This window comes from Trichosurus vulpecula, chromosome 3 (assembly GCF_011100635.1).
Source record: "Trichosurus vulpecula isolate mTriVul1 chromosome 3, mTriVul1.pri, whole genome shotgun sequence".
In the NCBI taxonomy this organism is placed as follows: domain Eukaryota; kingdom Metazoa; phylum Chordata; class Mammalia; order Diprotodontia; family Phalangeridae; genus Trichosurus; species Trichosurus vulpecula.
The window spans coordinates 33,582,884-33,727,062 of NC_050575.1; the positions used below are offsets into that span (position 1 = coordinate 33,582,884).

At 41.6% G+C, this 144,179-nt stretch overlaps 1 protein-coding gene across 1 annotated transcript; it reads right to left on the reverse strand.

Moving 5' to 3' along the window:
* Window positions 1-18,158: 18,158 nt before the first annotated feature.
* On the reverse strand, window positions 18,159-95,730 carry JAG2 (jagged canonical Notch ligand 2). Its single transcript, XM_036752610.1, has 24 exons — window positions 95,682-95,730; window positions 86,347-86,598; window positions 83,541-83,601; window positions 64,905-65,035; window positions 64,255-64,374; window positions 63,650-63,763; window positions 61,959-62,072; window positions 61,013-61,126; window positions 59,572-59,618; window positions 57,509-57,682; window positions 53,058-53,208; window positions 51,160-51,312; window positions 50,569-50,682; window positions 39,244-39,357; window positions 37,961-38,074; window positions 36,129-36,245; window positions 34,683-34,710; window positions 34,205-34,290; window positions 31,862-31,975; window positions 31,541-31,656; window positions 30,125-30,373; window positions 27,131-27,262; window positions 25,060-25,216; window positions 18,159-20,383 (listed from the first exon to the last, which is right to left on the reverse strand). Exons 2-24 carry the CDS (start codon window positions 86,576-86,578, stop codon window positions 19,893-19,895), a joined length of 3,243 nt encoding a protein of 1,080 aa, XP_036608505.1. The 5' UTR covers window positions 86,579-86,598; window positions 95,682-95,730; the 3' UTR covers window positions 18,159-19,892.
* Window positions 95,731-144,179: the final 48,449 nt, after the last annotated feature.

The window sequence follows — 144,179 nt, forward strand, 5'->3', positions numbered from 1 at the left end:
AGGTCAGCCCTTTGGAGCCAAGAAAAACAAGCCTAATCTCTCTTCCTCAACATGGCTTAACTTAATTTAACACACCCTTCCTGAGTCCTCTCATGTGTCTAACCCTGTGCTTGGTTCCACTGGGTAACAGAAATAGTCCAGGGCCCTCTCTCATCAAGACTCTAAGTGGGGAGAGAGGGGAAAGTGAGCGCAAAGATAGAATTCACACACAGGAGACAGGCAAAGCCTCTGTACTGTGGGTAATTAGAATCCAGAATGGAGGCTACAGGCTGAGGTTTTGGTAGCTCAGAATGGGCTGGGGCAATTTTTGGAGAAGGGTCAGTGAAGCTGGCCTAGAATGAAAGAGTGGGTGTAGACATCCAGAGAGGATTCCCCACAGATAGATTGAGAGTGGTTGATAGTCCTTCTTCTAGCTGTGTGCTGACCCCTCCCCAACCCAGCTCAGAATGAGAGATGTATCACACCCGCCAACAGAGTTCAAACCTGAAGAACTAGGCACAAAGCAGGGAAAGGCCTGTGGGGGAGCAGAGATGGGGGGTGGGGTAGAGGGGACAGCTGTAAATTTGTCCTGGCTGTTGGATGACTTCATTTCAGCAATTATAAAGCTTAGGCAGCTGGGGATTGAATGCGGAAATCTGAGCTGGGCCCCAGCCATGAGTGAGCCCTACCTCCCTGTAACTAAATTGTCAGCTGGCACAAAGGCCCTGGCCCCACAGATCTGTGTGAAGATGGTCCTGGAACCCCTGGCCCTCAGTCCTGGAAATGCCCATGATTTCCTCCAGTACCAGCCCCAAGGTTATCATCATTTTATTTCCAAGTCTGGCTTGATGAAGGTGGAGTATGGGTAGGGTGGGGCGTTGACACCTGGTGCCGAGTGATGAAAGATTTGACTTCACAAGCAGCAATGAGCAGAATCCCAGGCTTCCGGAGATATGAGAGAGTTCAGAAGTCTCTAGTCTAATCTCATCCCACCTCCTGATGCAGAAATACCCACCTATATTGCCCCTCATAGGGAACTTGTATTTTAATACCCTCGCAGATGGGGAACTCATCACTTCACAAGATAACTCATTTGGAAACATTTGGAAACAGCTCTGGTAGTAGAAACCATCTTCCTTATATTAAGTCAAGAGACATAAGCAGGCACTCAGAGAAGAGAAACCCTGAAGGAGACTGGAGCCAACATGAACTATAATCAGAGGTAGAGTCCAGAAAGATCTTGGACCAGGTTTTACTAGAGTAGCAGCAGGGGAGGAGGGGCAGAGTCAGCTCCCTATAGGTGACTGTGTAAGGAGACAAGTCTGGACAGTACATACCACAGGGCACTCAGACACACAGAAGGAAAAGGGGCCAGGGCAGAACCAGGTGCTGAGTGCCCTCCAAGCATCCCGATACTCATTTCTTGGGGGTGGGGAGGTGTCAGGAGGAGACAGGACCAACTTGATACACAGGAGTATTAAACCAGTGGACCCCGAGGGAGGCCAGAAATCAGCAAATTTTCTGACATTCTATTGGGATGTGTTAGCATGATCTTTGAATCTGTTTTTTAAAATTATACTTTATTTTAAAAAAAAACAGTAAAAATCCACCTCTCCCTCCAACCAATTGTTTAAGTCAAGAGCAGTTTTTCTCAGGACAACAAAAATAAGTTTAATTTCTCTTCCTTATGGCGGTCCTTCAAATGCTTCACAGAATCACAGAATATCAGAGATGAAAGAGACCTTAGGTGGTATCCAGTCTATCCCAGCTTTGATGAGGAGATGTCGACTTGTTGATCTTAAGTTCTGTCCTCCGGGACCAAACAGAAAATGTTTAATCCCACTCCACGTGAAAATCCTTCTAATATTTAAAGCTAGTTGGGGGGAACTGTATTTGAAAATCACCTTTACTACCTGTGAGACTTTGGGCTAGTTACATAATCTCCCTTGGCCCTGTAATGAAGAAAGTCTAAATGGCCTCAGAGATCCATATCAGCTCTAGATCTCCTATCTTCACTATCTTGTTCCCCTAAGCCCTTCCTCTTGGAGGGAGATATTTAGCCTCTTCATTCTAGTTCAAGTATTTCTCCTATGGTCTGATCTGCAGGTCTCTGCTTCTCATGCTCTATTTCAGTTTATCCAAATTGTCCCTAAAATGTTGTGCCAGGATTTGAGGATACCACTCCAGACAAGGTTGCACACCTCTTGTGCTAACTGTTAATTCCACTCCCAACTCTTTCTTCCATAGCTCTAGTTTCTTTTCCAACTTTTTTGTCTAGTACTTTCATTGCATTGACAAAACATTTTTAAACTCTTAAAAAAACTCCTACTTCATCTCTTCCAGGAATTATAATTGAATTTGTACCAAGCTCTGTTTTCCTTTGAGTCTTTACTTGTAGATATTTTGGAGTAATTTTCTTCTACATTTGTGTCTTGAGCATTCCTGTCACCTGATCTTTAAGGTATGTTTCTTTTTTGTTTGCTCATTTTCTAGCTTACTTTCTGACTTCAAATTTGATATTAGGGCTGGGTTCTGCCATACTTCTGGAAGGAAGGACTAGGCTGGTTTTGTTTGCAGCTTTCTTGAGATGTTGAGTATTCTGTGGTTCCAGGATTTTCAGGGACAGACTGTGGGCTTGCAAGTTTTTAGTGCATCAAAAGTGATCTGATTCAGGTCAAAGTCTGATTGCTGACCTCTTGGTCTGAGCTCTGCAAGGTCCTGACCTGGGTTTGGGTCTAAGATACTGTCAGCCAGCTGGGAAGCTCGGCTCGTTCAGAGGGACAGAACTGCAAGCTCCCTTTGGGTTTGGGATTCCTGCCTTAGTTATTCTTCAGTAGGTTTCAGAGCCCCATCACTGTTTGCTTCTAAATCTGCTCCTTTCTTAGTACATCAGTTAGGGCCTCCCTACCCAGGAATGTTACTCCTGGATGCAGGTCTCCTCATCAGTATATGGTCAATGGCTTCATTCTTGATATTTGTGTGTTTTCTGGCCCAGATGAGTAAATGCAATGCTGTACACCAAATCTCTGAAAGCTCCTTTTCTACTCCACTGTTGCCAACCTTGTGTTGGCTCAGCTTTCCCTCCAAGTGAGCAACAAATTGTTCATACTTGAAAAAGTGCTTTTGACATTAAATCTTTTGGAGGGATTTGGGGGAGAGCTTAACAAGTCCCTGCTCTCCAGCTGCAATCTTGGCCCTGCCCCCGACATTAAATCTTTTGGTAGTCATCTTGCTTTGGGTCTGCTGCTTTTGTTGGATGTGAATTTTTAGCTTGGAGAGGATAAGTCTATGATTGGCCCAGTACTGTGTACCACACATAACCTTTGTCATTCTGATGTCCTGTCTGTCTCTTTTCCTTACAATGACACAGGCTATTGAATGCCAGTGTTTGCTGCAAGGGTACATCCACAAAGTTTTATTGTATTTAGGTAAATGGGAGACAGTGTAGGTGATGAGCAGGTCATGAGATGCACTAGTCTTCAGTAGTAAATGACCACTGCTGTTGCTGTTTCTGACTCCATTCCTCCCAAGGACTCTCTGCTATGTCTGACAGTCTGTGCCTATTTGGGCATTAAATTCACCCAGAAATAGAAGCTTGTTCTCTTTTGGCACACAGATAATGATGGTCTCCAGGTCTTCATAAAACTTTTCTTTGACCTCATCAGGGTTTGTCATGATGGAAGCATTACACACTGATGATGGGAGCATCACACACTGATGATGGCTGGCATGGCACTTTCCTGCACTGGTGCTACAGCACCAATGGTAAATTATTTAACCAGAAAAGGATACAAACCAAGACTAAAAGGAGAAGGAGAGTTGGTGCTCAACTTTTTGTTTGTAAATGATTGTGCACTCTGATGCTGAGATGCAACAGAGTTATGGACCAGTTCTCTTCCACTTGTGCTAATTTTGGCCAAACAATTAACACCAAGAAAACAGAGGTTCTCCACCTGCCAGCACCACGCCATCCATATGTGGAACCATCAGTTGCAGCAAAGGGAGATTTTGAATGCTGTGAATAAGCTCACTTATTTTGGCAGCATATTTTCCACATAGATGATGACGATGACAATGATACATGCGTTGTCAGAGCTAGCTCAGTGTTTGGGAGGCTCTGAAGGACACTGTGGGACAGAAGAGGTATTAGGCTGCCTACCGACCTGAAGATATTCAGAGCCGTTGCACAGACTTCATTGTTGTATGCCTGCAAAACCTGGACAGTATACTAGGGCCATGCCAGGAAACTGAATTGCCTCCATTTGAATTGTCTTAGGAAGATTCTGAAGATCACCTGGCAAGATAAGGTACTGGACACTGAGGTCCTTTCTTAAGCATCCAAACTCTACTGCAGAGAGTACAACTTTGATGGGCTGGCCACGTTGTTTCAACGTTAAACGTATGTTTGCCTAAAAGACTATTTTACAGAGAACTCACACAAGGCAAGTACTCACAAAGAGGTCAGAAGAGTTGATACAAGGAAACTCTCAAGGTCTCTCTGAAGAACTTTGGAATTGATTGTGAGATATGGCACTGGCATGAAACACTGGCACAGGACCACCCAGTATGGTGAGCCAACATCAAAGAAGGTGCTGTGCTCTATGAGCAAAGCAGAATGGTGGTAGCTTAGAAGAAACATGAGACCTCTAGATGTTCACATGGACTATTTGTGCTCAACCTGTGGTAGGCTCAGAAGGAGCTCATGTTTTTCTGATCAGCTACAGTCAGACACACTGTACCTTGATCCCTACATAGTGATGCACTTTGGTCCTTTTTGAGCACAAAGGACAGCAACTGTACCAAATATTTGTTTGTATGTTATCTGTCCCATTAGACTGTAAGCTCCTGGAAGGCAGAAATTACCTTCTGTCTTTGTATCCACAGCACTTAGCACAGTGCCTGGCATATAGTAGGCTCTCTCTCTCTCTCTCTCTCCCTCTCTCTCTCTCACACACACACACACACACACACACAACTTTTTCCAACACTCTGCCACTATCATTGTTGAAGAAATGAAGTACCATCCAGTACTGAAGGTCATTTAAGATTTTTCTTTTCTTTTTTTAAAAAAAAATTTCCCCATGGGTTTCCTTAGCCAAGGACTTCACCAACAAGCAGTGTGTTGGCAATGTTTTTTAATTGATTGGTCATGTCTGACTGTTCGTGACCCCATTTGGGAAAGATACTTGAGGAGTTTGCCATTTTCTTCTCCAGCTCATTTTACAGATGAGGAAACAGGGTTAAGTGATTTGCCCAGGGACAGGTAGTAAGTGTCTGAGGGCAAATTTGAACTCAGGTCTTTCTGACTCTAAGGCTGCATTACTTGACTGCCCTATACTGCTGATGAGCTTTTCTGTATTTACTGAAACTGGTCCTCAGAAAGCATACTAGCTCTGTGTCCAGGATGCTATTCCACAATCTTGGTTCCACCTCTTCTACGCCTATCTTTTTTACTTCAGCTGAAGTATAACAAATTATCCCCAGCTTCTTACTTGAACTTGGTGTAAATCTTTCTATTTCCAGCATGTTTTCTGTAAACAACATATTGTTGGATGGTGCTTTCTAATTCGTTCTGTTAACCTCTTCCATTTTCTAGGCAAATTCATCCCATTCACATTCACAGTTATGATCATTAATTGTGCAACTTCTTCATCCTATTCAAACATATAGGTACATATACATACATATACAATAGAACCTTGGTGTATGAATTTAATTCGTTGTGAGATTCTGTTCGTCATTTGATTTGTTTGTATTGCAAAGTGAATTTTCCCATAGGAAATAATGTAAAGTCAGATGATCGTTACCACATCCCCAAAAATATTCATATAAAAGTAATTATTTATAATTTTAAGTAAGTTTTTTTTGTCCCTAATACACCTGAAATACAATAGCAATGATTAGTACACAATATAAACTGAAAATAAAATAATTTTTTTTGAGGCTTCGACTGACATGCAGATTTATTTGGGATCTTTGTACATTTAAACCAGTGAGAGTCCCCTGGCCCCAAGCACACATTTTTGGTCTTTAAAGTGATAAAAGGAAGAAAAAACTCTAAACCTCCACACCCCATGTCTGTTCTGGGGTGCCCAGTGTGGAGCAGGCCCTGGTGGGCAAGGACTGGAGTGGAAGACCAGGTCATGTGGGTGGGCAGGGCAGCAGCAGGGGCTGGGTCCTCCTGCCTCAACTCACATGGCAGGAAGGATGGGGCATGGAGGGGGCCAGGAAGGCCCAGGCCACAGCCTGTGAGCAAGGGGGAGGGGCTAGCAAACAGGGGAGGGGCGTCCTGTTCTAAGCAGCTGCAGCATGTTCAAGCAGCCAGTGGATCTAAGCTAACTTGGTATTTTGAATCAGGAATAAATAAATTCAGAGTGGGTGAATGCAGCCTCCCCGCCCCCAGGTATCAAGCTCTCTGCACCATTTCCCCTGGTCCAGGGTTATTGCTTGGAAGGAGAATCTCTTTCCGTAAGAACATTCGGCATTTCAATGTTAGGAGTGTTCTTTCTTATGTTACTTTCACTAAAAGTAAGACTAACACTACTGCCTTCACTTATTTTTCGTTTTTTAGAATCACTTTCATGTTTTCACTTACTGATTTTTTTTTCAAGTCCAATGCGAATGTTTTTTCATCCTGAAAGAGAAATTTTGCGAAAAATTTTTCCTCTTCTAACAAAGCATACGTAAACCAAGTTACTCATAAACCGAGGTTCTACTGCATATGTATTTTTTCCCTCACTGTTTTCCATTCTATTTTTACAAAGAAGAGGGTGGTAAGAAAGGGCTATGTTCGGCACTACTGCTCTTAGGTTAACAAAATTGGCTTCTATTCTTATCCTTCTTTTCTTTCCTTCATCCAGAGCCCGATCATAAGTTCTCTTCCTATCTTTTCTGTTAAATCCCCCTTTTTGATCCGATCTTTTAAAAGTCTATTCTGCTTAGGGCTAATCCCTCCTTTATCTACTCTCTCTCTCTCTCTCTCTCTCTCTCTCTCTCTCTCCTCTTATCATTCTTCTTTCCCACTTGTTCCCCTGTTGAGTGAAATGCACTTTTGTAGCAAACTTTGTGTGTGTGTGCATGCACACATTCTTCCCTTCTTTGATGGTTTTAGATCAGAGTGAGGTTGAAGTATTATTGTTAATTTACACAACTCCTTCCTCCTTGTTTGTATAGTCTTCTACTTCCATACCCCAATTATGGGAGATAATTTTTCCCATCTCCTTTTCCCACTCCTAGTGTATTCCTTTTCCCTTCTCTTCCTATTCCTCTTTTAAGATCACTAAAATAGAATAAAACCACTCCCAGTTTCTCTGTTTCAGTAGAGTCCCTTTAGGACCCCTGATTATAATAATATTCATATATCTGAGGTGAGCTTTAAACTCAGATTTTCCTGATTCCTGATTCAAGTGCTTCATCCTCTATACCACCTAAATGCCTTTGATGATAGTAAGGTTCTAAGAAGACATATTAGATGATAAGTAGTTCACTCTTGCTTGATCTCTTGTGATTGCTTGCTCATGTTTACCGTTTCAAATTTCTCTTGACTTCTATGTTTAGATTTCAAAGTTTCTATGGTCTTTTCATTAAGAGTTCGTGGAAGTCTTCTATTTCATCAAAGGTTCATTTTCCCCCAAAAGTATTTTATACAGTTTTTTTCTGGAGTACTTAGGATATTTTTGATTGTAGGCCTATACTTTCTTTCTTTTTTTTTAATTAAGATTTTTTATTTTTCAGTTTACAACACTCAACTCCACATGATTTTGAGTTCCAGATTTTCTTCCCCCCATCCTCCCCTCCCTCCCCAAGACAGCATGGAGTCTGATATATCTACTACGTATAACTTCCCATTAAACTTATTTACACTATAGTCGAGTTGTAAAGAAGAATTATGACCAATGGAATGAATCATGAGAAAGATGAAACAATACCAGAAAAAACCCCAAAAATAAAAGAGAAAAAAAAGAAGAGCAAATACTTTGCTTGAATCTGAATTCAGACTCCATAGTTCTTTTTCTGGATGTAGATAGCCCTCTCCATCATGAGTCCTTTGGAGCTGTCTTTGAACCTTGTATTGCTGAGAAGAGTGAAGTCTATCAAAGTTAGTTATCATAGAATCCATATGTCTGCAGTTGTATATAATGTTCTCCTAGTTCTGCTCTGCTCACTCAGCATTATATCGTGTAGAGTTTTCCAGGTTATTATGAAGTCTGTTTCTTCCCCATTTCTTATAACACAATAGTAGTCCATTACCTTCATATACCACAACTTGTTCAGCCATTCCCCAATGGATGGGCATCCCCTTGATTTCCAATTCTTTGCTACTACAAAAAGAGCCGCTATAAATATTTTTGTACATAGGGGTCCTTTTTCCACTTATGTGATCTCTGTGGGATACAGCCCTAGAAGTGGTATTGCTGGGTCAAAGGGTATGAACATTTTTATAGCCCTTTGGGCATAGTTCCAAATTGCTCTCCAAAATGGCTGGATCAGTTCACAACTCCACCAGCAATGTAACAGTGTTTCAATTTTCCCACATCCTCTCCAGCATTTATCATTTTCCTGTTTTGTCATTTTAGCCAATCTGACAAGAGAGATGTGGTACCGAAGAGTTGTTTTGATTTGCATTTCTCTAATCAGTAGTGATTTAGAGCATGTTTTCATATGCCTATAGATATCTTTAATTTCTTTCTCTGAAGGAAAATTGCCTGTTCATATCCTTTGACCATTTCTCAACTGGGGAATGACTTGTATTCCTATAAATTTCGCTCAGTTCCCTGTATATTTTAGAGATGAAGGCCTATACTTTCAAATTAAAAAAACTCAGATGTTATACATATTTTTGTAGATAGGATACTGCAACTGGAGTCAGGAAGACCTGAGTTCAAATTTGGCCTCAGACATTTACTAGCTGTATGATCCTACGTGAGTAATTTAACCACGCTGAGACTCAGTTTCCTCATTTTGTAAAATGGGGACAAATAGTACCTGTCATCCAGGATTCTTACGAGGATAAAATGAGATGATATGTGTAAAGCAAACCTTAAAGCACTACATATTCATTAAGCTATGATGATGATGTATCATTGCATCAAAGGATATACACAGTTAATAAGTTTGGGGGTAAAGTTCCAAATTGACCTCCAGAATGACTACAGGCACAACAGCAATGCATTAATGGACCTGATTTCCCACAATCTCTCCAGTATTTGTTATTTCCCTTTCTGGGGTAAGATTTGCCAATCTGGTGGGATGTGAGGTAGAACCTCAGAATTGTTTTCATTTACTTTTCTCTGACTATTAGGGCTTTGGAACATTTTTCCCTCTATGGCTATTGATAGCTTGGATTTCTTCCTTTGAAAACTGCCTTTATTATAATCCTTTGACCTTTGGAGAACAGCTTTTATTCTTATAAATTTGAATTTGTTTCCTTTGTGTCTTAGAAATGAGAACTTTATTAGAGAAACTTGCTCAAATGTTTCACATCTCTCCACCCCATTTACAAGTTTCTCTTCTAATTTTAGCTGTCTTGGTTTTGTCTGTGCAAAAGCTTTTAAATTTTACATAACCATAACTGTCCAGTTTTGTGATCCTCTCTACCCATTGTGTAGTCATAGACTCTTGCCCGTCCATATATCTGACAGATAATTTCTTTCTTGCTCTTTTTTTATGATTGCATCCTTTATGTCTAAGGCATGTATCCATTTGGAGCGTATCTTGGTATACAGTGTGAGATATTAGTCCACTGCTAGTTTCTACCAGACAAGTTTCCAGTTTTCTGAACAATGTTTGTTAAGTGGCGAGTTTGTAACCCAGTACCTAGAGTCTTTGGGGTTTATCAAACAGTAGGCTTCATTTGCTTCTGTATATTGTTTACTTAATTTGTTCCACTGATGAGTCTCTTTTTCTTAAACAGTTCTGATGATTATTGCTTCATTGTATAGACTGAGATCTTATATTGCTTGGTGTCCTTCCTTCCCACTTTCGAAAAAATTATTTTCCTTCAAACTCTCAACCTTTCATTCTTCCAGATGTTGTCCTTATAATAACTGTCATTTTTTTCTAGGTCCATAAAGTAATTCTTTGGTTGATCATTATGGCACCAAATAAGTGAATTAATGTAGGTAGTATTTCCACTTTGTCTTATTTCCTCAACCTATCCATATGCAATTCGTATTTCTCCAATTATTTAGATCTATCTTCATTTGTGTGAAGTGTTTTGAAGGTGTGTGTCTTAATAGGCAGACTCCCAAGTACTTTATACATTCTGTAGTTATCTAATTGGTCTGCTCTCCTCCCAGGGTCAGAGACATATAGCTAGTGCTTTCTTCTGTACTTGCTCCTTGTTCTGTACACATATTTTACATCCTGAGGTCCACAAAAACTCCTTGCCCTGGACAACCGCCCCTAGGTGCAGGTCTCTTCCTCAGTTTGTAATGGATCTGTAACCCAACATTGGACAGTGACCTCCACAGTCGTCATCTTTTCCTGCTCTCTGCACAATCTGTCATAGAGCACAGCTGTGGAAAGGCCTTTTTTCAGTCCCTTTGCAGAAAGGCTCTACTCAGCATGCTCCTAAATAGAGCCCACGACTTATGGCTGTAGACCCTCTGTCTACTAAAGCTAACCTGGGCTGGAGAAATGACTTATAACTTCCTCTTGGATTTCCTATCCAGGACTCAGCCTGGCTTGTTTTCTGTATTATATTGGAATGGTTGTGGGGGAGAACTCAGCTATACTTCTTCCTGCTGTTCTGCCATCTTGGTTAGTCCCTGATCTAATGATTCTTACATTATTTGCATTTACTCTATTATCCAGTTTAATTGGTTTTAAGACCTTGCATTTTATTTTTTTCAATGTTTTGACTTTTAAAGAACTTTTTTTGTTGTCTTATGGAGTCATTAACTTCTGATCAACCCATTCTCATTTTCCAAACACCTGTTACCTAGGTAAGGTAACACTTAGCTGTAAATTCTCTTTCCAAGTACCTTCTCCATAGTTCTCATTTCTTTTCCATTTATTTCCTCTATTGTTCTATTTTCATTTATGATACCATTTCTTAACTCATTTTTGACTCTTGTATTATTTCTCCTATCAATCTAATTGTTCTTGGGGTAAAGTTATGTTTTTCTTTGAGGCTTTGCTTATAGATGTTTTGGGTCTATGTCTTTGGTAACCCTGACCTCACAATACTGTTTCCTCTTTTGTTGTTTAGTCATTCTACTTTGTTTAGTCATTCCTACTTTGATGGACTACTGGAACTCTGGGGGCTTAATCCTAAAGTCTCACGAAGACCACCCCCAACCCCTCCATGCTGTTGGCCTGGCTGGAGGTTGTGGGGAAGCTGTCTGAGATTAGCTCTAGGCATGCATCTCCACAATGTTGGCCTACTTTAGAGCTCTGGGCTCTCAAGTATGTGTTCCTGGCTTCTCTGGGGGACCCCTTACTGCTGACTGAGGTCTAGGTCTGAGTCTGTGGTTTGTTCAAGTCCTCTTTCTGCCAACCCATAGTAGAACCTGTCTCTGGTAGATTCCTTGCTGTTGGCCTTGGGAAGAGTCTGTGATCATCTCTGGGCATCCTTTGCTACTTGTCTAGCTTTGGGCAGAGTCCATGATACCAACTCTCCCTTTTTTACTGGTCCTCTGCTGGTCACTTGCCTATAGGTTGAATTTGTGATCTTGGGTTGGACGGATGACTCACTGTAGTTCATCCTTCCATTTCCTAATCACTAACCCCTGTGGTGTTCTTAGGTTGCTGTTAGAATAGTTTTGGAGGGAGTTGGGCTACTTTGTTCTTTGGGCTTTGTACTTTGTACTTGGGCTATAGTTCCTCCAACTTTGGCATCTTGGTTCATTCTCTAGAAAACTTTTTCAAGAAGTTTGGTTGAGAAAGGGAAGAAAGATAAAAGACTATATAGCTTAGGAGGATGGAAGAATCTAGTAAAAGTTTTTTAAGGAAAGGGGAGTCCTGTGTATGTTTGAAAGTTGTAAGGAAGGAACCAACCGATAGCAAGATGTTGAAGATTCTAGAGGAGGGGCGATGGCTGGAGATGCAATTCACTGGAGAAGGTAGGAGGGGATGGAATCAAGTGTCCATGCAGAGGGGCTAGCTTTGGCAAGAAAGGCCACCTCTTTGCGAGAATCTGGGGAAAAGGAGAAAGTGGTAGATGTCTTGAGTTGAAGGCAATGTGACAAGAGGAAGCTCATATTGAATGGTCTTAACTTTCTTAATAGAGGCAAAGTTCTCAGCTAAGGGGGGCTTAAGGAAGAAAGAGAGGGTTTGGAATAGCTTCTGTGTGGGAGAGAGATAGGGAATCAATTATGGAGGAATAAAAGGGCTCATTGGACATTGGATAACTTTAATTTGTTATGTAACTAGTCAAGAAGTTTGTGAAATTTCCTCCATCTTTGTCTACTTGCTCCTGAGCAGGAGCAGAAGAGGATGATAATGGGAGTAATTCCGGACTCAGTTTTGGCAAGAGAAAGAGCCATGATAGGATAAGGTGGCAAAGGATTCAAGTACAGAAGACTCTAGAGTTGAAATAGCTATTGGGTTGAGGTTGGAAAGACAAGAAAATGAAGCCAGAGTTGGGCTAAGCCTAAGAAAGTGCTGAGGGATGGAGGGGTTGGAGATCTCGATGAGGGTAAAGAACAGGTTTATGATGGCTAAAGCACAGGAAGAGGTAAAATCATAGGAAGTCATAGGTTGGGGAATGTCAGTTACTAATTAGGGAAGTGGAATACTTGTGGGCCCTGGCAAGATCTGGTATGTGACCATCCCTAAGTGTGGTCATGGGATTTAAAGAGGTTGAGGAAGTGGGAGTTTAGAAAATTAAAAGACTAAAGCCTCTGGTAAGAGAAAGGGCTGAACCAGGTGCTTGCAAAAGGAGAGATAATAACCTGAGTCAGTATACTAAAGATACCATAATCTGGATTGAGTAGAAAAATCTGAGTGGACTTCAAAGAAGGAAAGGTTGGTGACTGAAGGAGGTAAAGGGAGAATTGGCATACAAAGAGTATTCCAATTCCCCTATCAGGACTTGCAGGTGTGGGATTGAGGGAAGGATTAGTGGTGTGGAAAAATAGAAAGATAGGAATACAGTATCATTACCTGAGTCTTAGCGAGGGCTGATTGATGGAAGGAGTGTAAGAAAAAGAAGTCAGGATGAAGGGGAATTTGTTCAATATTGAAAAGGAATTTCAGAGAGCACAGTGCAAGGGATGGGTAGGGTTGGAATGGGACATGGGTGGGAAAGAGTTGACGGGAATATGGATTTGAGAACAGGAACAGGGAGTACAGGACAGTGTTTTTCTAACTTGTGAGTGATTGATAACTACAGGAATAGATAAAGAAAAGCCAGAAACAGTAGTGGCTGGCAGAGGAATAGAGAAACTCCATCTCCAAGGACTGTTGCAGAAGGAACTGGATGCAGCCTTCACCTGGGTGAAGGCTGGTGACTTTGCACAGCCCTCCCTCACTTAAAGGATAGTGGAGAGGAGTTGGTCAGTAGGCGTGAGGGTGGAGCTGGAGTTGGGTAGTGGTCTCCTTCCCTTGCAACCCCCTGCCCCCAGCAGGCAGAGGCTGCTGGTTGGCAGCTGGGTCTGGATTCAGCCAGGGTTTCCAGGTACTGGCACTTCTGTCCCTCCTTGGAGGGAGGGGGCATAGACAGGGGTTGCTGAATATGTATCCTGGGTGAATATAATTTTTGGCTATGGCTAAGTAAATCGCCTTAACTGTTGAATAAAATACTAAGTGCAGAAGTGAAGACAAACTAATTTTGTTACTATCTTGTTAAACTTTATACATCTCTTATCTATCTTTAAAAACAAGTTGTTTCCTTTAATCCCCTTTTCTATTGCTTTTTATATCCCAAAATGTCTTCACTGATAATTAAATTTATAATAAAAAAGAAAATTAAGAAATAAATCAGAGATTAGTGGAATCAGCTGGATAATTTTTGCTGAAATACCCTTAGACAGAGCCATGGATTAAACCACAGGCCTCAAGTAGCTTTGCAGTGTTTTGATCTCATTCAACTTCCTGAGAGTATAGGTCTCTCAGAGGATTAATTAGCTGCTCTGCCTGGCAGACAACAAAACAGACAGCCAGTCCCCAGCACGGAGAGCCCTGGGCTAAAGGGTTGGAGCAGATTACACTGGAACTTCGCAAGCAGTGACCACAGGCACCCCATGCCTCCCACCCCGGCTCCTTGCTTAAGTTCTGATGCATAGTCTTGTTTTGTTAGAGAAGCAAGGAATCATGGGCCTCAGGACCACAAACCAGGCAGCTAGAATATAAGAATCTTAGAGTTGGAAGGGACTAGGCCTTTAATTCAATTCATGGCTGAAGTGGAATCCTTCCTACAGCATTGCCAACCAGTAGCTAACTAGGCCCTATTTGAAGGGCTCTTGAAGAAAGATGAACCCACTGCCTCCCAGGCTAGTTGATTCTACCTCTGCATATCTGATTGCGAGAAAGTTTTTCCTTTCACTGAATCAAAATCTGTCTGCAACTTCCACCTATTACTATTAGTCTGGCCTTTTGGGGGACAAGTAGAACCAACCATTGAGTTGTTCTTATCCACAATAGCCCCGTCAGATACTTAAAGGCAGTTAATGTGTCCACCCTGGGTATGTTTTTCAAGGTAAGAATCTGCAATTCCTTCGATCAATCCTCATATGTAAGTTTCTGGACCTTCCCTTTCCTGGTCATTCTCCTCAAGATGTGGTCCAGCTTGTTAAGGTCATAAAATATGGTGGCAGGAACACAACACAATGTTCCAGATGGTGCTTAATAAGAGTATAGGAGCTTATTGTATACGGGTGCTGGAAGTAAAGAGACCGAAAAAGAACCCCAAAACAAAACCAACAATAAAACAACCCATAATCTTTGCCTTCAAGGTACTTACAATCTAACAGTCTATTTTTCCCCCTTTCATTCTGGACACTATGGCTCTATGAACAAAGCCAGGATGGTACCACCGTTTGGGGAAACCATTACTCATAATGAAATTGAATTGTCATAAAATCTTTTATACAAATTGTCTAGCTACGTATTACCTATCCCTCCAGATATTTATCATCCATAAACTTAATAAGCACATTTAGACCTTCACTCAACACATTCATGAAAATGTCAAACAGCAATGGGACAAATTCCTTTCCCAACTCAATGGCACTCAATTATCTAGACTTCTTAGAGTGTTGGTCATGGGGATTAAAAAAAAAACAAACTCTAATACTAGGTCCATATATCTACACATAGGACAGATCCATGGGGTCTCATACTGGATACTATCTTCCACATGGATATTAGGTCATTAATAATGACTTTTTGCACTTTATAATTCAAAGTTTCCACATCCACCTGTGAGGGCAGGGCAAATAGAATTTTACTGATTAAAAACTTAGGTTTAAGGTCAAACAGGTCATGATTTGAACCCAGTTACTACAAATGTTAAACCCAGAGATCTTTTCATCATATCATACTGCCAACCCTTACTAAATAATACTAGTTAACATCTAATTCACTATAAATTTTACAAAATGATTTTCTAACAAGTCTGAGAGGTAAATAGTTCGTGTTATTATTCCTGTTTTATAAATAGGTAATTTGAGGCTTAAAATGAGTGTTACCTGCCTAAGGTCACATAGCTAATAAGTGGCAGAGTTGGGATTCAAACTCAGATCTTCTAACTCAAACATCTAGCACTCCTTCCACTATGCCACATATCCTTCTACCAAAGATGATTAAATTCTGCCTTCCTCTGACAGTGGAGGGTTGGTGTTTAAGCATACCTTCAGTCCATATGTTGGATTAGTCCCTGGTAGGTAAGATCAGATAGGTAAAGACTCAAAACATTATAGGTTCTAAGGTTTGAAAGGGCCTCAGGGGTCGTATAGTCCAAGTTCTTCATTTTATAGATGAGAAAATCGGCCAGGAAGTGACATGACTAGGTCTAGTTGGAGGGGAGATTTGAACCCAAGTCTTGCTTCCAGTACCATTGCTCTTCTCACAAGAATAATGCATGAACTCCAACCAACTGGCTTCCTTTCACTTTAATCAACATTTACTAAGAACTTTCCTGAGAAACAACCAGACATCTTGGTTAGGGAATTACTTTCTATCTTAGGGCAAGTTAGTTTCTTCTTGTCTTCCCTCTATCTCAAAATGCCCTGCCTCATCTGTATTTTTCCCTTTATTTGGTTCTCTGATGAAGAGGTAACCCTTCTCTTTGCCAAGGCCAATCCCTTTATTTGTACCTTATTTATGTTTCAGGAGATACTCCCAAATTCATCCTGCCTCGATCATCTTCAAATCTCTTCCTTGGTACTGGTTTCTTTTCTGCTGTCTTTAAAAACATCCATTTTCTGCCCATGCTAACAAAAAAAAAGACAAAAACCCTCCTACAGGCTACCATTCCCTCAAGCTATCCTGTATCTTTCCTCCCTCCCACAGCCTAATCCAAGAAAAAACTACAACTATACTGACTCCACTTCTCTGTCCTCCTTTCACTTATTTCTCAACCTTTGCAACCTGCCTTTTGACCTTCTCATTCAAATGAAATTACTCTCCAAAAGCCAAATCAAACATCCTTTCCCTCGATTCTCATTTTCTCTACAGCTATTATTGTTAACCGTTTTCTCCTCCTGGATATTCTCTTGGTTTTCAAGACACTTCTCTCAGTTCTTCTACATGTTTTTCCCCCTTTTCCTTTGCTGGCTCATTATACATACCACACCTCTCGTGGGTGTACACCAGGAATCTGTCCTGAGTCCTCTTCCTCTTAAACTTCAGTTTTGTATCACTATTTATGGTCTATTTCAAACTGGATGTCCCATAGGCATCATGTCCAGAACTGAACTGCTCTCTTCCTATAAGTCTGCCTCTCTCTAAACTTTACACTTCCATCAAGAATAATACCATTTTTTCCTGGTCATCGGCATTCATAACCTTGGCATCAATTCTCCACTCTCCCTCATCCTATATATTCCATCAGTTACTAAATCTTGTCATTTTAAATGCCATCCCCTTCTTTCTGCTAACAAGGTCACTATCGTAGGTTCAGGCACTCCATCATCGGTTGCTTGGCTTATTGCAACAGTCTCCTAAATAATCTACCTCATCTCTCCCCTCTTCAATTCATCTTCGACCCAGATGCCGGTGATTTTCCTAAGGTGCGAGTCTGATCATGTTACCCCACCCCCACACCCCACTTAGTAAACTCCAATGACTCAAATTAATCTTCCTAAAGCACAGGGCTGACCATGGTGCACCCCGCCCCCCCCCCACTCAATAAATTCCAGTTGTTCCCGATTTCCTCCAAGATTAAGTATAAACTCCTTTGTTTCAGCTTTCAAAGCCCTTCAGAATCAGGCCTCAATCGACTTTCTCCATTCTTATGACGCTCTCTTCCCTATATTTCGTGGTCTGGCCAAACTAGCCTTCTCGTGGATTCTCACATTGGACACGGTGTCCACTGTCATTTCTTTTCATTGGTTCCACCCCCCGTGTACTCCCATTTTACCTCAACCCTGAGCATGCCTTGTTTACTATACCCAAGTGGCACCTTCCACAGTCTCTTCTGATCTCCCAGCTGCTAGCTCCCCCCTCATTTGTTTTCTATATGTTTACATATAAGCTGTATCTCTTGATACATCGTAGGCTCCTTGAGGAAAGGGGCTGGTTTCCATTTTGTCTTTGTATTCCTTGGGCCTCAGAGGTACTCTTGTATGTAGTACGTCTACTTAATAAATTCTTGTTTCTGACTGAATGATTAATCTTTGTCCAACCCTATTTGACAAAGAGAAATTAAGGCCCAGTGAATTACCCCAGGGCAGATCGGTAGTGTCAAAGCCAAGACTGGAACTCAGATGTCCTATCTCCAAGTCCGGATCTCCTCTGATTATACTGCATGAGGCTGGTTATTAACACATAAAGCAGGGTATTTAAGGTCTTAGACAGACTCCACACCCTTTCCTAGACCACAGTTCGGGGGGACAGGAGGAAGGCTGTGCGTGTCAATGGCACTGTCTACCGAAGCTCCCTCACATCCCTGTTGAAGACACCACGGGTGCAACGCAGCAGCACCACAGTCTAGTCCCCAAAGCCACACACATAGCTCTCTTTTCAAATGCTATGTTGGCAAGAAAGACAAGACATTCAAGTACAAGAATCCCAGACATTGTTACAAAATGTTTTAATAAATAGTTTTTCTGAAAGTTGTTTAAGAAGCAAACAAAATGTACTGAACAGAGGATCCTGCACACCACTCCTGGATTTAATGTATACAGTAATTAGAGTTTCCAAACAACCATGTTTACACTGCTCATTGGCTGGGGTGCTCGCTATTCAGATAGCCACCTCCCCTTCCCCCCATCCACTGCCTACCCCAACTAATGGCAAGAGAGCACAATATCCTCCTAGTAACGAAAAAGGAAACTTTACGTAGCCTGCCCATCTAATAGCAATAAATTGAAGTGGAAATGGAAGTCCTAACCAAACCAAACCAAAGCACGCAGGCTTTCTAATGGTATGCCCACACCTTGGTAGCTCTGATTACCACTGCGGTGTTGTGGAACCACCATTAAATGAGCTGTGAACAGAGGAGAAAAGGTCATTGTTCCCTTCATCAGGCCTGTTTTTAAAATGCCAAAAAAGTACATTAATACCATGTGTAATTAACGTTCACAAAGGAACCCATATCTCTGTCTCCCTCACATGACCACACACACACACACACACACACACACAGAGTCTCTCTCTCTTACACACACATACATATACATACCATCTGCAGACAGGGCGTCCTGTATGTTTTTGGGAGCCTCAGGTCATTAAAAGTGAGGCCAACAATCATTGCTGGATCTATTTACACATCGCTGCTGGGTCACCTTAACCCAACAAGGTCTAATGAGGCAGTCCTGTCAATCTTAACATCCTGCCCTGCTCATTCCACCCTCTCTAGTTTCCCTTGTCCAGGGACCTAGAAGGGTCCTGTAAACAGCATCTCCCTGCCTGCAGCATAAATTAAGGAATGCCGTGTCCATTTTTTTTTTAAAAAAGGGAGACTGAAATATTTTAAGTTATTAAATCAAATATACAGAGTGATTCATTTAATATGTACATATGTACAGACGCACATGTTCACAACCAGAGCAGAAAAGGAGCAGGTAGGGCTGGGCCTGGCCTGAGCTCGCCAGGTGGGTGGACGAAGAGACGGCAGTTTCTGACAGTTGCTATAGAAAAGTTTATCTCAAGGCACTTGTCCCATGCTTCAATACTGCGATCCTAAAGGACTTGAGAGCAAAAAGAGGAGGAAGAGACAGAAAGGCCACGTTTTGAACCACAGTTGAAAGACCTCTATAGCTTTGTTCCAGCTATGAAGCGTAAGGCAGATCTGCAGGATTGGGGAAGCAGCCGGCACAGTCGCAAGTGCAGTCGTCGAGCCCGCCAGGAGCCGCCAGGCTCGGGCATTGGCAAACGGGTCCCACAGGGTCCTCAGGCAGGGGGCTTGGGAGCCACCACTCAATCAGATCGAGGAATAAAAAAGAAAGATTCTGTAAACAGTGTACAATCTCTTATAATAAACTTTACACAAAATAGCGAAAATACAGATACCGTTTTGTTTCTCCTCTGCCACACGGTGAGTGTTTTAGAACCTTACAAAAATAGCAACTATTAAAGAATACTCAATTGTTTTTCACCTGACGGTCATTGAATAATTTATACAAGACTAAAGAAACATAGAAAATAAACTTTTTTTTTTTTACACAAAATAAAGAAACTATAAACATTACATTTGACTCCAGATATGTCGGTTCTTGAGGCAGAAGGAAGCGTTCCCCTTTCTCCCCCTGCCTTGCCCCTGCCGAGTCAGGAAGTGGAGGGGACTTCAGCTCCCCAGAGCCTCGGGGCTAATCTTTTCCATCTTCATAGTCATTCACATTCTTGAGAGATCTGTTGTCTACTTTGTGGCTTGCCCCTGGGTGTGCCCACTTTCCGAGGGGGCTCTCCTTGAGGTCCCCTGGTCCTTTGGTGAGTGAAGGCTTTTGGAGTTTTTGAGAAAGGAACTTCTCTACCTCAATGACCTCTCTCTCTTCCTCCTCCTCTTCCTCTTCCTCCTCCTCTTCCTCATACTCGACATACTCCTCCACCTCATCATGCGTTCTCTTAGGAGGAGAAATGAAGTTTTTGCATTCATAATAAATGTCTTTGTTACTGTACGGTTTGTCTATAGGGTTCCTGATGGGGTTCAGGGTAGCCCACTGATTGTTCACACTCTCTTCCCGGGGCAGTCGGCTTCTCTCCCTCTCTTTTCTTCTCTTTCGAGTCCACCACACGCAGATGATGATACATGTCAGCCACATGATGCTGAAGACCCCACAGAGGATGGGCACTAGGTAATCTAGGCAGCAAAGGGGAGAAAAAGCCACTCAGAACCATGATTTGTGGCTACAGGCTAGCTCTATCCCCTGAAGGAACCAGTAACTCTGTTAGGGCCTGAGAATGAGCACCGAGTAAGCCCTTTCATGCCCTCCCCATCACCTGGCCCAGTCTCCTCACAAATCAACTCCCATCATCCCTTTTTATAGCACTATACTATCTCCACTGACTCTAATTATGCCAACCTCTCTGGGAAGGCACAATCGTATTCAAAATCGCATTCCCTGCATGCAACCCACAGTCCCAGAAACAGTGAACACAGCGGGATGAAAAGAGAAGGGCCAAAGTCAAGAATCTCGTAGCAACTTGTGAAAGGGATGCTGTTTGTTTCTGCAACAGCCAAGTAAGTGCTATCTTGTTCAAAGTTTGAGAGGAGGTAACAGGATTGAAGGAAGACCTCACCGCTTTCCAGGCTAAAAGGCAGAATGAAGCATTCCTTCAAAAAATGGAAGAAGGGCTTTAATTAAGAGTAATAGAACTTTAAGGTTAGGAAAACATCTTACAGATTTTATTTCATTTTATTCTCACAACAAGCCTCGGAAGGTAGTTGCTGTTATCATCCTTACTTCACAGATAAGGAAATCAAAGGAGGCAGGGGTCAAGTGACTCGCCCAGGGTCACAAAGTTAGTAAATGTCTGAGGCTGGATTTGAACTTCAGTCCTCCTGACTCCAGGTCTAGTCCTCCCTTGACTGCAAAACCTAGCTGACTCGAGGTTTTAAGGTGAAAACAAAGAAAGGCATGCTGCCCACTATCAGGAAGTTGCAAGTTGGGAGAATACAGCATGGAGCTAAATAATAAATTGAGACTGTCAAAAAAAGGGAGCTGCGTCCTCTCTGCAAGGAACTTGTGTTTAAAGTGTCATCAGAAGAAAGAGACTAGGGGCAGCTAGGTGGTGCAGTGAGTAGAGCTCCGGCCCCAGAGTCAAGAGGACCTGAGTTCAAATCTGGCCTCAGACACCTGACATACTTACTAGCTGTGTGACTGTGGGCAAGTCACTTAACCCCAATTGCCCTGCCCTTCCCCCTCAAAAAAAAAAAGACTATGCAGTAAGGTCTGGACTATGAAGAGATGAATTACGGTAGCTGGAGACTCCCTGATGAAGGTATGGAGGGAGCTGTTTTTAAATAAGATACTAAAAAAAAGATCTGATATTTTCCTTGAGTAAGTACTTTAAAAAAGATATGATAGAGAATCCCCCAAGATGATGTCAAACCTGATGACTATTACTGTGGTGTGTCACATGGGAAACACATTATTTCCAGAAGAAATTTAGAGAAATCATTACTAGAAATTATGAAGAATTGAATAAAAACTAAACTTAGGGGACAGAGGTGATGTTTTTAGCTCTTAAGACTGTTTATTTTAAGACAGGGAATCTAGCAGAGTAAAGGCTGATTTGGGAAGTGAACTATTGGTTAAAAGGATGGTATTGTGAGAAGAGGCTATTTTTAGACCATGGCATAAAATAGAGGCTTGATGGCTTTTTTAAAAGTCAGAGAAAGAACACCTCTAATAAAGCTTGGTGGGAAAAAATGTTTGTCTGGAGTCTTGCAAATCTAATCAAAAGGACTTTAAATTATTGAGAGAGAAGAAGAAAATTACCTACCCACCTACCAATTAGATACCATAAAAAAGAACTATGACACAGGGAGAGGATTAGTGGAGAAGCCCAGTACTGCACAGGGGCCAAAACCCAAGAAAGGAGTCAGTGGTAAAATTCATGGCCTCAGGTATCTACGCACGCAAACACAGGTAACAAGCACAAAGTACAGGAAATGAGCAATGTGGAAAAGAGCCTTTAAAGGAAGGAGGCAAATTCAACCACAGAGATGTCTTTCAGGCCTGGTGGGACAAGATGCATGACTGGAATGTGGTTCTGGAAAGGCGTACTTTATTCAAAAGATACAGGACAGGTAAAAGAAAAGGGGATGAAGCTGCACTGTACATTAGGAAGATATATTTATGCGTGGAAATCCAGAAACTAAATAGAGGAAGCCTGCTGGAGAACATTTGGGTGAAGGTAAATTGAGGAAGAAACACTGTTTCTAACACAGTTCACTAGGACATAAGTAGGAAACAGACAAGGAGTTTGGCCTGATATAACATGATGGGGGCTACGACCATCCAAACTTCTGCTGTACGGTTCATCCGTCCCTGACCCCCTGTATTTTCCCTCCCCTTCCTCCTTTTAGCTTTTCTTACTTCTCCTCCTTCCCCCAAACAGAACAGTTAAAAAATTCTTGGTTTGTGTTAATGAAAAAGTCATAATTCAAAAGGTAGCGGCGGTGGTTGTTCTTTAAGTCACTCAGTCATGTCTGACTCTTCATGACCCTGTGGACCTTTTGTCCATGGGGTTTTCTCAGCAAAGATCCTGGAGTGGTTTGCCATTTCCTCCTCCAGTGGATCACTTTTTGTTAGAACCGTCCACTTTGACCTGTCCATCTTGAGTAACCCTGCACGCCATAGCACACAGTTCCACTGAGCTACGCAAAGCCCCTCTGCCACAATAAGGCCGTGATGCAGGAGGGTGAGGCAAGTATTAATAGGAACAGCTCTTCTGTACCTTATTCTTACCAATCTTGAGGAACTGGCTATGAAGGAGAAAGGCTCAGAACCTTGAAGAGGGTGGGGAGGAAGAGACAATTTTAGAATTGTCTTAAATAAGAAGAGAAAGCCAGAAATATACTCCAAATTTTAAGAGATTTCAAAGACTCAAAAGAAAGGAGAAGTAGGATGTCATAGCCTACAATTCTACAGAATGGAATTCTAAAAAAATTGAAAAAACAAACCAAAAACAATTCCAGTGAAGAAGAAAAGAGGGAACTGTCTAAAGAGAACAATGTGGATGCACAGGGACCTCATCAACTCACTTGGACTGGAAAAAGAAATGGCGGCAAGGACAGGGAACAGAATAAGAAGATGCACGACATGGTCTTACAAGAACAGGGTAAGGAATGCTAAAGCCCAGATGAATGGGGAGGATAATACATAGGGCTGTCCCTCTTCTCCTCCACCACTCCCCCCTACCCATAAAGCTGTGCTGGTAACAAGACCAGAAAAGCACCATGGCTTGGGTGGACAGGATGAGTAATAACAGAGGGGACAGAGAACACAAAACAACTCATCCCTTCTTTTGCTTTTGTCTTTGGTACCAGGGCAAACGCTCTTGGCTGTGGAAGGAGTAAGAATGGCTAACACAGAGCTGAAATCCAAGGTGAGTACAGACACACTGGGATCTAGCTACTGTTGGTGAATCATTTTATCATGCCACACTAACTTCATTTCTTCTCCTTGACTGGGTTGCTAGACTAGCGCGATGCTACAGGCAGCGTTTAACTGACATTTAATAAAAACATCTGACAAAGTTGCATGGGTCATAAAGTTGGCATAAAGTAAAATCTTATTAAACTGATTAAATGCTATTTTTGTAGACAAATTGCAGATATGACAGCACAGCTAGGCAGAGTTGAAACTGAGTTGTCATTAATGATTTGATAATAACTTGGAAGAAGGTCTATAGTGGAATGACGTCCTTAGCTCTGTGCTTTGTAACATTTTTATAAATTATATGGATAAAGTCATAGAAGGTTTGCTTGTCAGATTTACAGATGATATGAAGCTGGGTGTGAAAGCTAACATGATAGCTGACAGGGTCAGGATCCAGAAATATCTCAACAGTCTAAAAAACCCTGGGCCAAACCCATAAGGTGAAATATAATAAAGATATATAGAAAGTTATACATTTGGATTCAGAGCAATATTAGAAATACAGTATGAAATACAACAGGTATTTCTCCCCAGCAGTTTATTTGAACCATATGTTCAGTGTGAGTTAAGAGTGTGATACAGAAGTAATATTCTCCTTAGAATGCATCACTAAAAGAGAATGATGACCAGAATGAAGAAGGTGAAAGTCCTACTGTATCCATATGTGGAAACGGAACATATCTGAAAATTTTTTTTCAATTCTAGGTGCCACATTTTAGGAAAGACATTGAGAAGCTGGATAAACTCCAGAAAGGGATGACCAGGACGGTAATAGTCTCAGGATTATAACATACGAAAACTATATGAAAGAGACAGATGCTTATATTGTGGAGAAGAGAAGATGTGTGTTGTGTGATAGCCTTCTTCAAATATTTGAAGGGCTTTAATACAGAGAAGAATCCAGAGCTGGCCCCAGAAGCTGTCAAATTAGAAGCCACAAAGTTGAAGAGCTGCATACTTAGGCTCCGTGTAAAGAAAAACTTCCTACCAGGTAAAGCTATCCAAAATTAAAATGGGTCGACTAGGGATGAAGTAGGTTCTCCTTCACTCGAGGTTTTCAAGCAAGAAAAGACCTGTCTTTGGAGGGGATTCTCTTGCACCCCTGAACTTCAAAATTCTGAGATTCTGTCCCCACCTCTCGGCAGGTCCCAGAAATGCCCTTTAACCTGAAAGTTCTTCAAGATGCAGGAGAAGGTGAGGTTGCTTTTTTATTCACCAATTCACGGTGAGCCTGAGGTTCATCGAGGGATCACCTAATGGTCATGTTATCTTACAGGCACCCAAAGAATTACTCCCGTGTGGGACAGCTTACTGAATATCTGAAGAAAGAGCATCCAGAAGTACTTGGCCCAACCCCAACCAGACTCACCTGTGGAGGAGTTCCCCATCACAACAGTCTCCACTTTGACTTCGGTAACAGCAAGCAGCACTGTGCTATTCTCTGGCTTAGTTATAGCGCTGACGATGGTATTTGCAGCGTTCTGGATGAGGGTGTTATCTGGCTCATCCCGGGGTGGGCTGAAGGACTGTGGGACATAGTGAGGATGTCATTCAATCTTCCAACACGAAGTACATGAGTCTGGCGGCCCATTCAAGCCACAAAAGATCTTTACTGTCACTTTACTTAGTAAAATACTGTTTAATTAATTATTATATATATTTATAATATATTATTATATATCATAATAAATTATTATTAATTAATAAAATACTGTTACTTTACTTAATAAAGTCTACTACCTTTATTGTCCCAAAGCAAGGCCTAGGTTTTTTTCTTATTTTACCCACCAACGATCAAAACACAGGACTGGATGTCCAAGGGAAGGACTTGCCGCCTGATTGTTCTTTTTATAACTAAAAGTTCTGTAACTTTTTATAACTGCATCAGAAAGTCTCATACAAAACTCTGGAAAAGGTAGATGCCCAATGTGGCTTGCCGGTCATAACAAGGCTTTGGGTCATCCCTATAAAAACCTAAGGCAAGTGTTATAAATCTAAATCCCCACTTGTGCTCAAAATGTTTCCTTTGAGATCTGGTATCTTTTTTTTTTCCCCCTAGAAAAGGAGAATTGCCAGAGGCCACCACCATGATTCACTGCTCCCATCTCAAGGGTAGGCCAGTTTGCTCTGAGGTTTCAGGTCTCTGGACATAAAACAGCTATTTCACAGGGTACCTGAGGTCTTCACTTTCAGGGCTGACTTAGTCCTGGCTGGAAGAGTGGGAGTGACCAAGGCTGGCAGAACCAGGCATTTACAGCAATTCCTGCTCGGTGCTTGTTTAAATGTCATTGCTATTCTGTGGCACCACTTTTTTGGCATGGTCTCCTGTGTTAAAAATTTTTATCTCTGATTCTTCCCTCTCCCTCAGCTACCTGAATTCCACCTCCAGGAAATCTCTCACCTCCACAGCCTGCTATTTATTCCTATCGTTTCTGGCCCTGGACAGATCCCTATTACCACCCATCTAGACTACTGCTATAGCTTCCTAACAGGACCTAACTGCATTCTCTCTGACCAGAAATTCATCACCACTGCCAGACCAATTTTCCTTATACAAAGATCTGCTGACATCAATCCTCTGATACAAAATCTTTAGTGAGACGGTTCCCAATGACCTACTGAGTAAAGTTCATATTCCTTTAGAAGGCATTCACAGCACTCTACCGGCATCACCCCGCCTTTCAAGCCTGCTTCTCTTTTATTTTTTCCTCTTTTTAAGAAGTTGGCACAATGCAGGAGAAAGTCACTAGATTTAGAGGCAAAGGCTCTCTGGGTTGAAATGTCAGCTCTTCCACCTTAGACAAGTCACTTAATCTCGATGGGCCACAGATTTCTCATCTATACAATATCATATTGGATGACCTCTATATCTCATACTTAAGCCAAAATGGTCTACTCTCAGCTCCCTAAAAACAACCTGCATTTCCCCACCTCCGTGTTCAAGCTGTTCTATATACTATATTTAATATTCATCTGTTGAATTCCTGCCCATCTTTTAAAGCCATGCCCAAACGCTGCCTTCTCCAGTAAGCCTTTCCTGGTCCCCACTGGTAGTGACTTTTCTCTGACCTCGTATTACACTTTATACCTCACTAACATGCTAATGTGTATACGTCTTATTCCCCTCCTAGAATATAAACTTCCTGGGAAGCGACGTGTCTTACCTAAACTTTATATCTCTTATAGCATCAAGCACCGCACATAGCCGGAACTTAAACAGTTGCTGAATAAATGCATAAGCTTCAATTTGATAAGAACATTGATCTCATCTTCTCACCCCATATACCCTGCACCCTTACTGAACCCCAGACAGATAGGCTGTTTCAGGGTGCTATGATCTAGGCGAGCAGAAAGCTCCAATTTGGAAGGGATCGGTATCCTCGACTTCATCTCCAGCTGTTTTCGCATTCTCCCCTCCCTCCAGGTCCTAGGGAACTCACAATGGCAACTTCCACAGCATTCTCTGTGGAGGCCGACAGGTCACAGAGCAGAACCAGCAGGCCTTCCCGTGCTGCTGCCCGTGTGGCGGGCAGGTAGCGGATCCCTGAGCAGATGGCTCCCACTGTGGTACCCTGGGGTCAGAAAGATGAGAGACAGAGTCAGGGGAAGACAGAAAAAGTCTCATTCTACTGATAACTAGATTGTAAAATGGTCCCCAGGCATCCACAGCCACGCATGTGCCTTTTTCTGTCTCTGACCATGCAAAGCCTAGGATGGAGAGGACAGAATACAGATACAGAATCTAAACACTATGCTGAGAATCCAGCATAAATGGTAGCTCCCAGGTGTCTCTCAGGATTTGTTATTGACCATAAATTACTTGACAATGAGGCTGGGAGAGGCAGGAACAGAAACACAGAGCTATATTCTGTTGTTTCTGTTTCTAACTATTGTTTACTTGGAGGCAGGGGGAGGCAGGGAGGAGGGCCCATTTTCTCTTCTATAAAATGATAGGGTGTACCTGATGACCTCTAACGTTCCTTCTCGCTCTAGAATCCCTTATCCTACGGCTTACCTGGAATAAAGTGGCTCCAACACGAGTATGTAGGTCTCTAGAATGGATAAATGACTTGATTTCCAAAATAATACGGTTTATATACAACTTTTCAGAAGCACAGTCACTGGGTACAATTTAAGCACATCTGTACTCCACATAGGCTGGTACAACAAGAATCCATCCTGTGTTCTTCTCTAGGCTGGGGGCTACTGATGGATAAGGACCACAGGCCTGTTTCTTTCACTGGGTCCTCTTTTTATCCAACAAACATTAATCACTCATTAATGACCCACTTCATGGCAGGAACCGGACAAAGTAGGTGCTCATTAAAGGTGGAAGGCACAGGAGGGAAGAAAAGAGGTGGCCTGCCACGGCAGAGGGCCTTCACCCCCATGGAAAAACTCTATAAGCTCTATATGACTCTACATGCAGAGAAATTACAGGAAAGCAGATTTTCATTCAATACAAAGAACAGTTTCCTAACAACGAAAAATCATAGCTCTAGAGTTATCTAGTGCGACTCCATTTTACAGATGAGGAAACGGAGTCCCTGGGAAGTTAAGTGACTTGCCCAAGGTCACACATGTAGGAGACAATCAGAAGCAGAATTTGAACCTTGGTCCTCTGATTCCAGAACCACTGCCATCCAGCTGCCTTGAGAGGTTTCCCAACCTCTTGGGGAGGCCTTGAACGAGACGCCGAATGAACATCTACTAGGTATGATAGTGGCTACCCTGATCAGAGGTAGCCTCTGAGGTTCCTTCCAGCTCTGGGAATAGCAGTTCAATTAGGTTACCATGGGCCCATAAGCAGAGCTAAAATCCTTAAAGCATCTGATCAGCACCTAAATGCTTTTTTTTAGTCTTGTACTTTTGAGGATAAACAGGGACATTTTTAACATGCAGACTTCCACACTTAGCAAAATCTCATTACTTTAGGCTAATTAAGAGAGGTTTTAGCAAGATGAACAGTCTGAATGACAGACTGCTTTCTAATAAAGATCTCAATCCCGTGCTAAATAGGGAAGTTAGTGACCTAACACAGGGCCATCCAACAGAGTTTTTAATGAAGAGATATAAATGAGTCATCATAAACTTTATAAGAGACATAAGCAATGCTGACTTCTGCTCCCAAGTAATCACTCTGTGTAAGATGACAGGAACACCGCTAACAAGTTTGTAAAACATTTCTCTTACAGTCCTGTTTATACTCTAATGGGTTCAGCAAATCCCTGCTCCACAGAGAACAAAGGGTAACATCGTCCCAGCGTCAGAGCAAACCATATATTAGTGAAATCCAATCTAAGTAATGAGGATTCTGTGTTCTGCGACATAGAGCTCACTACGAAACTTCCTCATCTTCGAAATCCCTACCTCCCTTCTCCCAAATTTCCTCCCATTATCGTGAGGATCCTACGATATACTGACCATGATTGTAACGATGAAATACCATAAAATGTATTAGTGAGACACATATGAAGAGACAGGGATAATGAGAAAGCAGGTCACACAATGCGGAGTATTGTGGAAAGAACATTAACCTTAGAGGAAGACCTGAATTAAAATTCTGGCTTCTGAATTTATGACCTGTTGCCGTGGCCAAAACCCTTTAAACCACCCTGAGACCCGGTGTAAAATGAAGACAGTAATCCTTGTATCCATACTTCAAAAGGCTATGGGAAATGGACTCTGTAAACATTCAAGTACCACAGAAATGGGAACTATTATTATGTTTCTCATATTAAAAACGGGTAAAATGGAAAATGCCAAGCTGACTCTTTCATTCTTTTCCCAAACCTTAGAAGAAATTCTCCAAAGGAAAAAAAAAAGTTAGCAACAAAACCAAACCTGCCCCTTGCCAGTTGGCAAGGGTGAAAATAAATAACATACTACTAATAAATTTGATACTAGAGGGTGAAAGTAAAGCCAGTCTTTTCTCTTGCTAAAGATCTCACATATTCTGAAGGCACTACTAGTAAAAGCCATTGGAAATAGGAGGCCCCAAAAGTTTAAAGGTAACCCATGTACGCCTGCCTATTCACAACCTGACTCTCACAAAAAAAGAACTCTGAAATAAGTTCTATCATCCAACCTGTGTCCAGGGAGTAGGAGGAGGTTATGGTTTAATTGACTCCTTTCTTTAGATCTCAGAAGGGGCCTTCTAAGGAAAGAAAGATTAAGTTTGTTCTGTTTGAGCTCAGAGGATAGAATCAGAAGCAATAGATGGTCTAGCTTTCAGCTTGATGTCAGGAAATGCTTCTTAACAACCAGTCTATCTAAAATGGAAAACATTACTGCTGAGGATAATGAACTCTCTGTTACTGGAAGTATCCCAGTCAGGAAGGCCGTGGTCCCATGAGACTGAAATAGACTCTAGCTGTCTACTCCCAAGGGCTGCTCAAAATTGGATCAATTCTAGGTGGGCAGGGCATCCTTACCTGGGGTACCTTGTCCCGGTTAAAGATGAGTGTGATCTTGGCACAGTTATTTCCCAGGTGTCCAGAATTAGGCTGGCATGGGGTGCTTGGGACCAGGGGCTCCACTGGGCTGCACTCCCCCCAAGCTGCACAAGGAGGCTGGAGGCATTTGGGGTAGGCTCTCTCCAGGCAGTCTTGGCCTCGTGGACACTGATCCTCTGTGTAGTCTGGGTGTCTGGGCAACAGACAGGGCTTTCTCCCACACCATACCTGAAGGGGAAAACACAGACACACACACACAAACACATCAATATTTGCGTTTTCAACGATGGTTAAAATAATTCCCAGGTCCTTTTTAGGAGATCACCCCTATTTCTTTTGTGTCAATGAGATCTAATGGAATGAAGATGTCTAAATTAAGTGGCTACAGCTTCAGAATCATTCTAATAGGATTTAAAACTAGAAGGGACTTTAAAGACCACTAGTCTAACCTCATTTTACTGATGGTCATACCAAGGTCTAGAAAGATTAAGTCTTGAAGGGTTTCTGAGAGATACTTCCTTAGGGGCTCATGGCTATCCTAAGAGCAACAGAGGAATAATATTCCAAACCTGCTGGATTCCACATGAGGGTGGATTTTTTAAAGCCTAGTATTTACCTCACAGGTTATTGTGAGAGTTGAATGAAGTAGTATATGGAAAGCATCTTGAAGCTCTTTGTAGATGCTAGGTAATAGTGGTGATAGTGGTGGTGGTGGTAGTAGTAGTACCAGTACCATGTTCATAGTAACAGTCTCCAATCAAACATTATGGTGAATACTGTGTCCTTGACAAGATTCTGGACAAACTACCCTGACTTCACATTTACTTCATGTTAAGTCTTTAGAGCCCCAGGAAGACAGAGGAGTCTATGACCGTAGTTACTAGCTGAGTTAAGAGCTTTATTTATCCAGCAACCTAAGAGACCTGTCCTTCCTCCAGCCTCTTCTTTCCATGAAGTACAGCAGAGAGGATGTCTTGGATCTCGAGTCAGGGCATCTGCTTTTGAGCCCTGGTTCTGTTACTTACAAGCACCTTCCCTGCTCTGGGTCTCTTTCTCTTTAATAATAAAGTGAGGGGATGATTTCTAAGGAAGCCTCCTGTTCTGTATGTAATCTGTTGTGTGGGGGTGTTTTATGAGCCCACTTGCCTCAGAACCTAGAAAGGAATGGCAAAAAGGGCCTAGAATTAGAAGTAAGGAGGCCTAGGCTCCAGTTCCAGCCCTACCCTTCAATTAGTTCAATCTTGGACAAGTAACAATCTCTGTGTCTCAGTTTCCTTAGCTGGATGGACTAGGACTAGGTGACCTCAAGTCCACCCTCCCATTTTCTAAGTCTATGATCCTAGAACACAGGAGTAGGGGTGTGGGTGCCAGTGCCCATCCAGGGCCCCTCCTTACTGTGCTACAGTCGGCGCGACCATCCACGCAGTGACATGTGTTGCACTCCTCGGTCCACTTGCTCCCATGTGGGAACGGCATGCCCTGCGACCAGCAGGATTTACCAAAACCAATCACTGAGAAAGGAGGAAAACAAACATTAAACATTTATGTCCAACCAAAATGTTAAAAAATGTCACTGAAAAGCACACGCAAGACCAGACCTGTCCTGCACTGAAACTCTGGTCAGCGGCCAGCACAATCACAGGACAAGAAGGCCGCCCTGTCTCAGCCTCAAACCCCACTGTCTCCTGAACCTGGCTTTGTCATCTAAACACTTACCTTCCTGGCATCTCTGCCCAGCTCTCCCGGGAGGACAGATGCACTGGTACCCATTTATTTCATCCACACACGTGGCCCCATAAGCACACGGGGAGGACTGGCATTCGTCAATGTCTGCATGACAAACAGAACAATTCTCATTTCTAGAGATTTTTAACAAAGCACTTTTCTCAAAACAATCCTGGAGGGCAGGGGTAGAGGGTTAAGTACTAGAAGTATGATGCTCATTTCACAGGTGAAACTGAAGGATAGAATGATGTATGCATGGGAACAAGCATCCCACCCGAGGCAGTCGAGTAGAGTGAAGGTTTTCATCATGGGAAGTCAGAACCGAAGGCCTGGCCACTTCCCAGGGAAAATGGTGGGGATTCATGTGGGAGGATCTGATTCTCATTCCAGAACAAGAAGCAGGAGAGTTCCAGGGCCTGAGGCCATAGGCCTTCTGTTCTCATACTCCCTCATAGAGGAGAGCCTCCGGCAAGCAGTCAGGAGCCCCCGGCTCTGCCATGGGACCATAAGCAGAACAAAGAGGGAACGGGAGTTATTACATCTAAGGACCCTTCAGCTCTCAGGTTTTCTGGGCGCAGTGAGAGAAAGGTTTTGAAAACACACAGCTGACAGGCCCTGTCAGTGTAACTTAGCCCCTCATTTTAATAATGCAGGACCTGCCTGTCTGAGCCTTTGCCCTCCCCTTTCCCATCTGGCCTTGTACCTTCCACACTCACCAGGGAATCAGGATCTCCAGCCCCAAGGACTCTGAGCCCAGCCCTTGGCCAAGGCCGACCAGTCCTGGGAAGGACACGTGCACGGTTGCTGCACCAACCCAAGGAATGAAGGGGAAGCTTGCTGTAAATGAGTAGGTTGGGCGGAGGCCTGTGTGCATTGGAAGCAGACTATAGCTCCTAGGACACACAGCCTTCTCTAGGGAGCCTGCTACCTTTGTGCCATCACAGCCACCAAGATGTTTATGGTATAGGGGAAAGACAAGTGTCAATCAGGATCACAAGATGTAAGCCTAATTAATAAACCGAGTTAATACTAAGTCAGCAAACATTTATTAAGCTCCTGCTATATGCCAGGCACACTGCTAAAAATTGGATGCAAAGAAAGGCAAAAGGTAATCCCTGTTGTCCTGGAGCTCACAGTCTGGAGGACGTGGGGTGCGGAGACAACATGAAAGCAACTATGTACAAGTGAAACATAGACAGGATAGGTTAGAAAATATCAACTGAGGGGAGGGCGCTAAAATTAAGGGAGATGAACAAAAACTTTCTGAAGGTGGGATTTTAGGTGGAATACCTAAGGATACCAGGGAGGCCAGGAAACAAATAAGGAGGGAGAGCATTCATGGCATGAGGAACTGCCGGTGAAAATGCCCAGAGCTGGGAGATGGAGCATCATGTACAAGGAATAGAGGGAGGCCAGCGTCACTTAGAGATCACCTAATGCAGAGAGAAGGAAACAGGCCCAGAGAGAGGGCACTACTTGCCTAAGGTTACACAGCTTGTGGGTATTAGAGGAGAGCCAGGATTTTAACCCAGGTCTCTGGACTCCAAATCCTGTGTTCTTGTTGATACATCATTGGAACCCTAGCCCTACTCTTTCATTAATTTACTATGTAACCTGGGACATGACCCTTCTCTCTGGGACTCAGATTCCTCACGTGTAAAATAAAGGGACCAGATGCAGTTAGCTCTCCAGGCCCTTCTAATTCTAGCACACTATAATTCACGAAGTGAGAGTCTGGGACCATCATTTCTAAGTGGCTGTGACTCCTGAATAAGACATTTCTCCCCTGAATCTGTTTCCTTATCTGCAATAAAGGAGTGATGATAATCATGGCCTTGCCACTCTATTGGGGTTGGTGCGTGGATCCAGTGAAACTGTTTTTGTCAACCATAAAACAAGGCACAAATGGGAAGGCTGATTATATAAATATTCCCTGAGTCCTCCTGTGGGCAGGTACTTGATAGAATACCATCCTGTTCTTTTTCAGAGGAATAAAATGAGATCAAGAAAAGAAGTGAAATCTCTAGTTAGGTCGCAAAGCTGGGTCTGGAGCCTAGACACACTTAGTTCTTCTAATAGTGAGCTCTGCCACTTTGCAAGGATCAGGGGGTGGGTGGGGGACTAGACCTGTCAAACACCCTATGATGCAGATTATAGAGCTGAAAGAGACGCTAAAATTACCTGGAAAAAGAAATTAAAGCCCTGAGAGGGGAAGGGATAGTGTAGTCAGGCAGGACATCTTCCTGCCTGTCATCCCCTGACCCAGTCACATCGTCCTTCTCACTCCCCATAGGCCAACATCCCCAAACACCCTGTTTATGCCCCTGTACTCACTGATTCGGCAGTCAGGACCAGCAAACCCTGGGGCACAATTACAACGAAACCAATTCACTCCATCAACACAGATGCCTCCATTGTAGCTGCAAAACACAGCACCCCCCCACCCCCAACCCCATGATCATCAGACCAATCCTGAGGCTGCAGGAATCACAAGCTGGTCCTTCCTCCCAACAACACTTGCTTCTTATGTTGTCCTTCATTGGCAAATTTCTAGTCTCCATTCATTATTCATTCTTGGATGCTTCCCTTCATAATAAGCCACTATGTTAGCATTCTTTCTAATTAAGCCTGTGTTAATTAAGTCACATACTTCCCCCTGTGAGCAGGGGACCCTAGCTCTGCTCTTCTGGGGAAACCCTTGCTCAAGGAGGACTCTAGACTAACGACTCTGGGCTAATCCCCCTACCTGTTAGAGGTAGATACACTTTCCCCATAGATCCACCTCCCCACAGGCTAACCCAGGGATACTCACCATGGGTGAGGGTTGCAGTCATTTGTATCTGAGAAAGGAAAAGAGAGAAAGAAAAAAGGAGAGAGAAATGTGAGAGATTGGTTTTTTAGTAATGAAGGAGCTCAAGCTATAGGACAGAACAGTCACAAAATAATGCCTGAGCTCTTTCTACAAATAATGATCTGGGCTCAGCAGTGAAGATGCAAAAAGGTACCCTCAAGGTCCTAAGAGTCTTTGCCAAGGGTCCTAAGGTCCTGCTTGGGAAGCAAGGAAGCCCCTGGTCTTCTGGTACTCAGTGAGTATAAGGAAAAACTTCCTGATAATCGGGACTATCTAATAGTGGGATGGAATGCCTGGGGTGGAGATGAGATTCTCCATAGTTGAGATCTTCAGGTAGATGCTCGAGGAACATCTGCTAAGTGTGCAAGGGATTCTTGTTCAGGTATAGACAAGACTTTCTATTAACTGTTGTGCTAGGGCCAATAGGATGGATTTTCACTGTATTTCAGGAATATTACATTACCGTCTAGCACCTAAACCAAAGAATAACCTAAGCAAAGAAGTACAGTGAACCTCCAATGGGGGAGGGGGAGAAAATAGGGGAGAGATATCAGCATTAACTCTAGAATGAAGTGGGCTCTTCTTGACTTGGCTTGCCAGGGATTAGTGGGACGATGAAGGAAAAACTCAATCCAGATGGATGAGTCAGACCTCAGACCACTCCCCGCCCCAGAGGCATCACCTTCAAGTTGAGGAAAGGTTTAGATCTTTTAATCTTCAGATTTCTCATCTATAAAATGAGCTGGAGAAGGAAATAGCAAACGACTCCAATATCTTTGCTACGGAGAGGTGGATACAATTGAAAATGACTGAACAAAAGCAACAGCAAAACGTAGCCATCATCTTCGTCATCTGCACCTCTCTCCCCTCCTGAATACATCTGCCTTTGTCGGCAGATTTTACTCTACCAATTCACTGCTCCCATCACCATGAGGGAGCAAAGGTCAACAGGTGGCCTAAAAGCCACAACTGGTTCCAAGTTAGGATTTGGTAAGGGAGCTAGAGGGCACTTTACCAAGAATGATGTCAGGTTCTGGGGACATTCATGGGAGTTAGTTAGGATTAGGGTATGTCTTGGGGGACAGGGTTAGAGTTTGAGGATTCTATAAAGCCCCTCGATAACAAGGACAACATCCGTGGCAGCCCGCCCTGGAAAGATTAGGATGGCACTGGGAGTCTTGACAGCCTTCGCTGACCTCATGCAACCAGATTCCAAAGCGCATTCTCTGTAATGAGACTGCCAAGGGGCAGGGGTGGAAAAAATCAAAGGTTCAATCCAGCCGAGGTCAGGGGGGCTTTTTTCTTAAATGTATTGTCTGCCCCACCTCCCCTACTCAGCATAGGGACCAGTGAGATGCAGGAGGGAGATGATATAGGAAAGAGGAATGGAAAAAGGTCTAGACTTACTTTGGGTGCATGTGCGGCCTTCCCAGCCATCTTTGCAGATGCAGGAAAAGGAATCACCACTGCCCACACATGTGCCACCATTCATGCATGGGTTCAGGAGACAGCTGCTATTCCTGGCTATGAGGGAAGAAATATTTCAGTTTCCTGAAGAGGGTCACAGAGCCCTCACACCCACCTGATCTGATCTGCCCGGCCCTGTCACACTTTATTCCAGATCACAGATAGGGTCAAGGGATCTAAAAATGGAAAGGGATTTTAGAGATCATTAATCCATTTTATAGATGAAGGAACTAAGTCTCAGAGAAGTCAAAGGACCTGTTTTAGGTCACACATATTATAATGGCAGAGGCAGGATTCTAAATGAGGTCCTGACTCCAAATCCATTGTTCTTTCTACCTCGCCACATTCGGAGCAGCAGAAAGGCCTGTGCATCCTCTTGGGATGGAGAATCAATAAAATATGGACAGAGGACTTGGTGATGCTTTGACATATACACCTAGAAAAGGAAGTGAGGAGCCAGTCACAGACTCTACCCCAAAACCTTGGTTACCAATGGCTTACTTTTAATTTCCTCATCTGTAAAAATCAAGGGGTCGGACTTGATACTTTCTTTTTTTTTAAATTTATTTTATTTGTATTTTATGAAATAAAACAAACATTTCCATAACGCAGTAGAATTAAAAAAAGATGACTGCACTTGAGACTGCAGATCTATAATGTACAACTTATTATTCCTGTTAAATATATAGGTTATCATGTAACTTTCTTTTTTTTCCTCATATTTTAGCTAGGAAAATCCCATCATGAGACCATTTAGAAACTGGGGTTATTATCCTAGAGAACTGGAGACTCAATCTAAGGATAGGGAGACCCAGAAGCTGGCTCCATTAATAGGATCATGTCCAGGAGAGAAATGACAGTTCCAATGATAGCTCGGTTTCTTCAGTCCCTTTTAGCTCTGAAAGTCTGTGCTTCTAGGGCCAACTCACAAGAACAAAAAAAAAAAAACAAAACCCAAGGGAAAAAGGCAGGACATAATTAAATGCTGAATTACCAGCAGTTCAGACCACTACTTTACGGTTCAGAATTACTCTCAGAAGCTTAAGGGAGAGACCAGTATAATCCAGTGATCCAGGAAGGCTTCTTAAAGCAGGTTGGGTTTGAGCAGGTCTCTGAAAAAGGTACTAGGTTTAGAAAGGCAGAGAAGGAGGAGAGGTATCAGAGCACTGACTGGATTTCATTTCCTTACGTAGGTCCCTATGGTGTCAGATGAATTACATAAGGCAAAGGTCTTCCCAAAGATACAGAACAGTGATGGACAGAGAGTGGGGATAATGAGGGGAATGAACAGTATGGTGTTATGGAAGGAGAAGAGGCAATGTGGTAATGGTGCAGAACAACCTTGGCATCAAGACCGGGGTCCAAGTCTTGCCTCAGACACATACTGGTCACGTCACTGGCCAGGTAACGCAACCTCTCAGTTGATTAAAATAATTCTTGGATTCTAAGGCACAGAAAATTTGTCAGTCTGCATCAATTGAAAATGCTCCTCACATAGATGAAATCATAGGTCAGGACACTCCAAAAAAAATAGCAACGGATATGGAGGTGAGAGATGTGGATTCAGTTCTGGTTTTGGGTAAGTCTCTTTCCTTCTACGGGCCCTGGGTCTCAGTTTCCTCCTCTACAAAATAAAATAGTTGGATTTGATCTCTACAATCCATACTAGTTCTATGCTATAATCTAATGAAGGTCTCAAAGCCAAGCCTCCCACCTTCCAGTATTGCTCCCCACCGAGGCTTGCCTCCCCCATCCCATCCAGGCCCAGGTACCTATGTTACAAGTGCTGCCCTTCCATTCTGGGGGACATATGCATCGGAAAGTGTCTCCGTTGTCATAGCATGTGCCACCATTGCTGCATGTGTTGGCATCACACTGGTACTCACCTGGGAACAAATATTAGATGATTAGCATTGGCATGCCACCAGAGGGTTGCTAACCTGGTCTGTGACCTACAGGGCAAGCCCAGAATTAAGTGGGAGAGACTCCTAATCTATACTTGATTGTTAAAATAGGATCCAGGCTGCACTGAGCCAACCACATCCTCTCACATAGTTCCCCTTAAGACCAAAGAAATTCTCTGAGGTGGCTAAAAAGGTGAGATGAAATGTCTAGCCTTGTAGTTACAACCGGGTTGGAGGCTCAGGTAATCTCTTTAGGCCACTGAAGTCTCACGGAACCAGGCATCCCTCCTTTCCACTGGCCCCAGATTTGCTCTCTCCTGTTCCCTGAGAATAGGGCATCAGATGTCATAACCATGGGGCTTACCATGCCCAGGGTAAAGTAAATCCCTGAGGAAGGGAAGCTTACCATGCACCAAGGAGAACAGAATGGCTTAACAGTAAAAAAAAACCAAACCCATGTGACAGAGCTTGTTGGTGAGATGTCTTAATTTTATACTAATGCATCAGAGTGAGGGGAGGCTACAGAGACACAGAAGATGATTTCAGAGTAGTTAGAGATGGTTCATGAAAGAGAGAAAGTTTCAGGTCTGCTCTAGGAAGATTATGGACCATGCTCTGGTCAGGGATCAGAGGTAGAATTGGACGGAGGAAGTCCTAACATGGGAATAGATGAGTCGGCAAATTCAGAGATGAGTGTTTTCTGCGATCAATATCCATATCATTGCTCTGAATTTTAAGGAGACAGTCTGGCCAACAGTACAGACAAACAATTGGCAGTAAACCAGGTTTTCTCTGGTCTTAGAAGTTAAGAGAGCCACATTTCAACTATTTCACCTTCCCTAGAGGCGAAGGGAATCAGGAACCTTCTGTCTGTCTCCAGGTATCCATGCAGACCTCCCAAGAAAGGTCGAATAAAAGTCAGTTTTTACCCCAATTTCCATTTACTTCTATAGCTCTGGCCTGGACCCCTGGCTCTGGAAGGGCCATAGCCACAGCCCAATGTTCCAGATTATAACCATCTCTACAGTTCTGGAATGATCTCAGTTACACATTCTTGCCAAGTCCATTTTCCAAACTCTGGGATTTAGCAGGTGATCAAGGAGGGAGAACAAGAAATGGGGAAAACAGAGGGTTAAGAAAACTAAACTTACGTGAGTGGCAGGTCTTGCCCTTCCAACCATCTTTGCATTCACAATAGAAATCATTCACCAAGTCAATGCAGTGGCCTCCATTGTGACATGGGTCAGGGAAGCAGTCATTCAAATCTGGAGAGATGATGGGGGATGAGAGAGAAGGTGACAAATAAGCATGATGTCCAGCCTCATGCTGATGAGGTACCTGGGGACAGGGGTATAGAAGGCAAAGGAGGAGCTAGGGCTGGCAAGCAGAGGGGGAGCCTGGGAAGGGAGTGAACCAGGAGCAAGCAGAGAGTGGGTGATCTGGTCCTGGGTATAGTAGGTGCCAATCTCTCCCTGCGGAAGGAGTGGGAATGCAAACATGCCTCATCAAAGCCTGCATGTGGTAGGTACTTGATAAATGTTATGAAATTAGAAATTTAAAATATCTATCTAATGCTTCACTGCCCTGCTTGTCTATGTTCTTTCTTCTTCTGCTTTTTTTTTAAAAAGTGATTCACTTCTTTTCTTCACTTTTTGATATTATCACTACTCCTCCACTATCATCCCCAACTCTCCCTCTAAAAATAAAAATCCTCCACTGCAGTAAAAAAAGGATATGTGAAACAAACTGATAAACTGAATATGTCTGAAAATGCTTATCTCATTTTGTACCCTTAGTTTATCACTTGTGTGAGAAGAGGTGAGAAGTATGACTGACCATTAATCTTCTAGGATTAATTTGTCATTGCACTGATCATCGTTCTAGTATCTTTGAATGCTGTTTTTTCCTCACGAAGTTATCATCTCTATAAATTGTACTTCTGGTTCTACTCACTTCTGCTCATGCAAGTCTTCCCAGGCTTCTCTGAATCCATCCCCGTCATCATTCCTTATACGGTAATAATAGTCCATTACATTCAAATAACATAATTTTGTTTAGCCATTCTCCATTTGAAAGGCACATAATTTGATTCCAGTATAAAGCGCACAACATAAAGTGCTACTACAAATATTTTTGTATATAAGGATCCCTTCAACCTCTTTTTTAGCTCTCTTTAGGGGATAGGTCAGGGCAGCTAGGTGGCACAGTGGACTGAGTACCAAATCAGGAAGACCTGAGTTCAAATGTTACCTCAGACACTTACTAGTTGGGTGACCCTAGGCAAGTCACTTAACCTTGTTTGCCTCAGTTCCCTCATCCGTAAAAAGTACTGGAGGAGGAAATGACAAACCACTATGGTATCTTTGCCAAGTAAACCCCAAATGGGGTCATGAAGAGTGGGACATGACTGAAATGACTCAAAAATAACAACAAAAAGGGTACAGGTCTAGTAGTGGTATCTCTGGATCAAAGACTATGCATAGTTTAGGAGCTTTTTAGGTCTCATTCCAAACTGCTTTCCAGAAAGGTGCACCCACCTTCCTCCATGCCCTCCAACAACTACCATCTCACCTTTTTCTCACATTTGCCCAACTAGTGGATGTGAAAAGGAACATCAAAGTTGTTTTAATATTTATTCTTAGTAATTTGGAGCATTTTAATATTTATTATTTAATATTTAATAATTCAGAGTTCACTTTTCTTCATTTAAGAAATACCTATTCCTTTCCTTTAACAATTTACTGGGGAATGCTTTTGTTTTTCTGTATTTTTATGAATTCCCTATTTTGTACTTCAAACATTTATAGAAAAGTTTGCTTCAAAGATTTTTTTCCCAGTCAGTGATTTTAATTTTGATTCTAACTTCACTGATTTTGTTTGTGCAAAACCTTTTCAATTTTATGTACTCAGAACTGCCTATTTTATGTTCTGTGATCCTTTTTATCCCATGTTTGGTCAAGAACTCTTTCCTTATCCCTTCCCTGACTCTCTGGTTTATGATATGACCTTTTATGTACAGGTTTCGCATCCATTTGAGCTTACTATGGCCAACTAACGTGAGATCTTTAACCTTTTTGTATCATGGTCCCCCACCCCTTTGGCAATCTAATAAAGGCTCAGAATAATACTTTTAAATGCATAAAATAAAATGCAAAAGATTACAAAGAAATTCAATTATATTGAAACGATCATATTGAAAAAATTATGAAAAATTTTTTAAAAGTTCATGAATCCAGGTTATGAAACCCTGGTCTAAACCTAATTTCTGCCAGACTGCTTTCTAGCATTCCTGGCTATTTTCGTTGAATCGTAAGTCTTTACCCTTGTAAATTGGTATCCTTGGGTTTGTTGAACATTATGCTACTGTGTTCATTTGTTTCTGGATCTTGGATATCTAATCTATTCCAGTGATCAACTTTTCTATTATGTGACCACTACCAAATAGTTTTGGTGATTATTGCTGAGTGGTAGAATTTGACACCTGCTATTTCTCTTTTTCTTTCCCCATTATTTCTCTTGAGATTTTTGATCCTTTGTTCTTCCAGTTGAACTTTGCAATTATGTTTCCTATTTTAATAACAGAGCCCTCTGGTAGTTGGTCAGTGAATCTAGGTAGCACCTTATTTTTTATTATTTTGGCATTGTTTAACCATAAGTAGTTAACAGCTCTCCAAATTATTGTGGTTTGCCTATAATTTGGTAAGGAGTACTTTATAGTTTTGTATTTATATAATTCCTAAGTATGTCATGGTACCTGAACTGGTTATTCCATACATTCTATAGTTGAATGGGATTTCTTTTTCTGAATCTTATTACTAGATTTTATTGATAATACACAGAAAGACTAAGGATATTTGTAGGTTTACTTTATATCCTGTTACTTACCTGAAACTGTTAATTATTTCAATTAATTTTTAATTAACTCTCTAGGGTTAATATATGTTATTTGTTTAAAAAAAAGAATACTTTTATTTCTTCTTTGACTCTATTTATTCTCTGAATTTCTTCTTGTCTTACTATTATAACTAACTTTTGTATCTCAAATAATACCAGTGGCAATGGGTATCCTTACTTTACTGTTCATCTGAATGGAAAGAACTCCAGTATTTCTCCACTAACAGTGATGCTAGCTCTCGGTTTTAGATTTATATTAGTTGTCACATTGCAGATCACTGGCCCTGATCTCAGCTTGGACCTTCACAGTCAACATCTAGGGGGAACTTCTTTTGATAAACGACACCATCCCGGTCACCACTGCCCACAACTGATGACCAACTGCCACCAGTGGGGCAAGCAAGCTAGTCTATCTGAAACAGAAAGGAGTCTTCAGGAAGAGAGAGGAGGTAATACATGCCAGACCCACCAAACTACAGCTATGACTTTGACCACACCATCTCTCATTACACTTCAGTGGAGCCAAATCTGGTTTCTGTAAGAGCATACCCCTCAGGCTCCAACCCAGCCCCTACAGCCATCATTGAGGGGCACTAGCCTTGTGGAGAAGGGGCTTGCCATCTCCACCATCACCAACAATTGAGTAATTACCACCAAAAGGTAGATAAGACCACATGCCCTGGAAATAATAACAACCTAGATTATTGGCCTTGCTCCTGTAATCAATGACCAAGAGAGAAATCCTTGTAGAGATATGATCTGCAACTAACTGTTGTGCTATAGCTCCCACCTCCTGTAATGTTAATACAATTTGAAGATCTTCCCCACCCCTTAATATGCCTATAGGACCTGCTTTGAACCTGAGTCACATGGAAGCCTGAGTTACATGAGCCTGGGTCACGAGGGTTGTGATGCCCTCTGGCCCTGAAGAAGGGTATATATGCTCTGAGATTAGCATTTTGCTTTGGGGTTCACTCACTGGAAGAGTGTTCATGTGATATAGCCAGATTAAGACTCTGAGTAGCCATTAAGGAGCCCCTTGGCTTTGAAAAACCCAGATGTTAGTGCTACTCTCTCTGGTAACTATGTATGTATTGCTATGGTCAGATAGTTAGAAGCCCTGTCTATTGGTCTTTGCTATTTTATTTGCTCTGTTTATATAATTTCTGCTTGTAATTTCTCTGAAGTTCAAGGTGCTGACTTTTCCTCTGAACTAAGTTAATTATACACACACACACACACACACACACACACACACACACACACACACACATATATATTTGACATATATATATGTTTGATTAAAGTAAGATTGTTGATCCCTCTAAAGTTGCTCTCCTTTAGAAAAGCAGATCAAGGACCTTTGCTAGCAGCCCTCCTGCGTGCTGGTGTTATTGGTCTTACATCCCCACAGCAGCTGCAAGTAGCATTGCTGTTATACCTCCTTAGAAGCCATAGCTATAGAAAACCCAGAAATAAAAGTTCTCAATGTCAAAGTCCTTGACATCATCAAATGGTTCAAATCAGATGACATTTTTTATCAATGGAAATGACACTAAAGAAGATGTATTACAATCTTTTTTTGCTACACCATCTAAAGATTTGGCCCTTCTGTTTGCTCTGAAGCTGAAATATGTGTTATCTTCCTCTATGAGAAGGTGAGCTCCTTAAAAACAGAGACTGTCTTGCTTTTCTATTTATATTACTCACACAAAGTAAATACTTAATAGATGTTTTCCCACTAATTTATATTGAGGAATGTTCCATTTGTTCTTTTTCTAAAATGTTGTTAAAATAAAGGGACTATTATAGGTTTTGTGTGTCATATGGCCTATAATGTTTACAATTTCCCTAACACTGAACCAACCCTTTATTTTCTCTCTGTGTCTCCCTGGTAATAGGGCCATATTTATCTAACAGAAGGAGTGTGGTAGGATCCCTACTTTGCTTATTTCTGTAAACATTTTGTATAATATTGGAATTGATTCATTGAACGGTTGACAGCATTCATTTAAATTTAACAGATTCTGTTTTTTTGTTTTGCTTTTTTGGCATTCTTTTATAGCATGTTCAATTTTTTTTTATCAGAGGATGGGCTATTTAAATTCTCTATTTCTTTTTATGTTACTGTCAGCATTTTAATTTATATTTTCTGTTAATATGGGCATTTTTATATTTTTATGAATGTTCACCATTTATTTCATTTATCAATTTTACTGGCATTTGGGATCAAAATAATTTCTAATAATTTCCTTTATTTTCTCTTTTGTTGTGAATTCTCTTTCCATTTTTGATACCAGCAATTTTTCTTTTTAAAAATCAGATGAAAGGATTATTAGTTGTTTTTTTATCTCCTAGTTTTATCATATTCAATTATTATGTTTTATCAATTTTAAAGATCTTTTGTTTCATTTTTATGATTTTTTGCATTTTAGTGGGGTTTTTATATCTTTAAACATGGTTAATATTCTCTTTCAGTCATCATCTGAGATCCATCATATTTAATTTTCCTAAAGTTTTATTCATGTACTTAACTTTTTTTCTTATATAGCTTTTTGTCAGTTTTGTCTAGAAGTCTGAAAGGAGCGAAATGATGTCACCAAATATTAGAGTTTTGCTATCTATTTCTCCTTGTAGTTTAACTTTTCCTTCAAGTACTTAGAAACTCTGACATTTGGTATTTTTATATTAAATGCAGTTATTTTGTCAGCTATGGTACCTTTAAGTTTGTCTGTTTATTTTTAAATCTATTTTTACTGTTGTTTTGTCTGAGATGATTGATGTTGTTCAGTTGTTCAATTGTGTCTGACTCTTTATGACCCCATGGACCCCAAAGCATGCCAGGCCCTTCCATCCTCCACTATCTCTTGAAGTCTGTCCAAGTTCACATTCATTGTTTCCATGATAACATCTATCCATCTCATCCTCTACCATCCGCTCTTCCTTTTTGCCTTCAATCTTTTCCAGCACTAGGGTCTTTTCCAATGAGTCCCATCTTCTCATTATGTAGCTAAACTATTTAAGCTTCAGCTTCAGTACTTGTCCTTCTGGTGAATGGCTTGAATTAACGTCTTAAGTACTGACTGATTTGATCTCCTTGTGGTTTGACTTCCTTGTTATCCAAGGGACTCTCAGAAGTCTTCTCCGGCACTGCAATTCAAAAGCATAAATTCTGCAGTGCTCAGCTTTCCTTAGTCCAACTCTCACAACCATGGCTGGAAAAACCACAGCGTTGACTATATGGACCTTTGTCAACAAGGTGAAGTCCGTTTTTTCAGTATGCAGTCCAGATTTGTCACGGCTTTCCTTACAGGGAGCAAGTGTCTTTTAACTTCATGGCTACAGCTGCCATATGCAGTGATCTATAAAATCTGATACCGCTTCCATTTCTTCTCCCTTTGTCAGGAAGTAATGAGATCAGTTGCCAAGATGCGTATGTGTACACGTGTATGTGTGCAAAATGTTATATTTCGAGCCAGCTTTTACTCTCTCCTCTTTCAGCCTCATCAAGAAGCTTCTTAATTTCTCTTCATTTTCTTCTACCTGAGATTGGTGATATTTCTCCTGGCAACTTTAATTCCAGCATTTTGCATGATATACTCTGCACATAAGTTAAATAAATATGGTGATGATATATAGCTTTGTCGTTCTCCTTTTCCAATCTTAAACCAATCAGTTGTCTCATGTTCAGTTCTGACTGTTGCTTCTTAGACCATATACAAGTTTCTCAGGCGACAAGTAAGATGATCAGGTACTCCCATCTCTTTGATAACTTATCACATTTTGTTATGATCTACATAGTTAAAGGCTGTAGTGTAGTCAATAACTCCTTTGCTTTCTCCATAATCCAGGGAATGTTGGCAATTTGGTCTCTAGTTCCTCTGCCTCTTCAAAAACCATCCTACTCTTCTGGTATTTCTTGGTTGACATATTGCTGATGCCTAGCTTGTAGAATCTTAAGTATAACCTTAGTGGTATGTGAAATGAGCAAAAATGTTTGCAATTTGAACATTCCATGGCACTGCCCTTCTTTAGGAGTGGGATATAAACTGATATTTTCCAAATCAGTGGCCACTGCTGTGTTTTTCCAAATTATCTGCCATATTGAATGTAGCACTTTAATACCATCATCTTTTAGGGTTTTAAATAGCTCAACTGGAATTCTATCACCTCCACTAGCCCTATCGTTAGCAATGCTTCCCAAGGCCCACTTGACTTCATTCTCCAGAATGTCTGGCTCTAGATCAGTAAGCACACCATCATGATTATTAGTGATGTTTATATCTTTCTTTTATAGTTCTTTTGTGTATTCTTGCCACCTCTTCTTAATCTCTTCTGCTTGTCTTAAATCTTTACCATTTTTGTCTTTTATCATGCCTTTTTTTTTTGCAAAAACTTTCCCTTGATATCTCTAATTTTCGAAGAGATTTCTTATCTTTCTCATTCTACTGTTTCCTTCTATTTCTTTATACTGCTCATTTAAGGAAAACTTATCTTTCCTTGCTGTTCTCTGGAATTATGTATTCAGTTGGGTATATCTTGCCCTTTCACTTTTCTTCTTTCCTCAGCTATTTGCAAAGTCTCATTAGATACCCATTTTGCTCTCTTCCTCTTATTCTTTGGAATGTTGCTTTTTTGCTGTTGTTGCTGCCTCCTTCACAATGTTTTGAACCTCTATCCATGGCTCTTCAGGCATTCTATTTAACAGATCTAATACCTTGCATCTATTTCATATTCATAAAGGATGTTATTTACTTATATTCTTCCCTATTAGACCAAAACTTTATATACTTCATTATTATTTAGCCTCTTCTAATTGCTCAAATATATTTAACCTTTCTATGTTTCTCTCATCTCTTGGTTTGCATTTGTAAAATTCTCCTTAAATTTTTTTAAAGCAATGCCCTAAAGTTCTCTATTCTAGTAAAGGTCCATTCCTATTCCATTCTACCGCAACCCCTTTTAGGATTAATACTCAGTTTTGCAAGGTAAAAGTTATTCTTGGTTGTAAATCTTTATAATTTGTCTTTTAAAATTTCATATTCCAAGGTTTTCTATTCTTTAAAGTAGCTGCTGCGAAGTCTTGTATGATCCTTTGATTGATTCTTTGGTACATGAAGTCTTTCTCACTACTCGGAATATTTTTTATTGACTTGGAAGCTCAGCATTTTGTCTATGATACTCCTGGATGTTTTTAGTTTGGAGTTTCTTTTTTGAAGGTGGCCAATGGCATCACTTTGTTCTCTGGTTCTGAAAGATCTGGGCAGTCTTCACTCATGATTTTGTAAATTTTGGTAGTTGTGGTTTTTTGAATGATCATAGTTTTCAAAAAGTCTGATTATTCTTACATTCTCATTCCTTATCCTCTTTTTCAGATTAGCTGTTTTTGAAAACATATTTCTTTTAATTTTTTCCCAATCTTTTTCTATATTTTTTAGTATTTCCAACATTTTTACTACTTCTTGATGCTTCATGGAGTTCTACTTGCTACATTCTGTTTTTTAAGGTTTCTCTTACTTGGGTAAGGCTTTCCACCTTCTGTTCTAAACTATTTATTCTTTTCAATTTTCTCCTTCCAAATTCTAATTGGATTTTTTATCTCTTAGTTTATTTATTTCATCCATCCTAGTAGCCATTTTTTATTCTGAGGACATTATGGAATTGCACTCTTATCCTGGCTTTTCCTTAAGATTCAGTGAATTTTTTACACTGTATTTGGTCTCTTCTTCTGTTTACTCATGTTTTCAGCATCAGTTCTTGCACTGCAATTTTGTGCAGTAGCTTCTAACACTCTTGGATTGAATAGACCTTGCTTGATCCTGTCCCCTCTGTATTCTGGATGTCACTGTCAATTTAGATGCAGTGACAGCATTAGGTGCCACCCACTGTCTCAATCCTAAGATTCTGTCTTCATCTTCTGGTGGTTTACTTCAGATTCTGACCCTGGCTACACTCAAGTCTTTTTCCATTTCTGATATGGCACTGAGGGGCCCCACTGGGACACTGGATATTACACTGGTTTAGGGCAGGCCTGCACAATAAACGGGCCACAGGTGGTGTGTTGTGCAGGCCTGTTTTACATCCTCTACATTTTTTGTGGGTGGCCCAACATCCTTGGTGGGCTGCAAGTGGCCTGTGGGTGGTATGTTGTACAGGCCTACCCAAAAGGAACTTTGCATAGTCAGTTTTGCTGGTGGATTTGCATAAAGCAGGCCTGCACAACATACCCCCATGGGTCACTTTGGCAGGCCACAAGAGGCCCGTGGGCTGTATGTTGTGCAGGGCTGGTTTAGGGCTTCCTGTATAGTCCTCCTGGTGCCAGTGCCTGGGGGCCAAATTGGCTCTGTCTTCTCCCAGGGCTCCAACAAATACACGGACAGGGCCCATCTACGTAGCTTCATAATTATCCACTGGAGTTGGTTCCACCCTTGATTCTGTTCTAACTGGCCAGGGCCAGAATCTGGCTTCAGGTCCTTGTATTAGAGCTTGACCTTCATTCCACTCAGAGAAATGGCTGGTTTCAGGACCACTGTGGAAACTCATGCTGGTTTGTGTGGCACAGCTTCTCTCTTTACCTCCACCTGCTTCTGGCTCATTTACCTGTACTCACACTAACATCTCTGGTATAGCTCTAGTCCCCAGCTCTACTGGTCTCTGGCTGGGTTATATCAATTTAAGCTGGCTTCTCTGGCATTACTCCTTAACCTCCTTCACTGGATTCCATTCTTTCCTGAATGGGTGCTGACTTCTGTGGTAAAGACACCTCAACCGACTCCTGCTAGAGTACTGCACGTGGTATAGTTCTGCATCATCCAATGCAGAAGACCTTCTGATTCTTATCACTGGTATTCATGGAGTTCTTATTTGTTGGTGTTTAAGTGAAAGGGCTGGGTCACAATTGTGCTAACTTCACTAATCTATAGTATATGGGAATGAGTTCTAGGCTTTGAACCAAAAAAATCTAGGTTCCAGCTGTGGTTCTGCCACCTCTTTTCCTCTGGGGGTTTCAGTTTCCCAGTGGTCTCTTCTACTCTACAAAAGAAGCATGTTCTAAATTTAAATCTTCCTTAGACCCTCTGTGCTGGCTATTCTGTGGAGAAAGACAAGGACACTCATTCAGTTCCCTGGGGGAGCTCCTAGTCCTGGGGATGGACATGACTTGCACATGTAGAGCAATGAACAAGACAGGTGATGATTCAATTATGAGGTTATAAACAGTAAGGAATACAACAGGTCAACAGGGGATCAGTGTGGGCAGGGGACACTAAGCAAGACTTGGGGCTTGAGCTAGGCCTGAAATGATAAGATTTTAACAAATAGAGAAAAATGGGGAGAGGGCTCTAGGCAGAGGGAACAGCATAAACAAAAGTGTAGATATGGAAATGAGCACGGCGCCTAACTTCACATCTAGTGTTTTCCATTATTCTGTGATGCTGCTAAATCCCTTCTCACTTTAATGCTGTCAAATTCATTTTAACATCAACACAAAACGAGTGAGCTCAAGAATAAGCTTAGGGAAAAGCTAGATGGGACACTGCTGATTATACAGCCTACTTCCTTCTCATTTTACAGAGGCAGAAAGTGAACTCCAGAGATGCTCTCCAAGGTCACGCAGGTAAGAAAATAGCACAGCCAGAATTTGTACCTTGGTCCTCTACAGGGAAGGTACAGTGATTTCTCATGTCTGGCTCATTACGCTTCTCTGTATCTCCCCTTACTTCCTGGCCTATGGCCCCAGAACACCCAGCACAGGGTTCGGCAGATAGTTCAGTAAATACCGACTGCCTGGCTTGTCACAGACAGCTACACAAATCCTTCATCCAGACCACAGGGCTTTGAAGCTTCCTTCCCAATCAACAATTTATAAGGAGAGGGATGGGTTGTTTCTCCCAGTGGTGGGAAAGGGCTTTGTAGCAAGGAAACAAGGGAATATTCAAAGTGAATGAAGTGGGACAGAAGGAAAAATGAAGGAGTTTAGCCTCCTTCTCCTACTATAGCTCAAGCGTAATCTATACCTACAGTAATCCAATGAAGCCAGTTAAGAGTTGAACATCTCCAAGTATGGGAGGTTCGTTTGAGCTCACTTGGTTTTAAGATGAAAAAAATATCTGAATTTACCCCAAATCTAAATCACCCCTCTGCTGACAGCCTAGTGCCTCAATTCTGAGATGCTCTGATTTCTTCTAGGGACAGAAAGGCTTCTGCTTTGGATTATGGTAAATGAGGTAATGAAAATATTCTCTTGTATGTGCCCCTATATTGAAACTACCTGTTATTAATATCAAAGATGAAGAAATGACTGGGGGGCATCCCCCAAATCTCTAATTTTGATATATAGGCCTTGAAAGGTTAAAAGCTTCTGAGGAGATATATAAGCTTATCCCAGTTTTACAGATGCAGAAACTGAGACCCAAAGAAAGGAAGGTCCTTAACTAAGACCATACAGCTAGTAAGGGGAGGGACAATTTAATTAGGCCTATTGGCATTAGATTCTCACAGTCTGGGAAGATTACAGGCCGCCTGAAAGCAGAGGCGGGGGGGGGTCCCAAGGTCACGTCTCATCTGGCCCAGGCTTTACTCACTGGTGTCACACAGTTCGCCCTCCCAGCCACTGGGGCAGAAGCACTGGAAGGAGTCGATCTCATCAATACAGGTGCCTCCATTCTGGCACGGCATCCCTAGGCAGTCATTAATGTCTGTGGAGGGGAGAGAAGCTGGAGCTGAGTCACTGGAACGGGACAGAGAAGGAAAGAAGACATTCTCCCTTATCTCCCCTGACCCCCAACCCACCTAAGTGGTCCTACTAAGGAGAACATGCATTTTTTCCACCCAAGTGGGAATAAGGATGGGAATGATGTGTGTGGGTAGGTCCAGTAACCCCGCTCCTGGTAGCAGTACCATCTCTTCTGGGGTAGTCAGGAGTATTCAACTCTGAACCCTCAAAACGACCCAAATAGAGATCCCAATCACACCTGGTAGACATAGAACCCAGACTTTAAGGAGAGGTTTTTTAGAAGGGGGAATAAGAGGAAGAGTAGGATACAGATGTTAGCCAAATGGAAGCCCCATCAGTTTCACTGATTCATTTTCTAAATGAATACACAGGAGCTTCTAGTTTTTTTTCCCTAGGGCCAATAAGGGAGGAATAAAATGGACAGGAACCTCAGACTCACTCTCATGGCAGTAGGTGCCAGTGAAGCCACTCTCACAGGTACACGTGAAATTACCCCCAGGCTGGCTGATGCAACGTCCGTGGGGGCCACAAACATTGGAAGAGATGAATCTTGTAGTGTTGGTGAAGACCTCGATTTCACAGCTGTCTATTACTGGACATGAGACAAGGAGGGAAGGAAGGAGAGGAACAGTGGATATGCGGCTCTATTGTTTTTGTACACCCTCTATCCCCAAACCAGAGGCAGGAGGAGAGAGGTCAAGACTGCCATTTGATGAAAGTGTAAGTAAGTACTAGGGCAGGAATACTCTTATTTATTTCTGGTCACCCTGCTTCCCTGGGGCTAGAGTGCACAAAGCTCTGGCCTAGGAGTCAAGAGGCATGGGTTCTAATCCTGGCTCTGTCACTGACTCAGAGTCACCTTAGCAGACTTACTTACTGTACCTAGGCTCAATTTCCTTACTTATAAAATGGGGACAATAGCCCTCTTTTACGAGGTTATGTGAAAATCAAGAGAGGTAACGCTGGCCTCATGGTATACCATGAAAAGGGCTGGACTTGGAGTCACTAGGAGAAACAGTTTCAAGTTCTCGTGCAGACATTTATTAGCTACATGGCACTGGATAAATCACTCTGACCTTTCCGAGCCTCATCTGTTTCCTCATTTGTAAATTAGGGACAAACGTTCTTACACTATGCGCTTCCCAGGGTTGCTGTGAAGAGAGTGCTTTATAAGCCTCAAAAGGCAAGAGAACTGTGTGCTATCATTACTGTCATAGGAGACAATGGATTTGAAAGCCTTTGGAAAAACGTAAAAACCTGTAGAGAATTGAGGGCAGCTTTTAAAATGCCACAGTTTGACCATGAAGGGCAAAGTTAATGCGAATACTACTTACTGGGAATGATAAAGCATCTTTTTTCCTAATCATGTTCACAGAACCTCAGAGCTGGAGGTACACAGGGATGTTTAGTCTAACGATTACTTTAAGCAGAATCCCATTCCATTCAGGTGGAACAGCCCAGCTTTGAGGAGCAAGAGTAGGGTGGGACTCCCAAACTCTAAGCTGAGAAGGATTCCCTTAGAACATCTTCAACAAGCTGCCTTTCCCACTTTTATTTAATTATTCCTTTTATCTACATGTTGGGAAGAAGGGGGACTCCTGCCATTTTGTCACGTGAGGAAAACGGACACCCAAAGAGGGACAGTGACTTGCCCAAAGCCCTTTAATAAACAAGGGTCAGAGACAGGATTAGACCCAAGCTAATGGATGGCTCTTCGGTGCCCTGAGCAGGTGACAATATAGCTGAGCAGGCTCAGTGCTAGAGCTGGAGGGGACTTTAGCTCTCTACTTTAACCCCCTTAGTTTACAAGAGCAGGGACTAGTACCCAGTTCTCTCGAATTGGAGCCTGGCCTAGCACCACTGACTCTACCATGTGCTGCCTTCCTTCAACCACTATTAAATTGTAATCTGCACCCAAGAAAGGAGCACCCACATGGATGAGCTGGCAGGTCCAACTCAAGCATCAAAGGAACAACTATCCCATTTTCTATAGCACTTCATGGCTAATAAGGCATTTTCCTCCTCTAATCCTGTAATGTTAGGGTATACAAGGACTATCATCTTGACTTTACAAATAAGGAAACTGAAACCCAGATTAAGAGAAATTATTTGCCCACAGTCACATAGCCAGTCAAGTGTCAGAACAGACGCAAACCCAGGTCTCCTGCCTCTCTGCTCATTTATCCAAATAGCACTAGATCTCGACCCGGTGTCCTGGGCCAAAAAGTGTCATCTCTCTCTTATCCATACATGCCCCCCCACCAACTTGTCAGCAACCCTGCCCACCATGCTCTGTCAAAAGTCTTGTGTACTTTGGGGCTGGGGGGAATCAAACACCTTTGCAAGAGCCATTCCTGCAGTGGTCTTTAGGGTAGGAGCAATTCTTTCCATCATAGTCTTCAGGGCAGGCACAGTAATAATCTCCTTCCAGGCTATAGCAGCGGGCTCCGTTCTGGCAGGGGTAAGGCTCGCAGAAATCAATGTCCACCTGGAAGGACAGATGCCAGATATGAGCTATAGCTTCCTCTGGGGAGTTTGGGGGGTTCCCAGGTCTACCACAGGAACCAGGGTCATATCCTATAGACCTGAGATATTTTAAGAGAGTAATTATACAGTTATACCCATACCCTAAGTCCTTTCTTCTCCAGGTTAATTCCTTCAACTAGCTCTGAGAAATAGGAAGGCCACCGGTAAGAAATAGAGGAGGCACATTTGAAACAGTTGAATCTTCCCTCCCTACCCCATCTTGCTCAGGGAGTCATAGGTGGGTAACACAATGAGGGGTGGGGAATGGTGAGGCATGGCTACATTGGAGTAAAAAGGGATCACTGGGCTATGGGGGCAGTTCTACATCTTCCGAGGCAAACCCAGAATTACTTTAGGAAAAATCTAAGTCAAGTCTCAAAAAAGTTCATTTCACTTCAATGAATTACTATGCCTTCTCACAATGCCAGGGCGGAGACTTTGGTTCTCAAAGACAATGCTAAGGAAGTACAAGTGCTGGCAGATCTCATGAAGCTGGAAAGCCTTCAAGGATGGGCTTGGTGACAGGCTGTCCATTTGTCATCCAAGCACTAGGCTCAGTTAAATGTGGCCAAGTTCATCACCAATATATTAGCCCAGAGGTAAATTTTCTTAGCTACAATTGCCCATAAGAAGAGTATGCTGAGGTATGGACGAGTGTGTACTAGGACTAGGGTGTACCAGTACTCCCACCCATCAAATGATGAGGCTAGAGCATACAGAAGGCCAAGTCCAAGGTTCTGGGCATAGGAGTTACTCAGACACAGATGGAGTCTGAATTGTTTGTTAGGTTTTAATGCATCAATTCCCCACATCCCTACCCCCATCCCATTCTCACTGTTCCTCTTCTCTTCTGCACACATCTCGTAGCATCCTGCCTAATCACCTAGCACTGTGCTACACTGTGAAGTCACCAAGGGAGAGGAGTAGTTCTCATTTCCCCACGGCCCTCCCCCTTCAATGTCGATAGCTGGGCTCAGGAAATGTGTGGGGATGAACATCACAAGGTTATTTTCCTCAGCCCGGCACTTGCAATATCTTCCACATAAAAAAAGACTTACCCTTGATTGACTCAGTGGTGTCTAAAAACAGGGGCTACTAAACTATACATAAGGATCCCTGTGGGCTACACGACTTAGAAAACCACATGTCAGCATTATTTATCTTTTTCTTTATTTTTATTTATTTTGTTAAATATTTTTCAATTACATTTAAATCTGATTCGGCAGCACTCAGGAGCGTCGTGGCCCCCGTGTGTGACATCTCTGACTTAGGGGACCACTGCTTAAAGGAGTTACTCAAAGAAAGAGTTTTTTGAAGGTGACTACTGATCTTTTTCATTCAGTTACAGAATCTTAGACTCTCGGAGCTGGAAGAGATGTCAGAGAATACCTAGCCCAAACCATTCTTGAATGCAAATCTCTCGTATAACTACATTCCAGTCACCCAATCCCTGATTGAACGCTTCCAGCAAGAGGGGATTTCAGTCCCACTCAATGCAACCTCTCCTACCATTGGATAGCTCTGCCATCTTGAAAACGAATCGTAATTTTGAGCTGGTCTACATTCTGCTAATAAAGTTATAGGTTCTAGTTTTGCTTTCTAGGCCACTTAGTCAAAGTCAGTTCTCTCCTTCCATGTGACAGACCTCTGGATATTTTAACATAACGATTATATCTCCATACCCAACTCCTTAGCTTCTCCTCCTTCAGGTCATAAATCTCTAGTTCCTTCAACTACTTCTGATTTGTCAGTCCCTAATCCTCTCAATATCCCAAATACTCTCCATCTTGTTAATAGACTTCCTAAAATTTGAAATGAACACCTCTGATGTGGCCTGACCAAGGCAGAGGGCAGTGAGACTATTATCTCTCTCGTTCTCCATGCTAGATCATCAGTGCAGCCTAGTGGAAGTCAGTGGCCCTCACAGGTCATGCCAGAATATCTTAGAAGGAAACATCTGTGTTTCTCCAAACATGTCTGTGGGAGGCCCAGCCCCAAAGCTTCCCAGCCAAAGTGACTGAATCATGCAGAGGTGCACTCCCTGACCTTCACGGGGATGGTGTGGTGTTTCCTCTGCCTGCATACGGAGGACAGGGGGTGGGGAGGGGACTGGGAAGGCGTCCAGACAACATGTGGACTTTTCATTCACGACAGGAAAGCCCTTCAGGCCCACTCTAGGCTGTGCCGGCTTCAAACACTTGTATGAAATGTATCTTTCAAAACTGAAACTTTTATTTTTCTCCTAAGGATCAGCCACCATTTCTGAAACTCAAATTTAAACAAAATTCAAACTCCCCAAGGAGTCCTTGTAAAAAAAAGTCATTCATCTTCTCAGAAAACAGGCTTATCCTATTTCTATGTGGAATTTGCCATCATGTTCCAGCAAGCAACACCAGGGGCCAAAGGAGATACACATCTGGGCCTCCCTCCAAGGGAGCCCCATAGAAGTCAGAACACCCCCATTCTTCTGCCAATAGAGAGGAAAGATGACCATGTGCCCCTCTCTGGAGCCATTCTTTCTACTCGCTGTCCCCACCATCCTTCTCCCTGTGTACATGATCTCCAAAGAAATGGTAGGTAACATTTAGATGCTGCCAATAGTAGATTCCAAGTACTGTTCTCTGTTTGCAAACTAGACACTTTAATTATTAACATGGGATTTCAGAGCAGAAAGGGATCTTAGAAAATCATCCAGCCCGGTGCTTTCATTTTATAAATGATGAAACAAGCACAGCTAGATTAAGCGATTTGCTAAAGCTCACAAAGGTTAAGTGTCTGAGTTGGAATTCAAATCCGGGTCTTGGGCTCCAAATCCAATGTTCTTGTCACCATAACCATAACGCGTTCTAAGAAGCAGCGCAGGAAACCACACAGCTTAGCCGGGCTGTTTCCCTGTGTGTTTTCTAGGGGGTACTGCTGACCCTAAGGGAAGCGTTTTGAGAATGAGGCAAGCTCTCAGATCTCTCCTATCAGACACCTCCACTCATTTCCTTCCAACAGTCGGAGTTTCCCTTTCCAATTTCCACTCGGCGCCGGGCACTGATGAAGGCGGGTGGGGGTAGAGGGGGGAAGATTTCCTGTTACAAGGAAAACAGCTAGCCAGTTTAGACTACTTAACTTCAGCCCAGTCCCCAATCTTCAGCACCCCTCACTCATGGCCATCAGCCTATACTCAGAGTCATGGTGTTCCAGATCTGGAAAGAGCCTCCACGGGCCCCTGGCTCAATATTTATCCGAGCAGCAATCTCCTCTATGATAATGATCACATGAAGATGGTGATCACAGACGTTTAGTGACGGGGGGAGCTTGCTAACATTCTGATACAGTCCAGTCCACTTCAGGGAAGCTCTAATTGTTAAGAATTTATTCTTCATATTGAGCTGCAATATGCCTCTTGTAATTTAAGATCCCATAATCTCAAAGCTGGAATCTGAGCGGAGGCCACCTATTGAGTCCAGCTCAATACTTGAAAAAGAATCCCCTCCATAACACTTCCAGCAAGTGCTTGGAAGATTTCCAGTGATGGGGAACTTATTACCTTAGTACAGCAGCCAGTTTTACATTGCTCTGATGGCTAGGAAGTTTTTCCCTTAAATTGAGCTGAAACGTGCCTCACTCTCTTCCAGACTAACAAGCCCAAAGCAAAACAGCTACAAGATTCTTTCAGAAAATCAAAACAAACCCTGGGGACCATGATAAGAGAAACAATTAAGTTAAACAACACAAGGAGACTTTTTATCACTCACTACCTCCCATGAAGCCAGATAGGGAGCCAGATGGGGGCCTTGGTACTTTTCTGTACTCCCATTATGGGGTAAAAAAGGCCCTGATGCCTCTTGAGGAGGGAGGGGGAGTTGGATCATGAGCAACACTTTTTATTTAGAAACAAACACCTCACAATCTGCAGGTCAACATGGATTCATTTAGAATTAGAAACGTGTTAGAATTTAGAATTCTATCTTGCCAAACACTAGGCCTCAGAAAAGTCAGAAGATTTGCTCACAGAGAAAGGAGACTTGTACCCTCTGATTCCTAAATAAAACAGGGAAGACAGATCTACAACAAGACACTCAGGTCAGACCTCCCAGAGACTTCTTTACAGAAAGATCTCATAGAACCAACACTGTTTTTTTTCTGAAGTACTGTAGGGTCCTTGGACTTTTGGGATGGCTCTTTTTATTCTAGGCTCCCCTGCCATGGTCCCATAAGCCCAAAAGGCTACCATCAGCTTTCCCTGGGGAAAGAGAAAGCCATTCACTTACCTCACAGAAGACACCAGAGAAACCTTTGGTGCAGTGGCAGCGGAAGCCATCCACTAAGTCCTCACAGAGCCCCCTATTCTGACAGGGGTTGCTGGCACATTCGTTCTTTTCCAGCTCACAGTGCTTGCCTATAAAGCCCCGGGGACAAAGGCACTGATAGCCATTCACCTCGTCCTGGTTAACACAGGGTAGAGAACAGGACATAAATAACCATCATCGCTCCCATTAGATTTGCAAAGTGCAACCCTTATATCAACCCTGTGAAGAAGGCAGTGCCAAGTGATGTTATTTTTTTAATAATAATATTAATACTATTATTGTTATGAAATTTTCCAAATGAAGAAAAAACTGCACCTCAGAAGGATGATTTACTATAGGTCACACAAATAATAAGTGCTAAAGGAACAGGGCTAGAACCCAGGTCCCAGGACTTTGTGCTAGAGAGGATCTGATCAAGTCCATTCCCACCATTTTACACAGGATGAATCTGGGGTCCAGATACTCAAGGTTACAGAGGCAGCTGGCAAGGACATGATTCGAAACCAGCGTCTCTGGATAAATCCAATAATCAGGGAAGGTGAATGATTCCTGGGAAGGTGGCTCGTGAAGGAAAGCAAAGAATATTTCTCATCCATCTCTGTACCTCTCTGACCTCCAGAATGTCAAACACAGGGCTGGTCTGATAGTCATCATTCAGTAAATATTGACTATTTGGCTGACCCATACAGGCTGTGTGGATCACAGAAAAACTTAACATCAGCCCTAAGGCTTCAAACCTTATGGTTCAAGTCACAAGGAGCAAAATGAGTGGATTAAAAGTTTAACTGACAATTTTGATTATAAAACTGAAAAGCTGTTGCACAAGAAAAATAAATAGTTAGAATTAGTAGAGAAACAGTTACCTGGGGAAAAATCCTTCCAGCATGTTTCTCTGATAAAGTTATATTAGGGAACCATTTCCCTAAATGTGAGAAGAGGCATTCCCCAATAGAAAAATGGTCAAAGAATATGAATAGGTAGTTCTCAAGGGAAGAAATCCAAGTTATCAACAATTATGTGAAAAAACCACCTCAAATAACTAATAATAAAAATTAAAATTAAAACATCTTGAGGCTCTACGTCATATACTTCATATAGACAAATATGATGAACAAGGAAAATGACTATTGTTGGAGGCACCATGGGAAGACAAACACATTAATGCACTGTTAGAGCTGTGAATTGTCTAGATGTTCTGGAAAGCAATTTGGAAAGATACCTGGAAAGTCATTAAACTGTGCCTACCTTTGGCTGAGAATTACCATTACGAGCTATGTCACCCAAAGAAATAAAAGACAGGAGGTAAAGGACCCATCTGTACAAAAATATTTATAGCAGCACGTTTTGATACTGGACACTATGGGGGTGCCCACCATTTGGGGACTAGCTGGACAAATTATGGAATATGGAGGTATAAATAATGGATTATTATTGTGTAAAAAGTATTATTGTGTAAAATGATGAAAAGGATCGATTCAGAGAAATTTGGGAAGACTTGGATGAGCTAAAGCAGAATTGAAGTGATCAGAACCAAGAGAACCATTTATACAATGATGACAACGTTGTAAGGAAAAAAAACCTTCAAACACTAAGATGAATCCAATAACTAAGCATAACTCCAGAAGACCAGTGACGAAGTGTGCTACTCACCTCCTGACAGGGACATCATGGACGACAGGTACAGAATTAGCCATGCATTTTGAGATGTAACCGATGTAAGAATTTATTTTATTTGACTATACTTATTTGTTAAGAAAGGAGGGTGTTCTAGGAAGGGGCAAGGAGACTGGGGTGTGAGTATTGCTACAGTAATGCCAAATAAAGTTTGTTTAAAAAAACAAAGCAAGAATATATGCCCCAAGCCAACCCTGAATCACATTTTCCTCTCTGCCCAAAGTCCAGGGCTTGTATTCTGAGATATTCTGGTATACACTAGAAACAGAAAGGTGTCACTTTGGATAAACATGCCTGGCACATAGTAGGCACTTAATAAGTGCTTATTGAATTGAAGTAAAGAGATTTACCTTGCATGTGCCTCCATTCTGACACTGACCCCGGCAATCGTTGATATCTAGGAAACAAAACACAGATTTTACTGTCTATTCCCAAACACAGAGGACAGGAGGGGAAAGGGGTAGAAGGAGTGAGGGGTAGAGGAGGAGAGGGAGAAGAAATGGAAGAAGGAGAGGGAGAAGGGGAGGGGCAGGGAGAAGGAGAAAAAGGGGAAGGGAGGGAGAGGGAAAGGGAGACACAGATGGTCAGAAAGACAGACTAAGGCTCTTTCAAACCAAAGAACATATATTTAAGTCAAACTCTTCCTCTACTGGTGAGAGATTCAGAAATCCATGAATTTCAAGCATCCAGGGAAGAGGTCCACGTCTAGTGTAAATGATGATTAAGTACATGTGTATATTTTTGGACTGGACCTGTGACCTCATTGGTAAAAGGAAACTCCCTTTAACAATACAACTGAGTCTAAAGTGTTGCCTGGGGCAAAGAGAGGGAGGCTAAGTGACTTACTCCATAGCCAATAAAACATCAGAAGCACGACTTGAACCCTCATCTTCCCTACTTTAAGGACAATTCTCTATCCACTGAGCCATGATGCATCGCATGAAAACAATAACTGGCATGATTTTCATAGCACTTTAAGGTTTACTTTCTCTTCACACTGATCATGTGAGGCTGGAAGTGAAAATACCATTACTGGCTGATCTCTGCTTTGCCGATGAGGAAACTCAGGTGATTTCTAAGCCAGTCTCTGGATCAGCCATACTAAGACTATTAACTCACCTGTACCTTTGGCTCAAGCTTAGAGATAATATTGTGGAAAAAGAAAGGAAAAATTCAGAGTACACTCAGTCTAGAAAGTCACTGAGAAGATGAAGGGATGGACACAGACACATCCTAAATCTATAAAAGAACTGGAGTCTCTTCAGGAGGAACCTGAACCCTTCCTGAAGAAGGGACTTTCAGGGTCAAGGAAGGACTTATCACACTTTATATTTCAAGGGAACAAGCAGGCTGACACTCTAAACAGGGTCAAAAAGGGTTTGGACGACTTTCTTGAGGTCAGAGCCAGAAAGATTTAAGAAAAATGAATACTGCACAGCGTATTCATCAATCAGGACCCATTCCTGCAAATGAAGGGCTAATGCTTCCTTCCCGGGAGCCTCTAGAGGGTTAAGTAGAACCTGCAGGACTTCCTTTCCATTCATTTAGCTGAGCAATTTGTAGGATCAAAGAATTTCATCTACTTCAATTCCCTCATTTTAGAGATAGGGAAACAGAGGTCAGGGGAAGGGTCGAAGGAGGAAGTGTTCAAGGTCATAAGGATTCATGTGGCAGACCAGGGATTCAAACCCAGCTCCCATGTCTTGCAGTCCTGACATTTACCCACAGGGCATTCGCCCTCTGAAGAAACGAGGCCACTCCTCCCCCAGACCCCTCCGAGGTAATACTAACTGATATGACAATTCACTCCTTTCCATCCTGGGATGCAGTCACAGTAATATCCACCAATCAGATTTTTGCAAGAAAAAGCATTAAGACAGGGCTTCCCCTCACATTCATTAGCGTCTGTGAAAAAAGACAGAGAAGAGAATAAAGCTCACACCACCAGACACAGGCTCCTGCACACCCACCAAAGCAGAAGACCAGCTCTCGCACACCCACCAGAGCCCCCATGCCCAGCGAGCAAGAGGAAAGTGGAAAAGAGGGATGAGAAACAGGAGACGGAGACATCAGGACACAGGATGACTAGTCTGGGCTACAGAGCCTGAGGGAAGGACAAGGGAACAGGACAAGGGACAGATGAGGGGAAAGTGGAATAGGGAACACGGGGACTGGTTAACCTTAGGCTCCAGCTCTGCCTACATGCCAATCCCCTGACTACCACCTAAGATCCTTGTACTCAACATAGGAAAATTAAATACTACCCCCAACCCCGGTGAGAGTCAGAAGGCAAGCCGAGATTCCAAAAGGACGTAACAGGGACATATCTATCTATCTATCTATCTATCTACCTAACTATATCTATCCATCTATATTTATATAGATATATATCCAAGTATACCTATATAGATATATATCCATCTACACATATTTATCTATATCTATACAGATATATATCTATCTATACCTATATCTATATCCATATCTATATCTATCCATATCTATATCTATATAGATTTATATCTATCCATACCTATATCTATCTATCTGTCTGTCTGTCTATCTAGGATATACCACACAAAGCCTAAAGCCTTGGTTTGATGAGACTCAGGCAGACAGTACTGTGAGTGAAGTGAACAAGTGAGTTTGTCTGGAAGGTAAGGCAGGTGGAAGCAGCCAAGGGTTTGTGTCCCCGGGGCTGAGCATACTTCCCAAGGCCCCAAGAACATCTTCTTACCCAGCTGGCACGTTGTGCCCACCCACTGCTGGGGGCAGATGCACTCAAAGCCATTCACCTGGTCAATGCAGGTGCTTCCACGGGCACAGGGGTTGGATGCACACTCATCGATATCTGCAAAGAATATTCATACAAGAGGAAAAAATCAGAAGTTGGGGAATATGCAAAGGGCTTGACCATCAGTCAGAGATACTATTGGAGGACCCGTTAGAGGCAAGGCCTAGTGCTGGCGGTAGCAGCTGAAGAAAGGAGCTGAATTTCCCACCTCTCTAGGAACCTCTCTCCAGAAGAACAGCATTGCTGAGAAAAGACAAAGATGAAGGTTCAAGAATCTACACACTCATACTCTTCCCTTCTTTCCCCTTATAAAACCAAGTACACTGGAACCCCTGCCCTGGTCTCAGCTCCCTACGAAAGCTAAACAGCTCCCTAAAGGTAAGGACTTCTGTTTTCTCTCCAGAGGAGCTAAGCACAGAGCCACACCAGGAAGATCAATAAGACGTTGGCACTCCCCAAGGTCCTGTCCTTGGTCTATTCTCTTCTTTCTCTACAATTACTCCCACAACGATCTAATTTACTCCCATTGCTTCAGCTACCCCCCTGTAGGCAGAGGCCTCCCAGGTGTGGATATCCAGCCCTGACCTAGATTCTAAGCTCCAGACCTGGGTTTCCAACGGCCTACAAGACATCTTCACCTTAATGTTCTATTAGCTTCTAATACATAACACATCCAAGTCTCTCCCCTTAAGCTGGTTCTTCTAACTTAACTATTTCAATTCGTGGTACTACTTTGTTCTCCATGTTTGAAATCCCTTTTTAACTCTTCCTTCCCCTTCACCTCACATATCCAATCAGTTACCAGGCGCTGCTGATCCCATGCCTGTAATGCCAATCTAGACTACTCTACTGCTCCAGCCCCTTAGGGGCTCCCCACCCTTACTCTTGCCTTCCTCCAGTCCTTCATTCACATTCCGCCAGATCTGGCTCACTCATGAACAGCTTCAGTAACATCACGCCTTTGTTGGAAATCCTTTAATGGCTTATGAAGTTCAATCTCTTTAGCCTGGTATTCAGTCAACAACTGGGTAGTGAACAAACATTTATTTATTAAGCATTTGACCATGTGCCAAGCACCATGCTGGGGATGCAAACAAAACGAAAATTTGTCCCTGTCTTCAAAGAGCTCATATTCTAAGGAGGGAGACAAACAGGTATATTCAATAAACATAAAGCACAGAGGGAAGCTAATCTCAGAGAGAGGGCACTAGCAGCTGGGAGGACCAAGGATGACTACCCTCTCCTGGAACAAGCACATTTTTTTTCTTTTTCCCACCAACTTTTTTTCTCATCAAACTCCTTCCCATTACAGCAAAAGCGGGAATTTTTCGTATTTCCTTATATTGTTCATTATATGACTTATATTCTCACATAAATTGTGAGTTTCCTGAGGGTAGGGAACCTATCTTAAGCATTTCAAGCCATGGCACAATCTGGCACAAAGTGACTGCTAAACAAATAAATGCATGAATGAGTGAATGTGAGCTGGCTGTGTATCCCCTGTTCATCCTGGCAAGCAATCAACACTTTTGAGTGTCGAGGATTACAGTCTATTTGCTTGGATACTCTTCCCATCACCTGTACCCATTCCTGGGGTAAAAACAGGCCCCATGTACAAGCTGTGAAGTACCTACCAATGGCACAGGTGGGCCCACTCCACCCTGAGGGACAGTGGCACTCAAAACTCGAGGAGACTTCATGGCAGGAGCCACCATTGGCACAGGGGTTAGACACACATGCATGCTCCACTGGGGAAAAAAACAAAATTCCTGTAAGCCACTGTCTGTGATAACATGCCAAGCCAACAGAGGAGTAAAAGACGATTCTTCAGTTGATGCCTCCCCTTACCCCACCCTAACCACACTCCCAGTTACTACGGTTGAGGTCAGGGCATGTGTTTCCACAGGAAAGAGACCAATTGTTTTCATTTCTCATTACATATTTCCAACTGCCCCAGGAAGGAGGCAGGATAGAGGTTACCATGCCCATTTTACAGATGAGGGAATTAAAGCCTGGCAAAGTACAGAGACGTTTGTTATTAATTCACACACCAAGATGGCAGCAGAATAGGGACTATATCCCAAGTTTCTTGAGTACCTGCTCAGAGCTCTTTCTACTGAGCCACACTCATAATAGTTTCTCAGCAGGGGAAAAAAAAGTAACCAAGAAGGAGTCCCTCGAGGCCCCACTGTGATGATGCCAGGAAGGAGCCAAGGCACCTTGGCACCAGCATTCATACCGATCTCACAGTTCTTTCCTGAGTAGCCATCAGGGCAGGCACACTGATACTGGTCTGGCTCTGTGTTCATACATGTTCCTCCATTGGTACACGGATGGTGGTTTCCACAGTAGTTCAGGTCTAGAAACACAGAGAAACACTTACATCACATGCTGTCCAAAGTTATATCTCTTATACATTATCAGACTTTGGGCCAGAACGGTCTTCCTTCCTCAAATCCCAGTCCTCAACACGAACCCACTGCTGGGATCCTGTAAGGGCTCCCTTTGCCCAAAAGGAGGAGACCACAGGGGTCTGACAAAATAGACAGGAAGTCACTCTCCCTCCTTCCTCAAGCCCCTAGCCAGTCCCTCTGCAAGCAGTCACCTAGCCTGTGCCTGAAGACCTATAGGGATGAGAAGGCTCATTCCCTCCTGAGGCAGCCAGTTCCAGTTTTAGACAGCACTAAATATTGGCAAATTTTTCCTCACATCAATAGTCTCCTTTTTATCAGATCCTGTTTTCCATCCTGATTTCCATTAGTCACTATGGCAAAGGTCCATTGAAATCCACTTAGATCTAATTCGCTTTTATTCTTCCCTTCCACATACCGCATAGAGAGGAGTCCCTATCCTTCTTCCCCGCCAAGGCTGGAACTGAACAGCAAGTACCTTTGTCACAAAGAAGTCCTCCCCAGTTGGTCTCACAGTTACACTTCCAAGGCTCTGTACAGCTCCCATGCAGACAGCCAGGATAAGTGACACACTCATCGCAGAACCTTCCCTGCCAGCCATAATGACACCTAAAACAGGAGGAAAAAAAAGCATGAGTAGGTGCCCAGGCATAGAGCTGCCAAAGGCACGCTATCCTTTACTCGATACAAATACATCTTGAACTAGGTGCTAAACGCTCCTTTGGGACTCGGCTCAAAGGCAGACAGACTATAGGCCCCAATACAAACATACATAAAGAGTACTCATTTTCACTCCTTGAGAGCAGCCAGGGAAATGAAGGGATGCCTCCTGCTCCCTGCCAGACTTCTGCTCACCTTCATGATGGGTGGTTGATAGGCCCCACATCCTACTGGCACTGAACCTCATAATGATGCTGCTCACTTCTGTTTAGCAAGTTAAAATTTACAAATCACTTTGCCTGTAATATCTCTGTGACAAGTCAGAGCAAGTATTATGGTCCCCGTTTTACAGACGAGGCAACCGAATCTCAAAAGAGATAAAAGTGATTTGCTTATGAGACGTATAGCGGTTAAGTATTAGGGTCAAGGTTTGAACCTAGAGCTCCCGAGTTTTTCTTATGACAGACACCATGGTGGCTCTGCTATATCTCTACAAAGACACCTATGAAACGGGCCACACGCCAAAGGAATTTACATTGCAATAGGGAGAAAGACATGTACACACATAATTCTGATACAAGGAAGAATGTGATAAGTAGAAGTGTGAGGTGGAGACAAAGGGGTGTGAGAAATACGAAAAGAGCTGTGTGTGTGTGTGTATGAGGAGGGAGGGACAAAAGAGGGTGGAAATCAGAGATGGTTCAATGAAGATACTGCATCTGGTTGGGTCCATAAGAAAGGGGAAAATCTCAACAGATGGAAATGGGGGTGAGGAATCAGGTCTCCTCACGGAGGATGATGTGAATAAAGACCAGGTGGTGAATGAGACAAAATGGGTCGAGTCTGGCTACAGCGTAGAAGGATGGGGCCATACTCGAGTAGCAACTAATCCCTGCATCTGCAAACAGACTTAGAAAACCACAAACCGCCTAGTTTGACACCTCTGGTTTGGGGCATGGGGGAAGAGGGGCAGCGTAAAGTCGCTGGTGAAGCAGAGCTTTAAAAATCAGGACAAGTGTTTATCCTGCAGGCAATAGGGAGCCACTGAATTTTTTTAAGTAAAGGAGTAACATGATTGGACCTGTGCATTAGGCTGAGTGGAGGTGGGAAAGGAGCTGGAGATCAGGAGACCAATTAGTCAGGAGTCTATTATTACAGCCCAGGTGAGAGTAGATGAAGGTCTGGGCTGGAGCGAAGGCTGTGGGAGTGGAATCCGAGAGGCCCGGCAGGAAGCAGCGGTCACAGCTTGGCCCCCGCAGCTATGGGATCGCCAGGCCCTGGTTATTTTGAGGTGGGGGGAAGGGCTAGATGGACAAGGCCAGAGAGACAGCTGTCTTGTCAGTTTCCTCAGAGTTATTTTAGGAGCAAGTATGCTCTGTCCACAAAGTATCTGGAAGGACAGGCACTGGTGTCCTTACTTAGCAAAGGAAAGCTCCAAAAAGGAGAAGATGAGAAACCAAGGAAGAATACGGCTACTTTCTATACTCATAAATACATCCTCCTGGGGGAAGGTGGGGGAGGACTGGGCAGCGTGTCAAGATTCCACTCAGAGACACCTTTTGTTTAAATATTAATAACAAAGTCTTTCTCCCCTGCCCCTCCAAGCTGGTCTTTTTGTCCAAGGAGAAGGAACTCAGGATCTGGTTTGTGCTGTTGGAAATAAAAAGAAATTTAATTATTCAGGCAACACCAAGTATAGAGAAGCAGTATCAAGAGCTCCATGACCTTGGGCAAGTCAGGGGCACTGGGCATGCTCTAAGACTATATAGGTCACAGAAGAGGTTGCAATCTGCATTGGGAGAGGAGCTTCCTCATTGGGAATTCGCAATACCACTGAAATCATTAAATAACTCAATGAATAGTTTTTCCCCAAATCCCCAATTGGTTCGGACAAACTAAATCAAACCAACCTAATTTCTGTGGAAGAAAGAGAGATGGAGACGGTTCATAAGGTTCTGATCGTACCCTTACTCCATACAATCTAGTTAACGAGGGGAAAGTCACTTCTACTTTGATCTTTTGAGGGGGTCTCTTCTTAACAGTATGGATCACCAGCCATCCAAACCTTCTTTTCTTATAAAATTTTAATTTATGGAATAAAACAAGCATTTCCATTAGACAGCAAAATAAAAAAGATGATTGCTCTTGTGCAATTCTCGACCATATCTTTCTGAAAGGACAGCATCTAGTCAACATGCCTGACATCATCCTCTGCCTCTTTTCAGATTAAACAGAAAAGAAAGGAGATACCTTTCCCAAGTGTGCACGGGAGGAGAATATTTAAAGTATAGAGGGGATCATAAAAGACAAAGTGGATAATTTTGAGTAGATAAAATTGAAAGGCTTTTCTCCCTCCCCCCTGCCCCGCTCACAAATAAAATCAAAGTAATTAGAAGGAGTTAAATAGGGGAAAAATCCTTGCAGAAAGCTTCTCTGATAGACGTCTTATGTCCAAGATACAAAGGAAATTGATGCAAATATATGACGAGAGCCAATCATCAATACATAAATGGTAAGGACATGAACATACAACTTTAAAAAGAAGAGAGGAAAGCTATCAACGATCACGTAGAAAAAATACTCCCAATAACTAATAACTAGAAAAAAACAAAAGTTTTCATCTCACACTCATCAGATTGTTAAATGTCAAATCGGATGACAAAAGAGGAAAATGACAATTATTGGAGGGGCTATTAGAGGCTAGGCACACTAATGCATTATTGGTGGAACAATGAATTGGTCCAGCCATTCTGGAACACAATTTGGATGTTAAATGAAAAGCAAGATTTTGCCCTCTAATGGAAGGTGGAGCAATGAGTTCCAAGACCTCCATTTAAGGAGGGATCCAAGCCAGCCATCTCTTCACATCCCACCTGGTGACACTTCTTTGGAATTCTCTATCGAGCCCCTGTACCAGGCTCTGCCCTGCCCCACCCCCAACTTCAGCTTTCTTTTGTGCATGGTCTTCTTCCTATAGGATTATAAGCTCCTTGAGGTAAGGAATTATCTTTCTTTTTCATACATGTATCCCTAGCACTTAGCGCAGGGCCTGGCACATAGTAGGCACTTAATAAAGTTTACTGACTGTCCCTACCCTTTGAGCAGTGAGATAACTACTAGTCACATACCATAAGAGGTCAAAGAAAGAGGGAAATATATTACATAAATATTTATTGCAGAATTTACTGTGGCAAACACCTGCAAAGTGGTTGCTCGTCAACTGAGGAATGCCTGTGCAAATTACAGTATCTGAATGTAATATAATATTGCACTGTAAAAAATGATGAAAAGCATAGGTTTAGACGAGAGCAACTTGGGAAGACTTGTATGAACGGATCAGAGTGAAGTGGGCAGAATTGGAGAGCAATTTATATAATAACTACAATAACGTAAAGGAAAAAAAAACTCTGGGAGACTTTGATCAATGCAATGACACATTATGACTCCAGAAGACTGATGAAGTGCAGCAAAGAGACAGACAGACAGACTGGAAGCACAGAATGAAACCTACATTTTCAAAAAAAGCCAATAAGTGTATTTGTTTTATTTAATTATACTTATTTATCACAAGGGAAGGATTCAACTGGAAGAGGAGGGAATGTTGGTAGATAGTGACAGTGACGTAAAAAGAAAGGAAAATATCAAAAATATTTAAAAAATACACAGAAACAAGAAGAAAGAAGTTGAGAAAAGGATATGAGCAAGACAATTTTGTTACCATTGTGTTAAATTCAATATCCACTTAGAAACTGCACAATTTCATTTACAATCCTCATCTTTTCTCTCTGTACACTGAAATGTTCTTGTTGAAGTTTAAGTTTCTAATAATTTTAATTGAAAATATGAACCAATTATGGCTTATAAATTTTTTTAAATGAACCAATTATGAAGGCACCAAGCCTATCCTTTTATCCCTCATCATCATTACAGGACTGGAACATCTTTTCCAGATATTCATGCACCCATCTCTGAAGTGGCAAGCTGCCCACGATGTTCTCATAAGTCTCACATCACCGTGGTGGAAGACACTACTGAAATTTTTTAGCTTGCCCCAATGTTCTCAAGCTAGATTTCACTTAATAGGAAAGAAGAGAATGGACCATGGAGGAAGAGAGATGGACCAAATGTCCTGTAAGTCTTCCTACAGACATAAATGACTTGCCCAGAGTCACTCAGCCAGTAAGTATCTGAGGCTGGATTTGAACTCAGGTCCCCCAGCCTCCAGTGCCAACATTCTACCCACTGTGCCACTTAGCTGCCCCAGTCTCCCAGACTTTTAGTGAATTCAAAGCTCACACTTGTAAGACAAGGTCAATGTCAGGGTTAGTGCTAAGCTCTTACTACTGATAGGTCCATGCCACTAAGACATCATATTGATGGTCACAGTCCATCACATTGCACAAATGAGGTAATGCCAAGGCTAATTCCAAGAGACACAAAATGGCCCTAGAGAAATCTTTGACTTTACCACCTTTGTTCCTCTGAATATTCCTCACAGTCATTCAATCACTTCTGATGTTCCAGAGATATTTTCTATGTCTTCTCAAGAAGCTGAACAATAAGAAGCCTTTGAGGTCCAACTTCCTCCCAAGAAGTCAACCCAGATTAACCCTCACTAATCTCTTCCCCTCCTAACCACAGAAAGCACTGATTATGTGTAACCATCTATTTCTAGTACTTGACTACATTATCCAGCCCGTGAACAAATGCTCTTCTCCATCTTTAAAATGTTCTGCCTGTGGATCCTCCATTCCAACCACACTGTGAGTTCTCCAAGTGCCAGTTCTATCCCCCTCCTAGTGCCCCAGACGGCGAGATCCCAGAGGACAAAACCAGGGTCTACTGCTCATCTATCTCCTGCAAATCATGAAACTTCCTGAGGCCAGGAACAGGTTCAGTTGATTTTTGAGGCCCACAGACTGAGATCCTTAAGGACACGGCCTGGTTTTATCCCGCCTCTATCTTTTCCCAACATAGCCAAGTACAAGGCTGGATGCACAAGAGTGCAGGAATATCCACAGAATTTGAGAGTTGGAAGGGACCGTGGAAGATCTCCAGTCCAAACTACACCTCAAAAGGAATACCTACTACAGTATACCCAGTGATACTCCAGCTTTTTCTTGAATTCCAGTTCTGTCTTTCATGACGGTGAAAGGCCACTCATTCTACTTTTGATTATCAGGAAGTTTTTACTTACATCCAAGCTTAAATTTATTTTTTCTAGCACTGTCAATTTTAGCAGAAAGATAACACTTGACTTTCTCTACCCTCTTTCCCATTAGTCATCATCTCCATCTGTCCCTCCCCGCTCCACCTCCTCCCCCATTTAGTTTCCATTAGTGTTCAGTTTTGACCTTCAGCTCATTTTTTGCCATATTTATATTTTATCCACTATTCTTTCCCCTTTTATATCTAGAGGAGAAAGTCTGGGGCTCCTACATAAATTATTTTGTATTCCAACTCATGTTATCTTGGACTGTGTTTATCACGTGACAGATCAAGGCTCAGTCTATTATCTACATATTATATCTACACCCTTGCCCACCACTCTTTGCTTTGACTTTTTTTTAGTCGTTGAATAAGGTTTGGAGCTGGCAAGGTCCTTAATCTAATTCCCTGTCCTTATACAGAGAGAAAAGCAGTATTCAGTAAATGGGAAGTGAGTTAACTAGGTCACACCAAAGGAGGAAGCAGATATTTGAACCTAGCTCCTCTAACTCCAAATCCAGGGCTTTTCCCCCACTACACCAGAGACCCAGCTCTGACAAGGTGCCAACATGGGGCAATGCCTTCAGTTTCTTCATTTATATTTGCATAAGGAAAAAGCACTGCCTTCTTAACCAGGAGAGGCAGGGGGATTTGGTAGAGCAACAGCCCCTGCTATGTATTACCATTGAGACTCTGGTCAAATTGTTCAATCTCTCTAGGACTCGGTTTCTTCATCTATATAAAGTAGAGGAAGAGATGTCCTCTAAAGTCCTTTAAATCTATAATCCTAAAGCAGCAAATAATGTCCTTCTTCAGGACATAGTTCTCTCTTAAGCGTGGCTGCTAAAGGCACTCCAGGACAGCCAAAGCATCACTTGCCCAAGGTGGGTGAGGGGCAGGAAGGATGGCAAAAAATAGACCAAATGAATGGAAAAATGATTCAAAGTTGCGGCGACACGCACAGGATGGTGTGGGGCTGGCCAAGACAACAATAACTGGGCCTAAGGTATTGGTTTAAAATGCCGAGAAAGGTTAGATGAATCTGGAACTTGTTTTTTCTTTAAAAATAAAAAGGTACATTAAAGCGGAATGGGAGACGATGATTTCAGGGCCAATGCTTAGGCCTGGAGTTGAAATGTCTGTGTTCAGAAGGAAGCACAGGCTCTGGGAGATGTGAAGGGGCCAAATGTCTCACTGCACCCTAGGAGATTTCTTTCCTAACACTCTTTACCATTCCCCCACCCCCTAGTCTCTACACACAGACACAGACAGACACGCACACACAGGTACCCTCCATAAGGCGTCCAACTGACCCAGGGTCAATTCAGACACATTTTTTACCCCAGAGGGAGCACACAGAACCATAGGCTTAAATCTTCTAGGGCAATCTCTTCATGGCCTGGCCAGGGAAAGGGGCTTGACCATGGACACAGAGGATACAAGGAGCAGAGGTGGGACTCAGACCCAGGGCCTTGAATTACAAAACTAGAACACTGCTGTTATTACATTGCCCCTTAACACTCAATATAAACCTATATGGAAATTAAACCTTTTTCTTATAATAAACATCTAATTCAGGCTCAAATGCAAATGTAAGCCTAGAAATTGATATATTCACTTGATAAATGCTGTCCTTTACCTTTAAATATGCTAATAGCAGATTTTAGAATGTTGGTGCTGCAAAGGACTTTAGCAATCATAGCTTCCCTCACTGTATGGATGAGCAAAGCTGAAGCTTGGAAAGAAGTGACATAGACAGTTTTGCAGTCGAAGCCAGAATCTCGGACTTCTATTTTCTCATTCACAGCTTCTTCCACAGTGTCCAAATAAGGGACTCAATCCCAGTAAACAAAAGAAAGTAAAGTCTTTCTCGAAGGAGGAAGAATTGTTTTTAGCCTTTGTATCTCCATCACCTACCACAGTGCCTAGCAAACAGGGATCACTTAATAATTGCTTATTGAATGTATGAATGAATGAAAAAGTCCCCTTCCCTAGAAGAAGTCAATCCTACAGGGTAAAGTGAAAGAAGGTAGTTCTTTGTTGCATTCTACTCTGCCAATGGGAGTAGGCTGGTAACTAAGATGCGTTGGGGAGGACTGTCAGAAACCCAGGGTAACAGAATTAACTGCCTCTATCATTCAATTCTAGTGTCCTTTGCACAAAGGATGTGGAAAGACAAGTCTGGGAAACAATACACAGAGTGGTTGCACTTTCTGGAACCATGGTACCAGATAACTCACCTCTGAAGTTGCAGAGAGACAGATTTCAGCTCAATAGAATGGAACTTCTTAATAATCAGGAAGAAGAGAAGGAATCAGCAGGGCAAGGAGAAACAAATCTGTCCCCCCTGATACGGACTCCATCTATTCTCTCCTTATATGATTCAATTGGGCTTCCTTATCCCACTCTTCCCCATATGAAGGAATGTTGGCCTGAGATGCAAGACACCCAGGTTCAAATCCCAGTTCCAACACAGTTAAGTGTGTGGCAAGTGTCAAGCAGATCACTTTCCGTGTTGGAGCCTCGGATTCCTCATTTGTAAAGTGGGGATGTCTGCACTAAGTACCACATGAGGATGTTGTAAAGGAAGAGCTTTGTAAGTCTTGAAGTATATCTTGAAGGATATTTATTTTGTAAAGGGCCATGGATCACATGCTGCATACGCACTGCAGTTCTCCTACAAAGTCAAATTCACCAATTCTGATATGATCTCACCAAGCAGGAACAATTCCTGCTCCTGTCTCTCTTTGCATGGCCTTGAGCACAATGCAGACATGTTCAAGCTGCTGGAGAGTTCAGATCCCTCCATGGCTCAGCAGATTCTGACCATCCCTTTCCCCTGAAATGGGGATGGGGAGTGATGATGGAGAGAGAAGTTTGACTGTCATTTTGAGGACTCAAAGGGCTAGGTTCTGTTACATCTAGAGCATCACAGAATTTCAGAATCATAAAGCACTTCATAGAGCATCTACTCCAATCCTATCACAAACCAAATGAATAAATGGTCACAACCAGCCTTCACCTAGATACTTTGGAGAAGGGGAGCCTAAATTTCTTCAGAAGTCCGTTCTTCTTTCGGATAGCTTTAAATTATTAGGAAGTTTTTTTTCTTTCTTTCTCAAGTTGAACTGAAATCTGCATCTTCCCATTGCTCCTAGGACTGCCCTCTGGGACCAAGCATTAGCCTAACTTTAATCTATCTTCCAGAGGATATCACTTCAAATACTCAAAGACACGTCCTCCCTAAATCTTTTCTTCCCCAATTCCTGCAGTTGATCCTCATGTGGCATGATCTCAGGATCCTTCAATACTCTTGTCAGCCCCCCTCCAATCTCTAGGTTATTAATGTCTTCCCTAAAATCTGCTGCCCAGAGCTAGTCTATCCTAATGCAGTCTAATATCAACTCAGCTTTTTCTGCTGTTATATCACATTCCTGCCCCGTATTGATCTTGCAGTCCACCAAAATTCGAAGATCTTTTTTAGATGAGTTGCTGTCTCCCTCACCTTGTATATGTGAGGCTGAGTTTTCTGAAACCAAATCTAAGACTTTACTTTTTTTCCTATTAAATTCTGTCTTATTAATTCAGCCCAGTGTTCTCAAACCTTCTCAGTTCATGGTGCCCTGTGTGCCAAAGTAATTTTTTCACGGTGCCCTTAGACCAAAAGAAATATCTTACAAATTCTGTTTATTAAACACTTTAGTCCACACAATTTTGTAAGTATTTATGTCTTAATAACTTAGTAGCTGTTTGAAATTTTTTTTATTTCATTATTAAATAACAACTAATGGGACGTTTGTTTCTTTTGGTAACGTTCCACAACTACTCAAATGTTAGAATCTTGACACCACTTCCCTAATTACATGGATTTTCACATAGCACTTAAAATTTTATCACAGCAACTGCCAAAAACCCATCTTCACAGAGATATGACATTACAAACAAGAAAGTCTGAGAAATTCCAGCATAGTCAAAAGTACAACAAAGTGTATCTCAAACATTTGAGAACGTCAGTCAAAGAAATGGAGTATAATATAATATCGAAACCCGGAACGACCTTGAGCTGGTAGATCACTCAGTGTTGGAAAGATGTTCCAATATCTATCTCTGTTAGACTGTTTCCCTCAAAAATTTAAGGATTATATACGTCCTTAAATGTGTGTATATACATATGTAGGTATCTGGACATGGTCAAAGTTAGATTTTGTTCTGTTCATCTATACATGTTTATAGCAGCTTTTGTTTTTCTGGCTTTTTTCAACGGGAGATGGGGGAGGAAGTAGAAAGGATAGAATGTGGACTGGAAAGTAAAATAAAATTGAATCTCAAAAAAGAAAAATTACGAAAGACAATTAAAGAGAGATTCCTAATTTGGAGGTTTCTGGGCCCTGAAAGACAAATACTGATGGACCCTACTAGTAAATCTTGTATAGAAGAGTATTGGTAATCCTAGTACGTTTCACTAAAGTTATATAAAAATCCTATAAAAAAATTAAAATACCTTGCAGTACCCCTGTGAATTCACTGTGGTGCCTTAGGGGGCCGTGACTCTGCAAGATCTTTTTGGATTCCAACTCTGCCATCTTCTGGGCTAGATGTCCCTTCCACTTTGTCCTCTGAAAGTTTGATTAGTATGCCATTTATAATTTTATCCAAGGCAGTGATTCAAATGTTAAACTGCATAGTATGTTGGAGATCTTCTTCCATATCAACACTGATATTTGAATTATGAATACTCTAGGAGTCTGTCATCCTATCAGTTCCGAATGTGCCTGGGCTACTGCTTAGGTTAGTCTGTCAACAAGCATTGATTAACATTTATAATGTGTCCTTATCTTTCCATGAGAATACATGAAAAACATAAACCACATCTATAGCATCCCCTCCTTTCCATTCTCCAAATGGAAAGGAGATTGGTCTGAGATGATGAGATCATCTTGGCTCGTTGTGATCACTAATTGGTCTTCTTTCTTTCTTTTTGGAGTCAATCAGGGTTAAGTGACTTTTTTAGGGTCACACAGCTAGTAAGTGTCTGAGGCCAGATTTGAAGTCAGGTCCTCCTGACTCCAGGGCCAGTGTTCCATCCCCTGTGCCACCTAGCTGTGATTCATTTTCTAGTTGTTCACTAATCATTTCTTTCATAACACACTTAAGAATTTTGCCAAGAATCGAAGTCAAGCTCGTTAGGCTTTAATTTTGACAACTGAAAGTCAAAACATTTGCTTTTCTCCAATCCTTCAGCACTTCTCCCATTTTCCACAGCCTTTCAGAGATCCCTGACAGGCAATCACACCTGCCAGTAAAATGAATCTGTCAAGGTGTTCTGTTACAGACTCTTATTTATCTTGACTATCAAACTCCCTTATTAGTCATTTTTTGCTCTGTCCTTTCCAACTCAAAGATCATTCTCTTTGGGAAGAATGGAGAGAGGAAGCAGAAATATAAGAAGAACTGAGTAGCTCTGTTTCAGTCCACTCTCAGTTCCCATCATTATGTCCACCCAAGCAATGGTCCTATTCCTTTTTCTGGTTCTCCTCTTTTCATCACGTAACTTTAAAAAATCTTTGCCCTTAGCTTTTCAAAAAAAAAAGATTTGCCATGTGGTCTTAAAAATTCATTTTTTTACATCATCCAATTTATTCTCCCTCCAATCAATTAATCAAGAAACATTTGTTATTAAGCACATCCTATGTGCCAAGCACTATGCAAAGCACTGAATGTTTTTTTCTAACAGTACTAATTCCATTTTTAATTTCTTGCTTCATTTGTTCCAAGTACTTTGTAATATTTGTAGCAAATGCATTTTCCCTGTGCAACTTTACTTGTACTTGTTACACAGTTATCCCTTTCACATCACACGGCTTGGTGCCCCCTCTATCTAGAAAATCCTCATGCAATTTTTTGGCTTTCCCTTCATATCAAAAAAGAAGTCTGAATTATTATGGTATTAAAAGATAAAGTACGCTGATATTATACAATACTGTACATATATTTTATGCATTTTTGAGTTTCTAAACTTTTTGTGTTGTCTGCTGGCTTTTGTGTATCATCTGGGGCTTCCGCACAACTCCCCCCAAATTCCCATTTCTTATACTGACTTGTGATATATCAAAATTACACTGGGGAGAGCCGTGATGTGGAAGGGATAATTGTAGTAATTTTCTTCTCCTGGGTTTACTTTGGGCTTTTCTTGATCCATAACATCTCTTCATTGTGTCTGGTATCTCTCTAGATTTACTCATATCTCCAGTCTCAAATCCTGATTTTATGCCTGGGCTGGGTTCTACCCCTTCCTATTCTTTTAGTAGGGTGTTGTTTAGGCCTGTTTGGTCCTGAACTCAATTTTCTGAGCACATGACACTGGCCTCCATCCTTCCTGCTGCGTCTGCACTCACAGCACTGGCATATTTCAGAGTCTCTAGTCAAGGTCTTGCAATAGGCCATTCCCTGGCTGCTGTGGGCTTCCAGCCTCTCTGGGAAATCCTGGTTAATGTATGGCTGTCGCCTTCTATTCCCCTTGGTTCTCCCCATACCAGGGCATTGCTGAGGGTTTTTCAGGCTGTTCACTTGAGCTTAAGTGTGCGCTTCCTTGGCAGGATCCTTCTTCCACTGCCCATGGCTTCTGGCTGTATTTTGTATAATCTTGTAATTTCTTCACCATTATTCAACATGGCACCCTTTTGAGAACACTGATAGAGAATATGGGAGAGAGATGTGCTCCTCTATAATATTTCATATTGCCACCTTAACCAGAAATGCTTTCCCCACTTTTGAAGGTCGGAGTTATCATTATAGCAAGTTAAGAAATTAACAGATGTACACATAACTGAAGTGCCCCATTATTATGGCATGATTCCTCTGCTGGAACTGTTTTCCATTCTCATCTTGTTCCTTTTTCTATCCAGGTTGTCCGTCCAATAACAATTTTGCCTCTGTTTATATTCACACAAATGAAGTGCTCCTTTCCTTCTGGTTTCTGGATTGGCTCACATAAACATATCTTCTTAATATATGCTACTCTGGTGCCAACTCCCTTAACCTGTCCTGTTCCTTTTCAATACATTATACCCATGCAGAGATATATCCTAGGGTCAATCCCACCAAGGCTTAGTGATACCTACGTGGTTACATTTGCCTCTCTGTATTAGTATCTTTCACTATATTTACTATCTATACTTTGCTCACAACAAAACAGGGGCTAATATGTCTGTACGCATTTATCTTGACCCAGGCTTTATTCTTGAGTTTGGTCTTGTATGATTTTCAGGATAGCTCTGGCATTTTCTATGGTGCTCAGTTTGTCAAACATAGACAATTTTCTCCCTCTCCTTTACTTTTTAATTTAAAGTTCTTTTTATATTAGAAGAACTACAATTGGTGTCATTGCACAAAAGAACCAAAGCAATGAAATGGTACATCTTTCAAATATTACACTAAGTGGCCCTGGGCTATCTGTGCTAGTATTTGATCTCCCTCCTAGACTGTAAACTCACTGAAGACTGAGAATATCTAAATATTATCTAAATACTGCATCTCTTCCTCCCCACCCTGGCACTACCTAGCACCTTCCCTGCATAAAGGGAGTGACTAATACGTACCTTGTACCTCCTGGGCTTATTCCTTCATATATAAAACAAGGGAGTTTGAATAGATAATTGCTTCCAGAATGTAATTCTGTGGTCCCTCATGAATGTGAGGTACTAAAGGATTTATGCCATAAAGCCAGAGAGAATGAGAAAGTCCAGAGACCTTGGAGAGAATTTCCCATTATTTGATGGCTAAGTGGCTTCATCTTGCTATTAAGCCTCAAAGAGCAGTCTCCACCCCAGCACTTAACTGCTGGAATCCAAGTAGAATGACTTGATGTCCAACTCGAAGAGCTTATTCCCGGACTTAGGCCATGAGGCATTATAATCCAATCTAATGCCCGAGCTCTAAGTAGAGGAAATGGGCCTTTTAAACTCATTTGTTGACTAGGGCATGAAATTAATGGTCTCTGCCTGTTCATACAATGACCCGCATCCCAGAACTCCCAGACTGTGAGCACCAGGAAAAGTCTCCCTCTCACACCCAGTCTTTCCTCCCATTTTGCACTTCTATTTTGACTCAGAGAGTGGTTATTGTTTCTACCTATGAGGGGAAAGATGGAGATACGCTAGCAACCTGGAATCGAGACTGGGATTGTTCTCTTAGATCGTCCAGAAGATTTAACTCGCGTCTCTCAACACACACAGTACAAAACAACTCAACGGTGATGGCTTACGCTTTCCCCACCCCCTGAATCCCAGACAAAAAGAGGTTTCATTTCACAACTTAATTCAGTTGCTCTTTCTGGCAAACCCATTACAGTACAGAAAGCAATGAATATGGAGTCAGATAACCCATGTTTGGATCCTGGCTCATCTCCTTAACCACATGTGTGGCCCTGGGGAAGTCACTTAATGAGGTTTTCTCATCTTTAAAATGATTGGGGTTAGACTAAATCAGGGTTCTTCTTAATCATTTTGTCAAGCGCCTCTTTGGAAGTGGGATGAAGTCTCTGGATACACTCAGAATGATATTTTTAAATATATAAGATAAAATACACAGGATTACAAAGAAAAATAAGTAGTCCATCAGTCAATGAGCATTTTAAGTGTCTACTATGTGCATATTAAAAAAAAAAGTTCTGTTATCAAAGGAAATCATAGTCTAATCGGGAGCCAACTTGTAGATAACTACACAAGCAACACATACACACACACACACACACACACACACACAATAAATTAGGGTAGTCTCAGAGGACTAGGAAAGGCTTTCTGAAGAAGGTAGGATGTTAGATGAGGCTTGAAGGAAGCCAAGGAGCCAGGAGGGGAGGGAGAAAAGGAACCGTAAAGGAGGCCACTGTCACTGGATCACAGAGCATATGGAGGGATGTAAAGCATAAGAAAACTAGAAAGACAAGAAGAGGATAGATTATAAAGGGCTTTAAAAGGCAGGCAGGATTTATATTTGATTCTGGAGGTAACAGAGAGACACTGGAGCTTACTGAATAGGGAGGTGATGTGTATCTTAGGAAGATCTATTTGAGAGCCAAACAAAAGACAGATTGGCGTGAGGTCAGACTTGAGGCAAGCAGATCAACCAGAAAGCTACTAGAATTGTCCCTGTGTTAGATAATGAGGGCCTATACCAGGGCAGTTTCAGAATCCCAGACGAGATGATGTCCGAGGTTCCTTCCTGTTCTAAATCCTACAATTCTAACACCTAGCACAGTTCTTGGCACACAGCCTGCACTTAACGAATGCCTGCTGATTAGTTCCCTAAAGGAATTGTCACCAACATTAAAAAGCACGGCTAAATTAGAGGACCAACAAGGGTTTGTCCTCAAAGCTGGTAAGAAGCAGGGCATACCCATGCACAGAAATATTTATAGCAGCTCTTTTTGTGGTAGAAAAGAATTGGAAATTGAGGGGATGCCCATCCATTGGGGAACGGCTGAACAAGTTGCATTATATGAATGTAATGGAATACCATTGTGCTATAAGAAATTATGAGTAAATGGAAAGATTTACACGAACTGATGCTGAGTGAAGTGAGCAGAACCAGGAGGACATTATATATAGTGACAGCAACACTGTGCGATGACCAACTTTGACGGACTTGGCTCTTCTCAACAAAACAAGGACCTAAGACAATTCCAAAAGACTCATGATGGAAAATGCCATTCACATCCAGAGAAAGAACTATGGAGTCTGAATGCAGATCGAAACAGACTACTTGCTCTTTTTTTTTGATTGGTTTCTTCTTTCTCGTGGTTTTCTCCTTTGGTTTTAACTCTTTAAAACATGACTAGGTCCCTGCCCAAGCACCACTTAATGGCTATTTTTTGGGCCCTCCTGGCTCAGAGTGAATGTAAATAGTTAACTGTTTCTCTTTTGGCCAGCAGCCCTGAGGGTCTTCCTCTCTCAGATTGATATTTTTATTAAAGAGGTCATCCCTTGACTCTCAAAGAGGCTTATATTCATTGAATGGATATAACCTCACTCAATGTGAGAACATGAAAAGACCTTAGCCTAAAAGAGACAGGGTCTCCCACTGCCTCCTGGGCCACCTCCAGTCATTCTGATGAATATCTGGCCACTGGACCCAGATGGCTCTAGAGGAGAAAGTGAGGCTGGTGACCTTGCACAACCCTCCCTCACTCAAATCAAAGTCAACTGCAAGTCATGTCATCATCTCCCTAATGTCATGGTCCCTTTCGAGAATGAAGGACAAACACGATAACATGACTGATGTGGAAATATGTTTAATATGAATGTACACATATATCTTACATCAGATTTCACACTGTCTCAGGGAGAGGAGGCAGAGGGGTGGGGAGAAAATGTAGAACTCAAAATCTCATAGAAGCGTATGTTGAAAACTAAAGACAAATAAATAAAATTAAAAATATGAAACCAACCAAAAAGAAGTAGGGTATAATGTAAACCAGGGGTGGGGAACCTGTGGCCTTGAGGCCACATGTGGTCTTCTAGATTCTTAAGTGCAGCCTTTTGACTGAATCCAAATTAATGATTCACTCATTAAAAGGAGCCTCAGCAAGTCATCTAATCTCAATAAGAAAAGGAAACTGTGGCACAGTGGGGGGAAATGCTGGATTCTTTGCCACAAGTCTCTCCTCATTCCAATCCTTCTTCTACTTGGCTATCAAATAGATCTTCCTAAAACACATATCACTTCCCTATTCAGTGAGCTTCAGTAGCTCTCCAGAATCAGATATAAATTCCTGTCTAGTTTTTAAAGTCCATCATAACCTAACTCCTTTTCTTTCAAGTTTTTTTTTTAAATATTTTACATCCCTCCTTACTCTCTGTGATCCCGTGACACTGGCCTGCAGGCTGTTCCTTCTCTCCATCTCCTGGCTGGAATCTGGAGACCTACATTTTAGTTCTGGTTCTGACATTTGCTAATCATCTTCAACAAGGCACCTCTCTATGAAGCTTCAGTTTCTCTTTCTATACAATAGGAATAATACCTGTATTGACGTCAAAGGGTTGTGAAGAGAGACTTTCTAAACATTAAAGTACTGTAATGTGAACAATAAAACACACAACCTCTTCAGAGAAATCTCCTGACACTAAACAGTGCTGTGGGATTTCAACTACCACAGAGACAGGTGGACATCTATTTGGCATGGGCAAGATCCTCCAATTCAAAAGTTTTCATTCCCAACACAGGACACGTCTTGACATTTCTTTCTTCCTAACATTTCTCCTATATGTCCTCTTGAATCCATACTCACAGCTCCCACCTACTTTATCCCCTCATCACCTCTCACCTGAAGCCAGTGCAATAGCCTCCTGAGTCTCTCTGCTTCAAGTCTCTCTCCATTCTAATCCAAACTCTACACAGCTGCCAAAGTGAATTCCTAAAGCATAGGGTTGACCACATCACGTGCCCTCCTCCATTCATTAAATATTAATTAAATTAAATCTCTCATTAATCTTCTAGAATCAAGTATAAATTTTGCCTTGACATTTACAATTTTCTACCCAATCGCTTCTCAATTTTTCAATTTTCTTTCACGTTGCTTCCCTCCATGTATCTGATGGTCCAGCCATACTGGCTTACTTATAAACCACGCTCCTTCTTCCATGTTTGTGCATTACACTGGCTGTCTCCCATGCCAAGAATGCTCTCCTTCATCGCCTCCCCCATCCCAACCTTTTGAAAACCAACTCCATTGTTTTCCTTCAAGATGAAGCTCAGATCCCACATTTCTCAGGAGGCTTTTCCCAGTCTCTGCAGCTGCTAGTGTCTTCCACTTCTTCTACTACCCATGTTTATATTATCTCTTCTGTTAGGATGTAAACTACTCGGGGGCAAGGACTCTTTCTGCTTTTGCTTTGTATCTCTAGCTCTCAGCACAATGCCAAGTACGTAATGATTTAATAAATGCTTGTTGACGGATACACGTGAATCTCTCAACGCACCATCAAGCATTGAGGTACGTATGTGTGTCAGGACCCTGGGCAAGTCAATAGAGAATTCATAAATAAGTCTGACTTCCAGAAACACTCCTTTTTGCTCAAGCTAGCAGGAAGGGTTTAGGAAAATCTTAGTGGTTAATGTGGAGAGATTTTTGAGAGTATAAAAGGAAACACAAATGAAGAGAAACAGTAGGTGTGAAGTCAGAGAACTTGGGTTTAAATCCCAGCAATATGACACTTACTATGAGATTATGGGTTAATCACTACACATCTCTGGACCTTAGTTTGTCCATCCACGAAACAGGAATCCTATTATTTGTATTACGTAACTCACAGTGTCTTTATGAGGAAGACCTCAAAGCACTGATAACCATAGGTCCCATTAAAAATGAGGAGCTGTGCCATCACTGGCGGCAGAGCCAATATTGGGGGAAAATTCTTCCTTTTACACGTTCTCCAGGAGTGAGGCCAAATGACCAGCACGTAGACCAAGTACAAAAAACACGTAGCCAGGAATTCCACAAGATTACTGGCTTTAGAAAGTCCTGGAAAGGACCTCAGAAATCATCTCATCCAATCCCTTCAACCAATCCACAAACATTTATTAAGCACCTACTATGTCAAACACTTGCTAGACCCTAGGACCATACGGTTACAAGATTTAGACCGGAAAAGATCTTAGAGGTCATCTAGTCCAGCCCCTTCATTTGAAGAAGAGGAACCAGGGCTCAGAAATGTAAAGGGCCATGCCAAGCTCAAACAGGTTCATGTGAATCCCTGGTTCTCTGCTTCCACTTTCCACCCTATCACACAGCCCCTCTTAGCTTAAAGATGAAAAAGCAGGCCTCGACAGGGAGCAAGTAGCAGATCTTGGATTCTAACCCAGGTCCTCCGACCCTAAGAAAATGCTCCTTCCCCACCCCATGTTTTTAGTAAAAATTCTCACTGGAGGAAGGCCCATGAGTGACCATTTCTCCTTTGCAAACATCTGAATGGGTACAGCCTTTATCTGCAGAGGCAGTAAAACTCCGTAAAGGGATTACACTTAAATTTCACAATGAGGACATTCCAAAAAAAAAAAAAAGACCTTAAATATGACTAATTTCCTCATCACCTTTGAATTCTTGGACACTTCTGTCTCCCTTTGCCTAGTCACTGGCTCCAGCAACCAGGCTCAATGAGTTCAATTGTTGAATCAAGCAGAAGACATCATTAAGAACATCCTCCCACCAAGAAAAAGAGAGAGGAAAAGGGCCCCAGCACACACTTACCGGCACTCCCCAGGCACGCTGCATCCCCCATGGAGTAAATTACATCCTTGTTTACATACAGCTGTGAACACAGAGACACAGGGTTGAAGCAGCAGATATCAGAGGCCCTCGGCAATGCCAGCCCCACGCCTGTCAGAGCCATCGGCTGGCAACCCCGGGCTACGTTCCTAACTTCCAAACATAATCACGTCAGAGAAAATCAGAGCTGGATGGGACCAAGCCAGAGTCTGTTACCAAGCCATCTATACTTCGCCTACTAGCAGATAGTTTGTTCCCAGTTTCACAGCATGATAGAGTACTAGGACTAAAAAGAACCTTAGAGAACACTGAGTTCAGACCTTTCATTTTCAAAAGAGGGAAAATGATGGCCAGAGAGGGTGCCTGCTGACAAAATAGTGTTCGTAAAGAGGGCAGGACCCAGATTTCCTGGCAATACCCTTCTTCCCTCCCCTCCCCTGGTAACCTCCACCCCGCCACATCCCTCAATCCAGGCTCTTTTCATTATACCAAGCTAGACTTCATGAAATACCACAGGCAGGGCCAAGTCCAATGTTTCATCTCAACTGGAGTGATGGAAGAGACATGTGGGAACTTAACTGTGGAACAAGATACCAGCCAGGATGGCAGATCTAGTAACCTAGAACTAGGAACTTCTGGCCAAATATGTGTGGCTACCTGAGAATCAAAGTTGCTAATATTAGGAACTATCATTAACCAGAAAAGACAAGTAAGTTCGAACTGGTTTAAAATCTGTCTCCAAAGATACCTGCTGCAAAAGGACAGTACCAAAGTCAAAATTATGGAGTTTTAGCAAGAGCTGGACTTTGCATAGCACCTTAAATTTGCAAATATGCTATTTCTTTTGAGTCAAAAGGTTCTTGGATGCATTAATGGAGTTCCATTGACCAGAATGATGGAGCTGAGGACAGCTGAGCCTTTTGCCTTGGTCAAACCCCATCTAGAGCAATCTGCTCAGGCCCGGACGTCACACTTAGGAAGGAGCTATAGCAGGAGTCCAAAGGCACATAAGCAGAATGGTAAAAAGGCTGGAGATAATTCCACAGGTTGAACTGGTTAAAGGAACTGGGGATATTTAGGCTAGCTAAGACTTTGGGGAAACATGACAGGTGTGTGTAAGTATTTGAAGGGCTATGACAAAGGTAAAGGATTATGACTTGGTATCTCCTTTTCCCTACAGGACAAAAACTAGGGCCAGTAGGAAGAAGGTACGGAGAGGTTTCAGACAAAGGAATTTAAACATCTCTAACAACAAGTTATCTTTTCATCATCAAATTTTTCCATAGCATTTTGTTTGGATGCCTCCTTTCACTCAGTCACAGTCTATCCTATAGACTTTAAATTCCTTTATTAGAGGAACCACACAAAAATGATGACACATTTTATACAGCACTCACTTGGGCAAAGTACTTTATACATTCACTCACTGGCACTCCAAAATAACCCTATGAAGTGCACAAGACAGGCATTATCATACGCATTTTATAGATGAAAAAAACTGAGGCACAGAGAGGTGAAATGACTTGTTTGTGGTCATGCAACTGATAAATAGCGGAAGTAGGAATTTGAATCCAGGTCTGTTTGACCCCAACCCCAACATTTTATGCACTATGCTAGACTGCTTCTGTATGGCTGTTCAACATTGTGTCTCTCAGCTCTGTGACATGCACACTGCAGACATTTGCTGAATTGCATTAACTGTGAGAACTTTGAAAAAATGGAATGGACTGCCTCATAAGGCAGTGAATTCCCCATTACTAGGGGTTTTTCAAGTAGAGGGTGTATATGAGCACCTTCTGGGGATACTGTGGAAAAGATTCCTACCTGGGTTTGGGTTTGACTAGAGAGTCCTTTACAGGAAATTCTGGTGAGTTGACCAATGGAGCTCTTGAAGGGACCATCACTCAAAGAGCTTCCAGTTTTCCCCAGAACTAGAAGGGCCCTTCCTTTCTCCCAGGGAGCCAGAGTGACCCTTCTACATACAAAAGGCCACGTGGATGACCAGCGGCTCCTACTCAACAAGAGTCATTGAATTACAGACTCTTATACCCATCAAAGACCTATGAAGACTCTGGTCTAATCTCCCTTCTTCCCACAGCCTCCCTAACAGAAGGTTAATCAAGCATAGCCAATGATGGGGAATTTATTACCTTTCAAAACAGCTCAATTACATGAAAGTTGTAATTATTAGGAAATTCATCTTCATACTAAGCCAAAATCGATACCTCTGTAATTTACTATTTCCTCCAAGTTCAGTCTCCTTGGACCAGATAGAAGGAGTTGAAACTCCATTTAACAGGAAAGCCCTTTAAATACTTGAGACAGCAAGCATGCCTACTCTCACCTTATCTTGTATGATAGAGAACACAGTACAATGGGGAAAGCACTAAATTTGGAGTAAAAAAGACCAGTGAAGCTTTGGACGAGAGAATTCTAAGGTCCTTTCCAGCCCTAAAGCCTGTGACTCATGAGCTAGCTCCCTCACAGGGCTGTTTTGAAAACAGAGGAAAAAAAGGTTAAAGTCCTTTGTAAGTGTAAAGTTCTGGGTGTATGTGCGTGGTTCTCACTGTAGCTTCCAATTCCCCCAACCTTCCTGTCATCCTCCTCAGGACATACTTCATTTTACATATTGTGATTCTCCTAAAATGTGGTACCCAGACCTAAACATAACACTCCAGATGAGATCTGAGGCAGAAAACAACCCAAAGTGGATATTATTATTATCAGGAGAGTCCCCATGTTCTTCCTGTTCCTTTGTCCCCCACTTGAACACGCTGGTTGCTGTTACCTTGTTTACACTCAGGACCCATCCAGCCTTCCATGCAGGCCTTGTTACCATACTGGTCACAGGTGTAGTGGCCCACAAAATCATCCCGCGGCCTGCAGAACTTGTTACAGGTGCTGCTGTAGTAGTTCTCATCACACTGCACGCGGATCTTCACCTCCAGGTGGGCCACGTGGCCACTAAAATGTAAGCTCTTCCAGCGGTCCTCAGGGTTGATCATGCCTGCGTGTGACATTCTTTCGATCAGAAGCCCATCTGCCGGACACGGAGAGGGGGGAAGGGGACAGAAAAGGAAGGAGAAAGGCAGAACCGATCATCTTGAGGAACAGACATGAGACATCCCTTCACAAATCCAATTCTCCTCTCCTTTCCAATGGGATCATAAACTCAACAATTTATATGTAAACATGTCAACTCCTCCAATAAAATGTAAATTCTTTGAGGCAATGATAGCTAATGCTTATGTAGAGCTTTAAGGTTTGCAAACCTCTTTACAAATATCTCATTTTATTTTCACAGCAACTGCGAGGAAGTGCCATTTTACAGGTGAGGAAATTGAAGAAGATAGAGGTTACGTGCCTTACCCATGGTCGCATCACTAGTAAATAAGGCTAGATTTTAACTCAAATCTTCCTGACTCCAGATCCGGAGCTCCATCCACTGTACCACTTTGCTGCCTCAAGAATATTATGTGCTGAATAAATGCTTATCGAGTGAACAAACCTCTATCAAGCGTCTACATCTAGAACCCTGTGATTGATGATGGGAGAAATACAAAGTGAGAGAGGACACAGACCCTGCTCTCACAGAGCTCACAATCTACAAGAGAGATAAGACACGGACACGAATAGCCATAATAAATATAGAGTAGCACATGGCCAGTCCTCAACCAGAGTATATAAAAAGTGCATTAGAGAAGGGCCAAAGTTCAACATCGAGCTAGGGTAAGAACGGCCATTACTGAAGGAAGATTAGAGTGGTCTTCCCGGAAGAGGTTGCACAGAAGTGGGGCTTTAAAGAAAGAACAATTCAACAGACAGAGGCCGGAAAATAACTGGAGATGAGTGAGCATGCGCATGGTGTGTTCAAACGGTCCAGCATGACTGACCTACAGAGTGCAGGGAAACGAGCAAAATGAGGTAAGAAAGGTGGGGTGATATGAGAGCTTGTGGAGGGTCATGAATGCCAGGCAAAGGACGGAACTTTTCATAGCATGCTATCAGGGATCACCAAAGATTTATACTGGATTGTACATAAAAATTATTCTGGTAGAAATATGAAGGGCAGATTGGAGTGGGAGAGAAAGCATGAAGACTTTTTAGTTTACCTCCTTTTAGAAAGCTATAAAGCCTGGTGCCTAAGTGGAGGCTTCCTCCGGAGGTCCAGCGTTTACTGCACCAGAGGAAGGCTTTGTTGTCTAGTGTTTGGCAACAGGCGGGGCAGGAAACCAGGCTGAGGGCAACCCAGAGGAAATATTATGGAACTGAACTAGAGTCAGGAGGAAGTGGCTTTTTCCCCCCAAAGAAGAGTGGAATCCTACTATGCCCACACTGTCAAACTCACCCGCTTCTCTCCAGTTTCTTCTTGCTAAATTTTTACTTGTCTTGTTTTCCCATCACTTTCATTTCCCAAGATATCCTTCCTCCCTGTCCTATCCAGAAAGCTGTCCCCCATATAACAAAGAGTGAAAAAGAAAAGGGGAGGGGGACAAGGCAAAGTAAAGTGAACCATTCCCTCAACTGAGTTTCATAGCTTAACCATCCCACACAACAGTCACACCTCTGTAATGAGAGAGAGAGAAATGTTATCCCTTTTTTGGAGCCAAACATGATCACTATAATTACACAGCATTTAGTTTTGTTTTTGGCACTCTTTCCATTTGAGTTGTAGTCACTGTATATATTGATTTCCTGTTTCTGTTTTCACTTGGTATCAATTCATATACATTTTCTCATGTTCTGTGTTCAACATACTGCTTTGCTTATGATTCCACTACATTCCCATGCCACAACTGGATTTGCCATTCCTAAACCAATGACTATCTTCATTTCCACTTCTCTGCTATTATAAAAAATGCCACCTTAAATATTTAGTCCCTTTATTAGCGTAGTAATTCCAAACTGCATTCCAGAATGGATGAACCTATTTACAGACCCACCAACACTGTACCAGTGTACTTGTCTTTCCTCAGCCCCTCCAACATTGAGTATTCCCATCTTTTGATAGCTTTGTAAATTTACTAGGTATAAAGTTTTAATTTTCAGAATTGTTTTGTTTGCATTTCTCTTACTTAGCGATTTGGAGCAATTCTTCATATGATGGTTTCTAGTTTGCATTCTTGTATTCTTCTTTTGAAGTTTGCATCCTTTGACTACTTATCAACTGGTAAATATAACTCTTGATTCCTTCCACTGTCAAAACCTAATTTATTCAGAGCCAATTTGAGACCAGACACAAGAAGATGAGAAAAGAGAAAAAAAAAACATTCTTTTGGGAGGAACAATAGATAATTGTGAATGTGTGTAAGCGCATGTACATTTGTGACAGCTTGCCCCAAAACTCTGAAAAGTTATCAGAATCAATCTCTGCACATGTATTTGACCTTCTGCCCAATATAGAGATTTGAGAAAAGAAGGTAAGTTCTCACTATTTTAGTAACCCAGAGCCAAGCATAGGACCCTGAACGTGGTTAACTGTTCAATAAATGTTTGTTTTAGCTGGATCAATGAAAAAACAATACCAGTTAACGATCTGGATGTTTTCTAAACAGATTTACCTGACCGACTGGTTGGCTTTTCACTTACTAGAACCCTGGGGGTGCATGTATGTATGTGAGCGAGAGAGACAGAGAGCAAGAGAGAAAGAGAGAGAGAGAGTGTGTGTGTGTGTGTGTGCCCATGCGTATTTATGTAGTTCCAAGCATTTCCTATCCTAGATAGATTTACTTTCCTTTTCCTTCTTCTTACCCCCTGCATTATGCAATTTCATTGTTGTTGGGAATGCTCAGTATAGATTATAAATTTAATTAACTTGGAATTCTCATTTACCCAACCTATTATATTAGGCCCACTTGTACCTGAGCAAAAATCAATCTTTATGCCATGACCAGAAAATAGAAAAAAAAATCACCACCATACGCCCAATTCAGTATGCATCATGAGTTAAATGTTCATGGGACTTTGAGCTGGACAGAATTTTAGAGAATATCTAATCTAATAACCTCATTTTTCAGGTGAGGAGGAGGTGGCCAAGACGTATTAAATGATTTACCCAAAATGACAAAGGTAGGAAATACCAGAGCTGGAAATCCTTCAAGGGACACAAGAGAAGGCTTGGTGTTGGGTTTCTTCCACCAGTCAGTGATTCTCTTATGTAGACATACTCTAGGGTTTCCCTAAATTTTTTTTTTAATGCTATGAACAAATTATTTATTGTTTATCAAACATAGAAAGAGCATTTTTAAAACAGATGTTTGGAAATGTTTACATCATTATGTGATTTCGTTATCAAACATGATATAAATGTGTCACCTACAAAAACTTTCTTGTCTGCATGCTTTTTAAATTTTTTTGACTTTGTGTTCCCTTTATTTATTTTCTATTTTTTTTTGTTTGGGGGTAATTTTTTATTTTACACTTAAATACAAAATGAGAAAAGAAAAAAAAAACTTTTTCCAAGTTTTTTCATATTCCCAGCCTGCTACCTCTGCAGGGTATGAGGAATTCCATGAATTTATTCCCTTTGGATAGAGGTAAGAAAATCTTTAATTTAATCTAAATATACTTCTTTCTAGTTTTAAAGGAGAAACACCTTCATAGATATGGGTTCTAGAAATGACAGTTATTTCCTTTCTTTGGGCCTCAGTTTCCTCATCTGTAATAGAGCAGCATTCTAATACAACAACTAGCTTATTTGAAACCCAAGGGCAACAGAATCCTCTCTAACGTTTACTCGTTCCCTTCTCCTTGGCTTATTTTTGATGAAAAGTTCTCAAGTCAGTCATAATTAACTCCATAGCTCTAATTAGGAAAATTCCTAACATTTAAGCAGATGTTGGGTTCTCTGACCAACCTGACATTTGTATCTATCTCTAGTTAACTCCTTGTCTCTTGGCAGTTGGGATAAAATTAGGTTTACTAGAAATCTTTGGGCAATAAAACAGCAGATTACAGTAGATAGGCAGGCATGGAGGAGTAGGGGTGGGGCAGAAAAGTTGGGTAAAGAGCTGACCTAGGATGCCCATAGAGCCAGTGACTTCCTTTTCTCCCCAAAGGTGTGCCGCAATGCCATGCTTGCTTCCATCCCTTCAAATTCAGATCCTTATAATCTCTTGTTGCTGAAATAGCTTCTTCCTTTTACACAAATTGCTTAAGGCAGGACCCAATCTTTTACACAATGGCTTTGATCGGTTCCAGGAGGTGAATTAGTCATGTTCACACTCAGTTCTGATTTTTTAATTCAGTCAAAAGGTGTTCTCACCTAAAGTTATTTCTTCTAGTGGAGCAGAATAATCAATAGAGCCCCACTCTTGCAGTGATATAAGCAAGTTGTGTTACTATCCACTAACAGGCTAGGTGATCTCTGGGAAGTTTCTTGTCTTCCATTTCTTCTGTAAAATGAGGCTGGAAATTGAGAAATCCTGGTTCTAGTCCCAGCTCCACTACTCACTTGACATTCAACCCTGAACAATTCATACGATCTCAGTTTAGATTAAATGACTTTCTGAAGTTCCTTTTAATTCAAAGAATGTGTCTAGCCCTTGGGGTGTAAAAGGCAAGACAAATTGGATCCCTTCTATGTCATAGCCATGAAGTCACAGGCTCTGATTAAGACTTTCTAAATAAGAGGCTCACTTTCAGGTCATGTTCTTATAGAAAGAATCCAATACTAAATACTCCAATATTCCAATAGCAATGAAATCCAGACCCCTTCCCTCCCAACCCCAAACCAACAGAAGAGGGCTACGAAATGTCATCACCAAAGGCTTGCTTGGGCAAATGATGTATGTACTTTCTCTCCTCTCCCTCAACCTGAAAGGTCTCCATATAATAAATCCAATCCAAACATTTAGTCCGTGCCTACCATGTCTTGTGAATCATGGAATCTCAAGAATCTGCTCCTGCCCACACCTGAGCAGGAATCCTCTCTAGTAAAACAGTCATCTAGCCTCCACTTAAGCCACCTTTCCAGGCGGGAGGCAGCTCTTCTAAGAAATGCTTCTTTATTTCAAACAAAAATACATCTTTCTGTAACTTCCAAGCACTGCTCTTCCACTAACTGGTCTGCTTAAATATCTCCAATAACTAGTTTACCATCTATTGAAAATCATTCACCCTTTGCTTTAACATTAGGAGTCTGGAAAGCCCACTGAGAATCTTCACTCCTGAATCATCAGGAGACAAGTGTGTTTATAAATCTAACATATTTAACAGACAACAATACAACCTTCAGACCAGCCAGCCCCCTAATACCTATGGAAAAACTACCAAAAATAGTTCAATCTGAGCTGCATATGAAAATTTCAAGTTCCTACATCCAGTTAATACTAGCTCTATATAAATGTATTTACCTGCATTCTCCCTGGGGTCTCCAAGTAACCATATAATTGTGTTTCCTATTATAGATGTTGGAAGACTGATTGTGGTCTTCAGAGGTATGGACCCATTTTTGAAAATATTTATCTTTGAAATAGGTAAATTATTTATTTATAATTCTCTAAGAATGTGTCATCATTTTTGTCTCTATGGTTCCTGTTCCTCTGTAGCTCTCATTGGCTGATTTTTCTGAAATATGAAGATCTTGAATCTTGTGATAGTGGGGTAGGGTGGTGACATACTAAATAATATATCCTTTATTACTCATTCCTATTTCTGTGTGTTCAACTTGAGAAGAAAGTAACCCTCCATTTAGTTTATATTTCAAATTGTCAAGTCGATCTGTGTGCGTACATATGTAATATATCAAAAGATGTGTATCATTTGTTAATTCCCAGGAAAATGTATTTTAAATTTTTCATTGGTTTAATTTAATTTTAATTAATGTAATTTCTTTCATTTTATTTTCTCATCTGTAAGACAAATGGGTTTGACCTATCATCCTGCGACCTTTAACACTGCATTGATGCCCTTCCAGCTCTGGTGTTCTCCAACTTTCTGATCCCTGCTATACGTGACCTTGTTTTTAGTTAGGAAGGACCGATTTTCTCAGTAAATAAACTGATTTTCTGACCATGCACTAATGGCTGTTTCAGGCCATCCATTCAGTAAATTATCTAAATGAGAGGTGTTCATACCTTGGATTTTGTAATACTGTACTTTCACAAGACAACATGGCAAAGCAGACTATGGTAGAATACTGGACTAAGTCTTAGTTCAAATCCTACCTCAGATGGGGATAATAACATGTCTGTAGTAATTACATCATAAGACTGCTATGAGGCTGAAATCAGATAATGCATATAAAATGCTCAGCAAACTTAAAAACACTATATATGCTGGGGTGGAAGGCAAGGACAGAGCTGTACTTTTATGAGTATATGGAATCCCCAATGAGGAAACTCCCTCTACTAAAATAGACCAGCAACTGTTCTGTAGTTTATAATTCTAGAAAGTTTCCTAAAGAACTGACAGGTTAAGTGATTTGCCTAGTTACAAAACCAGTCTATCAGAGCCCAAGCTTGAACCCCAGTCTTTGTGACACTGAGGTCCACTTTCTGTCCTACTCTCCTCCATATACTCTCTGATCCAGTGACACTGGTCTCCTAGCTGTTTCGTAAACAAGATACCCCATTCCATCTCTCCAGGCATTTTCTCTAGCAGTCCACCATGCCTGTAATGCCATTCCTCTTCCACTCCCCTTACTATGCTCCCTGGCTTCCTTCAAGTTCCAGCTAAAATCTCATCTTAATTAGGAAGCCTTTTCCAACCTCGCTGAATTCTGTTGCCTTCCCTCTGTTAATTATTTCTTATTTATCTGGCATATAGTTTGTTTGTACATATTAGTTTCAGCTCACATTTATACAGCACTTTAAAAGTTTGCATTTTCTTCCCAACAACCTTGTGGGGTAGGTAGTAAAAGTATTATTACTCCAGGTTTACAGATGATAAAACTGAGTCACAGAGAGTTTATGTGATTTCCCCAAGGTCAGACAGCTAGTAAATTTTGGAACCTAGGTCTTTTAACTCAAAACCCATTGCACTGTTGTTTCCATTTGCGGCATTCCCTCCACAGCTACCCCAAACTCATGCTCACAGGCTGGGTCTCTGTGAGAGCCAAGTGCCCTGAATTCATGAATCTATATGACTAAAACAACAGCTCAGGAGCCCCTTTAATAGTTAACCAACAGACAATCAGTTCAAAGCAAAAACATCTTCTGATATGGCATAATAAGAACAGTAGCTATAAAGCATTGCTGCCATAAAACTGGGATACTCCTCCACCAACACACATAGGAAGAGTTGGCATACACATAGAGTACCCTAGTGAAGAGGCATGCAGATAGGAAATACATGTGGTCAAGGCAACCTACATCTCCAGGACTACTGGACCCCAAAGTCCTTTCTCTGTGTGTGGACCCTTGGACTCAGCATTTCTAACTCAGGTGGACTCTCCATAGCTCACTTTCCAACTGCCAGAGCAAGTTAGCTGTCTCTTCTTTCATACTTGGCTCTTCTCTGCTGCCAGAGGGTCTATTCGTCAGTCACCTCAGCTTTCCTTCAGCTGGTTCTCTGTTGGGTGCAGTAACTCCTACTGATGGAGCAGCTTCACTACAAAGCACTGTGGTCAAATGGGGTGGGGGTGGGGGAGTAGGATGGGCAGAGGAGAGAACAATCTTGCCTTGCCCTACACCTCTACCAGGGGGCAGTGGATAGCAATGGGTGATTGTCTTCTCAAAAGCTGGACTCTTCCTTTGTAACTCTTTGATGCCAGGTTTATCTCCTCAAAGCTGCTTCCTGCTTCAACTTCCTGCTACCACTGAAGATTGTGTCTAGATTTTTAAAGGACCATTAGGGTCCAGGATGTTGGCACTATGCCTTATAATTCCATCAAGTCTGCCTAAGGAACTCAGTCAAACCTCTAAAAGGGGTAATAAAAACTGTCCTCTAATTCCATTAGGTTTCAGTGAAGGACTTCTCCATGTTACGGTCAAGATTTTAATAGCACTGCAACCTGCCCCCTTACATTCTGTGATTTTATCAGTTTATTCTATGATAGGAATTTAACTGATCAGGGGTGTCCTGAATAATCCCCTACTACGTTCTCCTTACCTCAGTTAAACATTTGCTATGCCCAGCAAATCAGTGGGGGTACTTTCAGCAGATATGTTTATAGTCCCAATTCTGGATAGTTCTCTATTAACTTGGGGAAGTTGAAGCACTATCTTTTCAAGCGCCTCCCCTAGTGTCTCATAACACAGTTTCTGTTAAGCCCATGTGGCACAGTTATCAAGCAAATGAAAATTAACAGTCTTCTATGACTCCATGAGGACCCAGGCCTGTCATAGATGATGGGCCTGGAGATTATACTCACCTCCTCCCCATCCCCCAAATACACAGTTATCCAATTCGACCAATGGCAGTTATCGTCTATATTGTTGTTTACAAGGTATTCCCTTAACTTGAAAAAAATCAAGCAAAGGCAAAAAGAAAACTTTGCCCCCACTCCCCAAAAAGGTGGTTCCAAACAGAGCTCTCAAAACCAATAGGAAAACTAAGGTCGGTTGGAAGTCATCCCCTAAGGCCCTAGGCAACCTCAAGCTCACCCAAGTGATTTTCTCATTGATTGTGTTACTTCACATAGATATTTTCATAGATGTGCCCCAGGTGAAGAACTATATTTCTTGGAACTGGTGAGAAATCAAACTGTTTTCTGTGAAAGTTCCTTTTGGTCTCTGTGCCAACAGTAGGGCACCTTAACCCTCTCCAGTTACATACTGTGATTTTATCAGGCAGGCTGGTGGAAGTTAAATAATCATGGGTCTCTTTATCAACTTCCCTCACAACACTCTATACCATACTTCCAAAGAATAATTTAACCATAGGAACCTCTTCAGCCCTTGTGTCCCCCAACCATAACCTTGGTCTGCACAAGACACAGCCCTCAACAACTTCATGGCCTATAGCCTTTGACTCAGTAGGTAATCCACTTCCCATCTATCTTGGGAAAGAGAGAGCCAGAATAACCTCTTACTCCATTACTCACCGAAGACCAAACTCACCCCTAATCCTTTCCCAAATCCTAGTTCCAGGGCCCAATCCCAGTCCTGTCTCCCCACTCACAACCCCCGACTTCCCACAAATCACCCTATCGAGAGAATCTCCTACTGCAGATATACTCACCATGTTGAGTGCCGTTATCCCAATCCCACGCCTCCACTATCAGGGTGAATGATCGCTAAAAACAAAGAGAGAGAACTTGTTAAATGATGACCCCAAAGATTGACAGACCTTTAATTCCTACTCCATTCTGCCCACATGCTACGGGCAGGGACTTCGCCTGGGGAACATGGAAGTTCCATGTGATATATGAAAAGTGCCCTGGATTTGGATTCGATCACTTGCTGTGACTCGAGAATCACAGGTCTTCCATGGGATGTGACCTAGCACAAATCATTCTCTCTCTGGGCCTTAGTTTCTGTCTCTGTAAAATGGGAATACTTCTTTTATCTTTCAAGATTTTTGTGAAGAAAGTTCTTTTGAAATCTTACTGAATCACCTCCTACTTCCATAATTATTATTTGGCATAATTACTATTATGAAAATGAGTTCTCATTATTCTGAGAGCTCATAATCTAGGAAGAGAAAAGGACAATTATAATATAAGGCAGAATGTGAGAAAAGACATGAAATAATGCTCCATGATCACTTGTAGCCATTGGAAGGAATAATCAAGGAGGTCTTCATAGAGAAGATGGCTTTTGAGATACACTCTCGAAGACGATTAGGACTTTGACATATGGGGAATGGAGCAATGATAGGTAGAGGAAAGAGTACAAACAAGGGTATGAAACCAGAAAGAAACAGGATGGATGCAGGGGTGACAAGCCATCCAGTTTGGCTGAGCCAGAATATAATAGGAGATGAGGTCAGTGATGCAGGGCAAGACTGTGGAGGGCATCAAGTGCCAGGATCCCCTGGAGAGAGGAGAGCCAGCGAAGATTTGTAAGTAGAGGACTGACATGGTCTTCCATAGCTCAAAGTCTTACAAAATGCTTTCCTCACAAGAGTTCTGGTATTACTATCCCCATGTTACAGCCTTTGCCCTGTCTGGTATTGATTCCGTCTTCACCTCCACCTGACAGAATATCTCTTCTTTTAAAGTGCAGCTCAAGTACCACCTTTTATGAGAAATCATTCTTGATCTCCTCAATTGCTACTGCCCTCCCTCTCAAACTACCTTGTATTTACTCTCACTTGTACACGTAGAAAGAAAAGAAAAGGCTCACCTCTTCATGTGAGACAGGGATGAAGGAGGAGATAGTGGCAAACAGCATCCGAAAGATATGAGATGAAGAGGGGAAAGTCTTGGCAAATGGCTTAATTTCTTTTTCAGTGAAAAGCAAAGTCCTCAGTGGAAGGGGGAGGGATTTGAGGGGGGAAGAAAAGGTAAGGAAAAAAATCACTTCAGTGGGTGGGATAGTGAGTCCATTAGAGAGCTAGAAAAGGCTTTTGGCCATCGTGACTTGGTTTCCTGGTCACAAAGAGTATAAAAAAGACATAGAGCTGGGTCCTTCAGACTTGACATTTCCGCATGAAAAGAGAAGGTAAATATGGGGCATCTACCCAAGCTTAGTGCTAGAGTATCTTTTTTGAATATCCTTTCGATGCTATGGCTAGGTAAACCTTAAACAACCTACAAGTGTTTCATTTTATTCCGGCATCGAACCTGGACAGATCCCAGCCTGAGTCACGCCCACTCCTGACATCTGGCAGTCAGGAACTGGGGTAAGATGGCCTTGTGGTTCCTATTGTGACTGATGCGTGATACAAATATGTAGTGTCACACCTTTGTAGGGGTGATCAAATGGCTACATACAGAACCCTGTGGAAATGGCCCTTCAGGTGAAGTGTATGGAGAATTCTCTCAATGGAAGAGAGCAAGGCCCCAGTGATGCAGTGTTTGGCCAGTGGACACTATGTAAAGCTGCCAGGGTGGGTAGAGAAAGCATCAGGTGTGGCTGACCATCCTGAAGAAGTTAAATTGCCAGGATCTCCTGAACATAAATTTACCCAGCATATTCAGAGACTAGAATGTGTTCTCAGCATTTAAGGACTGCATAACAAAGGCTGAGGGAGAGCTAATGAGACTGGTAACAGAGCAAAGGAAGGGAGCTCTGTTGATGACGCCGTGGGCCAACAGGCCAAAGACAGGGACTGCCTTCGGCAGGAAACACAGGCTCCAACTCCAAGGTTTCCCTGCACTGAACTGATCTCAGAGGCAGAAGAAAGGGGGATGAGAGCACAAGTGTGGAGGAGACTTGGAAATCCATCATAAGAAGGCCCAAGGCTTATCCTTTTGCTGATCCCTGATAGAGAAGAATTTCTTTCCCAGAGGGAGCAGGGGTGAACAGTTTTTATCCAAAGAACTGGGGAGACTGCAAGAGAAGTTCAAATAGCAATCTGATAAGACACTGGAACAATGGCTTGATGAGGGAATGGTCTAATAGAGCCAGTTACAGAGACGCTCCCCGCAGCTGAGTTCCACGGGTTTAGAGAGCTCCCAGGGGGCTTAGTACAAGGCCAGGTGAAAGAATAGTGTTCATGCGGAGACTATCCTTTGTCCTATTTTAGGTGGCTAAGATATATCTAACCCCATAAAAATGAATCGACATTGCAACCCATTCCCCAGGGGAGATCTACAGGGAAAGGAATTAAGTTCCTAAAGGAAATGGGTTTGAAAGACTGGTGCTCTCCACATGGCTTAGCACAATTAGATCCTGCTCTCTGGGTAGAACCCTGTTTGGTTTTAGATTTTAGTTATAGACCACTCCCTTCTGAATCCACTCCCCACCCCACCCCCAAATCTATACAGGTATGGAGAAATTTGGGCAACAGACAGAAATAGCTATGGCTTGGGAAAATATTGCTTTCAATGCTACAAATGAGGAGACAAGGCACAGAACCAGCCGGGAAGGAGATGTAGGTGCGATTCTTGAAACACAGGTTTGAAGAGAAAGCTGTCCATGGCCAGCTTATGGGAGGGCTAGTGAAACTGTACCTTGAAGTGTAGCACCAGGGCAGTAGGGAGTCTTCAGCTCTACCCAAGTCTAAGACATCCCCTAAAGCCTCTGCCCTATATGGATTATCCAAAGTGCACCCCTTCCTTAAAGAGAAGGAATATCATGAGTTGTTAGGAATTAGATACTGATCTGTATGGGTCCTTTTGGTAACTTCTATGTAGGTAATTTTGCTGTTGTTTTTCAGTGGTATCTGACTTTTTATGACCCTATTTAGGGTTTTCTTAGCCGAGATACTGGAGTGGTTTGCCATCATTGTATGCCTGTGAAACCTGGACAGTATACTAGCACCATGCCAGCAAACGGAATCATTTCTATTTGATTTGTCTTAGGAAGATCATCTGGCAGTATAAGGCACCAGACCCTGAGGTCCTTTCTCAAACTAAACTGCCAAGCATTCAAACTCAAGTGCAATTCTGATGGGCTGGCCATGTTGTTGTACTGCCAAACGTATGTTTGCTTGAAAGACTTTTATGGAGAACTCCCATAAGGCAAGCACTCACATGGTGATCATAAGAGATGATACAAGGATACTCTCAGGGTCTCTCTGAAGAACTTTGGAATTGATTGCATGACATGGGAGACAGTGGCACAGGCCCGCCCAGCATGGGGTACCCTCATCAAAAAAGGTGCTGTGCCTATGAGCAAAGCAGAACTGAAGAAGCTCAAAAGAAATGTGAGATGTGCAAATTTAGAAAATCCTCCCCAAATGTTCACATGGACTATTTGTGCCCCACCTGTGGTAGAGCATTCTCAGCTTGTATGGGTCTGATCAGCCACAGTTGGACACACTATAACTTGACTCCAACACAGTGGTGTCATTTTGGTCCTCCTTGAGAACAAATGACAACAACCAACCAATGAAAATCCAATACCCAAGATATATAGTAAATTAAAACAAATACATAAAGCCAAGAGTCATTCCCTAAAGGAGAAGTGATAAAAGGATATGCATAGTTCTCAGAAAAGAAATTATAAATAACCATATGAAGTACTGCTCCAAAGCACCAATAATAAGAAAAACAGAAATCAAAACCACCCTGAGGCTTAAATCTCAGACTTAACAAATTGTCAAAGATAATAAAAGATGGGAAAAGTAAAAGATATAAAGTTTGTGGAATGACAAAAACACCATTGGTGAAAGCAGTGAATTGGTCTAAACATTTCCAGAGGAAAAGGAGCCATGTAGAGAAAACAAGACTTGTAGCAGCAGCTTTTATTGAAGAAAACAAAAACAAAAAAACCTGAAACAAAATGGGGAATTACTGAGCAAATATGCTATTTGAATGTAATGGAATAGTATTACACCATAAAAATGGGATGGATTCAGAACAATCTAAAAAGACTTGTTTTGAAATGATGCAGAGTAACATGAATAGAACCGGGATAACAATTTATACAAGAGACAACAATAACGTGAAGGAGACAAACTTTGAAAGACTTCAAAATTCTGATTAATGCAATGATCAATTGTGATTCCAGAAAACTGCTGATGAAACACGCTTCCTCTTCCTGGCAGGAACGATATAAATATGCTTTTGTGTGCCTATACTAACGTGTTACAAAGGATGCCTTTTGGGGGTAAGGGAAAGATGTAGAGAGTTACTGGGCAAATGCATGGCTAGTAATATTGACACGAAATGAAGAAGACAGGAAAGCAAAGAGCATCAGCGAAACATTTACAGCATCCCTAAATGAGAACAGAAGGAAGTTCAAAAGAGGACGTAAGAAAAGCACAGCAGTTTTGGTACCATCATGTTCTATTTAATACCTACTTTAAAAATAGACCAGGGAAAAGATATGAACAAAGGCCTTTGTTGTTGAGTCATTTCAGTTATGTCCGTCTCTACTTGACCCCATTGGGGGTTTTCTTGGCAAAGATACTAGGGCAGTTTGCCATTTCCTTCTCCAGCTCATTTTATAGATGACGAACTGAGGCAAACAGGGCTAAGTGACTTGCCCAGGGTCACACAGCTAGTAAGTGTCTGAGGTCACATTTGAATCCAGGTCCCCCTCACTCTCTATTGCATCCCCCAGCTGCCCACAAGCACATAAGAGGTAGGGAAAGTTTCTGAGTAGGGAAAAGACATGAAAAGTAGGAGGATACCTACAGGATGAAAATGGGAGGTAAAGTCTGGAGGCAAGGAGACCAGTAATAAGAGACTATTACAGACTTCCAGTTAAAGCGGCACACGATGGGACCTAGAAGAGAGCCAGGTTCCCACAAGCACTCTAGTGAAGTTCTAGAAATGTACCAGAAGGAACAATAGTAAAGAAAACCAAAGAGGAAATTGCTAGAAGAGACTGCTTATAGTTCAGAGCAGTACAAGAATATTGCCAGAAGCCTATGGAGCCTTTGAGTAGAGACAAAGGTAAGGGCAGGCAGAAGCCACAGCATTCGGAGAATCCATGCCAGAGCTATAGCAGGAAACAGGGTCAGTAGAGGGCCCAGGCAGGACGGTGTCCAGGAAACCTGCCCCAGAGACACAGCAGAGTCCAGTAGCTCAACACCGTTGGAAATGCAGCAAGAAACAGAGACCCACTGCATTAATGCAGTGCTTGGGCCACAAGACACCAGGGGTCTTGCAAGAAGCCACTATCAGTAAAATTCACACCAAGCTGAGGACTGTCAAATACACAGCAAAGGTTGTGGCCAATTTGTGCAAGGAGAAAGAGAAGGAAATGAGGTCAAAACATAAACATGGCCAGCAAAAGCCTAAGCCAGAAGCTCAGAATTCCAGCAGAAAATGGGGCTGAGTCTTAGCCACCACATCTAGGACAGCAGAGGCAGTGGCATCCAGGCTGCGGAGAACATTATATCAAACAGGGCCTAAGACAGTATCTCAGAGTATGCAAAGAGCAGAGTCTGACCCAAGCACAGCGTTCCAACAGTGAAACTGGGGATATAAAATAAATAACCAAGAAAACAGCAAATACAATAAATGCTACAGATTAAGAAAAGTCCAAATGGTAAACCCAGAGAAGAGAGTAACTCCGCAACAAATTCAAGTAAAGTCTTGAGAAACAAAGGACTTGGTCACAAGTAATAGAAAAATACCTGGAAGAAATGAAGCCAAACATAAAAAAAATGAAAAAAAGAGCTCCTGAGCAGAAAAAAAAAGTATAAGGATAAATAGGTCGGAACAGAAGATAGAAAACCTTGCAAAAGTAGCTGATATCCTGAAAACTCCATTCCCCATCAACAGTTCTCCAAGGCTATGCCCCTGCTGGGTACCCTCTGGTCTCCTTTCCCCTTCCCATCCCCCTCCTGCTGCTTTTCAGCTTCCTTTTGTGTGTTATCTTTCCCCATTCAATTGCAAGCTCCTTAAAGGTAGCAACTGTCTTTTTTTCTTATGTCCCCAGTGCCTTTTGCATCATAGGCATTTAATAAGTGTTTACTGAATTAAACTGAAAAAAAGGGAATGGAATAATCCAAATTCAGGATTATACTGAGGCAAGAAATATTCACAAAGTGAAGAGATTTTTAAAAAGCAGAAGAAAATATATAAAAAAACAACTGACCTGGAAATAGAATAAGATACAATTTAAGAAATGTTAGACTTCCTAAAGTGCACATGAAGTTGGAGAGACTTTGAGAAACATTCGATGACAGAAGGGCTTGGCATGCTCTGAGTCCATGAGAGTCATGAAAGAATTGGGCATGACAGAATAACAGACTCCCTAAAAAACATGACCAAATATAAAGCCTGGACACTATGTTTAAAGAAATCAAAATTAAAATAGAAAAAAAATCCACTGGTTACCTCCTGCAGAAACCCCAAATTGAAGACACCCAGGAATGTTTATCCAGAGCTTTGATCAGGTCAACACAAAAAGCTAAAAAGAAAGAATTCAAGTAGCAAGGAGCCCCATCAAGATCACACAAGACCGTGCTCATGAAAATAAAGGAGAGAAAATACTGGAATATGGTCATCAAACAAACAAAAACAACTTACCCTGCAAAGGTGGGTACAATCTTACAAGGACAAAAACTGGGTTGTAACAGAATAGAGGACTTTCAAGTATGCCTGATGAAAAAGATCAGAATTGAGGGGAACTTCGGAAAATGCAAATGCCAGAGAAACCTAGGAAGGTAAATGTATTTGGGTAATAGGAAAGTAATTAATGATGAAAGAGAGTTTATATTCTAATGGGGAGAGAAGAAACAAGTATCTTTTCAGAATCTCACTAGCTTCTAGGGTCACAGAGGGAATAAAGACAAAGGAATTGGGGGTGTCTTCGTTCCATATTTTTGTTTTTAAGAGAAGAAAGAAAGGAGGGAATAAACTAAAGATGAAGCGTAGGAGCGAAAGCTATTTCTCATAACTGAAATGGAATTTTCCTCCTTACTTTATTCCTGTCCATAGTTCTTATATGTGAAACAGACTCAAGAGGAAAAATATACACTCATGGAAGGAGAAAGTAAGTGGAGAGGGCACATCATAAACTTCACTCATAGATGAACTGGGCCAAGGAGGGTTGGAGGTACAACCACAAATAGTCTGGTATGGAAGTTATACTAAGTTCCGCAGGGTATAACTAAGAAGGAGAAGGGAGCAAGGTAGAGTTGAGGAGGGAACAGTCACAAGGAGATTAAACTTTAACTTCAGAGGGAAGATAAGAAAGGAGAGGGTGTCAAAGGGAAGAGACAGAAATTGTGAGAACCAGTGATAAGGGTCCAGACTAGGGGAAGAGAGGAGATATCAGACCACTTCAATTATAAATTACTAGTGTTGATCACAATCCCACACTTATCAACTTCTCCATCGTTGTATGGAGGGGTCTGGAAGAGGAGGAAAAATGTAAGAAGATATGATTAAAGGAAAATATAATTGAAAATGAGAACCATGATTGTGAATAGGATGGAGTCACCCATAAAATCAAGGAAGGTAGCAGATGGATTAGAAAGCAGAATACAATGTCATTTATAAATATATGTATATGTGTGTGTATATACATCTATGTGTATATATATATATATATATATATATATATATATATATGTATATATACATATATTAACCTGGAGTTAAAATGAAGACCTACAGCAGAATTTATTATGCTTCAATCAAATGTTCAAAAAAGCAGACATAGCAATCAGGATATCAGACAATGTAATAGCAAAAATAGGTATGGTTATAAGAGAAAAACAGACACTACCTTATGCTTAATGGCCCCATATGACTATGAAATAATATTAACGCTTAATAGGTATGTATGAAACATCACTGCTGCCAAGTACTTAAAAGAAAAACAAATGGAATTATAGAGAGCAACAGAAAATAAAAATATGAATTAGGTACCTCAAAACACCCCCTTTTCCAATCTAAAGAAATTAGCAATGTATGGAGAATTTTGGAAAAGTTAAATATGATAGATCTCTGTTTAAATGAGAGAAGAAAAGAATTTATACATTCTTAGCTATCCATGATACCTTTACAAATATTTTTCCCCACTTCGAACCTGCAGGTCTACCTGTTTTTAATTCCACAGAACAAGATGGCCCCAGCTGGGTATTCCCTGGTACCCTACCCCCAACTTTCCTGCTTCCTTCTGTGTGTTGTCTACCCCTTCAGACTGTAAGCTCCTTGAAGCTAGAGACAGTTTTTCTTTTTATTAATTTTTATTAATTGTATCCCTGGCACATAGCTGTCACTTAACTGTTTATTGGATTGGATTTGTTGAACTGGACGTTGATCATATGCAAAGGCATAACAAAATTAATAAATAAATGTAGGAAAGTATTTTTCATTTCACCTCTTTTACTGGCCTACACAATAAAAATTATAATTAAAAGGGCCTTTGAAGATAAAAATAATTTAGTTCTAAAGAATCAGTGGAACAAAGATCAAATCACACAAATAATACATAATTTCACCAAAGAAAGTAAAATCAACGAGACAACATACTGAAACTTTGGGAAAGCAGCCAAAGCAACCTTTAGGGAATAATTTCTATTTCTAAATATTTTCAATAATCAAAAGGAGAAAGACCAGATCAGTGAATTGAGCATACAACTGAAAAAACAGAACCCTCAAACTGAAAAAGCACCATATTTAAAAACCCCAAATAATGCAAAAATAGAAATTCTAAAAATTAAAGAAAACTGAAAACAAAAATGCACTGAACTGACAAATAAAAGTGGGAACTGTTCTTTTAAAACCTCATGAAATAAGTGAAAAATCAGCTAATTTGACCAAAGACAGGAAACTCAAACTAACTCAGACTAACAATAACTAGCATTTATACAGTGCTTTAAGATTCGCAAAGATATGAAAAATATTTGCATTCTCTTTACAGCAACTCTGGGCAGAGGGTGCCATTGCTACCTCCATCTTGAGACAAGCAGAGGTTAAGTGGCTTGCTCAGGATCTCACAGATAGTAAGTGCTGAGGCTGGAGCTGAACTCAGATCTTCCTGACTCCAAGCTCATTACTTTATTCACTATAGATACTGTGTTGTGGTCAATAAAAGATAGGTCAGAAAATAAAATTAATTATTCAAATACCATTTTACCCAAATATAGGACAAGAAAACCAATAAATAAAATGACATGCATGCATATTTACAAAATATATAACTATGGGTTACCAGAAAAATAAAGGCTGTTTTAAATAACACAATTTTAGAAAAAGAGATTGAACAGGCCATAAAGAAAATTCCCCTGCCAAACCAGGTCCAGAAAAATTTACAGGCGATTTCTATCAAACATTTAAAGAACAATTAACTCCAATTTTATGTAAATTATTTGCAGGAATAGAGAAAAGTGGCATCTTGCCAAACTCTTTCTGCTAGGAAAAATATAGTCCAAATACTTAAACCAAGGAGAGATTAAGTCAGAGAATGAAAATTGTAGACCGATATCTCTGAGGGTTATTGCTGCAAAAACAGCAAAGACAATGTCAACAAAGAAGCTAAAGCAACATATTTTTAAAAAATTATATGACCAGACCAGATTTACACCAGGAATTCAGGGTTGATTTGATATTAGGAAAATTATAAACAAAACAAATGAATTAACAAAATCAATAAAAATCACAAGATTATGTCAAGAAAAAAAGGTTTTGATAAAAATATCCCTTTATATGTTGAAAGCACTAGAAAGTCAACAGGGATTTTTCAAGCATTTATTATGTGCCAGACACTGCTAAATGCTAGAGATAGAAAGAAAGGCAAAAAACAGTTCCTGCCTTCAAGGAGTTCACAATCTAATGGAAACAATATGCAAACAACTATGTTCAAGCAAGACATATATAAGATAACTGGGAGATAATCTCAAAAGGAAGGCACTAGCACTAAGGGAAACTGAGAAAAGCCTCTTAGGGAAAGTAGGACTTTAGCTGAGACTTCAAGGAAGTCAGAGGAACCAAGAAGTAGAGAAAAGAAAAGACAGTATTCGAGGCATGAAGGACTGCCACAAAGCATAGGAATAAATGGATTAATCCTTAGTATGGTAACACCTACTTTAAACCTAGAGTTTATATCATCTATAATGGAGAAACGCTAAAGACCATTCCAGTAAGGTCAGGGGAAAAGCTGAGAAGTACAGCATTATATTGTTTAATATAGTTCTAGAAATAACTAAAAAGTAAGACAAGAAAAAAGTGAAGGGAACACAGGCAAAGCAACAAACTTATCTTTTTTTTTTGGCAAACAGTTTACTAAAGAACTTTAGAGATCCAAGTAAAAAATTAAGAGTAACAATTAACTTCAGTAAAGTGGCAGAATGGAAAATTAACCCACAAAAATCAGCTTTTCCATATCCAAGACAGAAAAAGAAATTTCATTCAAAATAACTACAGAATATATGAAATATCAAAGAATCCAGTTATAAAGACAATGTACACAAGAATATATTAATACAAATGTAGGTAGCTATAAGTTACATTTTAAAGAATAAGGGTGTCACAGAGAGGTGCAAAGTATAAGTCTGCAGAGAGGATGGCAAAGGAAAGTTACTATTAACACAAGCGTTCGAGAAAGGGTCCTGGAGCTGTTTGTGGAATCACAGATCGAAGTTTTGAATGCAGTCCAGGGGGTGGGAATCTAGAGCCTGTAGAGGAGAGTAAAGATGATTGAAAAAGTCAGAGTGTAAAGGATCTTCAATGGAGAGTGGCAAAGGAGACTGAACAAACACCACTGGCAACAGGAAGCCGAGGAATATTTCGTGCATAGGAGAAACACAGTCAGAGAAGTACTTGGGAGGGACGGGGAACAGAGTCAGGAAGATTTGTGAGGAGGTTGGTACAATTAACCAGACAACTGGTGATGAGGATCTGAACGAGGGTGATAGCAAAGAGAAGAGAAGACGGGTAAAAGAAAACTCAGTGATTCTGAACATAATTGAACGTTAGTGACACAGAAACAGCAAAATCAGGACAACCACAGGTTTGGGATAAAGAAGCATCTCAGTTTTGAGAATGCTGAATTTGAGGTAACCGCTCAAAATGTGCTTAGAAGACTACTCAGAACTAGAATTGAAATTGAAGACTCACCTGCATAAGACAGATGGTTAAAAGAATGGGACTGAATGAAAATGTTAAGGAAAAGAATACAGATAGAAAGAGAAAAGAAACCCAGGACAATTGTCTGGGGAATACTTAGTTCAAGGGGTTAGAAAGCCATAAAAGCCAGCAAAAGAGACAGAGAAGGAAGTGTTCCACGGAGGAGAACCATGAGTGTGGTGGTATCTGAATTCTAATAGGGGGCTATAGTCATTGTCAAAGGTCAGAAAAAGGGAATGGATGAGACACTGGAACTAGTCATAAAGATTAACCATTTTCAAGAGGAGAAAAGAAAAGCTCCGAGAAGAAAAGGGATGTGTTCAAGAGCCCTAGGGGCAGCAATTTCTCCTTCCCCACCCTATGGATAGTTGCCAGGTTCTCTGAGTTCATGGGTAGATACAGGATTCCTCTATTCAGAGACCAAGAGGATATGCAGAGAGATAGCTTCAGGATTAGCGCAGGTCAGGCTTTCCCAAGAGGGCTGGCTCACAAAACCTGGGGGATGAGTGTCTGGGATTTCACCATCCCAAAGCTCTTTTTACCCTCAGCCCCTGACCCACAAACAGTATTATCCCCATTCTACACGGAGGATCACTAACTTCTGGGGCAGTATAGTATTACTGAACAGGATGGTGCAGCGTAGCAACTATCCTGGCGCTGGATGTGACAGGACCTCAAGCCCTGACTTCCCTTTCTGACACACACGTGTGCAAGTAACTTAAGTTCTCTGAATTTTACTCCTTAAGTAAAGAGGTAAAAGTAACGGACAAGGACCTCCTTAAGGAGGTTATATCAGATGACCTCTAAGGTCCTTTCTAGATAGAAATCTAGGCTCCTCTAGCTCTATTTCTCCTCTGTAAAATCAGGATAATCATACTTGTCCTGCTTACATGAAAGGGCTCCTCTGAGAAAAGTACTATAGAAAGGTGAGCTACTATTACTGTAATTAATGTAACTATCATCCAAATTCAGAAACTATGTCAAGTAACGAGGCCCCCATCAGTAAGATCTGCTACACAGCCTAGAAGGTCTTCACAAGGCACAAAAATGTGCCCGTTTTCCCCAAAGCCCCTGTAAGTAGGGCCTAGGCCGGGTACTTCGTCCCTGCAGTACAACAGGGGCAGAGAGATAAGTTGAAAGCACAGGGTCAGAAGCCAGAGCTTGGCCCTGGAGAGGGGAGGCAGTTTGGGCCAGCTAAGGTTGGGGAATAACAGAATCTAATGAGATGAAGACCAAAGTCTGGCATGGTCAGACCAGTGGGTCACAAAGCAAACAGGAACTTCCATAGGTGGGGTCCAGGGTCTGAGATCAAAGGGCAGGAAAAAAATAACTTGAGGCAGCTACCAAAGTGACTCCAGTCAGGAGAAGGAGCTGGATAATACTGGGCCAGCTCCAGCAGGGGACACCTAAGAGATCTGCAGCTGGGATAAGTTGTCTCAACATGAACTCAGCACAAGTGAGCTTAAAAACAGGCCAGTCAACAAGAATTTATTAAATGAATACTATGTTCCAGGAACTTATGATAGGCCAGGTCCGCCAGGGCATAAACCAGGGGAAAGGGGAGAGTGTCTTAGGCTAACAGGAGGTACCCCTGGTTTGTGAGGAATGACCCCTTCTGCTTCCTCCTGAACCTGCACCCTTGGGTGCCCAGAATGGGGATGGAAAATCCAGGACCTATTAGTTCCTAAAATCCCTAAGACAAAGCACATTTCCAGGTAGCAGATTAAAGCTCTGGCCTTGGGAGTCAGGAAGACCCGAGTTTGTGTCCTTCCTCAGACACTCACCAGCTGTGTGACCCTGGACAACACAATTAAATGTGTTTCAGCCTCAATTTCCCTCACCTGCAGAAATGAGTCTAATAATAGCACCAACTTCATAGGGTTGTTGTGTAGATCAAATGTGATAAATGTTAATCAAATTAAAGAAGCAAATGTAAAGTACTTTATGAACCTTAAGGGGCTGTGCATATGCTAGCTACTATTACCCCCAGCCACCATGTCTCTCCCTAAGGAATTCAGTCCTTGGGGCTGTCTTCTCTCCTTTCTGATTCCGGCCCTTACACAGGATAAGACTTCAGCATTGATTTTCCCTTTACTTCAAATTCTATTACTTACTCCTCCAACTCCACCCACGTGACACCCACGGGTGGTCACACTTTCATGATAAAAACTCTGAAATTCGTCTCACCGCAACCACCTATCCTTTTGACTCTCTCTATGCTCCTCTTCTCCTTTTCTACCATTATTCCTTAGAGCAACTTTTAGTTCCTCCATCCCTAATACTTGCTCAGGTCACGTCTCTCCCTTTCCAACCCCAATTCTAGATTTAGTTCACTTCACACTCTCAAATTCCCTGCTACACTGCTTACAGCAAAGAGCACTGATCCTGAAATCAGAGAACCTGGGTTCAAATCCCGCCTCTATTCAAACTCCAGTGACTTCCTAATGCCTCTGGAATAATCACAACTTGGCCCCAACCTGCCTTTCCTGCCTCATTATACTACTTCTCTCCCCATATTCAAAAGTTGAAGCAAACTGACCTATTTGCTGTTCCTCCCACATGACATTTCAATTTCTCATCTCTGTGAATCTGCACTGTCCATCCGCTCTGCCCAGAATGCACTCTGCATCGGCTTCAAGACTCAGCCCGCGCACTTCAGAAAGCCTTTCCACTCAGTAATTCACTGAATAGCAGAAGAAACACTTCCCACTCAAAGTGAGGGCGAACCCCATTTTAAGAAAATTTAATGTATTCAGGCAGTAGACACGGTAATGGTAGGAATCAATGGGAGAGGGGGTAAGATAAAACTACAATCCCAAGGAAGGTAGGCAATAACTATTTCTTAGTTGCTAAGGGGGCTGAGATACAAGCCCCTTCTCTTTTTATTAATGTTCTGAATAAATACTCTTATGTGTAAATACTAACTAGAAACTTTATTTGTTTGTGGGTATGTGTCAAATTAATATTTTCCCAGATTTATCTACATGGGAATAAAACATAAGCCACAGACTAAACCTAGTCCACATGTGCTAAATGGACACATGGGTCTCCTCGGAAATAATAGTTTACAAAATAAAAACAGGGATCATTATAGAGGGGGATGCCACAGGGAAATTTCCTTTGAAGGGATCCTAGGGCATTGGAAAGAGCCCTGGACTAGGAGACAGGAGTTCTATATTTTAGGATCAGATCAATTCAACAAACATATATTAAGTGCTTACTACATGCAGGAGTCTGTACCCTGCACTGGAGATAGAAAAAGACGTAACAGTCCCTTGTCCTTAAGGAACACTAATATTCTTAAAGAAGGGCTACACATAGACAAATGCTGGATTCAAGGTAGAATGCGATCAGGGCAAAGGAGAGACCCAGACAAAAGAACTACAAGAAATCTGAAGAGATCACTCTCAGCTTGGAAAACACTACCTGAGCTGGGCCTTGAAAGCACAGTGTGAGATATATGTGCAAACTATTAACTCAGTATGTGAGACCCTGGGCAAGTCCCTTCCATTCTAGCCCTCTGATTCCTTCTCCATATATTGAGGGGCCTGGACTAGATGTAAGCTGCCTTCCAATTCTAACATTCCATTATTCTACAGGTAATTCAGGTGGTCCATTTTCTTGAGCCAACTCTAACATTAAACAGGCAGAGACGCCATAGTTTTAAATTGTAGTCAAGCTTCTTCAGGAGCACTGGAAAATCTTTTCAGGCCCCAAAGTTTAACTACTGTGATGATTACTAATAATATCATCATAGAAATCAGAATCTTCCGGACATTATGGTATATGGTGGTACTAGGGCACGGCCGATCACGTATCCAACAGTAAGGGATGAGAATGAAAACAGAAGAGCGCTCGCTCCATCAAGGAAAGCATTTTTCCAAGCTTTGCGAAACCTACTGGATATATGGAACTGAACAGTACCAAATCCAACCTGTGTCCCTGAGTCACGTGAAAAAATGTGTCAGCCCACCATAACCAGGCAGGTGGCAGCAAACACGTGGAAGCAAAACAGCCTCTGCCCTATGTCATTACTGCCTGAGAAAACACAACCTCAGCCTGCCTTAACCATGAAGGAGCTAGTGAGGTAGGGGTCACTGTAGGAACCTAGTTCATGGGCCCAGGCCCTACTCCCTCAACATTAATTGACTCAGGTTAAGTATGATTGCAACCCCAGCCCCTCTCAGGGACTGGATTTGGAGATCTTGTTGGCCTACTGCCATATGTAAAGGTATTTCATCAAACCATGTAGAAAAAAAATAACCTTAATCTTCCATAATCATTAAGCACCTATACCCTAGGCCACAGACGCTGAGCTTGGTCAAGGGCCAAATACATATTGCACACATAGGGTGCCTTCTGGGAAAGTGGCATCCCATCTCGGGCTGGACCAAAGAACAGCCCAGAGTGTGAGTTCAGTCAAGTACCACTACCTCATCTCCTTCCAATCTGGCTCCATTCTGTATCCCTCGGTATTGAAGGAAGCACAGCACCCTTGAAGAGTGAGCACACTAATACATTTTCTAGCTTTCTCCTACCCCAATAACCATGATTTAAAATTACTATTGTTCAGTTGTGTCTGACTCTTCATGGCCCCATCTGGGGTTTTCTTGACAAAGATACTGGAGTGGTTTCCCATTCCCTTCTCCAGTTCATTTTACAGATGAGGAACTGAGGCAAACTGGGTTAACTGACTTACTCAGAGTCACACAGCTAGTAAGGGTTTGAGGCCAGGTTTGAACTTGGTTCTTCCTGACCCCAGGCCTAGCGGTCTATCCACTAAACCACCCAGCCGCCAAAATGACATCTTCAAAGGTAAAAGCCCTTTCCCCGACTAATGTTACCCGTCTCATTCCTATCTAATTCAAGCTTTCCCTTCCTGAAATCCTATCCTCCTCTCCCCTCTTCTTGTACCTAAGCAGTGATATGCCAGTCTTGGTACTCCAAAATGTAGTTCATCCAGGCATAGGAACATGAATTCATGAGATAAAGAAATGGATTTCAAATCTGTCAGCCCAAGTACTATTTATTCTCTTGGGCAGATAAAATAGAAGTGATGAGTAGAGTAGTTCTGCCTTCTCTTTTTCTTCTTGAATATCCCTCCCCCACCCCACCCCATTACAGCCTTGGCTCATTATGACTTCAGTACTCTTGACTGCTATTTTTACAGGACCATATAATTGCTTTTGGTTCGTCCCACTTTTCTGTCCTTGATTCCAACCTTCCTTCCATGCTTATCTTTTAAAAATTTAAGATGGCATATGGTGGCCTTGTTTATATACATCCACGTCCTTGGAAATTCCCACTTTCTTCCTTTCTGTTTGCAGTTTCAAAGTTCCATTCTTGAGAATTTCCCATCCTTTGGGGGCAGACTTCTCCTATAGAATCTTAGTCCATAGAATAATTTTTTTTTCCCTTTTTAATTCTCTGAAATCTGTCCTCCCCAAATCTAGGACAAATGTCAGACTCTGGCTTTCCTGTCCTTTTATGATAAAGTGGTCCTTCCTACTCTATCCCCATAGTTCCCATCATTTCCACTTCAGCAATGAATGTCTCTTTCAAGTGAAAATGAGGTCCAAAATAACAGTTCCTTTCATCACTCTACTTTTTGAAGAACACAATTTTCATTAAGGCAAGACAAGGTACTCTACGTTGGGGGGAGAAAGAGAGGAAGGAAAAGGGCTCCAGTATACGTAAGCCTAATTTAAGTCTTCCCAAATCACTACCGTTTTTCTGTGCCAGATTTATGATACATATCTGTGAATGTGATTCTATGTTTGTGTGTTATCCTCATATAATACTGTCCATATACTCGTGCAGGTAAAGACTTTTTCTTGGAGATAGATAAAAGGGAAGCAGGATAGTGTTGGAGACCTGGTAGCCTTTGGAAAGAGGAGAGGAGGCAGAGCCAAGATGGTGGAATGAGAAGAAGCATTAGAGTCTAGTTTGTCCTTTACACCTCTACCAAAAAGATCTAGAGAAAGCATCAGATTAAACTCTTACCAAGAAAGGCAAGAAGTCAAAGTGAGTCATTTTTTCAGCCTAAGGTGGCTCAAAGAGACAGAGACAGAGGTCTGCAGACATTGGCCAGCAGCACCTGGAAGCATCCAGGAGCTAAGAGAAGGCCAAGACAGAGCATGAGGGCAGGAAGCACTGCCCAGGAAGAGATCCTAGGGGATGCCTGAACAAACACTGGGTGCAGAAATGGATGCCCACTTGCCAGTTCCAGGTCACAGACATGGGGCAGAGAAGAGCAGAAGTGAGTGTGGGCCCTGGCTCAGTACTGAGCACTGAACAAGTCATAAGAAAGAAAGGATCTGAGGCCAGATGCCGAGCACAACGTCCTAGACCAAAGGGGAGCCGGCAGTCCAGGCACTGACCTCATGGAGTTCACCAGCAAGCCAACAGCAGCTGAGTCCACAGCTGTCAACTGAAACTGCCAACCAGGGACAAACCAATAAACTGAAACCTGGGTCAGGAATTTGCAGAACTTGGATAAGGAAGACAGTGAACAAATCTCCCCCTTGGATCACAAAACCCTGGGGGGACTGAAGGTACTCAAAAGAAGAAACTGCAGAGTTGAGCTCATTAACAGATCGATAAGGAAAGGAGGCAGTGTAGCTAATCAAGCAGTGTTGGCCTGCGAGAGTTCAAAGACTGGAGGTCATGGTAAGGATGAAGAACGGGGTGTGGGGTTGGAAGGCAGAGATATGACCAGATAAGAGAACTTCAGAGTATATGAACGTCAAAGTGTTGCATCTGTGGTAAGATTAAGTATATAACTATCTTTCTGTACAACTGAGGTGAGGTGAAGGAGTAGGTTACAGGAAATGAGTAAGCTGAGGAACTGGGAGGTTAAGGTATTTGATGGAGTATCAAAATCTCCTAGTATGAGGGCAGGATTTGGGGAGGAAAGAAAGACCAAGGACTGAACTCATCAGGGAAGGATGGGCAGTATCTTGGAGATTTGTAGACAACAGCTAACAGGATGTTAATTGAGCAACAAATATGGACTACATGAACCTCAAAGGAGGAAAGATGACTGAGTAACGATGGTATGGAAGAACCTAGAAGTGGCAATGGGGAATAAGAAGCTTTTAACTCCCCCACCTTGACCAGTAAATTTGGGGGGGAACAAGTGAAAGTACAGTCATTGCTGGAAATAGTGACCAAGAAAGTTGGGCCATGAGGAAGGAGCTAGGTTTCAGTGACTGCCAGAAGATGGACGGAGTGGGAGAGGGAAATATTTAATATGGACGGAAGTTTGTTGTCTATGGTTCAGACATTCCAGGGGGCAAAGTGGAAAGGGTGGATGGGATGGGACATGGTGGGGGAAGAGGGTGGTATCACCAGGGAGGGGAATTTGTTAATCATTAAGAGAAAATTTAAGAAAGACTTTTAAAAAGAAAATTTCAGTGCAGATTTGTCTTGTATTAGATTAGTCCCTCTAACACGATAGGTACAGCAATGAGACCGCTTATTAAATGTAAATAGTACATTCAAAACCATACTTGCTTAGGTCTTTTGGGAGTCAACCACACTGACAAGGAAAGGGAGAGGTCTTTGGTTCAGTAGTTTCTTGGATCCAGCTTCCAGCAAGTTTCATCCCATAAGACTGCCCTTGGACACAGCTTTGGCTGACTGTCCATGCTCCAGAATCACCCAGGTCTTAAAGTTCCTGGCCCCTTCAGAGAATTCCACGTTCCACAGGGAAATAATCTGGGTCTCCCTCATGTGGAAGATATCCTTTCCCCTGGAATGGTTTAGATAACTTCTTCCCAGAACGGGTTAGGAGGTTAAGAGGTGGTATTTTTAGGAGGCGCCTTGCTCTCTAATTATATGAAAGAGGTGTCACTGTTTCTGTTTAACTATGGTGAGTTAGGAAAAATAAAAAAGGAGATTCACTAGCAGACTTAGTGGCTAATCCAGAGTACCCGGATGAAAGTGAGAGCCCTTAATCAGCTCATGAGGGACAGCTCCTCAGCAGAATGTTCTAAATGGACGATGATTTGGTGTTACTGCGACGACGGGGCTCCCATGGAAAGGAATATTCTGGCTGCTAGGCTAGGGAATACTGAGGAGGTGGTAGTTCACAGTATCAACCATGACAGTGGGACAGGATGTACACACACACACACACACACACAACAACCCCTTAGCTGCTTTACCACCAAAGACTCTGACCTGTCATAAGGACAACGACTGCCCCAAGGGTCTCCAGTGTTGCTCCTACTCATCTATATAGCTTTAGATGGAGGCAGCCACTATGAACTTCCATTAACATTACCTACACAAGACACATGTGACTCAGTCCTTCTAAAGGGAGGATGCGAAGCCTGGGGTTTCTGGTCTTTGTTTTCTGCTACGTTCTGTCGCCATGATACTGTACTCCTTCAGGGGACCACCACATTGTTTATTTCCCTTGTTGTTAAACTTGTTCTAAGCTCCTCCTTCAAGACTGTTTATGCCAGGCCTCTTGCATTCCTGGTCACGTTGTCCAGTAAAGGCCCTGAAGCTATTTAAGTGGTGAAAGGTCCTCTAGAAAACCTTTAGGATCTTGTCACCAAGAGGTATGGTATAATAGGCACAATCTCTACTAGGGGCCATCTCATATAAGTTAGGCTTGTTATCTTTACCTAAAAAAGCAAAAAAAAAAAAAAAAAAAAAAAAAAGAAAAACCAAACAAACCAAAAACCCTAAAACAAAACAAAACCAAAAACTATTCCTGAGACCTCATTAGTCAAGCCAAGGCTTGAGCTCTTATATAGTTTCTTGATTATCTAAGTCCCTGCCATACAAGCTAAGCTAGTTTTGCCCTAAAAGGCAAGGAAACTATCCATGAGGCTTGATTGATCCCAAGGCCTAAGGCTTAAGCAGTTGAAACAGCTTTCTAGTCACCTACAGCATAAAAAAGGTTATTAGTCTGTGCCCCCTCAGACTTCACAGATGTCCCGCTGCTTTGTGAGCTATCACACCCATTAGATGCATGACACTGTACTGACCAGAAGTAGTTCTGTATAAAGATGAACGGAATCTTCATCAATTTGAACCAGTACCACAGCCTTGCTTAGTAGCCTTTCCATACTATTTGTTAAATCAAGCTGTTTTCGTAAAGTGTTGAACATTCTGTGATTGTCCCATTTTGTTCCAAACCTGAACCTAAATCATCAGAACGGCCTGAGTCAGTCCTGGCCTCAAACTCCCAAATTTCTAGTCTTGAATTGCCTGCTGGACATATTCCTAAACATCCATTCCATAAGGGATCCAGCCTGACATATGTGTTTTTGTTTTTGCTTTTTTTTTTAAAGTGAAGCCATTCTGATTCCTGGTAATCCCTTCACAAAATTTCTTTTAAAACAACCCATTCCAGAATTTTGCCAGGGAATAATACTAAACTTAAAAGTCTGTGGTTTCCAGGATCCACCTTTTACCTCTATTTTGAAAATTAGAGAGTGGATTATGGAAAGATGATGTCATAATTATTAGGATGTAGAGGGGCCAGGATCACTCACAAATATACCTACTGGGCTTAGAAATGCAGCAGTCTAAAAAGAAATAAGAATTATTTGGGGATTCCTCCACGCAGTCCTAGAATCCATTGAATGATTCCGTGGGATCATCCAAAAAGCTGAGACAAACAAACTAGGATAAGTAAAAGAAAATGAGCACCAGGTAGCCCCAGGAGGCTTAGGTGGGTCCAGCACAAAAACAGTAGCCTGAGCCAAAGGTGAAAAAAAGACCCTGAAGTTTTGGCAGCAGGAGCCCAGGCCAAAGGGAAGACACAGGGAGCTGCAGGCAGGGTACATAGGAAAGCTCCAAGTGAGAGTCCAGAGTGGCCCTAGAAGCCAGGGCCCAGATAACAGAGAAATGGCTGGTCCAGGGCATCTCCATGGTGCTTGTTGGGAGCCCAGAACAAGGGAAGCATGGGTTCAACGGCAGGAGGGAAGGACTAAATGCAGAGCCACACACGGGGAAGAATCCTATACTCCATGGCAAGAGGTCATCCTCAGGCAGAGTCCAGCACCAGAGCATTTCTTAGAATCCCTGGAAGTAGTGCCACCCTACTCTTTGGCGACCATATGTAGGTCTGAGCAGGTGCTGCCTGTAACACCATTCAGCTGCAGAGTCTGGCCCACACGCAAGCACCTCTACCCAGGTACTAAGGTTTCTTAAATGAGCAAAGCAAAGAAACCTTCAAATATCAAACAAATTAATCAAACTGGTGACAAGAATGTGTAGTGGTGGGAACTTAACACCCCTTTGAGACCTCAACAAATTTAACCAAAAAAAATAGGAAAGAAGTTAAGGACTTGACTAGAACTTTAGGAAAATTAGAAATAATAGATACCATCAAAGAAAAAGGAAAATAGCCTACATGTACAAAAATATTTATAGCAGTTATTTTTTTGTGGTGCAAAGAACTGGGAATTGAGGGGATGCCCATTGACTGAAGAATGGCTGAACAAGTTGTGCAATATGACTCTGATGGAATACTGTGCTAAAATAGTGTAAGAAATAATGAGCAGGATGGTTTCACAAAAACCTGGCAAAGCTTATATGAACTGATGCAAAATGAAGTAAGCATGGCCAGAACAACACTATACACAGAAACAACGATTAACTCTAAAAGTCTTAGCTACCCTGATCAATATAACGATCCAAGAGAATTCTGAAAGACTCAACAATGAAAAATGCTATCCGCCTCCGGGGGGAGAAATGATGAACTCCAAATTCAGATAGAAGTATAATTTTTCAACTATATTTTTCTTGCCTTTTGTATGCAACATTGCTAACATGGAAATAACTTTTGCATGATTTCATACACACACATATATTATTAATCTCATATTCCTTGCTTTCTCAATGGGTGGGAGAAAGTACAGGAAGGAAAAAAAGATTTGGAACTCAAAATTTTTGAAAAATGAATGAATTTTAAAAAAGAAATTGCTCTCTTGTGATTGCTAAATAGGAACAGAAAGTAATTTACCTTTGTAAATTGCTGTATATGGGACCTTTACAAAAATTGTCCATGTATTGGGACGTAAAGGCCTCTTCAAAAAATGTAGAAAAGAAATAACAAATACATAATTTACTGATTATAACATAATAAAATATATTCAACAAATAATCTTTAAAGAATCAAAAAGCAATTGTAAATTAAATGACATAATTCTAAAAAGAAACCATTGGGTCAAAGAACATATTTTAGAAATATTAGAAAATTTCAAAGAAAATTTACAACAATGATAAAATATGTTAAAATTTATAACTAAATCAGTTCTCTGAAGGTAAAATCTATACCTCCAAACGCTTTCCTCGAGAAAAGAAAGAAGGAACAAATCAATGATTTGGACATACAACTATAATAACTTGAACAAATAAACACTTAAATTAGCACCATAGTAGACACTGAAAATTAATGAAGAGAGTAGCAAAAAATACATTTTTTGAAAAAAAAAGATAATTTAATTGATAAATAAAAATAGGAGTTAGATATTTTAAAAGCCAAAAAAATGAACTTACCTAATCTGATTTTAAAAAGAGTGAGGAAAATCAAGTTGTTCATATAAAAAATGAAATTAAAAAAAGAAAACTTAACAAGAATTAAAAAAAATGATCGGAAACTATTTGGACCAATAATATGTGAACAAAACTGATAAAGTAGAGAAAATGATTAAAATATGCAAACCAATACAAACTAATATATTAACCAAGAAAAAGAATACCTAAATAATCCAAAATCAGAAAAAGACATTGGACAAGTCATAAATGAACTGCCAAAGGGGAAAAAAAAACTCCAGAACTAGATGAATTCATAAAGTGGATTCTATCAAACATTCAAAAAGCAACTAATTCCAATATTATATATTGTTTACAAAAATAAGAAAAGAAGATACCCTTTCAACACTTCTCTCTGATACAAATGTGTTTTTGATACCTAAACCACGGAGAGGCAAAAGTAGAGGGGAAAAAAAAACAATTATGGCAAAGTAGGGACCAACATCCCTAATAAACAACAATGCAAAAATTATAAACAAAATATTAGCAAGTAGGCCACAAAAATATGTTAGAAATATTATACACAGACTGTTTTGAGTTTGTCCAACATAAGGAAGACTACAAATGTTAATAATATAAATAATGAAAACCACATGACTTATCACAAGATGCTTTTTTGATGAAATCTGACTCTCATTTCTTTTAAAAACCATAGAGATTATAAGGATGGACCTCCTTAGTATAGTAAAAAACATCTAAATACAAGAGCAAATATTGCATGTAATGGAGAATAGTTGAAGGTCTTTCCAATAAGATCAAGCATAAGGTAATAATGTCCATTATCACTACTACTATTTAACATAATATTAGAAATAGCAATAAGTAAAAGAAATTGAGGGAAAGAAGCACAAACAGGAAAAAATTTTGCAGATGATATATTTTCTTAGAAAATACTAAAGAACCACCCCAAAATTAATTGAAACAATAAAATCAACAAAATTTCAGTATATAAGATAAACCAACACATATCATTAACATTCCTTTATGTTACCAACAAAAGCTAATAGGAAAAACTAGAAAGAAAAATTCATTCAAAATAGCTATAGAAGCTATAAAATATTTGGGAGTTTATTACCCAGGTGATACATGAATCCATTGTAAAACAATCTTGGCCAAATAAAGACAGACCTAAGAAACTGGATAAACAGTAAACACTAATGAGTAGGTTGAGTTAATTAAAAAAACAAAAACAAAAACAAAAACCACACCAAAAAGCACTACTACCTAAATTAACTGATTTATTGAGTAACATACCAAATTACCAAAATAATATTTAATAGAGCTAGAAAAATAATGAAATTAGTATGAACACCAAAAGGTTGAGAATATCAAGAGAAATAATGAAAAAAAAAAGTATGAAGGAAGAGGGTACTTTTGTTGTCGAGTCACGTCCAACCCTTCATAACCCATGGACCATACATAGCACGCCAAAACTGTCCATGGGGTTTTCTTGGCAAAGATACTGGCGTGGTTTGTTATTTCCTTCTCCAGTGGATTAAGGCAAACATAAGTTAAGTGACTTGCCTAGGGTCACAAAGCTAATAAGCGTCTAGGGCAGGATTTAAAATCAGGGTCTTCCTGACTCCAGGCCCCGTGCTCTACCCACTGAACCACCCAGCTGCCACAAACTGTACTACAAAGCAGTAATCATTAAAATGATTTGATACTGGGTAAAAAAAAGAGGCCACTCAGAACAATGAATTAGGTATGCAATATATAGAAGAAGCAAATGAACACAGTAACATAAACCCAAAGATTCCCAGTTCTTGGGGCAAGGATTCAATATTCAACAAAATCTGCTTATTAAAACTTGAAAGCAGGCTGGCAGAAACAAGGTAAAGACCAACAACTCATACTGTATATGGCAAGACAAGCTCCGAAGAGATAAATGACTTAGACACAAAGGGTGACGACATAAACAAATTAGATGCGCAAGAAAGAAATTCCCTTTCAAATCTACGGATAAGGAAAGAACTCATGACCAAACAAGGTATACAAAAGATTCCAGAAGACAAAATGACAATTTTGATTATATAAAATTAAAAAGTTTTTGCACAAACAAAACCAAAACAGCTAAAACTATCAGAAATATAATGGGGAAAAAATCTTTGCAACAAGTTTCTCTAATAAGAATCTCAATTCTAAGATATATGAGGAACGGATTAAAATTTATAAGAATAAGAGCCATTCCTTAATTGATAGGTGGTCAAAGGCTACGAATAGGCAGTTATCACAGGAAGAAATACCAGCTATCAATAAATATGAAAAACGTTCCAAATCACTAATAATTAAAGAAATGCAAATTATGCAACTCTGAAGTTTCACTTTACATCAGTCATATTGGTAGATGACATAACATAAAAGTGTTGTAGGAAAACAGGCACATTAATGCACCGTTGCTGGAGCTGTGACTGGTCCAGTCATTTCTAGAAAGCAACTTAGGACTACGTCCAAAAATTCACTAAACTGTTCATACCCTTTAACCCAGCTAACAGGACATCTACGCCTATACCCTAAAGAGATAAAAAAAGGCCATATGTGTACAAAAAATATTTACAGCAGCATTTTTTTTGTGGTGGCAATAAACTGGAAATGAAGGGAGTACTCATCAATTTGAGAATGGCTCAATAAATTATAGTATATGAGTGTAACAGAATACTATTGTGCTATATAAAATGATGAGGGTAATGTTTCCAAGAAATCTGGGAAGATTTGTATGAACTGATGTGGAATATAGTCAGGAGAGCCAGAAAATTAACATATACAATAATAATAACATTGTAAAGAAAAATATTTTGAAAAGCTTAAGACTCTAATAAATACATAGACCAATAAGGATTCCAGACCACACATAATTAAACATAATATCCACCTTCTGACAGTCAGGATATATGAGACTGATAAAAAGACAGACAGATAGAGACAGATGCGAGTCAATTCTTGATTTTTTTTTTTGCTTGACTATGTATATTTATTACATAGGATTTTCCCCTTCCCTCTCCCAATGGGGGGAGAGAAAATAAATGTTTGTTCACTGAAAAAATTAAATTAAAATTAAAAAAAAATCACACCTTTTTTTCTTGTGTGATGCCTGCCCATGTCCTCAGAAAGCCTTCCTCTAGGTGATCTAAAATTCTGGTTACAGTGTTAGCATTTAGGCTGTCCACTTACTAGCCCTCAAATGTACTACATGACCAGAGCACCTACTTTTCCCATCACACATTTATTGGATAAAACTAATAGTACTTCTTAATCATGCTAATAGCTACAACCAATTTATGACTACCATCATGTATTTCCTCAAACGTCCTTTACTTCATTTACAATTTCAATCCTTTGGAAAGTGTGGTATTCCATAGTTCACAGACAGATAGGCGGGGTGTGTGTATGTGTGTGTGTGTGTTGTTTAAAGTGCTGCATTCTTTCTCAAATATAAGCTCACCTGTTTTAATCTGGCTCAATGCCTATCCAAGACATATTTTCTAATAGTGAACTCCCCATCCAACCCCATGTTAATAATCTGGACAACAGGCACTCTCTGTGTTTTCAGTGTAGACTGTTGGACCAGCATCTGCGGATTTCATTGAACAGGCCCTATGGGTATGATGAAATCGGTAGGTCATCCACCAAAAAAGGGACATCTGGAGAATCTGACCATCTATGAAGAATTCCTCTTCCAGTTGAACTTTGTACCGGGCTTTCTCCACAACAGTGACAAACACCTTTGGCAAGCATCTCCCTGTTTCATGCTTCACTTGATTCTGATAATCAGAAGATGTTTGAACAAAGTTAACTCTATGTTTGCATTAAAGAATTCTTTGCTATTTTAACATATATAGCAGACCCTTTGTTGGAGGAGGGTATCTAATACTACCTTTTGCTCTAACAGGTCTAAGGGTAATAACCTTCCCAAGGAGAACCAGGCTTGTCCTCTAGAGAAGGGGTAGGGAACCTGGGGCCTCAAGGCCACATGTGGCCACAAGTTCCCCACACCTGCTCTGGAAACTACTACCAGTCTGGCTGGAGAAGCGTGATTTACTGACATGAGACAGTCAAAGAATGCTAGAAGATAGACAATAAAATGCTAAAATTAATATAATTGTGTGCAGCAAGGTGAGTGGTATAGACAGTAAGAGTTATATGATAGGACCGATATGGCTGAAGTCATCAGGGATGGATTCCTCAAAGAGAATGAACTTTGGCAGAAATCTGAAGGATAGGGTGGATTCAGGCAAATAGAAAGGAGGGAAGAGATTCCTGCTGACAGGAACTATGGGAGGAAAGGTAGGGAGATGAGAATAAGTGTGACAGTGCAGGGGACAGTGAAGGAACTGCCCTTGAGAGAAGAGAGGCTACAGGCAGAAAAGAGGGATGTAAGAATATAAGACTGGGAAGACTGAGGAGGGAAGAGGGTAAGGCCAGAACGTAGAGGGCCTCAAATGTCAAGCTAAGAAGCAATGGTTCTAGTCTGCTGTAGCAAAAGCAACTACCAGTTAAGAAATCAAGATGCTCGTGGGGTAGTTTATACAGAATCAGGCCCAGCTTCCCACAGCCTGAGTAGATGACATCCAAAGGATTCCTATTTATTCCTGGGCAAACCAGGTCTGTGAGGCCACTAAGCTAAATCCAACACCTGCCATCTAGCCGCCACTGCAGACTGAAGCACCGTGGTGGGTTGACAAGGGCGGGGCAGGAAGACTTTCCCAGCACCCTTTGAACCAAGCTCAATAGGCAGGCAGGCACCACAGGAAAGGCTGGCTGTGCATAGCAATCTCTCAGGCTTGGAAAGAGAGACCGGCAAATATCCCCAGCACTATCCTGACTCCCCCGCCTCCAGCATATTTCACCATTGACTGCCAACATCTCAGCATCTGGCAACCATTTCTATCGTCACCAAGCTGGCTCCCTGGAGTCAAGGTAATGATCACTTTGTAGGCCACACAAACCTGGAAAGGTCAGCCCATGCATTCACAGGTCACTGAGGACTGTGATTTTTGCCTCCGTATCCCTAGCACCCAGACGGGTTGATCTGGGCTGAGGGTGGGGGAGAAGGGCACAGTCTACATTTCAAACCACATACACTAGATCTCGTTCTCTGTTCAACCTTCCCCAGTCAGAGTTAAAACATCTTCTCTATCCAGGCCAGTGCAGGCTGAATAGCAAGTATGTTCTCTCTCACCTTGCCCCTTGAGTCCTAAGAACCTGGGCAGAGTCAGAGTGAGTTCTAAGGAGTGGGGGAAGGGGGGGGCAGAAATAGCAGACCAAAACAAAATACTCTCAACTACTACAAGTTTTGTGACTAAGATGAAGTTACATGTTAATATTTGATTAGCCCTTCTGCTCTAACAGCTAAACAGACACAGGGAAGACATCTGGCCCCAGAGACACTGCTACTCAAGATCAGAAGAAAGAAAATCTAATGGAAAAGTGCAAGTAGGAAAAGATGATAAAAATTGTGAACAGAAAATCACTTTTGGCTCCAATGTAAATCATCGATTACAGCATGCAGTGGAGAGACCTTGGATGGAAAATCAGGAGACATGGACTCTGTTTCCAACTCTTTTAATGACCAGTTGTGAGACCCTTCCCCTCTAGGGCTTCCTTTCTTTGCTTCTAAAATAAGAGCTGGCTTCAATATTGATTAATGTCCTTTCCAATTCTGACAGTCAAGGGCTTTAAATTCCACAAAGATACATATCCATCACTTGGAAAGTCACATCTCTCTTAAAAAAATTTTTGGGGGTAGAAATTAAATACTTAATAAAATGGGCATTTCCATATAAGTAGTATAACAGGAAAGAGGGATTGTACATGGAACTTCAGGTCTCAATTATGTACAGCTTGTTTTTCTTTTTAAATATGTAAGTTCCTATTTTGCTTGTCTGGAGTTCTTTCTGGCTATTCTCCTGTTCTTTTCTCTGCACTTCAAAAAAAAGAAACCTCAACAACGCTCTTTTCTTTCTTGCTACTCTATCCCTATTCCTTTCTTTCCCTCACCTAGAAAAGAAAGAAAAAGAGAAAAAACGTTTTTTTTTAAATAAATCATAACCACGTAAAGCAAATTCCCACATTGGCTGTGTCTGAAAATCTGTATTATTCTGCAACTTGAGTATATCACCTGTTGGGGGCGGGGTAAGGTGGAGGTGAGGGGTTTGCAGTCCTCCTCATCGGTGCTCTAGAATCATAGTGGGTCCCTACTCTGATCAAAGTTCTCAAATTTTTCAAAGTAACAAGCATCGCTCTTCAAACCTGTCTCCCTCAAACATATCTGGGTGGAGTTCATCGGATGCTCAACATTTCCTGCTGTGTGAGGGACATCTTATTCACAAGATCACCAATTTGAAGCTGACACCTAGTCAATCCCCTTCATTTTACATGTAAGAAAATTGAGGCCCAGTGAGGGAAAAGGATCTTGCCCTAGATTACGGCAGAGTCAGGATTTGAAGTTAGGTCTGCTAACTCCATGCTGCTTCTTGTAGCCTAGTCTGCCTCTGTAACATCTTTGACGAATGATCGTACAGGCTATTTCAAGACTTCCAGAAAGAAGGAAAACAATACTTTTGGGGGACTCCTCATTCTACTTTTGACAACTCTAAAACGAAGTCTTCCCTATATCAAGCAGAAATCTGTCTCTAACTTTTATTCATTGCTATTAGATATACTCTCTGGGGCCAAGCTAAAAACTAAACCAAACCAAACCAAACCACTAAAATCTTTCTTCTATATGACAATCCTTCAGATGCATGAGGAGCACTCTCATGTCCCCTGTAAGTGTTTTAGAAGATGGCTCTCTGTTTCCTCTGGTCTATCTTTACTTAGAGAAAGGAAGGCCAGGCAGACAGGGACTGGTATCTAGGTCACTCCTGATTTTCCAGGGAGTGCCTGTGTCCCACTCCCTTGTAGGGTGACAGAAGGGTATGAATTTGTTGATTTCTTGAACTGATCAACAGATGTCAAAGTAAGCCCCGCTGATACGGTCTGATGAGATCCCCCACTAAAGCAGGATGTTGGTTATGGAAAGGTTCAAAATTTCCCCCAAGTAAGTGAGAACTCTGCCATGTGGGGTATTTCTCGGCTAGTTCAAAACTAAACAGACAAGGAACTTAGGAAGAGGCAGGTGTTTCCCTCCCTGTCCCCAGCCCCGCCCCCCACCTCCCTGCTGCAGCTTACAGGCTGCTCTCTCCCTCCCAGCTCCCACCAGTATCAGATAGCACTCATCCGCTTGGCAGGCTCCTGAGAAAAGTGACACTTTTATGCCGCATACACTCTGAATGTGTCTGGCATGACCTTGCATGGGTCCCTGGCAATCTTGTTACGATAAAAAAGAGCACAGGATTTGGAGTTAAAGGACCTGGGTTCAAATCTTGCCTCTACCACTACCTGTGTAAACTTGGGCAAGATCTTTCCATTCTCTAAGCCTCAGTTTCCAAATCTGTAAAGTGAGGGTTAGATCGCTGCTAAGATATCTTCTAGCTTTATATGTGTGTTCCTATGAAAATTCTAGGGCATTATTATTCTAGCTTTCTGAAAGGGAATGGCCTTCTCTGCCTGTAGACTCATTAAGGATGAGACAGGGTGGGGAGGGGCACAAGCTGAGAGATGGTATTTACCCTCCCACCCCACCCTAGGATAAAAGAGCTCTAGGTCAGACAGGTGGAAATCAGGCAATAGGGTAACCTCTGAGCTCTTCTCACTTCCCTGGGGCACTGACAGATGGGAGTCTCCCTGAAACAGACACTAAATAAGTAATCACCTACAGAGGGTGATCTAAGAAACACCAGGAAGGACTTCCCGACCAACAGAGAATTCCCCAGCCAGCCTGCTATGGTGTCTGAAACTCTGCCATCACACATCTTCCTTCCAGATTAGCGCTGCCTTCTGCACATGCTCCTGAAAGGTACCGGTGATGAGATGCTTCCTTAGGGGCAGCAAGAGGGCATGATTCGTAGAGAGAATCGGGTCTCCTCTGTCATTGGGGCAGATCCAATGAGGATTCCCACAAGGGGGGAGGCAGATAATACATCAAAACCTGTCAAAGCAAAGTGAACCCTCCCAATTCTGTGTACCTCATGGCTTGCCCCAGCCCCTCCTAAAAGCCGTCCTTTTCACCCTGCCAGGACACTCACCTGGCTATAGGATATAGGATGTTAAAGCTAGAAGGGATCATCTTCTGCAACTCACTCATTTTACAGAAGGTACAACGAAGGCAAGAGCCTTGCCCACAATCATTCTGTGAATTAACGAGAAAGTAGGGAGTAGCACCAAGGCTTTCCATTATACTACTCCCCCACCAACAAGCCCAGGGAAGTTTCCCTAGCTAGAGAAGCAGGCTACCAAGATCTCCTTTCCTTCCAGGTAGTTTCTGTTATCCTGAGAGGAGGTGGCAAAACTGCATGTTTGCATGTGATGTGAATGTAATTTACAATTTAATTTGTTGTCTTGCAAGTTACTTCCACATAATCGCATGATATTGACATGTGGTACCCAGCTGTGTTGGCAGCTAGGTCGCACAGTGGATAGAGTGCTAGGCCTGGAGTGGGGAGGATCTGAGTCCAAATAGTCACTTAACATTTGTGTGATGCTGGGCAAGTCACTTAATCCTGTTAACTTCAGTTTCCTCACCTATAAAATGAGCTGAAGAAGGAAATGGCAAGTTACTCTAACATCTTCACCAAAAAAGGCCCCAAAAGGGTCACGAAGAGTCAGACTTAATTGAAAAAAACAACACTCGGCTGTGTCTGCAAACTTTGCTGGTCTGGGAACAGCCTTCCTGGTTTTTTCCTGACTGTCCACACGCCATATCCCTGACCCCACTGCGTGATGTCTGGGTCTTCCAGTCCTGCCTCAGTGGGTCTCATGATAGACAGTTCATCCAAATAGCAGCCTACCTCAACCAGGCTGAGAAAGGCTCGTTGCCAGGCTGACTATAAGGGGGTACATTTTTGGGCCCTGATTATTTACAACGACCATCTCCTAAGTTAGAGAAAGGGTTGTGATCTACATTAGTAGAGGAAGGATCCACCCCAAGGGAGCTCCAGATCCTTGCTCTATAAAGTGGTCTTTAGGGTTCACAAGACAGCAAGTCGGTTTCTCTCTCTCAGGTCTCCTCTTCATTCCAGTCCATCCTCCACTCAGGGGTCAAACAAATCTTCTTAAAGCACAGGTCTGATTATGTCACTCCCCTAATCAATAAACTGCAATGGCTCCCTACTACCTTCAGGATCAAAGATAAAATCCTCCTGTTTTTAAAGCTCTTCATGCCCTAGCCTCTTCCTACTTCGATCTTCTTACACCTGATACCCCTCCATGTACTCTGCAATGCAGTGACACTGACGCCCTAGCTATTCCTCATACACAACACTCCACATCTCTCGCTCTGGACATGGGACGCTGGCTATCCTCTAAGCCTGGAATTCTCTCCCTCCTCACCTCTGCTCCCAGCTTCTCTGGTTTCCTTCAGGTTCCAGCTAAAACCCTACCTTCTGCAAGAAGCCTATCCTAACCTGCTAATGCCTCTGCAACTATCTCCAATTTATCTCGTATAGATCTTGCTTGTGCATAGTTGTTTGCACGTTGTCTCTCCCGTTAGGCTGTGAGCTTCTTGAGAGCAGGTTCTGTTATTTGACTTTCTATGTACTCGTAGCACTTATCAAAATGCCTGACACACAGTAGGTGCTTCATAAATGCTTACTTACTGGACAAGACTCTTGGTTCACAACATCCCTGGGAGGCAGGTAATGTAATGCAAATATTATCTTCATTTCATAGACGAGGAAACAGACTCAGCCAGAGGAAGTGATTTGCCCAAGGTTGCATAGCAAGAAACAGAGCTGGAGCACAACTCAGATATCTGATGTCAGGGCTTTCCACTACACTAAGTTCAAACGCCAGCCAAGAGCCTAGGACACTCTGTGGTTTTTCTTCTTTTTTCTAACCAGGTAAAGATTTCTCAATACAGAGTAGTATGTGTGTATTGGGAGCAGAGGAGGGGGGCTGGTAGATAGTTAAAGCTTGTTTAATTAAAACCCATACATAATTCAAAAACTCTCTTGGACTAAATTTACATCTGGAAGAGCTCAAAACTTCCTTCATCTTACCAACAGAAAAACTGAAACCTAAAATGGGAAAGAAACTTACCTATGCTATACAGGTTCTTGTAAGAAAGGAGATTCAAATATGGTTTTCTACAACACATTTCATCTTAGAGGAAGATGGATGGTGAAGTTCAGTAGTGTCAAACTCAAATAGAGAACATTCCAGGCGACATAAACAACAAGACAGAGGACTAGACATTTTTCTCTGATCCTTACAACCTCTCAAACCTCTCCAAAACAGAAGTTATATAAAGATAAAACAACTTTAACTGTCTATGTGTCTATGACACCTGGAATCTAAAAGAAGGAACATGAACTACAACCAAAAACCCATGAACCAACACTTACTGACTCTGAGCTTACTTAGTGTCCCTTCCCTGCATCCCATGAGGCTGCACTAACAGACCCAAGGACATGGCATAGGGTTGTAACAAAACCTACTGGAATGCCCTAACTTCCTTTCCCTCTTTCCAGTGCCTTGGAGACTCCATCTGTAGGCTACAGAAGTTTGTACCGGCTATAGTAGTCAGTAGTCAGCATAGCCCTAAAAGAGCAAAAGCCTGCCAGAGGGCTGCAACCCTACAGAACCAATACTGCAAAGCTCTGAATTGCTGGTGTTGGAGAAGTCAGCACAGCAAAGCTCTGGACTGCCAAGTGCTGGGTCAGAGAACTGAGGAACAAAGGGAATGGAACAGGTAACCAGGACAGTGTGAGTGTGTGCGAGTGTGTATGTGTGTGTGTGAAGGGCAGGGGATAATAAAGGGAGGCTTTGTAGCACTTGACCAAACCTGAAGAAAAGACCACAAAATGCAGATAGGGTCAGTTCTGACAAGTTCAGGCATCCATGAATAAATACTGCAAAACAAAAGAAAATGATCCAACATTTGATGAGACGGAGAACCCCATAGAATCCAAGGAGAACATGAAACCACAACAGACTAAATCTGAATTGTTCCAAAGAGAAATGAAAAGTATGAGAGCAGAATCTGTGACCTACACAGCAAAAATGAATAGTATTGAAAAACTCATATATGCAATGACCAGCCTCACCAAAGAAAATGAGAGTGAGAGAGAGAGAGAGAGAGAGAGAGAGAGAGAGGGAGGGAGGGAGGGAGAACAACGGAATATAAATATACAGAAGGAAAGGGAAATTTAGAAAAAGAGAAGTAATAAAAATTAATAGAAAATATGCTCACTACGTGAACAAAACACATTGATCTTGACCAGGGATGTGGAGAAACAACCTAAGGATCATAGGTCTCCCAGAAAAACACAATGGGACAAAAAAACTTAACATCATAATGCAGGAAATAACAGAAGACAACTTTCTAGAACTTCTAAACATAGAAAAAAATTCCATTTAAAAGAATTCACAGATCTCCTCCAGGAAAACAACAACAAAAAAATAAGATTGCGAACTCCAAGGCAAAATGTAATTAAATTTTACAATTCAATTCCGAGACAAGTCCTGCAAGCCATCAGAAGAAAGACCTTCAAACACAAAGGAAAAGGTATTCAAATAATACAAGACTATTTTACATCCACTAGAAAACGTAAGAGGGAATGAAATAATGTCTTCCAAAGATCAATGGAACTCAAGATGCAGCCCAGGGTGACCTACTCTGCAAATTTTAACAATCATACAGGAAAAAAAGATAGATGTTCAATAATAAAGAGTTTGAAACATTTTTAGAAAGAAAACCAGAACTGAAGAGACTATTTCCTTTTCTAACATCCCAAACAAGAGAAATAAAAGAGGAATGAATAAACGCAGCAGGCAAGGTGACTGCAGAGAGATAACTAAGAGACTTCTTTCTAAATATACCTAAGGAGACAGGTGAAGGTGGAAATCTGATAGGAGTGGAGAGCCACATAGGAGCTTTAGGGACTGAGCCCCGCGACACCTTACCTACAGGTGAATCAATGCTTTTTTTGGGGTGGAACTACATTATAATGTGGGAGGATACATGAAAGGATGAGAAGGGAGGAAAGGAAGATAGAGAGGAGTGTGTGTTATGCCAGGGTCAAATCAAAGGCTAGCAATGAGGGTGAGGTGACCTCTGTGGTCTCAGAAAGAGAAGAGCCCACAAGGGAGTGGAGAAGGAGGAGGAGGGTAAAGTTGAAAAAGGAGAAAGGGGAAAGAAGACTTTACTTTGGAGGTGGGAGGGGGTTCCCCTGATGAATGTTCATATGAGTGAAGATAGACGGTTGGTGAAGGCATATTGGATGAAGTCCAGGATGTTTCCTACTTAAAAAAAAATCCTGTCCTATACCTAGGGAGGTGAAGTGGAGTTGGAATCCCAGGGGGCAAGGAGGTGGAAAGAATGGACACAGGGAGACTTTCAGGTAAATGTCTGGGGGAAAAAGGTAAACAGGAAGGTATAGATAAGTGTTGGGCTGCATGATTAGGTACCTGGTGGGGGAAAGACTTTACCATGGGTCAGTTCTGGTATCTGCAGTAAGTGGCACTGTTCTGAGAGTGAGGCACAATGGAAAAATGGAGTCCATGGGACAAGTTCTACAAGGCAGTGGCAGAAAGAGCCTAGAATGGGAGGCTTTGACTGAATGAAGAACACAGAGATAAGAAAGAGATTAGGTAAACATAGTGATCACGAATCAGAGATTCAGGGTCTAGAGCAGACAAAGAGAATGGATAATGAAGAGAGTAAAAGAAATACTTTTTGGAAAGGGGAGCAAAAAAATGAAACTTTAAAAACTCATGAACATGACTAGCGGAAGGGAATGCAAAGAAGGGAATCTACTGAGAAGAGTAAAGAGGAGGAAGAGATATGTAATCAGATAAAAACAAGAGAAAAAAAAGAAATAAAACCCTAAAAAGAAAGAAGCAACAAAGATGAGGGGAAAAAAGGGATGAAGGGAAGACAGCCAGTGGGAACACGGTTTTCTTAAAAAAAAAAAAAGATTATAGTAACTGAAGAAACATAATACTATGATTACAGCAGAAGAGGGGGAAAAATCATAACTTAAAAACCCAAATTTTAGATACAGATGGAGGAAAATATAAACATAATTCTCATAACTTTAAATGTAAATAGAGTAAACAAGCCAATAAAATGAAAAAGTGACAGGCTGGATTAGAAAACAAATTTCTACAATCTGTTGCTTACAAGAAACACATGTAAAAAACAGAGACATACACAAAATAAAACAGAGAATGGAAAAAACATTTTATAAGAAAATTTGAAGAGAAATACATCATGCATTTTTCACAGCTATAGGCAGGAAGTACATTCTTTACCAAATAAAATATAAAGGCAATTACAAAAGATAAAACAGATAGTTTTGATTACTTGAAACTGAAATGTTTCTGCTCAAGATGACACTGAAGCATATGGGATAAGAAGAAAAGTGGTCAAAAGGGAAAAATTCTTGGTATCAAATAACTCAAAAAAATCAAAAGAATTCTATCTGGTAAGGGTTTAGTATCCAAAATATAAAAACAATAAACATATACATATATGTATGTATATGTATATACATATATGGAAAAAGACTGCTTTATGTAAATTTTCATTATACAAATCTGACTTTACATAGAGAATTTTGAAAGAAATCCACATTCCCAAAAAAACCCCACCTATGTAAACTTTACTATATGGTACTGTGTTCTCTGGCCTCCTGTTCTGCCACTCTGAGCTCCACAGTCTCCCACCCCGACAACAACAGAAAACTTTTCAAGTGAAATAAGATTGGATGCCCTGAGAGACTACTACCAATGCTGGGTCAGATGCCTGGCTTAAGACCGCCCATGCTGAGAGAGGAGGCCTTTGCTTGCCTTTCCTACCCATCTGTGTGTCTGCCCTCTTCCTGCCCTTGCTTCTCTGTACCAGATCCTGTGTCCTTAAACCATATGCTGGCTCCTTTTCTGCCTCCCTCCCTTCTCCATATCCTAGAGCAAATTCACATTACATAAAAATTTATTTATACAGTGGTCTGGAGAATAGTCCACTTACATAAAGCGAGAAGTAAGTGTGTGTGTACACATACACATATATATGTATATATTATGTGTGTGTGTACACACACACACACACACACATACGCATGTATATGACTAAAAGCCATTCCCCAATATATAAATGGTCAAAGGATATTAACAAATAGTTCTCAAAAGAACTGCAAAGTATTCATAACATAAATTGTTCCAAAGCATTAATAGTAAGAGAAATCCAAATAAAAATAACCCTGAAGTTTCACCTCACATCCTGAAAATTAGCAAAAAATTACAAAAAAATGGAAATAGTCAATATTGGAATGTTTGTGGGAAGAAAGGCATACATTGTTGGTGAAGTTATGAAATAACATAGGATATATAAATATATTATTTATATATATATAATATATATAAAGTAACTAAAGTAACACTTTGAAGCAGAGACTCTATTACTGGGGCTTATACCCCACTGAAGACATTGATCAGGAAAAAAAATTCCCTGTATATTCCAAAATATTTATAGGAGCACTTTTTGTGATAGCTAAGAAATTAGAAACTAAGTAGATACCTACCAATTGGGGAATGGCTAAACAAGTTGTGGCACATGAATGTAATGGAATATTACTGTGCTGTGAGAAATATGCGTGCAATGAGCACAGGGAAGCATGAAACGATTTATACGAATTGATGCAGACTGCAGTAAGCAAAGCCAAGAAAGCAACATACACGATAACCAAAACAATTTAAAGAACTATACACCAAAAAAATCAAAAGTAAATGTAGCAAAATCATAAAGATTAAGTGAGACTCAAATGAAGAATTATGAAAAGACAACCCCCTCCTTCCCTTCCCCCATGGAGGTGGGAGGTCCACAGGTGTTTACATACTGCATGTTTTTCGGACTCTTTTGATGTATTGATCAATTATGCTGACTTTTCTCCCCTTTCTAAAAATATACTATTTGCCCTATGGGATAGGTTTCTGGGAGGGAGAGGAATACATTGGATAACTATGGTGATGTAATAAACAGATAATATCAATGAAAACTTACTAAAATGTTTTTAAACTCAAATAGAGACAAGGGCCACTAACCCACACTTAAGAATACTTTTGGACTTTATACTGACTTAGAAAACCATATATTAATATTATCAGTTTTACTGAATTTTTGTTTATTTTGTTAAATATTTCCCAATTATATTTGAATGTAGTTAATCACAACGCTTGCGTTATGGGCTACATGTTTGACACTCGGATAGAGTGCTGGGTCTAGAGTTAGGAAGACTCAAGTTCAAATCCTGAGCTCAGACACACACTAGTTACGTGACCCTGGGCAAGTCAGTTAGCCTCATGTGTGAAGCAGGGAAAATAAGTGTACCTATCTCCTAGGGTTATTGTCAGGATAGCATGAGGTGTTTGGACAGTGCTTCACAAACCTTAAACCACCATGTGAATGCTAGTTGTTGCTATTGTCATCACCACCCCCCACCAGACTGGAAGACCCCAGATATTAGGCCTCACATTCCAGCTCCAGGCAGGGTAAGAGAACAAGAAAAGTCATTTATCATTATCTCTACCAACAAGTGCAAGCTCCCCGCCAAGCAGCAACAGCAGCCCCCTACACACCAACCCCCTTTCAAGAGGGTAAAGAGACTAAATGTTCCCTCCCAGGGCAGGAGCTTGGAATGCACGGAGAGTTAAGACTCAGGTGTGAGGTGAGGACTACCACAAATTAGCACATTTCCCTGGGAAGTCTGAAAGCAGCATGGGTCAGAGACAGAGGGAGGGATTCAACAACTCAATAAATACATTTCATAGCTCTTCCCCATTTACGAAGAGCTTTCTTCACAACAGCCTTGGGAGAGAAATAGGGGACCATCATCATAACAGCAGTAAGCACCGCATGAAAACACACGATCCCTGATGTCCTGGCTGCCACAGGACATCAACTGTACCACAAACATTCAGGGAGCCCAGAGGTCCCTCCCCTCACAGTGTATATCTTGAGCCAAAGGTCCAGATGAATTCTTCCTTTGGACTGCTGCCTGACTTCCATTAATGCCATCCTGTTAGGTTTGTATTCCCTGAGTTTCCTCCACCCAAGTGGGAGGGAGTCCACAAAAAAGAACACAAATCTCCTTGTGTTCCTTGTCACAGGGCCCGCCCTTCAGTTTGCTGTCCCCACCCTCCCCCAAATTTCACTTCTCCTCCCAGGGTGAATATAGAGACGTTGTAAGCATTCATGGACCTCCTGAAACCCGAGATAGTCTATAATCTGGTGACTGCCTTCTTCCCACTGTTGTTATCCCAGAGGAGTGTGGGGGAAAGATGGACAGACGTGGTTTTCCATTCCCAGGTCCCCAACACAATCCTAACGGATCCTTATACTGTGCCAGAGAGTGAGTTTCCTGTTCATGGTATGGATGTCACAGACATGAAGTTCTTAAATTTGAACTGGAAAATGCTCAATAAACCCGTATCTTGCTGTTACTCCTGCACACATATTTATTCATCTTCTCCAGGTCCGCAGTGTGAGGGGAAGGCCCAGACTTTGCTCCTGGGATACATGAAGAAAGGCCATTAAACGGCAACCCCCAAATGTCATCCCCTAACCCAACCTCTTGCTAACATCCTCCCATCCTCATGTCCTAATCTGAGTTCCCAGAGCGGATGACGGGAATGCCAATTGTCCATCTAGTTTATACTTTGCCTCTATCCTCCATGAACCTTATCAGCCCAATGAACTTGTATGTAGCTTATGAAATCAAAGAGAAAGCAGCAAGAGCACTGAAGCTGGAGTCATAATATTACGCATCACAGCTGGTTTGTACATATTTGCTTGTCGTGTCCCCTATTAGATTGTGAGCTCCTCTGAGGGCAGAGACTGCATTTTGCCTTTCTTTGTATCTCTAGGACTTTGCACAATGCCCGGCATGTAGTAGGTGCTTAATAAATGCTTACTGACTGACAATGCCTGCTCTGCTACTTACTATCTTAATCATTCTGGGTAAATTACTTATCTCCTCTGGACCTCACATGTAAAATGAGGGAGTTGGAGTAGATGAGTTCTAAGGTCCTTCCTAATTCTAAAAATCTTACAAACCATGAACTTCCTATGAATAATGGAATGTCAGAGCTGGCAGTCCCAGAGAACTATGGGAAGAGAAATGGTGTATTGTAACCAGGATGCAGCGTATTGTAAGGGATGCCCTGCAAGTGAGAAGTGGCATAAAAGACACCAAAGACGTGGGCTAGAAATAGAGAAATAGTGAAAGATGAAGCCAGTGAGAGCATCCAGGTTTAAGGAGAAATGTAACAAGTTCAGGCTCAGGTGGACTTCCTTTGAAGTGCCACTGCAACCAATGCGGAGGTGGAAAGGTGAGAGAGAAATTAGGATAAACATATAGAACCGGAAGTCATCTAAACAGAAGTAGATGATGTCACGTGAGTGACTGAGATTGCCAAAGAAGAAAGTGCAGAGAGAGGGGGGAAAAGGCAGTCAAGGACCAATCCTTAGGGAACACTCATTTTAAAGCATTAAGACCAGGAACCAGTAAAGGGAACAGAGGAGTAGGGTATAAATGTAAAAAGAGAACCAGGAAATTACGATGGAAAGGAAACCCAGAAAGGAAAGGCTATTGGGGAGAAGGACACAGTGATTGACATTGGCAAAAGCTAAGGAGAAGTCAGAAAGGATTAGGACTTAAAAAAAAAATAAAGACATTGATTTGAGGCCCCCATCAACCTAGCGATTCCTCATGCAGAAATCCTAGGAACTTTTACCTCCTTCGATGAGGAGTTCTCCATATGCTATCAGAGGCTTCGAAACTACTTCAACTGCCAAACACATACATCCTGCCACACCACCTGTTTTACACACACACACACACACACACACACACACACACACACATTAGTGTATTAACCAGATTTGCAAACTTGGGTTTGAGATACAGTTCTACCAATTCCTGGCTGTGTAGCCATCAACAACAACTCACTTAACCCCTCAGACAACTTGTTTGTTTTGTTTTTTCATTTGCAAAATGTAGAATTAAAAATACTTCTACCATCTACTTCACATGACCATTGGGAGAAAAACCATAAACCACTCAGAGCCATCTAAATTCAAGTTACTATTCTTTTTTGTTTTGGTCCAGACAAGACCAGTGATTTCACTGGTGTAGAGACCAGTTAATGAGGAAATCTAAAGCAGATGGTCAATTATTCTGAATTAACAGTTTTAGGGTAACTCACATCAACTACTCCAATATTCCTGATGATAACCCAGCAAATGAGAGATGCTATGACATACTTACTAGAGAGGTAGCCAAAAAGCCTGGAAGACTTGGGGTCTTCCCTGCCCACCTCCCCAGTGGAGTTGTAGGGACAGAACGATAAGTTAATGAGAAAGTGGGAGACGGGAGGTTTAGCCACTTTTTTCTAGTTTGGCAAAGAAAGTAAAAGAAAGATAAAAGATGAAATGGTAATTGGATGAGGTCAAAGATTTGAAAGAAGATTTTTTTTAAAGGACTCAGGAAAACAAAGGTCATTCCCAGGCACCAGAAGTGGCAGGGCTTGGCTATGAACCCAGGTCATCTCTCTTTAGCTCTAGCACTTTTTCCATCTAATGGCAATGTAGTCTCATCCCTTGCCGTGACTTCTATCGTTACAAGGAGCTTACAAACTCAGTAACACAAACTCCTGCCTCCAGCAGACTGGGTAATTCAGAAGTGTTCTTCCTTTCTGATTTATAAAAAGAAATATTTCAATTCCCTACTTCAGCCACCCTATCATTAACTATGTTAAACAAAATTAATAATGACATTCTCACTTTATAGCATGCTTTGTAAGCCTTAAAGGACCTTCTTTACAACAACTCTATGAAGTATATCATGCAGGCATTACTATCCCCAGGCTCAACAAGAAAGGAGAACAAGAAGGATCTTGCAGGGACCTGTACAAAATGTGAGATATTTGTCTATCAAAGCCAAGTAACTTCCATCAAAGTACAGGGTCTCCCTGCTAGAAGGGGAAGCAGAGGGTTTCAAGGAATATTTCTTCATTCTGCAGACTATCATGCTCAGACCAGTGCCTATTATGTTCCGGGCACTGGAGATTCAAATACAAAGAATGGAAGAATCTCTACACACAAGGGGCTTGCCTTCTAAAGATGGGGACAGCTACATGAATAAGTACATACCAAATAAATCCAGAGGGAACAAATAAATACAAATTTTCTAACTGCAAGGTAGTTTGGAAGGGAGGGCACTCATGGACAAAAGGTTCAGGAAAGGTTCTGTATAGGAGGTGATAATGGAGCTGACTTGAAACAAGAGAGAGATTGCATTCCGGTTGAGGCAAAAGATGAGAGATAGAGTGTTCTGTGTAAGGAACATACAGAAGGTCAGTATGGTTGGACTGAAGAGTGTGCAGAGGTAAACTGGGCGCCAGGTTGTGAAGGGTTTTAAAAGCTAAACCCAGAAGATCATATTTTATCTTAGAGGCAAAAGAGACACTAGAGTTTACTGGTATAGGAGCAAAATAGTCACATCTATGAGTGAGGGAAATCACTTTAGCAGCAGAGTGGAGGATGGACTGACCTGAGGTAGAGAGTTCAATTAGGAGACAGTTGAAATAATGTAGGTATGAGGTGATCAGGTCCTGAATGAAGGTGATGGTCATTTGACTAGAGAGAGAGGATCAGAAGCAAGCCTTGTTGTGGAGGGACACATAGCAAAATACGGCAACTGGATGAGTACGTATGACAAGGGAAAGGGAAGAGTCAGGGATGATTCCCAGGTTGCCAACCTGGAAGGCTAAAGAAGGGTGATGCCTCCCCCAGAAATAGGGAAGTTTGGAAGAGGTTTTGGGAAAGGAGAGGTAAGGAGTTTAGTCTGAGACATTTGGATTTGAGAAGATGCCCAATTTGAAACAACTGATGATGTAAGACTGAGGCGCAGGAGAGAGATTGGGGCCAAATATATAAATCCGTGAGTCGTCTACATTAGAGATAAGTAAACCCATGGGAGCTGATGGGGTCACTGAGAGAGAATATAAAAAGAAAAAAGAGTAGGGGACCCAGGACAAAGCTTTGGATACCATAAGTTATCCCATGTACATGGTGGATGAGCTAGCAAAAGAAACCAAGGTGTGGTTAGGCAGGAAGAGGATCAAAACCCAGCAAGGAGAGATCATGATAGTCAACAGAGGTAAATGTAACAGAGAAACAGAAAAAGATGGACTGATTTTAAGAAATCATCAGTAACTTTGGAGAAAGCAGTTTCTGCTGTGTGATGAGTCTGAAAGCCAACTGCAAGGTGCTGAGAGGTGACTCAAAGGAGAGAAAGTATAGATGGCTGTTTCTAGGAGTATGTCTGAGAAAAGAAGGAGAGACAATGGGATAACAGGTGGAGGGTATGGTAGGGTCTAGTGGAAGTTATCTAAGGATAGAGACAACTCTGGCATGTTTGAAGGGAGCAGGGAAGAAACTAGTAGGTAGAATGAGGTTTCAGATTAAAGAGAGACAGGATGACTGACGTCGAAATTGTAGTAGAAAACAGGAGGGGATGGGATAAAGGGCCTACAAAGAGATTGGGTCACGAGACTGGCAGAGAGCCCAAGGAAAAGGAGGAGAGAGTGATCATGTCAAGGGATTTCTGAGATGAAGAAATGAGGAGAAGAGGGAGCCTGAGGAGGAGAGCAGCATCAATTCTGTTAGGAAAATAAGAGGTGAAATGCTCAACCAAGAAAGAAAGACGGGGGTGGGGTGGGCAGAAGACTTGAGAGGAATTCTGAAAAAAGCTTTTGTAGGAAGTGAGATAGAGAATCAATTAAGAAGGATGACTAGGACTGGCTAGCTGCAGCTGAAGTTGGATTAATATGAATTTATAATGTAACCAGTCAATACAACTGTGTGACTTCCTCCAGTTCCAATGGGGAGAAACCCAGGGTTGGATTGTGGCAAAAGGACAAAGACGTGTGGGATTCGAGAGTGGAGAACAGCTTAGTACGGAGATGGCCACCCAGAAATGGGAGGAAAGGGAAGTCAGAGAAGAGCTAATTGCTTGAGAAAGCATTACGGGGTCAAAGGTTTAGTGATCTCAATGAAGCCAAAGAATAGGGAAAGGATGTAGTGAAAAGACTCTCGGCCCTGGAGTTAGGAGACTTCATTTCAAATCTTGCCCCAGACATTCACTGGCTAGCCGGTTATGGGTAAGTCACTCAAACTCCAAGTTTTAATTTTCTCAACTGTCAAATGGATATTTGCTGTATCTCCCTCAAGAGAGCTGGGAGGAAGGGGTTTTGCAAACATTAAAGCATAATATAAGTTTTTAGGGATAGGGAAAAAGATATGACATCCCTATGATTTTAATGGTTTAGGAAACTGGATGAGGAAAGTGGTGATCAGCACTTTCTCTATAACTTAGTCTTGCAAAGTTACTTGGAACATGGAAGGGTTATATGACTAGCTCAGGACCATAGAGCCAGTAAGTCTCAGAGATGGGACTTGAATACAGGTCTTCCTGGCTTCAAGGCTGCCTCTCCACAATATATTACAAATATTATAACTATCAAGAGAAAATAATTTTCCTTGAAAAAAAAAGGTATAGGACCCTCAACTTAAAATCAATAAAGAGGATCTGGCCTACTTTAAGAAGTTGGGAGGTAGAATGTGAGAGAAGAAAAGGAACAAGAACCACTAAATGGTTGGAGCTAAAAAAAATGGGCACGATGATCTTTCCATAGAGGAGAGATTTCGAAGCTCTGAGCAGGAAGTAGCTTCTGGTATGCCACAGTGCTACCAGGACAGAGATCATTCTCTATCAGGGTCAGATAAAGAAGTAAGGAGCAGTGATGGCTGGGAACTCCCTGCTGAGAGGGTGGCCCTAAATGAGGGGCTGCAGAAGAAGCTTGGTATAGTGGGCAGAAAGCACTGGCCTTGCCATCTGTGAGATCCAGTTCTGAATCCCAGCTGCCTCAGTCTCACTAGTTGTGAGAGTCCTAGAAAGTCATTTAACCTTCCTCACCTTCAGTTTCAACTGGAAAATTGAGAGAGTAACCGTACCTACTTTCTGGCACTGTTGTAAGGATCAAATGAGGCTTGTGCTTGCAAACCTTTAAATGCCATATGACTTTAAGGCACTATTATTTTCAAGGTAGCTGCCTGTCAACTTGAGCTCTTCCATCACCCTGAGATGTGGCAAGGAATCTCCCAAAACTCGCCAAACTGATGACTATTACCCATTTCTAAGGATTCATGTGGAGATAAATGACAGGGATGATAAAATCCTTAAGAAACCAAAAACTTTACGGGAAGAACAGAGCCAGATCTGAGAAGGAAGAGCTGGTTAAGAGCTAGATCACAATTTAGAATATAAGCAATGACAGAATCTTGGCCAGAAATATGATAGAAGATCCTAATTAATGGAATACTGAAGTCCTTCAGGTCCCAGATTCCATACACACACACACACACACACACACACACACACACACACACACACACACACGAGATACTTGGGAAAACAGTGGTAGAAACATCTAGTAATTCACAGACTGCAGTGGAGACTTTGGGAGGTATAGCCCTGTATATTATGGATGAATTTGTGAAAAAATCCAAGAGTCGGAGGAGGGAGATATGGCGAAGTACATTTGGATGGAGATCAATGGGAGCATACACATACATTTATTATTGTGGGAATATTTAAATCTCTTGGGGAGAATGAAGAAATAAAATAAGGAAACAAGACTGGCATTTGGGCCTAACACAGTAGTGATGAGAAATTTCAATTATTCAAACATCCGCTGGAGCTCTCTACCAAAAACAGAACAGCTAGTACTTTCTTGGCTTACCTTGATTTATCCTTCAAGATGAGGGAAAAGCCATAAGGAAAAACTTCCAAAACCAATTCTTGTCCTGGCTGCTCAAGAAAAAATGAAAGGGAACCCTTCCACCCTAGAGAGCTGCCTGAACCAGAGGCTGACCACCAGCATCCACATACTTAAGCTAGCAAAACCCTGAAGTTCTCACCAGACCAACTAATGATCAATAAATCCAATGAGAAACTACAGTAAGTGAATTTTTCCACCCTAGAACTGCCCAAGAGGTCAGCCAAAAGACCTAGTTGTTGGAAAGGTTAAAGTATTTAACAGGGAAGATAACATCTGAGAAGGAAAAGTCCAAAGCAAAAGCTTTCTTTAGAAAGAAAGATGGGATTAAAAGAGGCAAAAAAAAAAGAAATGAGATGGACATCAAATGGGGAATGGCTGAACACACTGTAGTATATGAATGTAATGGGATGGTACTGCACTGAAAAAAATTGCAATGGAAGGAAATAAGCATATATTTGGCACCTACGATGTAAGACACTGTACCAACTGCTTTACAAGTATAATCTCATGTGATCCTCACAACCACCCTGGGAAGTATATAGAATTATTATCCCCATTTTACAGTTGAGGAACCTGAAGCTGAGAGAGGTTAAGTGACTTACTCAGGGTCATGCAAATGTCTGAGGTCACATTTGAATTCAGGTCTTCCTGACTCCAGGCCCCCTTCTATCCACTGTACCATCTAGCCATCTCAAAAAAGACACTTTCAAAGCAATCTGGGTAGTATGAACTGACCCAGAGAGAAGTGAGTAGAACCAGGGGAACAATTTATACAGGGAGGGCAGCACTGTAAAGTAAAACTTTGAAAGACTTAAAAATTCTGACCAACGCCATGACCAACCATGTTACCAGAGAACTTCGGATGAAGCAAATCCTGACAGAGAGGCAATGGTTGTGTACAAGGTGCAGAAAAAAGACATACGTGTCTGGACATGGCTGCTATGTGGCTTCATTTTTCTTGACTTGCTCATTTGCTACAAGTTTTTTTAAAAAATTTCTTCTTTCCATTTCTAATGGGGGGTGGTCATCAAAAAAGAGAACTATTGTAACATTTCTTACATGCATAGAGGAGAGAAGAAGGGAGTTCAGAAGGAAGCACAGACAAAAAGGTTTTAAAAGTTATGTACATAATTACATACTTTAAAAAATCAAGTGGTAGGCTAATTCACGGCTTCACATAAAATCCTCTTTATGTTCTGCTGTGTGTACAGAATTTTTTTTTAGTATAAAAATAGTTCAAAATTTTAAAAAGTTTAAATTCAAAGAAAAAGGAAACTTTTGTGTGAATGTATGTTCATGATAAAGAAGAAAGGAAAACCAGGCAGAATATGATGTACCCTAGATTTTTGGAAAGCAGATTTCACAGTTAATCAAAAGAACAGTAGGCACTCACCCAGACCTGGCTTCCCCTGACCCTCTCTGCAAGCGGGTGAAGGATCTCTTTTTCCCCCCAGGCCTGGTTACTCCTTCCCTCATAACCCTAACTCAGTGGTCCTGCAGGAGAGTCAGGATAGTTCTTATTCTCCGTTGTGACTTCCAGATTCTATTTTTACCTCCATTACACAGCAACCTCTCCTCTTAAGTTCACTCTCTCCAAAATTTCCACATCTTGGTGGTTGTTATCTACTGACCCCAACACATTCTTCCTGCTTCCTCAAGGAGTTCAGTGCTTGGCTCACAGTCTCCCTCACCACCACAACTCTTGCCCTCATGCTAGCAGACTTCACAACATACATGCCGGTGTTCCCTCAAACACATCATTTTCCCAATTCTTCAATCTCCACAACTCTGAGGACCTACCACTAAACACAGGGATGGTCACATCCTTGATCATGCCATCACCCACAAGTACTGGTTCTTTTAGCAGATTATAATCTATGATTCCATCTTTCTCGACGCCTTATGCCTCCTAAACTTAGTCTTCATGCCCACTAAGATGTTCAAGCCCCCTATTCTTCTGTTCTTTCTTGGCTTATTATTCGGGCTCTGGTTACACTTTCTTCCTTTACAAATCTCAACCCACTGATGAATCATTTCAACTTTACTTTCAAATCCTTTACTCCCTTGTCCTATTAATATTTATGTCTTCCTGAATTCTATTCTGAATTATCCCACTATTTTCCTCATTGGTTTCCACAAATAAGCTGCTCAGCAAAACTGGAGAAAGTTGCACAACTGTGCTGACTGGTACATAGCCACTGGAGTTTATTAAGTAAGGGATGACACGGTCAGACCTGAGTTTTTGGAAAATCTCCTTGGCAACTATGCGGAACATAGATCGGGGAGAAGGAAGACAGGGCACAGGGATCAATTAGGAAGCTATTGTAATAGTCAAGGCAAGAGGATCTTGAACCAGGGTGCTTTCTGAAGTAGAGGGAAGGGGGTGTGTGGAAAAGAAGCTGTGGAGGTAGAAATTATAAGATCTGGCAACTAATTTCATATGTGAAGTGAGTTATGTTATTCAAATGAGCTCTCAATGGAGAAAGACAATCCTTGTATTCCTCCCTGATTCTCTGTCCTATTCCCCACACAGGCTACTCTTCTCTCAAAACTCTCCAAACAGCACCCCCTGCCTCCACCCTCTCAGTAGAAGACCT

Coding starts and splice junctions, on each gene's coding strand:
- JAG2 (XM_036752610.1), bottom strand. CDS start 86,578: ATGTCACACGCAGGCATGATCAACCCTGAGGACCGCTGGAAGAGCTTA. Junction 53,209..57,508: donor TCTCTGGTGTCTTCTGTGAG/GTAAGTGAATGG, acceptor CTGTCCTTCCAG/GTGGACATTGATTTCTGCGA. Junction 20,384..25,059: donor GATGGGGAACTCCTCCACAG/GTGAGTCTGGTT, acceptor TTTGCTGCCTAG/ATTACCTAGTGCCCATCCTC.